We start from the raw sequence: 121,896 nt of genomic DNA on the forward strand, positions 1-121,896 counted from the left end.
TTTACCATGATTTACCATAATTTACCACGATTTACCATAGTTTACCATGCTAGCATGATTATTATGTTGTTAGCATGATGCTAGAATTTTTTTTACCATGTTGCTAGCATGGTTTACCATGATTTGCCACGATTTACCAAAGTTTACCATGATTTACCACGATTTACCATGTTTTACTATAGTATACCCTGATTTACCATGTTCAAGTATATTTACTGATTCTAGCATGATTTATCATAGATTACCAGGATTTACCATAGTTTACCATGATTTACCACGATTGACCATAGTTTACCATGATTTACTATGGTATACCACGATTTACCAAGATCAAGTATGATTTACTGATTCTAGCATGATTTAGCATAGTTTACCATGATTTACCACGATTTACCATAGTTTTACCATAGTTTACCATGATTTACCATAATTTACCACGATTTACCATAGTTTACCATGATTTACCATAGTTTACCATGCTAGCATGATTATTATGTTGTTAGCATGATGCTAGAATTTTTTTTTACCATGTTGCTAGCATGGTTTACCATGATTTGCCACGATTTACCAAAGTTAATCCATGATTTACCACGATTTACCATGTTTTACTATAGTATACCCTGATTTACCATGTTCAAGTATAATTTACTGATTCTAGCATGATTTATCATAGATTACCATGATTTACCATAGTTTACCATGATTTACCACGATTGACCATAGTTTACCATGATTTACTATAGTATACCACGATTTACCAAGATCAAGTATGATTTACTGATTCTAGCATGATTTAGCATAGTTTACCATGATTTACAACGACTTACCATAGTTTAACATGATTTACTATAGTATACCATGATTTACCATGTTCAAGAATGATTTACTGATTCTAGCATGATTTACCATAGTTGACCATAGTTTACCATGATTTACCACGATTTACCATAGTTTACCATGATTTACTATAGTATACCATGATTTACCATGTTCAAGTATTTTTTTTACTGATTCTAGCATGATTTACCATAGTTTACCATGATTTACCATAGTTTACCATTATTTACCACGATTTACCATAGTTTACCATGATTTACTATAGTATACCATGATTTACCATGTTCAAGTATGATTTACTGATTCTAGCATGATTTACCATAGTTTACCATGATTTACCATAGTTTACCTTGATTTACCACGATTTACCATAGTTTACCATGATTTACTATAGTATACCATGATTTACCATGTTCAAGTATGATTTATTGATTCTAGCATGATTTACCATAGTTTACTATGATTTACCACGGTTTACTATAGTTTACCATGATTTACTATAGTATACCATGATTTACCATGTTCAAGTATTTTTTTTACTGATTCTAGCATGATTTACCATAGTTTACCATGATTTACCATAGTTTACCATTATTTACCATGATTTACCATAGTTTACCATGATTTACTATAGTATACCATGATTTACCATGTTCAAGTAAGATTTACTGATTCTAGCATGATTTACCATAGTTTACCATGATTTACCATAGTTTACCTTGACTTACCACGATTTACCATAGTTTACCATGATTTACTATAGTATACCATGATTTACCATGTTCAAGTATGATTTATTGATTCTAGCATGATTTACTTAGTTTACTATGATTTACCACGGTTTACTATAGTTTACCATGATTTACTATAGTATACCATGATTTACCATGTTCAAGTATGATTTACTGATTCTAGCATTATTTATCATAGATTACCATGATTTACCATAGTTTACCCTGATTTACCCTGTTTTACCATACTTTACCATGATTTACTATAGTATACCACGATTTACCATGTTCAAGTATGATTTACTGATTCTAGCATGATTTAGCATAGTTTACCATGATTTACCACGATTTACCATAGTTTACCATGATTTACTATAGTATACCATGATTTACCATGTTCAAGTATGATTTACTGATTCTAGCATGATTTACCATAGTTTACCATGATTTACCATAGTTTACCATGATTTACCACGATTTACCATAGTTTACCATGATTTACTATAGTATACCATGATTTACCATGTTCAAGTATGATTTTTACTGATTCTAGCATGATTTACCATAGTTTACCATGATTTACCATAGTTTACCATGATTTACCACGATTTACCATAGTTTACCATGATTTACTATAGTATACCATGATTTACCATAGTTTACCATTATTTACCACGATTTACCATAGTTTACCATGATTTACTATAGTATACCATGATTTACCATGTTCAAGTATGATTTACTGATTCTAGCATGATTTACCATAGTTTACCATGATTTACCATAGTTTACCATTATTTACCACGATTTACCATAGTTTACCATGATTTACTATAGTATACCATGATTTACCCTGTTCAAGTATGATTTACTGATTCTAGCATGATTTACCATAGTTTACCATGATTTACCATAGTTTACCTTGATTTACCACGATTTACCATAGTTTACCATGATTTACTATAGTATACCATGATTTACCATGTTCAAGTATGATTTACTGATTCTAGCATGATTTACCATAGTTTACCCTGATTTACCACGATTTACCATAGTTTACCATGATTTACTATAGTATACCATGATTTACCATGTTCAAGTATGATTTACTGATTCTAGCATGATTTACCATAGTTTACCATGATTTACCATAGTTTAGCATGATTTACTATAGTATTACATGATTTACCATGTTCAAGTATGATTTACTGATTGTAGCATAGATAGATAGATAGATAGATAGATAGATAGATAGATAGATAGATAGAAAATGTTTGAAGATAGATAGATAGAAAAGGTTTGAAGATAGATAGATAGATAGATAGATAGATAGATAGATAGATAGATAGATAGATAGATAGATAGATAGATAGATAGATAGATGGATAGAAAAGGTTTGAAGATAGATAGATAGAAAAGGTTTGAAGATAGATAGATAGATAGATAGATAGATAGATAGATAGATAGATAGATAGATAGATAGATAGATAGATGGATAGAAAAGGTTTGAAGATAGATAGATAGATAGATAGATAGATAGATAGATAGATAGATAGATAGATAGATAGATAGATAGATAGATAGAAAGAAAGGTTTGAAGATAGATAGATAGATAGATAGATAGATAGATAGATAGAAAAGGTTTGAAGATAGATAGATAGATAGATAGATAGATAGATAGATAGATAGATAGATAGATAGATAGATAGATAGATAGATAGATAGAAAAGGTTTGAATCACTGCTAGCATGACTAGCATGTTGGAAGTCCAGTTTGGTACCATGAGTCAAAAAATCCAACCGCCATGTCTGTACGATGTCCTGATGCAGAGATATAGGTCATGCAAAACGGTTGCTAGGGTAATCTGTTTGGTTGCTAGGGAGTGGCTTGGCAGCTGCCAATGATGATACTCCAAAGGCTGCTTGCCAATATAAACCAACCCCCATGTCTGTACAATGTTCTGATGCAGAGATATAGGTCTTGAAAAATGGTTGCTAGGGTACTCTGGTTGGTTGCTAGGGAGTGGCCTTGCAGCTGCCAATGATGATACACCAAAGGCTGCTCGACATATAAACCAACCCCCATGCGGTTGCTAGGGTCCCAGTGTGGTTGCTAAGGTAGTCGGGGTGGTTGCTAGGGTGTTGCTATGTGGTTGCTAGGGTACCCGGGGTGGTTGCTAGGGCGGTTGCTAGGGTCCCCATGATGGTTGCTATGGCCGTTGCTAAGGTACCCAGGGTGGTTGCTAGGGTAATCGGGGTGGTTGCTAGGGTGTTGCTATGTGGTTGCTAGGGTAACCTGGGTGGTTGCTAGGCGGTTGCTAGGCAGTTGCTAGGACAATTTTGGTGGTTGCTAAGGTGTTGCTAGGGTGCTCTTGGTGGTTGCTAGGCGGTTGCTATGGTAACCTGGGTGGTTGCTAGGCAGTTGCTATGGTAACCGGGGTGGTTGTTATGATGTTACTTGGTGGTTGGTAGTTGACACAGATGGTAACTATGTAGTTAATATAGAGTTCTTAGCCCATTTGAGCACTTTGATAATCGATATTAGCATGTAGCTATTAACTTCTAGCATGACTAGCATGCTGGATTTCCTGTTTACTAGCATGAGTCAAACGAGCCTACCGCCATGTCAATACGATTTTCTGTTGAAAAGATATAAGACTTACGAATTGGTTGCTAGGCAACTCTATTTGGTTGCTATGGAGTGGCCTAGCAGCTGCCAATGATGATACTCCAAAGGCTGCTTGCCAATATAAACCAACCCCCATGCCTCTACGATGTACTGATGTGAAGATATAGATCTTGCAAAACGGTTGCTAGGGTACTGTGTTTGGTTGCTAGGGAGTGGCCTGGCAGCTGCCAATGATGATACTCCGAAGTCTGCTTGCTAGTATGGATGATATAAACCAACCCCCATGCCTTTATGATATTCAGATTTGAAGATATCTCTCTATGCTTTGGGTCGCTAGGTAGCTCTTGGTTGCTAGGGCGTGGCTATGAAGTGTTGAAGGTGATTCGTGATTGGCCATTTGCTGCCCCGAGTCAAACGAGCCCACCCTCATGTTTCTATGACACTTCTATCCAAAGTTATTAATTTTATCTTTTTCAATGGAAGTCTATGGAGCTTGTTGCTATGGCGCTCTATATGGTTGCTAGGGCGTGGCTTGATAGATTCACAGTGATCCTGAGAGACTGATTGGTTGCCTGATTCAAATGAGCCCACCCCCTTGTCTCTATGACACTGTGATCCTGAGTTATGTTCAATACAAAATCCCTATGTAATTTCCCATAGTAGCCCTCCCTATACTTTGTATTAGGGGCAAATTTGGGGGGCTCTTGCACCCCAGGGGTACAACTTATACCCCAATGCGGGGTATGTTCTCGCACAGCCTGATAGCCTCTCCAAATGTGGTGATTCATGTGTTTCTGCAAAATTCTCTCTCGGAGATACGATACGTCAAAGTTGGCCGCAATGCATTGTCTATGGGATTTGTCGCCCGATTTTTCGCCCGCCGGACGAACATCGTACGCCCGATCGCTTATAAAAGTCATAGCACACCATTCCCGTATAGGCCGCACGATTTGACGCCTGTTTCGTTGGTCTGACAAAAACTGCGGGACTAGTGGATCTAGAAGAAGAAGAAGAAGAAGAAGTATGTGAGATAATAATAGTGATGCCTTGCCTCCGGCAAGCACCACTAATAATAAGTATGTGAGATAATAATAGTGATGCCTTGCCTCCGGCAAGCACCACTAATAATAATAAGTATGTGAGATAGTAATAGTGATGCCTTGCCTCCGGCAAGCACCACTAATAATAAGTATGTGAGATAATAATAGTGATGCCTTGCCTCCGGCAAGCACCACTAATAAGTATGTGAGATAATAATAGTGATGCCTTGCCTCCGGCAAGCACCACTAATAAGTATGTGAGATAATAATAGTGATGCCTTGCCTCCGGCAAGCACCACTAATAATAATAAGTTTAAATAGGATTTCAGTAAGTTGGCTTTCTCAAGCCAACTTAATAAGTTTAAATAGGATTTCAGTAAGTTGGCTTTCTCAAGCCAACTTAATAATATGTTTGATTTAAAGGTCATCCAAACATCATGTAGGTTGCCCTGTTTACTATGAGCCCAAAGTGTGTGAGACCACATCTGGTGATACGAAATAGATCCACCATAAGGACAAATGTGCCATTTTTGATAATGGCAACGTGATAATTTTCACTTGCGGGTACAGGATTGTTCTCAGTTTTGTGGTTGAGATGTACTTTTTACATAATGATGAATAAAAAGAGATGGTATTGAGCTCAGTTGGGAGATGTCAATTATGAAAGAGTTGTCTATTATTGATTGCTTAAACATAGTACTTATGTCAAACAGTTACAGTGAATGTCATGGTATATAACCTTTTCCGTCCAAACTACAATTCTGTTGTTTTTTTGTTTTTTTTTGGCTATCAGTAGGTGCTCACATTCAGTCATTTGATCCAGTAGAACAACTTATTAAATTTGGGTACGTATGTAAGCACGTAAGAACATGTAAAGATCAATGGCTTCCTCTGGAGAGGTTGGTGGATGAAGACTGTTTTCTGCCATGGCAAGGCAACAAATGTCAAACACTGTATTATCACAGGGATATGGTCCTCTCTTGCGACATTCCTCCCTACAAGCCTGTATCTTTTGCTGGGAAGCCTCTTTAAAGTACTCCCTACCACCAAAAAGTTGGGGTAGGGTGTACATCATCACTGGACGTCCACCTGGAGACTCAGCATTTCTGGATGGGCGAAAAGAGTGGGAAAGTAAGAAAATTAATCCACAATACCACCTGCAGGCAAAATAAATGCTTATGGTCCAGTATGGTACAGTAGAGCCATTTCTCAGTTTCAAGCATGTTAAATTCTATATTTGAAATCAATAAGGCTGCATCTGAAAACTGAAAAATGCTGCCTTCGGAGGACGCATTCCAAGGTAGGAAGGCATCAAGGCACGTCCAAAATCAAAGTTAGCTTCACTTCCTGTCTCCTGAGATGCCTTCATCTGGCCGATTTTTGAAGGCAGCATAGATGTATCCTTCGCTGCCTTTGATATTCCACAATCCTGTGCGTTCCATTCCGTGAGAGTTAAGCCAAAAAATAAAGATGGCGTCTGAAAGTTGCGGTCGGTGGTCAGTTTGTGTGTAAATGTATGTTTTTGATCAACGTTTTTCACTTTTTATGCCATTTCTAGGAGAAATTAATATTGCAGTAATGAAATATAAACGTAGATTTCACCAAAGCTCTCTATATTTTGCTGTAGATCATTAAACCATTACGCTTCCTCAGAAGCCTGTCTGAAATCAGTTTCATGAGGTGCCTTCATGCAAAAACGTTGCCTGCAAAGTCATTGCCTGATTAGACAGCAAGGCAGCAAGTCAACTGCCTAAGTTTTCAGATGCAGCCTAAATCTCTGTATGTTAAGATTTGTGTTATATGATCAGGTTCAGATAAGTCATCCCTCTCTCATATACTGTGTCCCACTAATGCAGGGAAACAATTTTTTTCACCAAAATGTACATAAAAGTACCAGAATGATATGAACAAAAGTAGGCTACTCACAGAACGGTAAATTTTCCTTGTCAGTGTTTTACTATTATGTTTTTAAGTTGATATTAGATAGCAGTTTGTGCAACATCCATATAACAGGATTAATATTACAGCTGCAAAAATGTTTGTGTTGCACTTTATTTAAATTTATTTTTACTTTATTTAAATCCCCACCAATGCTCTATCCGTTGGTTATGATTGCTTGAGCCATACAAATAGCAATTTCTCGAATAGTCCGTATGATCATGTCTCAAGAACATCTGCATCTGTTCCATGTAACAATTCTCTGTCCCGAAGTCTGAGCGAATTCAGGTGGCAGTCTCATTCCTTGATGACACCGCATCAATAAAGTATCCAGCAATGACCTTGGGATCACTACTTGTAGAGTATGTATGTAGCCATATCATCAGTCGTGAAAACCTGTCAATTGCACCATTGATGCAGATCCCATATGGTTTGAGTTTATCATATGAATCAACATGCCATAAAAAGTTCGGGCCTGGATTATGATACAAACGTCGCCGAAGACGTTTCCGTCACCTCAGTTGCACTCCATGGGGATCCAGTATTTTCAACAATTCCGATTGTCTCTTGTGTCACCACGTAGCCAGCCTGAATGCATTTCAGATGCATCATCTTATATCCGTGAAGCATACCATATCGGTTCAAATGATACTGGAGAAACACAGCAATGTCAAGCAGATCAGAATGTTCTTTTCGTCTGAACAGAATCTTGAATTCTGAGATAATTAACTCGTTAATTCAGAAAAACAGAGTAGATTTTTTTTCTCAAGTGAATGCAATACGCTTCCGTACATTTTGAATAGAAATTCACCACTCATTCATATTCAGTCACATCAGTGTCAATACTTAACTGAACTGAACAGTGTCAATAATGATTTATAGACCAAAGATGCATATCCGCGGAGATATATGGATATATTTACTTATGTTTACTTCATATCTCTTCAGACAGAATCGTCATTTCTATTCATTTTCCACTGATTTACGCGATCTGATGATAAATAGCCTCTCCCAGCGATCTGTGTGTGTCTGCAGTGCGGTGTGCTCATGCTGTGTCAGACAGTGTCATAACCGGACACCGCCACATCATGTCACATGCTTCCTGTACACTTCCTGGTTCATATCTGCCCATAACAACACTGATACACCTCTTTACACACGAAATATCCGAATAATAAACGCGCGATTACAATGGTAAAGCTTGGTATGAGATTTTCTTGAGATCTGGGGCATTTTTATAAAAAAAAATGAAAAATGTACATCTGAAATGCTAACTTGTGAAGCGATGTAAAAGGCTATAAATAGCATATTTTTACAACAGTAAATGACCAAATTCCACCCGTGATCGCAAAAGGAAGTTATTACAAACACTCGATCTGGGTTTAAAGGGAGTTTTGAGTAAAAGTGTACTAATAATTCCATAAATTGTCTGATGTAGCTCGATGCTAACATTAGCTCTAAGGCTACTAATAGCAGGTGCATTTCTTCTTCATAATGCATTTCTGTCATAATTCACGTAAGGTCGTAAGAAAATGTTTTGTTGTATTTTTATAGTACGACTTTTGATAAATAAGGGCTAAATGCATATTGAGACTGAAGTGAGATAGCAGCTTGGTGGCTTTGTAAAGTTTGAAATACCACAACAAAGACTAATAAAGGTGGAATAAAAGCAAAAGAATAATGCAGATAATGTTTCATACCTGGCGGAGTTGTGAAAGACTCGTTTGGTGAGACCAATAGAATCATGAATAGTGGAGTTTTCAGAGACAAAAACACAGACAAAGCACACAGTAGTGTTTACATGTGAGATCTTACAGAGATGACAAGTGCCATAAATCAATCAGATTAGCCTTCTCTAAAAACACATGACATGGCCTTAGAAAATATATAGAAGCTTTGGAAGACTTGTGGCTTTAGCTTCACGGTTTTTCTAAAATCATATCCTACATCAACACATTTTTAAATACATTTAAAAAATTTTTTTAATATTTGTATTTTTGTTTTTATGTTTGATAAATATGTTTGATTATATCTCTATTATCATAACAGTCCAGGGAACTACACTGCAACCAAAATGGTCGCAAATGCGACCTTTTGAAATGACAATACGACCCTAATTTTTATGAGGTCGCAAATGTATCACTGATTATTTTTGTACCTAACTTATGTTTTAGGCAATATGCTATGATTTACTATGAGCATTAATTAAAACAGAAATGTGTATTTTAAAAATACGTTTTATAATGTGCTCTGAGCATTCAACACATCAAGTTGGCTTCAGCCCCGCGATGCGGGAAAGCTGAACTGAGTAGCTGGTTACTTGCGCGCTGTGTTCGGTGCGCAAGAGAGAGCCGCGTCTCACGGACAGCAACACTGAACCGAGCTCTTCTTCAGGACGTTCGTGTCCTCCTGCAGCTGAATAATCAAATACAAATCGCAGTTTAAACAAACAGAAAAGGATGTGAAAGAGCTTAATTCAGCACCACGGTGTTCTGGGGTTCAGGGCGCATGCAGAGACGCGTCTCAAAGTCTTCTTGCTTCTGTACCGACAAATAGGCCTACATACTAAATATGTCAAAATACCTGTTTTGGAAAGTGTGTTCGAAAAGTCTGTGGTTATGTCTTAAGTGAAATTAAAGAGTTGGAAAGAAATTGGACATGTATCATTATAATGGATGCACTGTCTCTTAAAGTGACCACACCTAATTTACTAAATCTGCTGACTGTGTCTTTAATGTATGAAAATGAAAGTAAATCACTCACTGCTCTTGACTGATTTACTTTGTAGTTTTAACAAGAATTTATCCACAGTTAAACTATAGATATATAGATATAATTAATTATATTGTTTTACTGGTGGGTGCAGGACACTAGTTCATTTATGTAAGTGAGTAGAGCAAAATACAGCGAACTGTGAAATATTGTACCCAAGAATTCTTCATACTGTAGACTACCAGTGAAATTGATTTAAAAAAAAAAAAAATAATAATAATACAAATTAGGGACCTGACCATGTTTTGCTTAAGTGTTTCTTTCTTTAATTGCTAATGCAACCTTTTCACACCACAGACTGAACAAAATTAAGCATTGCTTGCTTGGTAACTGTTCAACAAAGTATTGATAGTTGTGTAAATATTGTCATACTGACAGTTGTCTGAAGTTTTGGTTGATTCCATTACATATCTTTCTATCAAAGATATCTGACATTATCAAGATGAATTTGTTCTGACACAGTTTAACTCTTGAGTTCTTGTCATATTTTATTACCATTTTCTAAACTTTAGCAAATAAACTGTGATAATGTGAGAAATGTTGAAGGTGTCTGAATACATTTTGGTTTGACTGTGTATTTTATTTTACAGTGAAGACTATGCAGTGCTATTTTAAATTATTTTCTGGACACCTACAAACTTAAAAAAAGTAAACATTGTGTAAATAGCACAAATAAATAAATAGAACGAACATACAGTACAAATTAAACCGTTTCAAACAGGGCCCACTGCACAACCTGCATCAGGGCGCCTCTAACCCCAGCTGCAGCCCTGGGTTAAGGTTCCAAGATGGAGCCATGCACTGTGTGTACTGTAAGAAATAAAACAAGAAGGCATGTGGTTTAAAAGATGGCAAGTAAAATAAAAAGCACATCTGAATGCAATACAGAGCGGCTTATTTTAAAAATATTGTGCGACCAAATCATGTTTTGCGCCAGTAACTGAAAAAGTTAGTCGCGCAAGTGCCACCAGTGGAAAAGGTTAGTGTAGTTCCCTGCAGTCTGAGTAATTCTGATTTCTGAGCAGTAAACTTTGAAGTGTCAGCTTTGTGAACAAATGTTATTATGTATCTAGTCAGAAAGAATCATGAGCAGAAACCTTTTTATTTTGGGTATGTCATTTCTGTCTCCATGCCAAAAAATGGGGGGTGACTGGTAACCTAGAACAGTAATAGGCCTATATATATTGCTGAATAATAATAATAAAAACAAAACTGATAAAATTATATACCCCTAGCCTAAAATAATGGTGCAATATGATCATCATTTAACAGTGCTCATTCCTCCAAAACAGAGAAATCATCTTTCAAAAACATCTACATATCTGTCTTTTTAGTGTTTAGTGTATATTATGAGTCGGGTTATTATAGCACAATTCCCACACAGACCACACTAATTTTCAAACCTTGGCTACGGCCACGGTGCCTTCCATTCCCCCAATTTGTTTCTCCTTTTCACAGTCTGGATGCATGGTTCCAAAATGCATGGTCACATGACACTAAAACTGTACAGTTGCCAAGATGCAGGATGTGGATCAACTTACCCAGTTGCTCAACTTACCCCTCTCTCCCCTACTTCCATTGAAGATGAGACAGAAGCAGGCTCAGACAGTGAGGGAGAGCCCACTCTAATGAAAACATTTACAATAAAGTTAATTATTACAGAGTGTGCTGTCTTCTCTTTTAACTGTACATTTTTAATAACTGGATAATTCATATTAACAAGAACCCACCTTCCTTATGGCTCTTTTTTGGTTCGGGCCACTGCCCCTCAAAATGTCTGTGCACGGCCTTGCTTGGATGGCTAGATGCATGATGGGCGTGTGTGTACAGTATATATATATATATATATACAGGGGTGCCCATAAGTGGTCCGCAGGTCCGCATGTGCGACCAAAATAAAAAATGCGTTATAGAAATATGTTCTGACAGCGCATTTGCGTAGCGACATGGTTGACAGCTGTTAATACACAATTACCATTTTAGATCACAAACTGTACTATATACGTTTTATTTTCAACCTGAAAGTGTAAATCTAGGCTATGCCATGCCGTTTTCAAAGCACAATGCAAAACTGTGACATTCATCCACTGACGCTCTTTATTCAGCAGCAGCGCTAAATCCGGAAGCGCGTATACTTACTTGCCGGAAACCCGCAAAAAAAAGCCTGCTTTTTAAGTTTGAATATGATGAAAATGCTTTTATTTATTTATTTCTAGACTCTTTTATCCAAAGTGACTTAAAATTGGGGATTATGCTTACTCTAAAATAAATGTATTCATATTTAATACTAGGACTGCCTTTTTATTTTTAATAATATTATCACAGACTATTATTTAGTTTATTTACTATTATTTTATTTAAATTAAAACTAACTAAATAAAGTGCAATAATATTATACTTATTATTAATTCATTTTTTATAGTTATATTTAATGGGTCACGCTATATGCAGTGTGAGGACCAAACCGAATCTCCAGGTTATCTTATGAGAACCAGGGTGAAAAAATGATGTGCACCCCTGTATAAATATATATAAAATTGACTACTCGAGCATGCATTAACCATAATGCGTACAAAGAGTTTGCAAGTGAATCAATGTAAACTTGAGTGAAAAGAGCGCAAATCAAACAGCATTGCTGTTGTCTCTCCGTGCATCTCTCAGAAAGAGCTTTCAGAGCTTGGCAAGAATAATATCACCTATAATAATACATCATACACGTTCTATTGTATATATTTAAAAGGCAATGCTTTAAACCTTAGGCTACGATATGATACGAATGAATGGATTATGCACAGCGCTCACCAATCAAACAGCGTCAGTCTCTTTTAAAAAAACAGTTCTCAACTTAATCAACTTAGATATGGATACATTTTCTATTTGGCCTACATGTTTGCAACTTTATCTTTTGCTGACTTGCGCACCACACGCACATTTGTTTAGTGAAGTTCACTAAACATTAAGACTTGCTTAAAGAGTTCTGCGTAATGAAAATGTGCGCATTGAATTGATCCAGCCGTGTTCAAATGATCACTAAACGTTTGTGATGACATCTCTCTGCTTGCATGATAAATATTATTTTAGTAATTAATAATTCTTTTAGTTTAACACGGCATACTTGTTAAGTGATAACTATGAAAAATAAGATGGCCATAACGGTCTTATCAAGTACTGTACGACGTTGTATCCGAATGCAGATACGAAAAATGTTGTGATTGTTACAGACACAAATACAAATACTGGCTGTTACATGAAAATGGAAATATGTAATGTCATAATAGTTTTGACAATTTATATATGTAATTGCATATATGATATATATACAGGGCTTAAAGTTCTCCGGCACCGTGCCGGATTTCCGGTGTGCAGCATTTAATCCTACATAAAAAAAATAAAAAATCTTGTTGATTGATATCACTTTTGAGTCCATGCGTTCGCCTACCAATGGGAGCAACTTTCACTCTCAACAAAACTAACATTACTAGGCAGTCAGAATGTTTTGCTTTTATAAACACGAGACGTGCATAATAGTATTCAATTGCAGAGTCGCAGCCCTGATGAATGGAGAAGCACGACAAAAAGCTGTAAAGCGAAATGCGAAATGGTCAAATATATCCATCTAGCATGTATTTACATAGAAAAGCTAATTATAAAGCAGCAAAGCTTTATAAACAGCTCAGAGTAATGATGTAATCTCCATAAAAATGATATGATTGGCAAAACATATTTACTAGGATTTCTAAAAAGGTCCTGTTCACACATGATCTATTAATGGTAACTTTACCAGTAATTTACCAGTAAATACTGTATGTGTTAAAGGGGCTAAACTCTTCCACTGTATACACTGTGAATTTGAATTGCTTAACGTTCATCTGGAAAAACCTTGTGCATTATTTCACTGGATTTGTAACGTAAATCATTTATAAACCTTTGCCAACACAGGAGATACAGCAACCTATGTCTAAATATGCCATTGTATTGTACATCGCGATTTTAAATTAAATGTTTCTGCACATGGCCAAATATAAAAATTTAATTGATTTAAACATTGTTTAATAAAGCTGTAAAGTGAAACGTCACCAGGCCGTTGGCGCCCTCTGCAGGTATTTGTTTTAAAACATAATGTACTTAAAGGGTTAGTTCAGCCAAATATTAAAATTATGTCATTAATAACTTACCCTTATTTTGTTCCAAACCCGTAAGACCTCCGTTTATCTTTGGAACACAGTTTAAGATATTTTAGATTTAGTCCGAGAGCTCTCAGTACCTCCATTGAAGCTGTGTGAACGGTATACTGTCCATGTCCAGAAAGGTAAGAAAAACATCATCAAAGTAGTCCATGTGACATCAGAGGGTAAGTTAGAATTTTTTTTAAAAATAGAAAAAACTATGACTTTACTCAGTATGTCCTTCTCTTCCGTGTCTGTTGTGAGAGAGAGTTCAAAACAAAGCATTTTGTGATATCCGGTTCGCGAACGAATCATTCGATGTAACCGGATCTTTTTGAACCAGTTCACCAAATCGAACTGAATCATTTTAAACGGTTCGCGTCTCCAATACGCATTAATCCACAAATGACATAAGCTGTTAACTTTTTTAATGTGGCTGACACTCTTTCTGAGTTCAAACAAACCAATATCCCGGAGTAATTCATGTACTCGAAGAGTGTACTCAAACTGAACTGCTGTGAAGAGAGAATAATTTTAATATTTGGCTGAACTAACCCTTTAAGTTATGTTCATAATATATATGGGCATATTACATTATGTAGGCTATTTTAACAGTGTTGTTTAATACAATCTTGTAATTTCTTGGTTTTTTATGATTTATTTGAGCCAATTATCATTGCCTCATTGTTAGTTTATATATAAATAGTCATACTTAAGCCTGGTTTTCACTTAGGTCTGTTTGTGTTACTCAAAAAAGTTGTCAAAATAATCAGTAGATTAATTGATTACTAAAAAAAATATTTACAGCCCTAGATTAGTTAAAATATTTCTTAATACAACTGCATTGTTTTACTTTTTGTTATAAAAAGACATATTTTATTGAAAACTTCTTAAAAACAGTATTAAAATATTGTCACGTTCTAATGAACCAAGTATCTGTACTTTGTCTCATCTCATTGGCTAAGTGTATTGTTACACCCCTAGTGTCGAAAGCGATGATATAGCTCAAAATTTCCCAAGTGCATGATACAGCTTTCATTCTGCAGGTCAATCATATATTCATGAAAAAGAAAATCAGTTTGAATAAAGAAAGCAATAACTTTGCTGTCGTGTCCATTCAAATGTTAAAGTTGCCACAGTCATTGCATGCTGCCCCGCCCGCCCCCGGAAAAAAGTTCAGGCTCAGGATATTTTTTGCTTTAACCCCTGTATATACCCCCTTTTTTTTTTTTTTTTTTTTTTTTTTTTTTTTAATCATCTTGTCTCAGTTATAAATTTGACCAGTAAATGATAAAGAATACTGAAATGTTCTGTTGGGATTGAAAGGGTTTCTGTTGTCCTTTGTTTTGTGGGTTACTACCATTGTGCTGAAGAGTAGAATCTGTGCCAGGACAAGAAACAGCAGTTATACTGCGTGTTGATTCATATAAAGACAGTAACTGTGTAGTTGCTGAAGCAGTGATCATTTAATTACCTCATACATGTGTGCCGTTGCTAGCTAATGGTTAACTGAAAAAGATTTACAGTTTACAGAGAATGTTTCAAAATAATAAAACAAGAAATTCATGTAAAGTAGTGATTTTTTTTGTGAACAATTTAAGCAAAATTAGGATATTTTAGCTTAATCATATATATATATATATATATATATATATATATATATATATATATATATATTTATATTAACCATTATTTCCATTAATGGTAAATGTTTGGCCATGCATTTCACCATTTAATTTGAATAAACTTTTGAATAAAAGAAATTGAAAAAAAAAATACTCTGGTATTTATTTTCCATTTCACAGATAATGCGCTTATACTGTGGTGTTGTTATTTTCTTCATCTTAAATCAAATACTTACTGAACTCTACTGAAAGTTATGTTGGATTTCTTCAGGCATTTGACACAACAGGAAAAGGCTGATGCGATACATTTTTAGGCCACCGATTGGATCTGTACAACAATCGAGGCTAGTCTTACGATAATGGGAGCATCATATAAGGTAAAAAGCAGGGAGTCCAAAAGAGAGTCCTGGAATTTAACCCAAAAGCTTTGCTTTATGTGTTGCTTGTGGAAGACACACACTGAATCTTGTTACTGGTGATGCAGCTGTGTCTTCTGTGATGTCCCTAAGCTTCTTTGGGCTGTTACAGTGGCTTTACAATCTTTTCAGCTCCTCAGTTTACCGTTGGACCATTCTCAAAGAACATGTTAAGAATGCTGTTCTTTCCAGTGTTGGTACTAACTGTTTATTAACTGTCTGCTGAACTTCCAATGACTAGCAGCTATGCTGTCTGTGGTGTTGACCAGTAAGAGTCATTCAACAGCATTTCTTAGATTTTCACTTCATTTTAATGCACCCAAAGTGACAAATGATGAATAGATGAATGTCCCTCAAAGAAAAATGACTGTCTACTGAAAGGTAATTTATATGCAACAATATAAAAAATGTAATTTATATTCGCAAAAGCAGAAGATCAGGAGTAAATATCCATATATATGTTTACATTTCATTTGAAATGATCTTGTGTTGCTACTCATAGACAACTGAATGTGTACTTTAAAAAAGTCTTTTGATACACTGGTTAACAGCTGCATGCTGACTACTAAAATGCTCTTACTTACTCATATAAAGGTACTGAGAAATTGTTGAGGATTTGTTGTATGTCTGCCAATATGCTGTTGAACATCTACAACCTAAATTTATAATGTGTAGATAACACTTTACTGACCAAATGTTTAATAGATGCTTACGTGTTATAGACAATGTAATGATTGCTACATAATGTTTAATAAACTATCTACAGATTCTCCCCTGATGAGAGTATGTAGATATGGATGTGCAACGTAACTTATAGTCAGCAGACTATCTATAGGGGAACCATCAAAATAAAGTGTTACCAGATAGGAAATAATTTTTAAATTAATAAAACGTTTTCTCTCACTTATTAAAAAAAAAAAAAAGAAAGAAGGGCAAAGATTTAGAAACAGCTACTATTACCTGCAAAAGAAGAACGGAGAAAAGTTAAAGAGGTCCTGGATCATGTATAGTGAAAAAAAAAAAGAAACTGTGTTACTGTATGTGCTTTTTTTGCCGCCTGTTTGGTAATCAAGAAAATGACACTCAGCTAAGTGTGGATGGGTTCAATAACTGGAAAAATCTCGCAGCCCACTTGAGACAGCATAAGAGGTCTGCTGAACATATAACAACCATGGATACTTGGCGTAATATTTTACAAAAACTACAAACAAACAGCTATAGATCAGATAAACCATCGAATTGCTCTTGAAGTCATCCACTGGAAAGAGACTTTAAGAAGACTTACTACATTTGTAAACCATCTGGCAGACCACACTCTTGCTTTCCGTGGCCACTCCGACAGATTGTTTGAGTCTGGTAATGGAAATTTTCTTGGACAAGTACAATTAATGGCTCAGTTTGATCCAGTGAAGTGTGAGTATTTGAGGAGATTTCAGGCAAAAGAGCTAAGTGGCACTTTTTTAAGTAAACATATTCAAAATAAACTAATTTCCATTGTGTCAAAATGTGCAACTGTTTAGAGAGTAAAAACAGCCAAATACCATGCAATGATCATGGATGCACTCCAGACATCAGTCACAATTAGCAGCTGTCAGTGGTGCTAAGAATTGTTAATTTTGAGTTATCAAAGGGTGTCTCCATCCATGAGCACTATGTTGGATTTCTTCAGGCATTTGACACAACAGGAAAAAGCTGATGCCATACATTTTTAGGCCACCTAGAAACACTAGGATTGGATCTGTACAACTATCGAGGCCAGTGTTACGATAATGGGAGCAACATGCAGCTCCTTTCAGCTCCTCAGTTCACCGCTGGACAATTCTCAAAGAACATGTCAAGAATTTTACACTGAAGGCATTGTCAGCCACCAGGTGGGAGTGTAGAGTTGAAGATGTTAAAGCTATTCGTTACCAACTGCCTGAAATTGTAAAGGCATTAACTGCTCTAAAGGATTATGCCACAGATAAACCAGATGCAGATGTCGTTTCAACAGCTGAAAGCATCTGCCAAGAGCTGCAGAGATGGCCTTTTGTGGTAAGTACCATTGTGTACAATTGAGTACAATGTGTTGTTCCAGATAAATAAAGATCCTGCAGTACCCCAAAGTTTCATTTTGAGACAGTGAGGGAAGAAATCAGGGCAGTGAAAAAAATTCTACAGGAATTTCGCAATCATGGATTTAATTTAGCTAAAACAGATGCTAGGGAGACAGCAGAAAAGCTTGAAGTGGTGATGAGCTGGGCTGAGGTGGGGGTTAGTGTCAGAGAAAAAAAAAACTGTTTGAGTATGAGGGAACAGCAGGCTCAGTCAACATTAAAAGAGCTCTTCAAAAGAGAGTTTTTTCCTACCTCTAATATACAGTATACTGATCTTGTCACAACAGATGGCATATTTCCAACATGAAAATCTTCTACAAGCTTCATGGATTTCTCTACTTTATTGAAATAATGAGAAATACTAAGAATGAAGGGAAGCTGGATGAATGCTGCCACAGATTAGAGTTGAAAATGGATGACATTGATGCAAAAGACCTTAAGCTTGAGTTAAAGGGTGAAGTTAGGTCCTTTCCAACGCATTTCTCTTCACCATTTGAGATGCTGGACTATATATATATATATATATATATATATATATATATATATATATATATATATATATATATATATATATATATATATATATATATATATATCTCATCTCATTCAAAGAGTTTTCTTTATTTTCATGACTATGAACATTGTAGATTCACACTGAGGCATCAAAACTATGAATTAACGTGGAATTATATATGGAATTATCCAAGCTACGAAACATGTTATCTGTTTCTGATGCAGAAAAGCTAGTTCATGCTTTCATGACCTCTAGACTGGACTATTGTAATGCAATTCTAGGTGGTTGTCCTGCTTCGTCAATAAACAAGCTACAGGTAGTACAAAATGCAGCAGCTAGAGTCCTTACCAGGGCAAGAAAATATGATCATATTACCCCAATTTTACAGTCTCTGCACTGGCTACCTATTAAGTTCCGTATCAGTTACAAATTATCATTACTTACCTATAAGGCCCTAAATGGTTTAGCTCCTGCGTACCTAACTAGCCTTCTACCACGCTACAACCCATCACGCACCCTAAGGTCCTAAAACGCTGGACTTTTGGTAGTTCCTAGGATAGCAAAGTCCACTAAAGGAGGTAGAGCTTTTTCACATTTGGCTCCCAAACTCTGGAATAGCCTTCCTGATAATGTTCGGGGTTCAGACACACTCTCTCTGTTTAAATCTAGATTAAAAACGCATCTCTTTCGCCAAGCATTCGAATAATGTATCTCTTAAATTGTGAGTGTAGTTGCATCTGCATTTTTATTCTTTAGCTTGGGTTAAACTAATTTCACTTTGTTGGATCAGCAGCTATGCTAATGATGTCTCTATTTTGTTTCTATGTTTTGCCAATGGGGTTTACATCCCGTGGTAACTAGGATTTACACAAGCTCCAGTCTGGATCCAGAACACCTGAGAAGAGATGATGCTGACCCTCAGAGGACCCCAGATGATCCTAACCTTGAATCAACAAACAGAACTAACAATTATTGCTACATGTGTGACTGCATCATATAATTACTATTAATTAATAATATTGATAGTTCATCATCTAGCTGACTACGTCTTGTATTATTATTATTATTTTTATTTTTCTAAAATCCTGTCAAACGTGCACAAACTACTAGCTACTACTAAATATTGTAGAAACATAATTTTCTGTAAAGTTGCTTTGTAACGATTTGTATTGTAAAAAGCGCTATACAAATAAACTTGAATTAAATTGAAACTTGAATTATATACATAACAAAAAAGTGTGAAACAACTGAAAATATGTCATATTCTAGGTTCTTCAAAGTAGCCACCTTTTGCTTTGATTACTGCTTTGCACACTCTTGGCATTGTTCTTCACCAAACTGTTGTTGGATTGTTGGAAGAAGTTGCTGTTGGAGGGTGTTTTGGTACCATTCTTTATTCATGGCTGTGTTTTTGGGCAGAATTGTGAGTGAGCCTACTCCCTTGGATGAGAAGCAACCCCACACATAAATGGTGTCAGGATGCTTTACTGACACAGGACTGATGGTAGCGCTCACCTTTTCTTCTCCGGACAAGCCTTTTTCCAGATGCCCCAAACAATCGGAAAGGGGCTTCATCGGAGAATATGACTTTGCCCCAGTCCTTAGCAGTCCATTCACTATACTTTCTGCAGAAGATCAATCTGTCCCTGATGTTTTTTTTGGAGAGAAGTGGCTTCTTTGCTTCCCTTCTTGACACCAGGCCATCTTCCAAAAGTCTTCGCCTCACTGTGCGTGCAGATGCGCTCACACCTGCCTGCTGCCATTCCTGAGCAAGCTCTGCACTGGTGGCACTCCGATCCCGCAGCTGAATCCTCTTTAGGAGACTATCCTGGCGCTTGCTGGACTTTCTTGGACGCCCTGAAGCCTTCTTAACAAGAATTGAACCTCTTTCCTTGAAGTTCTTGATGATCCTATAAATTGTTGATTTAGGTTCAATCTTAGTAGCCACAATATCCTTGCCTGTGAAGCCATTTTTATGCAACGCAATGATGGCTGCACGCGTTTCTTTGCAGGTCACCATGGTTAACAATGGAAGAACAATGATTTCAAGCATCACCATTGAAGGAGTGGATGCCGAGTTCCCATATCCTTCATACTGATATTAATTATATTATTACATGATTTCTTGTTTGACTATTAATCAAGTTATGGCAAGAGTGAAATGTGTAACCTTATGTGCGCTTATGAGATATTAAAGAATCCTGTTCTACCCTGTATTTCTTTTCCTCAAGATTAATGTCCACATATTATGTGTGTGTAACTGTGTATCTGTCCACAAGTTCTAAGTGTATGTGTGTTAGTATCTGTCTGTACAGGGAGAAGCTCAGACAGTCCCAGGACAAACGATCAACTGCCAGTGTCCAGCGTATCAGATATACGTCTTTGGAGAGTTTATCTAGGTTTTGGAACCAATCAGAATTTTGTTGACTTATGTATTGATGCAATTAGTATCCTCTGTCAGGGTATAACTGTGGTTGATTTTGAGTTGTACGGGGGCGGCCTACGAACTCCGTGGTGAGTATTGAAGCTGACTTCTGCTGATGAAATTGCTAACTATTTTCTTCAAGTAAAATTATTATTATTAATTTAACTCATCTCTGACTCCTGGTCTTCATTGCGACATATCTGGTCCTTGGGTTTTAACTGTAAAATCCCCTACACCCTCCTTTTAACATGTCAAGTCTGCCATTCTAACCCAATCAGCCTGACATAATGATCTCCAGCCTTGTGCTCGTCAACATTCTCACCTGAGTTAACAAGACGATTACTGAAATGATCTCAGCAGGTCCTTTAATGACAGCAATGAAATGCAGTGGAAAGGTTTTTTTGGGATTAAGTTAATTTTCATGGCAAAGAAGGACTATGCAATTCATCTGATCACTCTTCATAACATTCTGGAGTATATGCAAATTGCTATTATAAAAACTTAAGCAGCAACTTTTCCAATTTCCAATATTTATGTAATTATCAAAACTTTTGGGCACGACTGTATATATATATATATATATATATATATATATATATATATATATATACACACACACATACACACACACACACACACACACACACACACACACAGGTGCTTCTCAATAAACTAGAATGTCGAGGAAGTTAATTTATTTCAGTAATTCAACTCAAATTGTGAAGCTCATATATTTAATCAATTCAGTGCACACAGACTGAAGTAGTCTAAGTCTGTGGTTCTTTTAATTGTGATGATTTCGGCTCACATTTAACAAAAACCCACCTATTCATGATCTCAACAAATTAGAATATGATGACATGCCAATCAGCTAATCAACTCAAAACACCTGCAAAGGTTTCCGAGCCTTCAAAATGGTCTCTGACAATCATTGACACCCTTCACAAGGAGTGTAAGTCACAAAAATTAATTGCCAATAAGCTGGCTATTCACAGATTGCTGTATACAAGCATGTTAACAAAGTTGAGTGGAACAAAAAAGTGTTGAAGAAAAATATGCAGAATCAACCGAGAGAACCGCAGCCTTATGAGGATTGTCAAGCAAACTATATTCAAGAATTTTAGAGAACTTCACAAGGAATGCACTAAGGCCGGGGTCAAGGCATCAAGAGCCACTACACACAGACGTGTCAAGGATATTTGGCTACATTCGTCGTATTCCTCTTATTAAGCCACTCCTGTACCACAGACAATGTCAGAGGCATCTTACCTGAACTAAGGAGAAGAAGAAATGGACTGTTGCCATTGGTTCAAAGTCCTTTTTTCAGATGATAGCATGTTTTGTATTTCATTTGCAAACCAAGGTCCTAGAGTCTGGAGGAAGGGTGGAGAAGCTCATAGCCCAGGTTGCTTGAAGTCCAGTGTTATGTTTCCACAGTCTGTGATGATTTGGGGTGCTATGTCATCTGCAGATGTTAATCCATTGTGTTTTTTGAAAACCAAAGTCACTGTACCCGTTTACCAAGAAATATTGGAGCACTTCATGCTTCCTTCAGCTGACCAGCTTTTTGAAGATGCTGATTTCATTTTTCAGCAGGAATTGGCACCTGCCTGCACTGCCAAAAGCAGCAAAAGTTGGTTAAATGACCATGGTGCTGGTGTGCTTAACTGGGCTATCTATGGTCTATTGTCAAGAGAAAGATGAGAAACAAGAGACCAAGCAATTCAGATGAGCTGAAGGCCACTGTTAAAGAAACCTGGGCTTCCATACCACCTCAGTAGTGCCACAAACTGATAACCTCCATGCCAATTGAGTCAGTAATTAAAGCAAAAGAAGCCCCTACCAAGTATTGAGTACATGTACAGTAAATTAACATACTTTCCAGAAGGCCAACAATTCACTAAATGTTTTTTTTTATTATTATTATTAGTAGTAGTAGTAGTAATAGTAGTAGTATTGGTTTTATGACGTATTCTAATTTGTTGAGCTAGTGAACTGGTGGGGTTTTGTTAAATGTGAGACAAAATTATCACAATTAAAAGAAACAAAGACTTAAACTGCTTCAGTCTGTGTGCATTGAATTTATTCAACCCCAAATGAGTTGAATTACTGAAATAAATGAACTTTTCCTTGACATTCTAATTTATTGAGAAGCACCTGTATATTTATATAAAAAGAATATACTAGACTTGTATACAAATTTGAGTATAGCTTTAAGACTACTTCTCACTCTTCCTGTAATAGTAGCTTTAAATGAGAGAAGCTTGTTATCACTGAAACTAATCAAAGCATACCTTAGTTCAACAATGTCTCCGGAAAGGCTGTTTGTACTTGCTGTTATCTCCATCGAGCAGGAAATTAGGAAGTCACTGGATATGAAATATGTGATTGCAAGGTTTGCTAAGGCCAAAGCTCGTAAGGTCAGGTTTGAGCAACTACATCTAAATGTAACATCCCAGCCATTCACAAAATAGCCACATGGCGTATGATGTGCTATAATATGATACATTTTAAATAAATAAATAAATGTTTATGATAAATTTCATTAAAAAAATTAATCGCTGTTCTGAATACTTCAGAGTTTATTACTAAGAGAATGTAAGATTAGCTTAATGTACTGTACATAAAAGTAACTACATTCAAGAGGTAAAAGTACAATATATTATTTTACTTTTGTGTGTCCATAGTTGATCATTTATTCTTATGGATTGTGTGTTTCTTCTCACTTCAGTAACACAAAATAGAAGCAGTGTTGCCAAGTCCGCTTATTATACGCGACTTTGGGCTTGTTTTTGTGTAAAGTCGCTTTTTTGGGGGCTTGTTCCCAGCTCCATAATAAGTTATCAAGCAGATATTTAAACGTTGGAGTTCTAGCCTGTTCTCTCTGTCCCTCCATTTTTCACATACACACAGGAGACAGCAGAGTTTTTTCCCACCCACTTCCTGCTTCTAATTGGCTGTGACCCAGATGGCAACGAGTACTAGAGAATCAGAGGCAGAGCAGGGCAATCAGTTTGTTTTTTGTTTTTTTCTGGTTAGGAAAATGTCGTCAGTGAGTGTTGTAAACTTTAAATAAATTTGAAAAATAAATAAACTGTTCCATGTGTGCAGTTTTGTAAAACTGCGCACAGTTTACCAATCTCTCCACATGGATGTAAATTGACAATCTGTACCCACCAGTGATGCGCGGGTTGATCGAAAATGAGCGGATGCCTGTGGTCATCCGCGGTTACCCGCGGTTACGAGTCAACCAAAAATATTTTTAATGATATTCGGGTCGCGGTCAGCCGGGTCGTTTGAAATAAAGATGCCAATTAAACTTTTGTAATTTATATAGTATAGGAAAACATCATCAGTGAGTGATGTAAACTTTAAATAAATTTGAAAAATAACTAAACTGTTCCATGTGTGTAGTTTTGTAAAACTGCGCACAGTTTACCAATCTATCCACATGGATTTAAATTGACAATCTGTACCCACCAGTGATGCGCAGGTTGATCGAAAATGAGCAGATGTCTGCGGTCATCCGCAGTTACCCGCAGTTACCCGCAGTTACGAGTCATCCAAAAATATTTTTAATGATATTTGGTTCCGGTTTACCTAATTAATGCAGCCTAAAAATCCATTAACGGATTTGGATATTAAAAACATATTAGTATGTAATGTGTAAACCAGGTTAAAGAGATGGGTCTTTAATCTAGATTTAAACTGCAAGAGTGTGTCTGCCTCCCGAACAATGTTAGGTAGGGTAGGTTATTCCAGAGTTTAGGCGCCAAATAGGAAAGGGATCTGCCGCCCGCAGTTGGTTTTGATATTCTAGGTATTATGATATTGCCTGAGTTTTGAGAACGTAGCGGACGTAGAGGACTTATAATGTAAAAGGAGCTCATTTAAATACTGAGGTGCAAAATTATTCAGGGCTATATAAAGTAATAAGCAATATTTTCTATATCTATACGATATATAAATACACGGATACGTCCATAGGCGTACTGTTAACTTATGTCCAATAGTTCAGGGGAGGGCAATAAAAGTGTTAGTCGATAGGCTGAGTCGTACGTCAATCAAATGTTGACTGGTGCACAAATGCCTCCTCAACATCATGCTCAACATTGTCAACAATCTCAAATTGGAGAGCGCGCAGGCTGTTCGGTCAGGTTAAGCAGCCATGGCCAGTGTGGCCACGAAAAAGAGAAAATAGCGAATGGACCGCAACATACTCTTGGTTAAGACCTGTACGTAAATGGCGAAGCAGAGAGAGATTTTTGCGTTTTATGCAATAGCAGTTTTTCTGTAGGACATGGTTAAGAATACGGCCAACATCCTAGGCTGCTTCTGCAAATGAATGAGGCTCTGAGATGGTGAATTAACGGCACCATCTCAGAAGCCTCACCGGATTCATGATGGATAGGCAAGACTTGGCATTTAGTGGTATCGGCTTTGGTCGGCCAGCTCCGTGGTTTGCTAAGTGAATGAGTTTTCTGTGGTTGTGATATGGTTAATGGTTGGAATGAGAGTGTCATGGAGAGAAGATAAGTTGATTTAATACAGTCTCTTCTGCTAGTGACCTGTTGACCATGTCAGGTTCTTCATAGGAGTGCGGAGGTGCTTTGCAAGTCAGTCTGCTGGTGTCGTAGGGTTATGAGAGCAGGAGTTTCTCGCGTGGCACCTTCACGGAATGCACAGGTGTGAAGGCGCCTGTAGACGAGAGGCAGCCTTGACAGTGGCTGAAGGAAGGGTGGAAGAAAGGATGATGGGATGAAAGGATGTCTTTGAGTGGGGGGGGTTGAGGATGAGAGGATATAGGAGGGGGGAGGAGGTAGGGGAAGGTAGGGAGAGAGGAAGGGTGGAAGAAGGGATGTTGGGATGAGAGGATATAGGAGGGGGAGGAGGTAGGGAAGGTAGGGAGAGAGGAAGGAAAGAGCCGAAAAGTAAGTCAACGCGTCACTGCAGCTGCCGTTAGAAGCTTCCCGGTTGCTATAGAAACAGTCAGCAGTCTTAGACATGCACTTAGGACTGTGCGTTCACAATGACTGATCTAGCCTGAATAAGATAACAGTGCTGTTGTTAGCTGCAGGCTCGTCCACTTGAGGTGCTGCTGCAGTGGTGCTGTTGTTAGCTGCGGGATGTCCGCCTGAAGCGCCACCGTGGTGGTGTGGTTTGCTGAGGGCTCTTCCGCTGAGGCGCTGCCTTAGTGGTGCGGTTGTTAACTGTTTGACCATTTGCCTGAGGCTCTGCTGTAGTGGTGCTGCTGTAGCTGAATGATCGTTTCACCTGAGGCTCTGCTGTGGTGGTGCTGTTGTAGCTGAATGATTGTTTCACTTGAGGCGCTGCTGGCGGTGCTGTTGTAGCTGTATGATCGTTTCGCCTGAGGCGCTGGTGGCGGTGCTTTTGTAGCTGTATGATCGTTTCGCCTGAGGCGCTGGTGGCGGTGCTGTTGTAGCTGTATGATCGTTTCGCCTGAGTCACTGGTGGCGCTGCTGTTGTAGCTGTATGATCATTTCGCCTGAGGCACTGTTGGCGGTGCTGTTGTAGCTGTATGATCGTTTCGCTTGAGTCCCTGGTGGTGCTGCTGTTGTAGCTGTATGATCGTTTCGCCTGAGTCGCTGGTGGCGCTGCTGTTGTAGCTGTATGATCATTTCGCCTGAGGCACTGGTGGCGGTGCTGTTGCAGCTGTATGATCGTTTCACCTGAAGCGCTGGTGGCGGTGCTGTTGTAGCTGTATGATCATTTCGCCTGAGGCGCTGGTGGCGGTGCTGTTGTAGCTGTATGTTCGTTGTTAACTGCAGGCTCGACCGCTGAGGCACTGTAGTGGTGGTGCTGTTGTTAGCTGTGTGGTCATCCACCTGAGGTACCACCATGGTGGTGATAGCTGCGGATTTAATAATGCTATTTGAGCAGAAGTAACAACATTATGACACGGTGGATGTCAGATTTGTTAGAGATAATTAGAAACACAGGGCCATATTCCTGTAAACAGCTGAAGTTTGGGTGGAAAAAGGATGTTGGGATGAAAGGATGTTTGTGAGTGGGGTGTGTTGCAAGATGCAGTGAGAGAGGGAGGTTGGGAGGTAGAGAATGAAAAGAAGATTTAAATAGAATTGGAGGTTGAAGGGAGACCGGCTGGTCTGCATGAGCGAAGACTAAAGAAATTAAATTAAATTTAAATTAATTAAAACTGTTCATGGGATGAACAGTTAAATTATTAACTGTTCAATTTGACCAGCCTGCGTGTCTTTGAGCTGTGAGCTGTATTGCTGTAATCAGCTGAAAAGAAGGGTATATGAATGGATGTTGGGATGAAAGGATGTTTGTGAGTGGAGTTTTATGAACGAAATGTGAGCGTAGAGAAGAGAGATCAGGTTGAATGAGTGCAGATGGAATTACGTCTTGCTGCCGCTTGGGGGCGCTGCGGTTTGATGCTGTGGAGGAGAATTCCTGTGACGTCACGTGTGACAGAGAGTGGAGTTGCCGGAAGTGCTGAGGGCTCAAAGTTTGTCATGACAGAAGTTTTATTGAAACTAAATATAGTTGAAATAACTGTTTGTTATCTGCACGATTGAATTGGATACCTTGGATTTAAGAACGTGTTGAAGGCGACCCATGATTCAGTTGTCCTCGGCTCTGGGTTCTAGAAGACGTGCAATGAGAGCGCTGACTTTACTTAATACCAATTAACTCCATGAAGTGAAGAGACACACCACACTACGGGCTTTCTGGCTACAGAATCGCCCTGATCCTTTTGCTGCAATCCTTTAAATACTTCAGACCAAAACCAACATCCCCCGGAGATGGAAGACAGAAACTAACAATTGGAATTTAACCTCTTAGCCTGCACCCCGACGCCCTCGTCCTGAAACCCTTTCAACTCGCACATGTCAGTGTTTATGAATAGATTAAATGAAACGGTACAAATTTAATCCTGGCAAACTATGTATCATTATAAAGATCTAAGCCTCAAGCATCGACGACAGATCGCTGTTTTTCAATGGAAAACTTATAAAGACTGTTTTTGCTACATTTGTGTAAGCAGTACACATACAAACATGAACATTAGAAATGCTGTACATACCAGATCCGTCGTAATAACGAGTCATAAACACATCCACAGCTGTAAATCCCAGTTTAGTTAGAAAGGTAAGGGTCCACTGAATGACATCTCATGAAGCACGTTTAGTCCAATGAAGCAATAACGTTGTAATATGGATCATAATTCCTTTGTTTATGTTTCAGTTCTTCAGCGACAGAACTGTTTGCGTCCGATATGGAATAACTCACGGTCGGACACTGCGTCTTGGTAGTAAAAAAACGGCATGATTTTGCAGCGTATAGTGTCACAAACAGAATGAGGCGATCCACCGAAAAAAGAATGAATGAAAGATAGGCGAAAGATAGTATATTTTAATTTGGTGCTCCTTTGGATGATGGAGGCGGAACTTATAGCGATCGCCTTTTTCTTTGTTTGTTTTATTTTTTTCAACAGTTTTTATATATGTGAGAGTGTGTTTTATGTTGAATGTGAATGTATCTGCATGATTACCATCTGTTTGAGTGCAAATCAGCCCAAATCAGCTCGCTATTACTGTATGATCACGGCTATCAAATTGAACGCGTCTATGTGAATAGAGAGAGTGGATTATTTACTTTTATGGCACATTTGTGTTATTACCATTTGTATAAGTGGCCATCAGCACTTATTTGAATCGTAATTCATTGTAAATGCTGCATTTATAGCAATCTCAGGATTTTCTGTAATTGGCAAACAAAGTTAAATCTTTTTTTATTTTTCTTATTATTCTTATTTTTCTTACTCAAATTATTCTTTTTGTATTTTTCTAGTGCTCAAATAAATAATTTATATGATGTCTAAGTTTCTGTCTAGTGTTTTATAATTGAAAAAAACTATGCAGTGATATGTTTACTGACTAAATAGTTTGTAGAAGCCTTCAATACTTTTGGGAAATATATATTTTTTTATATTTGGGGGGTCTTGACATATTCTCAGAAAAATATTTGCAGGAGTCTCATTTTTCATGATATCTTATTAAGATTTTAAATAGAAATTCATGAGACATGTGGCTTTCAACCCATTACTTTTCTAGATTGCTCCAGGACTCATTTCATGTATTTTTATATAAAAAATATATATATATTTAATATATAATAATATATTGTGGTAAAAAAAAATTCAAGGCACTTCAGTGTCTATAACTTTTAATATTTTTGAGCATTATCAAATCTGGTTGATAAAAAGTAAAGCCCAAAGTGTCTTCTTTCCAAAGACACCAAAACTATGTTTGTAACACACTGAAGTAGGAAACTGTTACAATTATAAGTTTGGTAGAGCACTTTCAGCTGTGAGTCCAATAATGGGGGGTGCTGGCTAACAGGTTAAAGAATAAACTCCACTAATCTATGTGTACTTTTAGTAGCACAAACAACTAAAATGTGTGTTCTATGCACACAATGTTTAGCACAATTATACATTTGAAAATGCAAACAGGATTATTGAAATTTGGATGTTTCCATATTAAACTCAATGCTATTAAGCTGCTAAGCCACTAGCAAGTGAAGTCAGTAGCTGAAGGCCTTGCATGAACAATGCAGTCAACTCACTAAGAGTTTTGCCTGATGAAGACTTGTTACATGTAAACCCCTGATCTTTGCCTTTAGAAAATGATAACCTACGTTTCAGAAAATAAGGTGGTCTACACCTTCCCAGCGACCAGCATTTTTCCTCTGTATGGCCTATTTTCTGACAGGAAGAACAAAACCTGCTATCTTTGCAACAGGTTTGTTTGCTGTGTTCTCCTGAAGTTTGAGGATTTTCATGACTCTCTAATGCTTTCTTTACACCATGCGCTCTGGTCCACGACTCTGCGCCATTGTGGTGCTGCATCTCCTTAAGAACTGAAATCGGCACACTATCTTGAGCAGTTGGCACAGGCTTCCTCTGAACCTAAAGTTCTAGATTCATCACAGCAAGTCACCTCCTCCAAGAAGTGGACATGCTTTTCAGCCCCATTGCTTTTAGAATAATTCCCTTCTGTTAACCACTGTGCAGATGCAATATTGTGGGGCTTTGACGGGTGTTAACGGGTGGCTAATTATGGTTATTTCATCGTTTGCATTTTGAGTTTTGATTACAGCAACTCTCACTGATTTAGAGGGGTTTTTGCTGGATTTTGCTCTGGTTTTAATTGGACTTTGCTGATTTTGTGTCTCTGAACAGGAGCTCGGTTACGAGTTTCTCTCTGTGTTTGACTCTCTAATGCAGCAACATCATCATCGTCACTATCGCTGCTTCTATCATAATCAAAGGTTTTATCCAGTGCTGCTTGCTTAACTGCAGCCACTGAGAGGCCTGCATTATCACAGCAGTCTTCAAGAGCTGATATACAATTATTGCCATTTTGGAGTTTCTTTTGAAGCTCTTGGATTTTTCTTGACATCATCTCACTCTTTCTTGCCCAACCTTGTCTTTCGAATGTAAATGCCTCGACCTGTGCTCTTAGCTTTTGCAATTTTTCAGAGCGTGCTTTTTCAATTTCTTTGATGCTTGCTATTGTGCATTTGATTTCGGCTATTGTCTCGAGGTCATTTATACGAAGAAGGTAGATGATGGCAGTCGGTATTTTTATATATTTGGATTTAGATGCCAATTTTTTGCCCTCGGGCAAAAACCAGGGTATGATTTCGTCGTTTTTCCATTTAAGATTGAATCCTTTATCGTTTAAACGAAGAAGGGTGTCTTTTATTTGTAATGCTTGAATTTCCATGATCTCCTGATCTACACTGTCACTGTATTGTCCCTGAAAAGCCATGTTTCCCTGTTGCTTCTCCCCCCACCGGATTTCTACGGTCTCCGTAACAATGGGTTTGTCGACCTGTTCTAAAAGTGTGTCTATATGTAAGATGCGAAAAGTTGTAGACTGGGAAGAAGAAGCTCAAACCTCATATCCTCAGAGAGAATCAAACTGAAATCCGCGCTGGGAAGACGTCAATCGCGTAAGTATGGAGATCACGTCGGGGTCACCACTTTGTAAGGTCCAGGCACTCGGCCCAAGGAAGGTATCCGGTGCTGGATGAAGGTTTCCTACGTGTTCGGTCTTTCAGCGCGTAGAGTTATTCAAACACTACGGGCTTTCTGGCTACAGAATCGCCCCGATCCTTTTGCTGCAATCCTTTAAATACCTCAGACCAAAACCAACATCCCCCGGAGATGGAAGACAGAAACTAACAATTGGAATTTAATTAGGTCAAGTCTTAGACCAGGGTAGTTTACACCTCAATGGGAACAGAAGGTAATTTACATGGAAGACCCTGGAAAAGGACACTCCCATTACAGTAATCAAAATATCTCTTAACTCTTAGGATCTGTATTATTTTTTAATCTAATTTTCTAAGGGTGAGACCATTGTACCAGTCGCCCTGAGACAATTCAAATGACACCAAACATGTCTGTATATATCACTTGCATTAATGCAGAATATTATACTATTGGCAATTCTGAGTGAAACTAAGTGGAGGGAGTGTGATGGTGAAGTGTGAACTACTAGGTGTGGTGCATCTTCAATGGCACCGTTACTTATCATGGAGGGTATTCAAATAGAGTGTTCAAATGTGCTTCAGTACCGTTGACAGATTACTTGTTTTGAATTTATTATCTTAAAGAATGAGGACATCAGGCACTTCCTTGAAGAGGCAACAGTGATGGATCCACGCTTCAAAAATAAGCTACTTGCAGGTTTCTTCAAGTTTCTGGAGGATAGAAAGGACTTGGCCACAGGTTGGATTACTGTCACTTGATACACATAGAGTGGAAGTGTACATTACACTCATGAGCTTTGTAAACTCCTCTGCCTTTTTGAGGTCTTCGTCAGTGATCCGTTCCAATCTGAAATTTGTAAACATTAAATCTTGCATCTAATAAATTGTCCATTATACAATTAATCAGATTGATCATTATCAGTTATCCTGTATCACATTCATTTCTTCTACCTGTCCCTCTCCATTGAGCCTCTCAGCCTTGTATCCATGGAAGCTGCTTGGATGGCAGGATATTGCTTAAGAAATCTGTCTATCATTAGATAGATTGAATTCCAGTGAGTTCTGACATCCCGGATTACTGTATGCTGTGGCAGGTCTGAAAAACAATTAATAAAACTTAATAAAATAAAATAATAATAAAACAAAATAAAATAAAACTCATTATTTAGTAATATTAAATGACTTACTAAGGAGATGTTGCTTCTCTTGCAAAACAGTCTTGGCCATTGAAGATCTCTTCAGCCATACAATGACACTTCTGATTTGTGCACACCATCGAGAAACTGAGTCAATTGAATAGATTTTCTGTGCAGCAATGTTCAGTGTATGTGCAAAGCATGCCATTTTTTAAGCTGGAGTCTACTGACAGCTACATTCATGTTTGCAGCATTGTCCACTGTGACTGCAACTATTTTCTCCCTAACTCCAAACTCTTCCAAAATTGTCTCTATTTCTTGGGCAGCATTAGGACCTGTCTGAACGTCATAGACTGCCTTACTTTTTAGGACTGTTTGTTTCATTTCCCCTCACTAACAAAATGTAGTGTGACTGTAATGTAGTGGTCCTGTGTAATGCTGGTTCATCCATCACTTGTTATTGCTGCACTGTGGATGTTTTTGAGAGCATCAATTACATTCTGCTTTCAGCGTCATACCAAGCAGGAATAAGCTGGTTGGCTAAACAGTCCCTAGAGGTTGGTTGGTATTTGGGGTTAAGACACTTGGTCATCTCCCTAAAATGAAGAAAAAAAATGGAAATTAAATATTCTGTTCAAATGAACACCTCTGAAACGGTCTTATACATTTTCCCTCTCTGTCTCTGAATAAAACCTAGTTATAAATTTGGTTTTCACTTTCACTATAAACCGTGTAACAGCCCTGTGGCACTCATTTATTATCTCTGTGGTCATTTTCCCTTTACTCGATAAAGTAAACGGAGTTACAGTCTCAGACGTTCCACGAGCAGGTGTGTGGCGCATTACGTGGTTACCCGCGCTTGGCGCACTATGTTTAACATCTGAAAAAAAAAAACATAAATAATATTGATATGATATACACTTTTTATTACTACTGAAATAATACATTTACCCATGTATGAATTCCTACCTGGTGATGGGGACATGCAAGGTGCAGTTGTCTTCCTTAACAGTTGAAAACATTGCATGTTTTGAGGTTGATTCCGTGGCGCTGTAGCAAATGTTTAGTCATATTGCTAGTACAGCCTGCTTTGCATGTAATTAGCTTGTCACATGCGTTACATTTTGCTTCATCATCATTTAACCTTTCGAAATGAAGCCACACTTTTGACTTTCTCTTCGCCATGCTGGTCAACAAGAAAATATCTCACGCAAGGAGTAAATGAGTAGCGTTGTGTATGAGTGAGCGTTGTGAGTTTGTGTGTGAGTGAGTGTGTGTTTGAGTGAGTGTATGCATTAATTGGTTGTGCTTCTGGAAGCGGCGGACAACGTAATTAATATTCATGAGGTGAGACATCGCTATTAAAGGATACACTCCCAGCGCTCCGCAGTTCGCACACACATCGCATAAGAACCGCTTTCGGAACCGAAACGTAGGAATTTTGCACGGTTCCGGTATTTTTCACAAAACAGATTGGGTTCTGCATAAGAACCGGTTTTCGGTTCCCAACCCAAATGAGGAGTTTAGAAGCAAATTAGTCAATCAGAGAACAAATTTTATTTTCGAACATGAAAAAATTTACCTCATAGCTGGCTACGACCATGCATGTGAGTACCACAGAAAGAAAGCACATCATCAAGAAACATGCAAATCAGTGCAATCGTTTTTCAATAAACCAAACTCGGTGACCTCATAGCTGGCTACGGCCATGCATTTGAGTACCACAGAAAAAAAGCATATCATCAAGAAACATGCAAATCAGTGCAATCGTTTTTCAATTAACCAAATGACCTACAGGCTGACAAAGTTTCGGCAGCAGAAGTGACGAGCATTTATCATGCCGTACATCACACACAGTCATATCGCTCTATCGACTGCAGTAACAAGTTAGCCCCAGTAATTTTTCCAGATTCTGAAATAGCTACGAAAAAAGCTGTAGAAACTTTGGTTGATAATTTGGGTCAGGTAATGTCTTAATCTTTTAGTCGGTGGGTTTAAATATAGGCAATATATTACAGAAAGCTTGAAATGTCTACTTTTAAACTAAAATATTTGAACCAAAATAAATAGGCTACTCTCTGATTATGTAATCCATATGAAATGTGAAAATTTCTCTCTGACGTTCATGGCGAGTCCACTTCGTCAACTTCATCTTTGCAGCTACACAGAAAACGTACTCGGTTACTAACGTAACCTCGGTTCTCTCTAGAAGAGGGAACGAGTACTGCGACTTAGCTAAGACGCTACGGGAAAAGTCTCTTTTCACGAAATACTGAAGCAAAAAATTATCCTTAATTTTGAATTTTTGTAAAGCGCATTTGCAGCAGCAAACAGCCATAGGCGAGACGGTTTGCTCACTCATTGGCCGCCCTGCGGCAAGTGCACAGCCTATCGAGCGCAGGCTGATGCCATATCAGACCAATAAGGGCGCTTCACGCCCTTCACGCCACTTCCCGCCGAAACGGGTGTGGCCCAACCTTATAAAAGGAGCTCGAAAAGGCTGACTCACCTGATTTATTTCATCGCCGAAGCGAACCAGAGTGAATCGTACGCACGGCAGTGAACGCAGTACTCGTTCCCTCTTCTAGAGAGAACCGAGGTTACGTTAGTAACCGACTACGTTTCTCTTACGAGAGTTCTCTCGTACTGCGTCTTAGCTAAGACGCTATGGGCACCCCATGTAAAACGCCGTGCGCGCAGGGATCACACACCAATAAACCTGAAGCAACGCCCAGGATTTACAGTGCACAGTCACCCGAGGGACTCACAGAGAGCCCAGGACAGGAGAGGGGGGGAGCCCTCCGTCCCATATCTAGCGGCACCCGTAGATGCGGCAATACAATCATCACACAGTCGAGGCAAGGCCTGACCAATGTGGCAATGCGGGTCTTACGCAATACTGCCCATATAACAGTCGGCAGCGCATAACGCTCACGAACTCAGAATTCCCATCAGGGCCCTGATTCGGCAATACCGACAACAGCCTTGCTTGCAAGGCGGGAACCTCCAGGTTATAGAACCTGATAAATGTAGACGGCAAAGCCCAACCTGCCGCCATACATATATCCTGCAAGGAGATCCCAGTAGACCACGCCCATGACGAGGCGACGCCCCTTACGGAAGCGTAAGCCAACGCTATGGCGTCAACTATCCATCTGGATAGGGTCTGTCTCGAAACAGCCATTCGCTTGGAACATCCACTGAACGAGACAAACAGCTGCTCAGTCTGTCCAAAGACAGCGGAGCGAGACACATAAGCTCTTAAAAACCCTAACAGGGCAAAGAAGACTCAAGTCTCCATCCTCTCCTGACACCGACAGGGCAGACAGGGCAATAACCTGAGCCCGAAACGGCGTGTTGAGGGACTTTGGCACATAACCGCGCCTAGGCTTGAGTATGACCCTTGAGTCACTAGGCCCAAACTCCAAGCACGACTGGCTCACCGAGAGCGCGTGCAGGTCACCCACACGCTTCACTGAAGCGAGAGCCAACAAGAATACCGTCCTGAACGACAGATGCTGGAGGCTAATCGATTGGATAGGCTTAAAAGGGGGACCCTTCATGGCCTCCAAAAACCGCCGTGAGGTCCCATATAGGGACTGACGGAGGTCTGGGAGGATTCAGCCTCCTAGCTCCTCTAAGGAAGCGGATGACCAAATCGTTCCTTCCTATTGACTGACCGAGCGCTGTTTCAGAAAACGCTATCCAACAGCTCCTGTAGGAAGGAGATAACCTCCGTCACCTCACAACTAAGGGGTGAACATCCCCGAGCTGTGCACCAGCTGGAGAACACTGACCACTTCGAGGCATACAACCGTCGTGTCGACGGAGCTCTAGCCTGAGTGATGGTATTTAGCACTCCCACTGAGAGATCAGCGGGTAACTGTTGAGCGCCCACACATGGAGGGACCACAACTCCGGTTGAGGGTGCCAAATCGAGCCCCTGGCCTGCGAGAGGAGGTCCCTCCTCAATGGCACTGGCCACGAGGCGATGCCTGCTAACCGCATCAAATCTGGGAACCATGGTTGGTTCTTCCAAAAAGGTGCTACAAGCAGCATTGAACATATTGTTACCGGCGCGGGGCGACGGCCGGTAGAGCGAGAACGGGGGTCTCGAGCTGCGTTGCTGAAGCTGTTGTGATAACGGCTTTTGTGTGCAGGCAAGCGGGCAACCGTGCAGGCTTGTGCGTTGCAGAAAATGCTGAGACAGTCACAATTCCTGGAACTGAAACAGCGGCGCGCTTGGGTGAGAGCTCGGCCACAGCGGAACTCGTACACCGGCGCTTCGATGAAGCAGCTATCGTGTGAAGTGCAGACGCAGCCTGCTCAGCAGCAGAAAAGATTCGCGCGAGCAGAATTGACGTCATGCAGCAGGCTTCAGATGGCAACACCGCTTTCGTCCGCCGTCCAGCAGAGGGCGGACAAAGGTGCGTCGCTATCGCCTGTTCCACCAGCGGAAGTGACTGGTATTTCCTGTTTTTAGCATCATCCAGTGTGGAGAATGCTAGTGAGACAGACGAACGAGTTCGCGCTGAATATGGAGCGTTCCAAGCCTTTGCCACCTCTTCGTGAAGCTCAGGAAGAAATGAGGCGGGCTTTGAGAAGTACGCTCATTCGAAAGGAAACTACCATCCAGCCGGGAACGAGAGGAGAGGCGCCGGTGCAGACCACTCGAGGCCGAGACTCGTCGCGGCCAGCGTGAGCACTCGCCTCGGCTCCTTCTCGATGTCAGCTCGTTTGCTGGGCTTCTGAGCAGAAGGCGTGAGATCCTCGGAGCTCGCCCAGCCCTCTGGAAGCGGCGCTTTTACGGCACCTCAGCGCAGTGGAGAATGCAGGCTCAGAGAAAAAGGCCAAGCGAGTTCTCAGAGTCACCATGGCAACAGCTCGCAGTGAGGGCATCCGCCGTCAACGAGCGCGAGCGCTGCATGATCTTCACCCAGGCAGGAGACACAGATGACGTACCAGTCTCCCTCGCTGAGTGGGGCTCTGACGAGCCGCAGGAAGGCATCTTAAAAAAGACGCAAGCTCTTTTACGAGTGTGTGTCGCAGGGCGAACACACACACACGCATAAAGAACAGCTGGATATAACAGAATTGAAAGGATATAGGTGCCAGACAGCGCAGCAGGAACGGCAGTGGAAGGCGGCGAAGGCCAGCAGCTTCAGAATGGCTCGTCCCGCTGATATGCTTCTCAGACGGCGCTTGCTTCCTCCGTGATCCAGCGATGCGTGAGCTTCGCTGAAGAGATGAAAAATCAGGTGAGTCAGCCTTTTCGAGCTCCTTTTATAAGGTATGGCCACACCCGTTTCGGCGGGAAGTGGCGTGAAGGGTGCGAAGCGCCCTTATTGGTCTGATATGGCATCAGCCTGCGCTTGATAGGCTGTGCACTTGCCGCAGAGCAGCCAATGAGCGAGCAAGCCGTCTCGCCTATGGCTGTGTGCTGCTGCAAATGCGCTTTACAAAAATTCAAAATTAAGGATAATTTTTTGCTTCAGTATTTCGTGAAAACAGACTTTTCCCGTAGCGTCTTAGCTAAGACGCAGTACGAGAGAACTCTCGTAAGAGAACACCAGTTTATTACTAAACAATCAAATTGTTCTTGCTAATTTAGACACATTCATAATTACTTTAACCGGTTCTTTGTCACAAGCCTTATGTGTGCGGTCATAACGCTTATTATCCAGGCCAGTGGTTCCCAATCTTTTTCAACTCGCGCCCCCACACAACCAAACACATATGTTTGTGCGGCCCACTGCAAAAAATTTTTACTGACCCCGCTATTGTTGGGTTAATAACTTAGTACTCAGAAGATAGATGGTTTAACTGTATTTATTGGATGAACTAGGGCTGTGCGATATGGACCAAAAAAAGAAAACGATCGCGATTTCTTTGATCAATTTTGCGATATCGATTTTAATCTCGATTTTGACACACAGATATGCTTTAAAGTCATGAATGCATTCAGGATGAATTTGAAACATATTTCCAAAAGAAAACCAATTAAACTTATCAAAGAGTTGTAACGTCTCTAGAACAGACATAAGTAAAAAAAAATCACTAAGTAAAGGTGTAACAAAATTTATAGGTTTATGGCAAAAATATAAATAAATCCCTTTTTTTGCAATTTTGCCATGCATTGTTCATAGAGCTCATTAATTGTAGCGTTGCCTCAGGTGATGAAATAGATTTGTTATATATTATACAGGTTCACACGTACTCCATCTGCAGTGCATATACAGTACGTGTATGAGGTGCAGAAGCAGCAGTAAGAGCGCATTATTGTAACGTGAATGCACATAAAAATAATGCATGAGCGTGAAACTCTCTGCTCGCATGCGGATTCCTTTGCTCTGTCACAAAACCAGCATTAAACCTGTCTCCTCTCACTCAAACTGCGTCCAGTGCACTCACAACTCTCTCTATGCTCATGTGCTAGATATTAATTATTTTCGCACATTTTTATTTTACCGCGTGCAGTGTGAACGCTCTGATCAGTTAACAAGGGCTCGGAAAAAAGACGCATCACAGACAGTGTGTGAACCTGGAGTTACGTAGGCATATGCCCAGTCTGTTCTGTTCTCGTGCTAGGTGCGTTGCATTCTGATTGGATTAGATAGCATACTGTGGGAGGTCGGGCCGCGGAAAATCATGCTATAAAGCTATTTAGAAATCGTGCACGCTCAAATTGCGATTTTATGCCGATTTCGATTTATTGCACAGCCCTAGAATGGCAATGAACAGAAAATAACAGTTACTGTTTAATATTTATTTTTTTGTTGTTTAATTATATATATGAAATTATGTTATTATGTTATGACTTAGACATTTTTACATATATTAACAACATTATGATTTCTTTTAATAGTAATTGGCGGCCAACTTGCAATACCACAGGTTGAAAACCACTGCTGTAGGCTATAAGTAATTAAATTAATATAAAGGGGAGATGCATTTACTACTTTTAAAAAATGCGAGTCTGGAAGCAAGCCAGGTACAATATTTTCTTTTTCTTTTTTTTTGCGGTCCGAGTTGCGGGCGGGCTAGTTGAAAATGTTGGTCGGGTGCGAGTTGTTTATACATTAACCCGCGCGTCACTGGTACCCACAGTTTAAAATCCATCACCACGAATTGTAAATTGTAAGCCTGGTTGCTTATTTGTCTCGCGAGATCTGGCAGCACTGGATAGAAGACCATAAACAACTTTTCCAATTTAGGCAGCAGCAAGCAGATCCAGTTAGGAGATTCTATCAGGTAACCGGCTGGGAAACCAAGGTAAATCACAACCAATGACAGCTCTTTCATGTAAATAGACAATAAATATTACTGCACAGGTAACATATTATGAAAATAAGATTTTACAGTGGACATATTTGTTAAACAGAATGGCTTATTCCGCCCCCGCACTCACAGTAACAACAAAACATTACGCTTTTGTAATATAATGCAAGTTAAGTCACCTTTATTTATATAGCGCTTTAAACAAAATGCATTGCGTTAAAGCAACTGAACAACATTCATTAGGAAAACAGTGTGTCAATATTGCAAAATGACAGTTAAAGGCAGTTCTTCATTGAATTCAGTGATGTCATCTCTGTTCAGTTTAAATAGTGTCTGTGCATTTATTTGCAATCAAGTCAACGATATTGCTGTAGATGAAGTGACCCAAACTAAGCAAGTCAGAGGTGACAGCGGCAAGGAACCAAAACTCTATCGGTGACAGAATGGAGAAAAAAACCTTGGGGCTCAGTTGGGGCGCCAGTTCTCCTCTGACCAGACGAAACCAGTAGTTCAATTCCAGGCTGCAGCAAAGTCAGATTGTGCAGAAGAATCATCTGTTTCCTGTGGTCTTGTCCTGGTGGTCATCTGAGACAAGGTCTTTACAGGGGATCTGTATCTGGGGCTCTAGTTGTCCTGGTCTCTGCTGTCTTTCAGGGATGTAGAGGTCCTTTCTAGGTGCTGATCCACCATCTGGTCTGGATATGTACTGGATCCGGGTGACTGCAGTGACCCTCTAATCTGGATACAGACTGGATTTGGTGGCTACAGTGACCTCGGAATAAGAGAGAAACAGACTAATATTAGTGTAGATGCCATTCTTCTAATGATGTAGCAAGTACATCGGGTGTTATGGGGAGTGTTCCCGGTTCCGGTTTACCTAATTAATGCAGCCTAAAAATCCTTTAACAGCTTTGGATATTAAATGCATATTAGTATGTTATGTGTAACCCAAGTTAAAGAGATGGGTATTTAATCTAGATTTAAAGAGTGTGTCTGCCTCCCGAACAATGTTAGGTAGGTTATTCCAGAGTTTAGGAACAAATAGGAAAAGGATCTGCCGTTCGCAGTTGATTTTGATATTTTAGGTATTATCAAATTGCTTGAGTTTTGAGAACGTAGCGGACGTAGAGGATTATAATGTAAAAGGAGCTCATTCAAATAATGAGGTGCTAAACCATTCAGGGCTTTATAAGTAATAAGCAATATTTTAAAATCTATACGATGTTTGATAGGGAGCCAGTGCAGTGTTGACAGGACCGGGCTAATATGGTCATACTTCCTGGTAGGGATGTCCAGATCCGATCACGTGATCGGAAATCGGTCCCGATCGCGTGGTTTCAGACTCGATCGGAATCGGACGTTACCTCCCGATCAGGACTCGGATATATATATATTCTCATTAATTTTTAACACATCTTTTGTTATGCGGTGGCACAGAGTTAGACCCTTTTGACTCCACACAGAAACAGCGACGCGTGCGGCATGAAATCACTTTGTTTTCAAGAGCTGGTGTGAATAAATATAGATTCAAACTCAAAGAGACATGATAGTTTGCGCATGACCTGATATTTCATTCGGACCCAGGATACAGCGAGATGAACATCACAGAGCGCTAAACTCTCATGCAGTGTGTGTTTCATTCATACTCGAAGCCAGAACGCGCTCTCGCGCTGATATCAGGATATTCCTAATATGGACAAAAGCGTCCAGCTATGCTGTGGTGCTCACAGGAAAACAGAAAATTATGCAAACACGAAGACATTAATATACGATCACGACAATAAATTGTTCTTCAAGTCATCTCCAGCAGGTGATAAATAAAGTATGAACAATGCAGTGCTGATTGACATAGTACTTATTACAGTATAGCAACTATTCTGCATTATTATGTGATAAACAGAGTTTGTAGTATATAAACAAATCATTATTATTTGTTATTGTCCAGCATTTATAGATTTCTAAGCCAATTAAAAGCTAGAAATTAGAGAAAAAATAAAGTTGCCTATACTACCAGTCAGAAGTTTTTGAACAGTAAGCTTGTTAAGGTTTTTTTTTTTTAAGAAGTCCCTTCTATTCACCAAGCCTGCATTTATTGTCACATTGTCTGGGTTGTGTCCCTGGGTTTCCACTAGATGTCCTCCTTTTCCACGGTGTCTGTCACCTTATTAACTGTCTGTTCCCTTATTTGGTCACCTTCCTCCTTGTTGAGTTAATTGATTATTCCCCACCTGTCTCCAGTTCCCTCATTCACCTTCTGTGTATTTATACCCGGTCTGTCTGTGTATGTGTCACGGAGTCCTTGTTGATTGTTTAATTCATGTCCGTCAGCTCTTGCCCTTGCCTTGTGTTCGTGTCTTGTTTATGTTTGGATGGATGTTTTGGTCTCGACCCCTGCCTGGACTGTTTACTCTATTTGGATTACCCTTTAATAAAAGACTTACCTGCAATTGGTTCCCTCTCCCGTGGTTCTTTGTAACACCGATCGTGACAGAAGGACTCCGTCATGCAAGGAACCAGCGGTATGTCTTTTTCCCGCTCCCCAGCCAGGATGGCGGAGCGGAGGGCGAAGTATCTGAAGTTGATCGCCCTCCGCCAAGAGGGCAATGAGGTGGGTGCCCTGGCACAGGTGTTCTGGTCCCTGGCCGAGGGCATGGGATACAATGACGCAGCCCTTAAAGACTATTTTAATGGCGGGCTGGATGATCCAGTGTCTCAGGAGGAGATGGCGCAGTTAGAGACACTGGAATTCTGGGAATTCGTGCGCTACCTGCAGCATCGGCTTCGGTGGGATGCCCCAGCCACTTCTGTCTCTTCCGGCGGGGTGGTCGTCAGCCCAGCACCACTGCCCAGGATGGCAACCAGCCAAGCGCCACAACCCAAGATGGCCGCCAGTCCAGCACCACTGCCCAGGATGGCTACCAGCCAAGCGCCACAACCCAAGATGGCCGCCAGTCCAGCACCACTGCCCAGGATGGCTACCAGCCAAGCGCCACAACCCAAGATGGCCGCCATTCCAGCATCACTGCCCAGGATGGCTACCAGCCAAGCGCCACAGCACAAGATGGCCGCTAACCCAGCGCCAATGCCCAAATTGGCCACCGTTCCAGCGCCACAGCCCAAGATGGCCGCCAACCCAGCGCCAATGCCCAAATTGGCCACCAGTCCAGCGTCACAGTACAAGATGGCCGCCAGCCCAGCGCCAATGCCCACTTTGGCCACCGGTTCAGCGCCACAGCCCAAGATGGCCGTCAGCCTAGCGCCACAGCACAAGATGGCCGCTAACCCAGCGCCAATGCCCAAATTGGCCACCGGTCCAGCGCCACAGTACAAGATGGCCGCCAGTCCAGCACCACAACCCCAGATGGCCGCCAGCCCAGCACCACAGTACAAGATGGCCGCCTGTCCAGAGTCATGGCCCAAGATGGCTGCTTGCCCAGCGCCGCTGCACAGGATGAGAGTCTCAGCTGACCCTCCAGAGTCGAGTCAGGTGCCAGTGGACCCTCCAGAGTCGAGTCAGGTGCCAGTGGACCCTCCAGAGTCGAGTCAGGTGCCAGTCACCGCTGATCCTCCAGAGTCGAGTCAGGTGCCAGTCACCGCTGATCCTCCAGAGTCGAGTCAGGTGCCAGTCACCGCTGATCCTCCAGAGTCGAGTCAGGTGCCAGTCACCGCTGATCCTCCAGAGTCGAGTCAGGTGCCAGTCACCGCTGATCCTCCAGAGTCGAGTCAGGTGCCAGTCACCGCTGATCCTCCAGAGTCGAGTCAGGTGCCAGTCACCGCTGATCCTCCAGAGTCAGGGCTAGTCACCACTGATCCTCCAGAGTCAGGGCTAGTCACCGCTGATCTTCCAGAGTCAGGGCTAGTCACCGCTGATCCTCCAGAGTCAGGGCTAGTCACCGCTGATCCTCCAGAGTCAGGGCTAGTCACCACTGATCCTCCAGAGTCAGGGCTAGTCACCGCTGATCCTCCAGAGTCAGGGCTAGTCACCGCTGATCCTCAGGGACTGAGTAAAGTCACCGCTGATCTTCAGGGACTGGGGCAAGTCACCTCTGATCTTCATGAACAAAGGCAAGTCACCTCTGATCTTCATGAGCAAATGCAAGTCACCAATGATCTTCATGAGCAGTGTCAGGCAAGCACCAATCTTCTGGAGTCCAGTAAGGACACCAGGGAATTACCAGAGTTTCGTCGTCCCGTTGGTCCAGCCGCACGGAGGTCTGCTCCGCCTTGGGGGGCTCTGGTCCTGACCACATGGCTGTGGTGGTCTTCTGCTCCGCCCTGGGGGCCTTCCGCCCTGACCACACGGCTGTGGGGGTCTTCCGCTCCGCCCTGGAGGACTCTGGCTTCTTCCACACGGTTGTGGTGGTCTTCTGCTCCGCCCTGGGGGGCTTCCGCCCTGACCACACGGTTGTGGTGGTCCTCTGCTCCGCCCTGGGGGACTCCAGTCTCCACCACACGGACGTGGTGGTCTTCTGCCCCGCCCTGGAGGGGCTTCATGTTGTTTTTTGTTTTTGTGTTCACTCCTGTCCCTGTTCCTCTCTGTCAGTCTGGCCCTCCATCCCTCCCCCTGAACCTCCTCCAGTCCTCCTCCCTCCTGGTCTCCCTGTTTGGTGTTCACACTTCTGGTGTCTGTTCCTCATGTTTTTCTTTTCTGGCCCTCCGTCCCTCCCCCTGAGCCTCCACCTGTCCGCCTCCCTCCTGGTCTCTGTTTTGTGTCTGTCGTGGAGCGTCTGGGAGCCGCTCCGTAGAGGGGGGGGTACTGTCACATTGTCTGGGTTGTGTCCCTGGGTTTCCACTAGATGTCCTCCTTTCCCACGGTGTCTGTCACCTTATTAACTGTCTGTTCCCTTATTTGGTCACCTTCCTCCTTGTTGAGTTAATTGATTATTCCCCACCTGTCTCCAGTTCCCTCATTCACCTTCTGTGTATTTATACCCGGTCTGTCTGTGTATGTGTCACGGAGTCCTTGTTGATTGTTTAATTCATGTCCGTCAGCTCTTGCCCTTGCCTTGTGTTCGTGTCTTGTTTATGTTTGGATGGATGTTTTGGTCTCGACCCCTGCCTGGACTGTTTACTCTATTTGGATTACCCTTTAATAAAAGACTTACCTGCAATTGGTTCCCTCTCCCGTGGTTCTTTGTAACACCGATCGTGACATTTATTTGATACAAAGTACAGCAAAACAGTAAGATTTTGAAATATTTTTACTAGCCTATTTAAAATAGCTGTTTTATATTCGAATATATTTCAAAATGTAATTTATTGAAGATCCTGGATCTGTTTTTTCACTCTTCTTTATTCTTTTTTTATGTATTATAGAAGTATCGGATCGGGACTCGGTATCGGCAGATACTCAAAATCAAATGACTCGGACTCGAGGACAAAAAAACCTGATCGGGACATCCCTACTTCCTGGTTCTAGTAAGAACTCTTTCTGCTGCATTTTGGACTAGCTGTAGTTTGTTTAACTTTTGCAAGCAAACAGGATGCACTTTCTGCTGTCTCAGTCTGTGAACTTAAGCACAAAACTCTGTTTATACTTGCCTTACAGACAGGAAAACATCTCGGGTTACGACTGTAACCCTTGTTCCCCGAGAAAGGGAATGAGAACTGCGTCGAACGACACTTTGGGGGAAGCCCCTCAGCATAGCACCTCTGAAGTATGAATGAAAGGAATCCAATCTTGATTGGTGTTGCGTCATGACGTTATGTGTGACGGCATATGCGGAAGCTATAAAAAGGACCACTGGCACACAACAGAGACTGCTTCTGTGATGAAGCAAGCTCTCCCAGGCAGGGGGAGGTGTGGCGAAGGGACGCAGTTCTCGTTCCCTTTCTCGGGGAACAAGGGTTACAGTCGTAACCCGAGACGTTCCCCTTCGAGGGACCATCGAACTGCGTCGAACGAAACTTTGGGGGAACGAGTACCCACTATGCCACAACGAGCCCTGCCTGTCCTTGTGTGAAGCTGCGCACAGGCACACTTAGGACGAGAGCACAAGGGTGCCAGGTGTCGATGGAATGTCCAGGCTGTAAAATCTAATAAAAGTGTGAGGGGTTGCCCATCCTGCTGCATCACAGACCTCCTGGATGTGGGCCCCTGAGAGGAGGACACTAGAGGACTCCATGCCTCTGGTAGAATGAGTCCTCACGGCCAGAGGTGAAGGCAAATTGCGCACCTAGTAGACCATAGATATAGCTTGGACAATCCAGTTGCTAATGGTCTGTTTGGAAGCAGGAAGCCCCTTCTTGGGTGACCTGAAACAGACTAACAACTGGTCTGACTTCCGCCATGAGGAGGACCTCTGGATATATATTTTGAGAGCTCTGACAGGGCAGAGCAGGTGAAGTCTCTCCTCATCCACCGTCACTTGAGGTGGAGGATGAAAAGTGGGCAGAACCGTATGCCATGGCACATTAGACGGCCCCTTGGGCAAATAGCCTGGCCTAGAAAGTAGGATGGCTTTGATGTCGCCTGGAGCAAACTCCAGGCACCCGTCAGATATAGAGAGCGCCTTGAGATCTCCTACCCTCCTCAGAGAAGTAATGGCCAACAAGAAAGCCACCTTAAGGGAAAGGTCTTGGCCTCAGCCGACTCCAGCGGTTCGAAGGAGGCCTCAACCAACCCTCCGAGAACCACCGCCAGGTCCCAAGTGGGAACCCTGGTACGAGCCACAGGTCTTATCCTCCAAGCCTCACGGAGGAAACATACGACCAATGGCTGTCTCCCCAGAGGCCCATCACTCAGAGGAGCGTGGAAAGCCGAAATGGCAGCCACGTACACCTTGAGAGTGGACGGGGTAAGACCAGCTGAGAAGCGATCTTGGAGGAACTCCAGCGCTGAAGCCACTGGGCAGTTAACTGGGTCCACCTCACACTCTCTACACCAAACGGTGAAAACATTCCATTTTAGGCTGTACAATTACCTCGTGGAGGGAGCTCTAGAGCTGAGAGCTAGAGTATCGTCTCCACTACTCCTGCTGACTGGCCGGCCTCTCTGTACTGTGTCCCCTCAGGGGCCAGACACACAGTTTCCATAGTTCGGGCCTAGGGTGAAGTATTCAGCCCTCTGCCTGAGTCAGCAGGTCCCTCCTGATGGGAAGCTCCCATGGAGGGCCGTCCAGGAGTAATATTATGTCTGAGAACCATACTCGGGCCGGCCACAATGGGGCTACCAATAATAGATTGATGCCGCTGCGACGAACCCTCTCTAGAACTCCCGGGAGCAGAGCGATTGGGGGAAAGGCATACAGACGCAGCCTCGGCAACGTCTGTACCATGGCATCCAACCCCAGTGGGGCTGGATGTGTGAGGGAGAACCACAGTGGACAGTGAGTCGTCTCTCGAGACGTGAATAGATCCACTTCCACTGGGCCGAACATATTGACTCCACCACCTCGGGATGGAGTCTCCATTCCCCGGGCCTCAGCCCCTGCCTCGACAGGATGTCTGCTCCCTGATTCTGATTCCCTGGGATGTATGTTGCTCTGAGAGACAACAATTTCCCCTGGGACCACAAGAGGATCTGATGCACCAGTCTGCATAGAGGGCGAGACTTCAGACCCCCTTGATGGTTTATATAGGCCACCACCGACATATTGTCCATCCTCACAAGGACTTGGTGACCCTTGAGATCCGGCAGGAAGCTCCTCATAGCTCGGAACACCGCCAACATTTCCAGGCAGTTTATATGCCAGGAGGAATGATGGTCCTGCCATAGACCTCTCGTACAGCGGCCGTCCATGACCGCGCCCCAGCCCGTGAGGGAGGCGTCTGTCGAGACGGCTTTCCGGCAACATGGCGCTCCCATCACGGGACCTTGGGACAGAAACCAAGCTCTCTTCCACATAGATAGGGAACAAAGGCATCTGCGCGTAACCCTGATCATGTGAAATGGGTTTCCCCTCGGGGAGAACCCCTTGGTTTTCAACCACCACTGCAAGGCCCTCATGTGCAGGAGACCGAATGTAATGATACTGGATGCTGTTGCCATGTGACCTAACACTCTCTGGAAATGTTTTACAGTGACGGCCTGGCCTAGCTTTATCCTGGTCACCATGGCCAGGATGGATTTGATCCGTGCAGGAGACAATTGTGCCCACATCGTGACCGAATCCCACACCACTCCCAGGAACGTGGTTCTCTGGGCTGGTGCCAACACCTTCTTTTTCCTGTTGAGTCTCAACCCCAGGCTCTGGATGTGGGCAAGGACAACATCTCGATGCCGAACTGCCAGCTCTTGTGACTGGGCTAGAATCAGCCAGTCGTCGATATAATTCAGAACCCTGAGACCCTGAAGCCTCAGCGGGGCTAGAGCTGCATCCATACATTTTGTAAATGTGCGAGGGGAGAGAGCTAGGCTGAACGGAAGAACCCAATATTGGTACGCCTCGCCCCCGAAGGCGAACCTCAGGAACTTCCTGTGAGATGGAAGGATGGAAATGTGGAAGTATGCGTCCTTCAGAACTATCGTGACAAACCAATCCTCGGATTGAATTTGGTTCACTATGATGGGAATAGTGAGCATCTTGAACCTGAATCTCCTCAGAGACCGATTCAAGTGCCTGAGATCTATTATTGGACGCAGCCCCCCATCCTTCTTGGGAACTAAGAAGTAGCGACTGTAGAAGCTGGACTCCCTGTCTGGAGGAGGAATAGGTTCTATAGCCTCCTTTACCAGCAGAGAGTTTACTTCTTGTTTCAATACCTGACTCTGCTCTGGGTTGACTACAGTCCAGACCACCCTGTTGAACCAAACTGTAGTCTGTACCCCTTTTGAATGGTGAGCAGAGCCCAAGGAGAAATATTTGTGAGATTTTTCCATGCATCGAAACACTCTACTAAGGGGACCAGCCTCTCGAGGCTGGCTTCGGGTATTAATCGGGATTCGTTCTTGGCCCCCTGAAGCGGATTTCCGGCAGGGTTCGACCGAAAACGATTCTTGATGTGCGGACGCGAATGGTGCCTGGCCGCAAGCCTGTGGGGCAGACAGTGCAGGGCGCGTTTGCTGGAGACCGACCAGTCAACATCGATTTCCTGTGGGCTCCACGGAAGAGGCGACCTCGATCACACCCCCACGGGTGGGGCCGCCCGCAGAGGGCCTAGGCTGGCAAGGACCTCTTCGTTGAAGCCTTCTTCACCTGCAGGACGGCCCTCAGGTCGCCCGGTTTAGGCTGAGGCTTAGGCTGAGAGCATCGTCTATGCCCCCAGGCTGCCTGTGGGGGGGCTCTAGAAGTGACGCTCTCTTCTTGCGCCTGTCTGTAGGCAGATGGCTGCAGCTGCCCGCTTGGGGCAGGCTTCTTAGGCCTCGAGCAGCGAGGGAGGTATTGTTTGAAGACTGCAGACTATTTCTTTGCCTCCTGAAACCTGTTGACGACGCCATTAACTGAGTCGCCGAACAGGCCAGAAGGTGAAATCGGGGCATCAAGGAGGAAAGCCCTGTCTTTCTCCATGATGCCTGACAGATTTAACCATAAGTGTCTTTCCGGGACCACCATTGCTGCCATTGAACGGCCAATAGCACGGGCCGTTTCCTTGGTGACTCGGAGAGACAGATCTGCAGACTTCCTCAACTCCACAATAATTTCCGGAGTTGGACCCTCGCCCTCATCAATATCTTTAAGAAGGTCGGCCTGGTACGCTTGCAGTACTGCCATTGTATGCAGACTAGTGCCAGCCCGACCCACTGCAATATAAGCCCTGCCCACTAACGCAGATGTATCACGGCACGGTTTAGTGGGCAGCACCGGGGTTTTTAGGGATGATGCCGACTCGGGGGCTAAATAGGTGGCAAGCGGCTGTTCCACCCGAGGCATCATCCAATAACCGTTCTCTCGCTGTGTAAATCGGGAAAGAACGGTAAACCCAGATGACGAGGTTGCTCTCTGTGTTGCAAGAAACGCTCGTCCAACTTGCTTTTAATAAGCATTTCCTGCCTCTCATGTGGCCAACTGATATTAAGACGGGCCACTGAGTGAGAGACAACCTCCACCAGCTCCTCATTATGGGGGACACGGGGTGGCGAGTCATCCCCAAAATCCCCGCCTTCGATGCTGAGCACGTCTACTTCCTCGGAAGCAGACAGCTCAAGCACCGGGCTCTCCACTCGTGCGGTAGAAGCCGCGGGGTGGGCTTCCACGTGAGGTGAGAGAGCATCGGAACTGGCGGATGAATCGCGAGAGCGTGCCTCGGCAGTCTCAAGATCCCCCGCCAGATCCATCTGCGAGCCCCATGAAGAGCGTTGCCGCGCTGCCTCAGCGGACATGGGTCCCGCACCACGGGGCTTGCGAGTCTGGCCATCCTCACTGAAAACGGCCAGACGGGAGCACAGCACACGGATTGGCAATCTCTCACAATCCTCGCAAGCAGCCCCTTTGATGGCTGCCCGCGCATGTTGCACTCCCAAACAATGCACACTCATACGGTGTGTGTCCCCACCCGTGATATAACGTGGGCAGGAATGCACACTCCTCGTGAAACTGCTTGTGCTTGCCATAATAATACGAAGTGAAGTGAAGTGAAGTGAAGTAATACTTGTGAATGTTAGACAATACAACACCAAATAAGACAAACAAGACAGAGAGCGCTTGTTGAAGAACAGAAAGCTGTCTCTGTTGTGTGCCGGCGTCCTTTTTATAGCTTCCGCATATGCCGTCACACATTACGTCATGACGCAACACAAATCAAGATTGGCTTAGTTTCATTCATACTTCAGAGGCGCTACGCTGAGGGGCTTCCCCCAAAGTGTCGTTCGACGCAGTTCGATGTTCCCTCAAAGGGGAACATATATAGAGAGCAAAATGTCTACTTTCAAGTGAACCAATTCAAATACAAAAATATTCTCCAATTATGTAATCCAAATGAAGCATGCATCATTTATTATTTATTATTAAAATGGTAATACAGCCTCCTTATTGTTTTTTTTTCTGCAGTTTGCTGTGGCAAGCCTTATATGTGTGCTTGAGCATTTACTGTATAGGCTTTGTATCCAAATAAAGGCTCATTATAATGATTAAATGGTTTATTAACAAACGTGCAATTAGTCGACTAATGCTTAAAATGAACTACTACTACTTGACCAGAAAAAGCTTAAGTTGAGGGCAGCCCTAAAAAAAAGTGAGGTGTGGAAAAGTGGGAGGACTTAATCATCCTAGAATGTTTACTTTACAGTTGTCCTTGATGACTGTTGCCTTGACAGAAGTTGATGTGGTCTGTGCTACGCAATCATCCTAAAGTGTTGCATCAGATTACTGATAATGTGCAAGTATATTCCACTGGTTTTAGGGCCTGAAAGTCTCAGTTATTCTATACTTTTCTCTTCTAATTCCCAGTTGATGTTGTTGTTGTTTTTATTGTTTGTTTTTTTTCTGGATATGGTGCGATAAATATTTCATAAATCCTTTCATAAAAGATGCGAAATGTAGAGCTATAAAGAGTTCTAAAAAAGAGTTAAGTATAAGAGTTAAGTATAAAGAGCCTGATCTAACACAATATAGAAGTTTGATCAAATTCACAATTAAGCAGACTTAACAGTACATACAGATAAGGATCCCACGGATAACCACACATTAACACACACACATTCATATATATATGAGAAACTCCATATATGAGAAACTCCATATAAAAATACTTAAACATATAAATAACTTTATTTTAAGGTAATATTTTAATATTTGTTTTGGCTTTAGTACAATGACACATCTCTTACCTCAATTCAATACATTAAGCCTGCAATAATGTTTTATACTTTGAGAGTTCAGGTCAGATGGGAAATTTTACATTTATGACATTTACACTAATGCAGTCACATATGTAAACTTTATTATACTGTAGTTTTCTTTCTTTCCTGTTTTTCAGATACAGTTGTGTAGGATTTTTCTCACTAGAGCTGAACTTGGTGTGACTACTCAGATCCACTCTCTGACAATATGATCACAGGCAACCATATGCATCTCAAACCATCTGATTTATCCAGCATAGAAAAAATGGTATCTGTGAAGATTTCCATGACATTGTTCGGGGGGCAGACACACTCTTGCAGTTTAAATCTAGATTAAAGACCCATCTCTTAAACCTGGCTTACACATAAACACGCTAATGTGCTTCTAATATCCAAATCCGTTAAAAGATTTTTAGGCTGAATTAATTAGGTAAACCAGAACCGGGAACACTTCCCATAACACCAGATGTACTTGCTACATCATTAGAAGAATGGCATCTACGCTAATATTAGTCTGTTTCTCTCTTATTTCGAGGTCACCGTAGCCTCCAGATCCAGTCTGTTTTTGTGTAACATTTTATAATGTTACACCAGTGTACTCACTGTACATGGTAACTCCTCAGGAACTGTCCACTTAATATAAAGTGTAAAATTCTGGACACCAACCACAATTTCTGTGTAAAGCCTAACTTACTGGCCACTGCTGTGTAACATCAGAGTAATTACAGTACATAATAAATCTAATACGAAGTGTAACACTTTCATTACACATTTGTACTTTCATTACCAAAAAGTGTTGTTACCAATGTCTTGTTACATATTTGTACTTACACATACCATTCAGTGGGTTGTTACATATGTGTAGTTACACAAACATTAGAGCTGTAGATACAATGCACCAATGTGTACTTACTCTTTGGTTACATAATATGTACACATCTAGTTACACAGGTATTAGGGACAATTAATATAAAGTGGGACCCATCAGGGTCTAGAAAAAAAAAAAAAAAAAAGAAAAGCTGTGATTTTGGCACACTAGCTTTCAATATAAGCTGTTTTCAGACTAACGACAAAGTTTTGAGTTTTGATGCTTTTTTATATTATAATGACCTCATAGATGTCAAAAGATTTTGGTTTCTCAGTTCAAAAACTCTCCAGTTACTAATGTAACCTCTGTTCCCTGTGTTAAGGTGACAAGCATTGTGTCGCTTGACACTATGGGTAAACTTCTGTTTACTCTTGACACTGAGGCCTAACATTTGTGCAGCTGCACAAACCAGTGGCACTTTCACCTACCAAAAGGGGAAGTGTCAGTGGCTGTAAGACAGCTCAGAGCTCCATATCATCAGAATCAATTCGACTGAAACTTCATTCATTGATTCGCAAAGGTACAGAAGATGGAGGACGAAAGGGACACACACACATTTGAAACAAATATTAAGTACAATCTGTTTTTTACCCAAAAAAAAAAATCTAGTTTATTTTTTTTTTCAAATAACCAGAAGGTACATGGTGATATCCTGGTGATAGTGATATCCTATCAAAAGAAAATAAACAACAGAACACATTTCTCATCTCATTGCACTTCTCATATCATTACATTGATTGATTGAATTTAGTACAGCATATAGCTATACAAAACTACTTAATTACACTATGAACTAAAGAAAAGGAGGGTTTCAATCCTGTAGCTGATCAAAGCATAAGCATAAAAAGGCAGTAGGTGCAATGCATACCAGATTTTCGCATCGGGGCCAAGCAATAGCATTGTTCTGCTCCATCTAGTTTCTTCAAATGACTACGAGCTCAACACGCTCAGGCTGCAGTACCCCCTGTCATGATAAAAGTGGTCAGTTACCTGTGCACCTCAGCACTAAAAAAGCATTTCCCTAAAGAACAATTTCCTCTAAAAGAGCTTCACAGATGCGTCTTTGTAAAGACGATGGACCATCTTTTTTAAAATGCTGTTTCACCCGTGCGTTTTTTGGATGCAGTCGTTCCCTGGTGCCAGGTGATGGTCACCATTGCTGCCTCAAAAAGGCTGCTGTACCACCGCTGAGCAGCCGGGTCACCGGCTCGACTACTCAGCGAAAAGCTGGTATGCATTGCACCTGCTGCCTTTTTAATGCTCACACTGTGATCAGTTGCAGCTGGATGAAATAATGGCATACCAATGTATATTGGCTTATTTAGTTTACACTTGAAGTAGATCGAAGCGAGATCCCAATTTGTTGGTCACCGACACGACATTCCCTTCTTCAGGGAACAAGGGTTACATATGTAACTGAGATGTTTTCTGTGCCATCTCCATTGACAGTGAAGGGATGCAGTGAACTTGTTTATTGCACGCGTAGTGAGTTTCCTGTGCTGGGAAGGAGGGGACCACACACACGCACCGTGGGGCTTTAGGAGGATCTTGGAGGTAATCCTTGGAGAGAAGATGGAAGAAGAGTCTTCGGAGGTTATCCTTGGAGAGAAGGTAAAGAGGAGTTAGTCCTAATAGTTAGCGCGGGAATGATCTTGTCGCGTACGTGACCGGACAATGACTGGTGCGTGTGTGTGGCTTTTGAGGTGCTATGGTAGATGATAGGTGATGCGGATCAGGTGGTGATGATTAGTATTCAGGTGAGGGTATGCGCCATGATTGTGTGGAGGTGGAACCTGGCGTGTTTGTGACAGCACTGAAGCTGGAGTTTTTCTTCAAAATAAAAGCTCAACTGCCGTTTGAGTCAAAATAAAATCTTAAAAGTGTAGTATAAATTGCTGACAGTTTGCGGTTTAAATGCAGTCCAAATTCAAAATATCTCTTTCAAGTGTAGAAATTAGGAAAGAAGTATTTTAATTTCCCTACTGTAATGTAAAGCAAAAATAACATATCCATGAAATATTAATTTTCATTTATTTTACTGTGCAATTGTTTTACAATATATGGCTATTACTGTTATTATTATTATTATTATTAATAGAGGGGGTTGACCTAATTTGAATGTTCTGGCTGTGATTAAACACTGGAATTCCAAAGTTTACACTCTTTTGAGAAGTTTCCGAGTAGTTTAGTTTAGTTGTTTCCAATTTTGTGTCCATTTTTGTAGTTTTTAAAGGTGTTGTGTCCTGTTATAAGTTTAGAACTGTTTGTTGTGTTTCTTGAACATGCCAATATATTCATGTTATTCATTTAAAGTATTTTCTTTTTATTAAAGAATGTACAAAAATGTTACTCTCTTTTTTGGGTGTGGGGGTTTATAGGATTGTCAGTGCATGATTTTCCAAAAAGATTATAATTAAAACATTTTGGGAACTTAAAACTACCAGCTGAAAACTTTATAAGAATGTTAATTATAATGTATAATGGTATAATGGTATAATGTTCTAAAAAAATTATTTATGTAAGGGATAATCAATGGCTAGCTGTGCATTAAACAATTTGAATGCATGCCTGTCATGAACCCGGTCTACGAACTTCCGTTTGTTCACCACCAGAGGTCGTTATCCACCACATAGACCATTATCACACTACAGAGACTGTTTCACATCCCCCTACACTAGATTTCCCATCATCCTTTGCACTGATTGCACACAGCTGTAACCAATCACAACGCACACCTGAAAGCTATTACACTCATGGGGCCGTTCACATATCGCGTCTTTTGTGCGCTCAAGTTCGTTATTTCCAATGTAGGCTCATAATGGATGTGGTGAGGGTGCGCCTGAAAAAACGAGCGTTTTTCAGGCGCGCCCGCACCACATCGACTTAAAAACATCTTTTCAGAATCCTGCAAGCGCACCGCGGGTCATGTGACAAGAACTAACCAAACAGCTTCATCCTGTCCCGTAACAATTTTATAAGCTCAGCCATTCTGAAGGAACAGCTGATCAAACCTCTATATGGATTGCCATTTTGAAATAAATTTAGTAGCAGAGCTACTGCAAGCGATTTTTAGTGCTGCAAATCCATTTATCCTTTGCTGAAATTTCCGCGTCTTCATGGAGAGAGCAGGTCATGGTTGCTTAGCAACAGTAGACGCCTCAGGAGCGCAACTGCCTGAGTGCTTTGGAAAGAAGGAGAAAGCAGCGCGCCTAGCGTTTTCTAAGCGTTTTTAGGCGTGATATGTGAACGGCCCCATAGACAGTAAAAGAAATGGACACAGCGACCCCATTGGATTCAACGGAGACAAGTGAAGTCAATTAGAAGTACGCACTTCCTGGGGGGTCGAGCATACTGCGCAGACTCAAACTGAGCTCGATGAGGTAGATGTCACGTGAGCAACCTTTCTGAAAATTGTAATTCTTCTAATCGCTGTGCCAAGAGAAATCTAAGTCACCCACCGAATCTTGCAGACAAGGCGAGCGTGAACAGGAGCAAATTTTGGTAAGTATTCTGATTAATAATCTCCCTTGACTTCATGCCTCTGCGTCTCCCTGATAGCCTCATAGACAGTAAAAGATTGCCTGTGAGCTTCTCCTCCTGTCCATACGGTAATTTCTCTACTGTGTGACAAGAGAGTCACAGGTTATGCCGCAATCGTTAGCCCATTTTTTACAAAAACTGCTTCTACGGGACCATAATGTAAGATACGAGGTAATGGAGCCTTTTATATATTTTTGTGCTTCTTTAGAAATAATTAATTGACAAATGGAGTCTTTAAACGCCTGGTGTAAAGTTATTCGCTGTCAAAGTGATGCCAAAATGAATGGGAGTCAATGGAATGCTAACAGCAGGTGGGGGTCCTCTAGCCAATGGCGGCGCCCAAGGCTGCTTCAATAAAATATGAAACCCTGCCTCCCTGATTACACACACTATAACACACACTGTTCCTGTTCAAGTCGCCGAGTATTCTGTGTTTTTTTCACTCTTCTAATGTTAGCTGCTTTACCGAGCCATTCAGTGTTCCTGTATAGGCCTAGTATTGTTTGTGTATATCACTCTCCTAGCAGTAGCACTTCATAGAGTCAGTTTCACTACAGTTTCTAGTAGTGGTGGGCAGATCGAGGCTTTCGTGAAGCAATGAAACAGTTTAAAGGGTTAGTTCATCAAAAAATAATAATTATGTTATTAATAATTCACCCTCATGTCGTTCCAAACCCATGAGACCTCCGTTTATCTTTGGAACACTGTTTAAGATATTTTAGATTTAGTCCATGAGCTCTCAGGGCCTCCATCGAAACTGTGTGTACGGTATACTGTCCATGTCCAGAAAGGTAAGAAAAACATCATCAAAGTAGTCCATGTGACATCAGAGGGTCAGTTAGAATTTTGGTCCAAAAATAGCAAAAACTATGACTTTATTAATCATTGTCTTCTCTTCCGTGTCTGTTGTGAGATAGTTCAAAACAAAGCAGTTTGTGATATCCGGTTCGCGAACGAATCATTCGATGTAACCGTATCTTTTTGAACCAGTTCACCAAAATCCAACTGAATCATTTTAAACGTCTCCAATACGCATTAATCCACAAATGACTTAAGCTGTTAACTTTTTTAATATGGCTGACACTCCCTCTGAGTTAAAACAAAACATATCCCGAAGTAATTCATGTACTCAAACAGTACACTGACTGAACTGCTGTGGAGAGAGAACTGAAGATGAACACCGAGCCGAGCTTGGTAATGAACAAAAGACTGACAGAAACAGTTCTTGACTCGAGAAGAGTCAATCTTTTGGTTATGGTATTTTGATATTAGGTTTCTCCAAAAAAGTATTATCTTGCAGTCTGTCATCCTGCAAAGAGGCAAGAGAACCAACAAGCTTTTCCAGCTATGTTCCAAAAATGTTAACATAACGCCGATCTGTCCAACCAATTGGCAAGATATCCAGCAGACGGCCTAAAACGCTGACACACGGGCACTCAAACGAAGGGTATAGTTCTCTGCTCTAATCAAGAGGCTCATCAAGAGGTCTTGAGTGTTGGATTACAATCAGAAGTGCAGAAAAACAGGACCGGGTGCCATCACCGGTTGCAGGCAAAATTACTGAAAACAAATGTGCAAAATCCTAATTAGAAGAGCGTTTGGTTCAGGTTGTAAAAATTTAACTCCCCAAAAGACATAATATTTACAATTTATTAAATTTTTTATTTATTTATTTTTTAATGATTAAGCTGTAGTAACTGTCCGTAGCTGTAGTGTACATTCGCAAATATAAATATAAATAAAGTTGCGTTACTCTTTATCACAGTTCATATCCCTTTAGCCAGGATATCACTACAGAACCACATACCACAATATAGCTATTTACCCTGCTCCCCCGCGCGCACAAATTCCAAGACTTAACAGAAAAAGCATTCACTAAACAGCTGCTCAAGACTTTTATGGTGGTATTGTTATCTAGAGCTCTTTCTTTACAAAGACAACAGTGAAGTAATACCTACAGAAAATAAATTTATGCTTTTTTGCATCAGACAAAAAATCTTTTAAAACTGACAGAATGTCACAAACATTGTTGCTGGGCTACGACTTCAATATTCCATCAACAGTACAGCGAGATTTCCATTACACACACACACATATATATATATATATATATATATATATATATATATATATATATATATATATATATATATATATATATATATATATATATATTTACATACATACATACAGACATACATACACACACACACATATATATATATATATATATATATATATATATATATATATATATATATATATATATATACACACAGTACAGACCAAAAGTTTGGACACACCTTCTCATTCAAAGAGTTTTCTTTATTTTCATGAAAATTGTAGATTCACACTGAAGGCATCAAAACTATGAATTAACACATTTGGAATTATATATGGAATTATATACATAACAAAAAAGTGTGAAACAACTGAAAATATGTCATATTCTAGGTTCTTCAAAGTAGCCACCTTTTGCTTTGATTACTGCTTTGCACACTCTTGGCATTCTCTTGATGAGCTTCTAGTGGTAGTCACTTGAAATGGTCTTCCAACAGTCTTGAAGGAGTTCCCCGAGAGATGCTTAGCACTTGTTGGCCCTTTTGCCTTCCGTATATATATATATATATATATATATATATATATATAAACTTGGTCTGTGTCAGCCAGCCAGATAATGTTAACAGTGTTCACAACAATAATGTTCAGTACATCACAGAAAACCAAATGTTTAAGTTGGCAAGGCATAAAAACACATGTGCATGATCAGTGAATGCAAGATGTAGCAACAGTGGCCCAATGAGTCAAAAGACAGTCTGTGAGCGAACCCGCAACTCTCTCACACTGGCTCCCAGCTCATGGGACATCTGTACACTTCACCCAAAAATAAAAGTTGTCATGATTCTGCACTGCATTAATGCAAACATACAGTGACCTGTATGGGGGACAAGAAGCACCACTTAAAATAAAATATATATATTTTACATAAAATATAAATGTTTACATTTTACAAAAATATTTTATCAATGCATTAATAATTTAAATAAGCAGTTATAGTCATTTTGGCAAGAAAGGCATCATAAACAATATTTCATAATTATTAAAATCCATATTGTAAGCTATTTCTGTGATGTAGCCCGAATGTTCTGAAAGCTTTGTGTGACAAACATGCCTTTGGTTCTTTTGTCATGCGACCGCTTAACCTAGCAACTTTTTTTTTATACCTTAAATATAACACAAAGCTAGAAACTTGGAATAAGTCATATAAACTACTTTTAAAGGGCCTGACATTCCCTAATTTTTCCTTTCATGTACCTTAACCATGATCATGAGGTTTGCATAGAAGTCACGTCTCGCGGACTTTAATACCCTTTGAATATAACATATTCACTTCTTTCATACTGGAATCATGGCAAGATATCCTGTGATGTCCACTTCGCAGGGCACTTACTCATGTTCTACGTTAGAAGATCTACATGAGACTTTTCAAAATGGTGCCAGGGTGAGGCGGAGGAGAAAAATGTTTGCATTAAGTCATTATTTTTGTTTTCATTGTGCACAAAAATTATTCTTGTAACTTCTACTATCCAAAGCGACTTACAATTGCTATATATGTCAGAGGTCACATGCCTCTGGAGCAACTAGGGGTTAAGTTTCTTGCTCAGGGACACATTGGTGTCTCACAGTGGATTCAAACCCGGGTCTCTCACACCAAAGGCATGTGCCTTATCCACTGCGCCAACACCAGCAACTTCGTAAAATTACGGTTGAACCATTGATGTTACATGGACTGTTAACAATTTCCTTACTTTTTTATGTATATTGACCTTGGTAATACCCTCACTGGAGGGTCAAATTTAATAAACATATCCTAATTTGTGTTCAGAAGATGAACAAAGGTTTTACTGAGTTTTGAGTAATGACAAAATTTTCAGTTTATCCCTTTAACTACCATTTAACTTGTAATTTTATGTTTCAACCACAGATAGAAAAATGCAAGCCAATAACTCAAAATGATTAAATTTACACTGCATTATATTATATACAGTCGTGGCCAAAAGTTTTGAGAATTACATAAATATTAGTTTTCAAAAGGTTTGCTGCGAAACTGCTTTTAGATCTTTGTTTCAGTTGTTTCTGTGATGTACTTTCATACGTTTCAAAGGCTTTTATCGACAATTACATGACATTTATGCAAAGAGTCAGTATTTGCAGTGTTGGCCCTTTTTTTTCAGGACCTCTGCAATTCGACCGGGCATGCTCTCAATCAACTTCTGGGCCAAATCCTGACTGATAGCAACCCATTCTTTCATAATCACTTCTTGGAGTTTGTCAGAATTAGTGGGTTTTTGTTTGTCCACCCGCCTCTTGAGGATTGACCACAAGTTCTCAATGGGATTAAGAACTGGGGAGTTTCCAGGCCATGGACCCAAAATTTCAACATTCTGGTCCCCGAGACACTTAGTTATCACTTTTGTCTTATGGCACGGTGCTCTATCGTGCTGGAAAATGCATTGTTCTTCACCAAACTGTTGTTGGATTGTTGGAAGAAGTTGCTGTTGGAGGGTGTTTTGGTACCATTCTTTATTCATGGCTGTGTTTTTGGGCAGAATTGTGAGTGAGCCCACTCCCTTGGATGAGAAGCAACCCTTACAGTAAATTTACTGTTACATTTTTCAAACATTCTTGGACATTGGACACTGCGTTTGACGTCACTTCCTGTTTGTTGTTGGCGGCTGTACTGCGTTTGAGCTCCGTCACTATATTCTTTTCATTGACTATTTTTAACTCAAAAAACAATTGTATACATCATCGTTTCCGTTTATATAACGTGTGAATATATCCTCTATTGTATTCTACAACAAAAACAATCAGAGCGCCTCGCTATCACTAGTTTTATTTTGATCTCCCGGGTCCGCTATTAGCTTTTAGCCCGTTAGCATCAGCGGCGTGGTTGCAGCTAACTGCGCTAACATTGCTAATACTCTATTCACATACATTACCACTGCTGTACTCACTGTTACTTGCTTTAATGGCGGATGAATGTCTCCACTCTGTGCAGCTCGAGCTCGAGGCCGTGGGAAAGCAGATTCGCGACCTGGAGGTGAGGCAGGCCCAGCTGAGAGAGCGGAGAACCGCGCTGGAATCATCCCGGGCCGACGCTCACAAGTCCGGGGTAAGTATACAGCGATCTGTTAACAGTCCCACCACGTCTACTCCGTGTGTTTCTCTGCACAGGCCCGGTGCACCCAGGACGCGATCTTCCCAGATGTCCTTCACTGCGACGCCGGGACACCACGGACCCTGGGTGCATCCACAGCGGAGGACGCGAGCCGGGTCCCGGGCGACGACTTCTCCCCCTCCTGCCTTCGACATCTCCATCCGGAACCGCTTCGCTCCCCTCCGCGAGACAGGACGCGACGCTGTGATCATCGGAGACTCCATCGTCCGACACGTAAGTGCTACGTTAGCCGAAGGTAAAGTGCACACTCATTGTTTGCCTCGTGCTCGTGTTCTCGATGTTTCTGCGCAGATACCCGCGATCCTGAAGGTCGACGAGAGCCCCAGAGCGGTCGTGCTTCACGCCGGGGTTAACGACACCACGCTGCGGCAGACGGAGACGCTGAAGAGGGACTTCAGCAGCCTGATCGAGACGGTTCGCAGCACGACGCCCGCGGCGACGATCGTCATGTCAGGACCACTGCCCACGTATCGACGAGGACACGAAAGGTTCAGTAGACTTTTTGCTTTAAATGAATGGTTGTTGTCATGGTGTAAAGAACAGAAACTGCTATTTGTTAATAACTGGAATCTTTTCTGGGAGCGCCCTAGGCTGTTTCGCGCTGATGGATTACACCCCAGCAGAATCGGAGCGGAGCTGCTCTCTGACAACATCTCCAGGACACTTCGCTCCATGTGACTAGTAAGACAATTCTCTAATAGCTATTATGATGAGTTTTGTTCCACCCGCTTAAATGATAAAAGTACTTGTGCTGTAAAAACTATTAAGACTGTGTCTGTTCCCCGGATAGTGAGGTCAAAATATAATGTAGGATCTAGAAAAAATCTTATCGTAATTAAACCAGAAAAATGTAAAGTAAATGAACAAAAACAATTTTTAAAGTTTGGGCTCATAAATATTAGATCACTCACACCCAAAGCAGTTATTGTAAATGAAATGATCACAGAAAATAGTTTTGATGTACTCTGCTTGACTGAAACCTGGCTAAAACCAAATGATTATTTTGGTCTAAATGAGTCTACTCCACCGAACTACTGTTATAAGCATGAGCCCCGTCAGACTGGTCGTGGAGGAGGTGTTGCAACAATATATAGTGATATTCTCAATGTTACCCAGAAAACGGGATACAGGTTTAACTCTTTTGAAATACTTCTGCTAAATGTTACACTGTCAGACATGCAAAAGAAATCTAATGTATCTCTTGCTCTGGCTACTGTGTATAGACCACCAGGGCCGTATACAGAATTCCTAAAAGAATTTGCAGATTTCCTCTCAGACCTTCTAGTTACAGTTGATAAGGCGCTAATCATGGGAGATTTTAATATTCACGTTGATAATGCAAATGATACATTAGGACTTGCGTTTACTGACCTAATAAACTCCTTTGGAGTCAAGCAAAATGTCACCGGGCCCACTCATCGTTTTAATCATACACTAGATCTAATTATATCGCATGGAATCGATCTTACTGCTATAGATATTGTACCCCAATGTGATGATATTACAGACCATTTCCTTGTATCGTGCATGCTGCGTATAACTGATATTAACTATATGTCTCAGCGTTACCGTCTGGGCAGAACTATTGTTCCAGCCACCAAAGACAGATTCGCAAATAACCTGCCTGATCTATCTCAACTGCTATTTGTACCCAAAAATACACATGAATTAGACAAAATTACTGACAACATGGGCACTATTTTCTCTAATACATTAGAAGCTGTTGCCCCCATCAAATTGAAAAAGGTTAGAGAAAAACGTACTGTGCCATGGTATAACAGTAATACTCACTCTCTCAAGAAAGTAACTCGTAGTCTTGAACGCAAATGGAGAAAAACTAACTTGGAAGTTTTTAAAATTGCATGGAAAAACAGTATGTCCAGCTATAGACAGGCTCTAAAAACTGCTACGGCAGAGCATATCCACAAACTCATTGAAAATAACCAAAACAATCCAAGGTTTTTATTTAGCACAGTGGCTAAATTAACAAATTACCAGACGCCACCTGATTCAAATATTCCACCAACGTTAAATAGTAATGACTTTATGAATTTCTTCACTGATAAAATAGATAACATTAGAAATACAATAGCGAATGTAGATTCTACAGCGTCTAACACTTCAGTTTCATCCATCGCACCCAAAGATAAACTGCAGTGCTTTACAAATATAGGACAGGAAGAGCTAAATAAACTTATCACTGTATCTAAACCAACAACATGTTTATTAGATCCTGTACCCACTAGATTACTAAAAGAGCTGTTACCTGTAGCCGAAGAACCGCTTCTCAATATCATTAACTCGTCGTTATCTTTAGGTCACGTCCCAAAACCATTCAAGCTGGCGGTTATCAAGCCTCTTATTAAGAAACCAAAACTAGATCCTAGTGTACTGGCAAATTATAGGCCTATTTCAAATCTTCCATTTATGTCTAAAATTTTAGAAAAAGTTGTGTCTGCTCAATTGAGCACCTTCCTGCATAAAAATGATCTGTATGAAGAATTTCAGTCAGGTTTTAGGCCCCACCATAGCACAGAAACTGCACTTGTTAAAATTACAAATGACCTGCTTCTTGCGTCAGATCAAGGCTGCATCTCATTTCTAGTCTTACTTGATCTTAGTGCTGCGTTCGACACCATAGATCATGACATACTCATAGATCGATTACAAAACTATACAGGTATTCAAGGGCAGGCTCTAAGATGGTTTAGATCCTACCTGTCCGATCGCTACCATTTTGTTTACTTAAATGGGGTGTCATCTCATTTATCATCAGTAAAATATGGAGTGCCACAAGGATCCGTCCTAGGTCCCCTTCTATTTTCAATATACATGTTGCCCCTTGGTAATATTATTAGAAAATACGGAATAAGCTTCCACTGTTATGCTGATGATACTCAGCTATATATTTCAACGAGACCAGATGAAACTTCCCAATTATCTAAGCTAACAGAGTGTGTTAAAAATGTAAAAGATTGGATGACAAATAATTTTCTCCAATTAAATTCGGATAAGACAGAGATATTAATTATTGGACCAAAAAACACCACACAGAATCTTGTAGATTACAATCTGCAACTAGACGGATGTACTGTTACTTCCTCTACAGTCAGAAATCTGGGTGTTATATTAGACAGCAATTTGTCTTTTGAAAATCATATTTCCAATGTTACAAAAACTGCATTCTTCCATCTTAGAAACATTGCCAAGCTACGAAACATGTTATCTGTTTCTGATGCAGAAAAGCTAGTTCATGCATTCATGACCTCTAGACTGGACTATTGTAATGCACTTCTAGGTGGTTGTCCTGCTTCGTCAATAAACAAGCTACAGGTAGTCCAAAATGCAGCAGCTAGAGTCCTTACCAGGTCAAGAAAATATGATCATATTACCCCAATTTTACAGTCTCTGCACTGGCTACCTATTAAGTTCCGTATCTGTTACAAATTATCATTACTTACCTATAAGGCCCTAAATGGTTTAGCTCCTGCGTACCTAACTAGCCTTCTACCACGCTACAACCCATCACGCACCCTAAGGTCACAAAACGCTGGACTTTTGGTAGTTCCTAGGATAGCAAAGTCCACTAAAGGAGGTAGAGCTTTTTCACATTTGGCTCCCAAACTCTGGAATAGCCTTCCTGATAATGTTCGGGGTTCAGACACACTCTCTCTGTTTAAATCTAGATTAAAAACGCATCTCTTTCGCCAAGCATTCGAATAATGTATCTCTTAAATTGTGAGTGTAGTTGCATCTGCATTTTTATTCTTTAGCTTGGGTTAAACTAATTTTACTTTGTTGGATCAGCAGCTATGCTAATGATGTCTCTATCTTGTTTCTATGTTTTGCCACGGGATTTACATCCCGTGGTAACTAGGATTTACACAAGCTCCAGTCTGGATCCAGAACACCTGAGAAGAGATGATGCTGATCCTCAGAGGACCCCAGATGATCCTAACCTTGAATCAACAAACAGAACTAACAATTATTGCTACATGTGTGACTGCATCATATAATTACTATTAATTAATAATATTGATAGTTCATCATCTAGCTGACTACGTCTTGTATTATTATTATTATTTTTATTTTTCTAAAATCCTGTCAAACGTGCACAAACTACTAGCTACTACTAAATATTGTAGAAACATAATTTTCTGTAAAGTTGCTTTGTAACGATTTGTATTGTAAAAAGCGCTATACAAAAAAAAAAAAAAAAAAAAAAAAAAAAAAAAAAAACCCACACATGATTGGTGTCAGGATGCTTTACTGTTGGCATGACACAGGACTGATGGTAGCGCTCACCTTTTCTTCTCTGGACAAGCCTTTTTCCAGATGCCCCAAACAAACAAACAAACATGTCAAGTCTGCCATTCTAACCCAATCAGACTGACATAATGATCTCCAGCCTTGTGCTCGTCAACATTCTCACCTGAGTTAACAAGACAATTACTGAAATGATCTCAGCAGGTCCTTTAACGACAGCAATGAAATGCAGTGGAAAGGTTTTTTTGGGATTAAGTAAATTTTCATGGCAAAGAAGGACTATGCAATTCATCTGATCAAATTTCACAACATTCTGGAGTATATGCAAATTGCTATTATAAAAACTTAAGCAGCAACTTTTCCAATTTCCAATATTTATGTAATTCTCAAAACTTTTGGCCACGACTGTATGTCCATATATGTTCCATAGCACTTGAAAGACTTTGCTGAAATTATTTTATTTTCATGACAAGTTAAAATTGGTCTTGTGAGTACCTATATTAAAAAAAAAAAAAAAAAAAGTGTAATATGTAACTCTGAGAAATGTACTATTATGCGGGGAGATATACTGTACAACAGTTAGGGTATTAACAAGTAAGCTATCTTGCTTCATATATTTAGGGACAAATGAAGGAGATTGAGCCATCATCAGATGTGATCTGATCTATAACCAAATTTCTCACTTGTTTACATGCTTTCCACCAATATCAGAATAGAAACTAAAGACTACCTTAAATCCAACAACACTATTTTCCAGTGTCTTTTCTTGTGAATGCGATGCTGTCATATAAAGAGAGTGTAGTTTTAAAACTGTCCTTTGTCTCCATCTGCTGGTCAGACGTTTTTAGCCGTCTTTTGTTTGTATCCATCGTCAGTAATGAGAAATGCATAGATTTGCACACTGTTAAATATGTCTTTCTTATATATATATATATATATATATATATATATATATACATATATATACATATATATATATATATGAAATCACTTCCAAGTACTAGCTGAGATTGCTCAATCCTGAAAGCCCGCCCACCTCAAGAGACTTCTTGTAATGTACCTAACTTCCTTAAAGTGAAAGTAGACTTTCTCCAACTCTTCAGTCTCAGCAAGCTGTAAGTACACTTCTGTTAATTCATGAACTCAACTTGCTTGAACAGCTTGGAGACGCTAATTGGAATGTGGCATAATTATGGACTGAATTTAGTTTTATTAATTCATTGCTATAGGCTAATCAAGATGCACATATAGATGTGGTCATAGAGATGTTGATAATGCATAAGAAATATCAATTATATGTGTTTTTTATACTTAAAAATCGAAATTCGAAATGAATCCATTCTTAAATAAGTAAAATTTAATCTCAGTCGTATTATACTGAGTATCTATCTGGGCACTTTCTCCTCAGTACTTCTATTTTGGTGTTGAATTCAAACATTTGAAAGCACTGAATCGAATCACTAGCTGCATAGACAAAGGCACCTTTGGAGCAAAGTCTTGCTCAATAGTGATACGAGTTTAACTTCTTTCCCTGTTCCTTAGAAACAGATGGGAACTAAACCATGCTGCTTTTGTGTGAGCAGCCAACTACCTGAAAAAAAAATGTCATCATAAAAACAACCTTTAAAAACTGCACATTAATGAACAAAATATAAATGATATTTGAGCTGAAGAACACAAGTATGCCCTGTACATGTTTAAAAGCATGCAGTAAACAAGATGTAATGGATTGCAGATTGGAGATTTCTAGATCAAAAATAAAAAAGAAAGATAAAATAGGGGAATTCTTATTTGTTTTGCTGAGAAAAAGGAAGATACTATTAATAGCTATGATTTTTTTTTCTTTCCAGAATGTGTTACATCTTGTGATAACACAAAATGACAGCTATTGAAGTCCAGGGAAACCCACAGACATCGAGACCTTGCAGATCAATTGGCCTCTTTAACAACATCAAGGTAAGATTCCAAATTTAACGTCTCAGGTTACGTATGTAATAATGGTTCCCTAAACGTGAATGAGACACTGCATCCTGTAGAGGTCACTATGGGGGAATGCCTTCAGCATGACCGGTGTTTGAAGCATACATCTAAACACGACAATAACATTGGCCGGCAACAGCCTGTGACGTCAACACCCAGCACGACCACAGTATAAAATGGCTCTGGGAGAACACATCATCCGCTTCTTCGTCTGAAGCTTGTGTCCAAAGCATGGCAATGGAACAAGAGGATGCAGTGTCTTGTTCCCTTCTCAGGGAACCATGGTTACATACATAGCCTGAGATGTTCCCTTCTGAGGGAACTTCGAACTGTGTCCTCTACTTAAAGAGGTCACTATGGGGAACAGTATACCCACGCTGCCATGCTTAGGGGAGGGCATACCAGATACCACGGCGAGCACTAAAAATGCATAGACGCACTCCCTTACACTATCTAGCCTGACATGCACCTCTTCAAAAATCTAACATTGGATCAATTCTATGCGGACTGTGATTGGTCTGCTAGAACCCATCCCTCTGTATGTACTAGAGTTTTGTGTGTGTTTATGTGCACTTTAATATATTTTATTGTTACAACTTCTTATATAAAATAAAACAAAGCAAAGAACAAGTGTCTTATCATTTATTATACTAAATAGCATTATACATTAGTAGTTGTCCATGACAAACAATGTTGATCTGCTGTAGTACAAGTCCTTGTGGAGACTGAAAGAATGCCGCCATCTCCTGTTCTGTTGTTGTCTCCTTTTGTAGTTTTAAACAGGGCTCTGAACCAGTTCAAGAAATGAAAACGAAAACCGGAAACAAACTAAATTTTGACAGGAACAGAACCAGAAACAGAAACGGCCACTGAAATGGCCACTAACCGGTCAATAACGTTATTTTATCATTCCATTTAATATTTGAAATTTGCTGTCAACCAATCACGAATTCCATCAGTGCGGCATATGCAAATGTGATGCTAAACCCAATGAGTGAAATGTCCGCTCAGCTGTGAACTCATCATAGGCAAGTCTCAATGGCGATGCACCACCTTCAAGGCCGGATTAAGACCAAATTGGGCCTGAGATGCTGCAGCGCAAAAAGGGCAAACATTTTTTCTCTGCGTTGGTGCATGTGCATTTGACACTCAAGCTCCAGCATGCTTAGCCTTTTCCTGCCCTTTGATTATTCACAACTTTGAGAAGCTCCGCTTGCCGGAGACATTGGACACCATTATGCACAGATAGATGTGCAACCCAATTTCGACATTTGGAAACATCTGAGAAAGATTCAATGATGACAAAAGCTTGTTCAAACTCTGCTGATTCATTCAGTCACCGGTTTCTGAGTGCGCATGAATGCAGCAAACTGTATCAGCTAATTTTGACCAATTAATAATCAGTTAAACAGTATAAAATGTAATTTATTTATTTTCAGTAAATTATCAAAATATTTTAAAAGGTTTGCTGCATGGTTAAAATACGCTACACAACATAAAAAAAATAAAATACGTTTTTAACCAGTATTTTTCCCACCCGAACCGGTTTCGGAATGGTAACAATATCAGAGGAAAGCAGAACAGAGACGTTAGCATATTGATTCTGCTCGGAGTGAACCGAATGAGTTTTTTTTTTTTCGTTTTCAAGCCCTATTTTTAAATAATTTATTGATTTGATATTTATTTGCCACGTCGCAGCTATAATGCTTCTCAGACGAGCCACTTTTTCTTCGACTTTTGCCATGGTCTACGGGTTACACAAGCAAAAAGCCTGTGGTCACTGCAGACTAGCAGTTTGTATGTGTACTGCACATCAACACGGACAATGACACAGAAGTATTTATGAAAACTGATGATTAGTCTATGGCATAGGTCCGCGAAGTATAAATCAGCCTTAAGTACCAACTCTAACATAGCCATGGGAGTTGCCCCAAAGACCACTTGACAGTAGTCGGTAGCATTATCTCCTTCAACCAAGGGCCTCAGTTGCATACCCTAAAAGAACTTACCTGTTAAGGGCTGGACTAAACCAACTCTTAAGAAATACCGTTGCTTGATCCACTAAGGTCTAATGGTGTTTTGGGTGCCTGGAGAAGTGTTGATATACTCTGACATTTGTGCTTTTTTAATAAACATATTAATGGCTAAAATCTAATAACACTGTTATCAGCACAAACTGGGCTAAATTAAAATGTGAGCAGCATTTATATACATGATTGTGCTTTTGAGAAAGCAATGTTCATGTGTGGTCAGTGAAAATTATTATATATATTTTTTTTTAAATCACTTGAATAAAGCCATAAAACACATACATAACATTAAAGTTTGCAAGCAGTGATGAAAGGGCCCTCGCACTCGGGATCACCACCACCCGGTGGCCATAGGCGAACAGCAAACGTTGGGCCATATGCTTATAAAATGGTAAATATTTTTGCCACATTTCCTGCTGCCAACAGGTGGTGCTATGATTATAACTGAACATTGGCATGTAAATGTCTTCAGGCCAGGACTCTTACCAAACATGTGAAGTTTGGGGCCGATCGGACAATGCATATTTAAGTTGGTGTAAAACAAGTTATTTCCTGTTGCCAGCAGGTGACAGTATGATTATAACTGAAATATCAGCCTTAAGATCTGTTAAGGCCAGGACTCTTACAAAATATGTAACGTTTAGGGCAGATCGGACATTGCATGTTTAAATTAGTGTAAAACAAGATGTTTCCTGTTGCCAGCAGGTGGCGCTATAATTATAATTGAATATCGGCCTTTAGATGTGTTCAGGCCTGGACTCTTATAAAACTTGTGACATTTGAGGCAGATTGGGCATTGTATGCATGAGTTACAACAACTTCCTGTTTCATAGTATTAATAACATTCTTTAGTACTTAGTAAGTGTTGCTGGCATGTTTAGCAAACAAAATTGCATATTTAACTGTGTTGTTAATAGTGCATAAAAGTGTAAAATATGTTACTTCCTGTTGCCAGTATGTGGCGCTATAACTATAACCAAATATGAGCATGTAGATATCTTCAGGTCAGGTCTCTAATCAAACTTGTAAAGTTTGAAGCAGATTGGACAATGTATGCACGAGTTACAATAATGTTTCTCTGCATTAATAGCATTTTTAACACTTGCTAGCATGTTTTTTCTAGCTTCTAGGTTACCAGCTTTTTTATCATTTGTTGATGCTTTTAATTATGTTGCTAGGAGTCCATAACAGTGTTAAAAATTTCACTTCCTGTTGCCAGCAGGTGGCGGTATGTCTATAATTGAATACGGACATGTAGTTGTGTTCAGGGCAGGACTCTTATTGAACTTGTTAAATTTGGGGCAGATTGGATACTGCATGCTGGAATTACAGTAACTTCCTGTTTCACTGCATTAGTAGTATGCTTTAGCACTTAGCTAAGTACTCCTAGCATGTTTTAGTATGTTTATAGCATGTTGCCAGTGTATTTAGCACTTGCTGACAGGTTTTAATATGTTAATAATTTATTAATTTAATAATTTAATGTGAGTCCATACCAGTGTTAAACATGACAGTTCCTGTTGCCAGCAAGCGGCTCTATGACTATAACCTAATACGGGCATGTTGATGTGTTCAGGATGGGACTCTTGTTAAATGTGTGAAGTTTGGGGCAGATCGGACATTGCTTGCCTTAGTTACAGCAACTTCCTTTAATGATCCGATTAAAACTGTAGGAGGAGTTTGTTTGTTTGTTATTTTTGCATGGAAATGGCAAAAACTGCACTAAAATAGTACAAGAAATTAAAAATAATGTACTTCCTGTCGGGTTTTGGATTTTGTACTAAGAGACTTTTTTGTAGGTAATGGTGTGCTACACGTGTGTACTAGTGATGCGTGGGTCGTCTCATAACCCGCGGGCACTTTATTTGCGGGGCGGGTTTGGGCGGGGTCACTAAAAACTATTTTTTTAAAAATCCATTTATGTTGCGTAGAATTTAGTGGTGGCAATTTAGATTCTTTCAAGAGATTTGTGTCTTTTCAGTTCGTTGTGACAAAAATGGATTTGGCTTTATTAAAGTGTGTGTATAATTGCATTAAATAAATAGTCTAAATAAGTTGTTCCGATGAACAAAGCACAAGGTTTTCTTCCATAATTAAACATTTTAATTGTTTGGTCCGACAGTTCATATATTATATATTCATATTAATAAATCGGGGATTAAACGTGGAGTTATGTTCTGTATGTTGAATACGAAAACAAGTGTATGTGCACCTATAACTACGCTTTGTATCTGCCGATTGCTGATCGAGATTTACATGCTTGGCCGACTGACCCTGTATACTCATTAATTTCATTCTTGAACGAGATGTATCAGTTCATTTAACTCGTTCACCTATGAGAAGATCTTATACGTTCACTCAAGGGCGTAGATTTGGTTTGAACATTGGGGGGGGTTGAACGTTGTATGCTGCCCATTATTTTTTTCAAAAAAAAAAAAAAATTTGTGTATTGTTATTGGATAATTTATTTCTTCCTATCTATCTATCTATCTACCTATATATCTATCTATCTATCTATCTATCTATCTATCTATCTGGCAACATGCTTTAACTGATTACAAATTCAACATATAGAAATATGAAAGAGACAACATTTAGACATTTATTTTAAGATTTTTACATTCCACCTTAATGCATTTTAATTTTTTTCTAAAGGGAAACACATCTTTAAACATTAAAGGCATTAATGTATAGCCTAACTTTACAAAACTGCTGTTTTTCTATACCGTTTCCTATTTTATTTTATTTTATTGATTGAATAGCATCTTCTTTACCAGATCACCTGCTCCTCCTCTCCCTCTGCTGACTTTTCTACCCTGCAGCTATATTTACCTCGAATCTGTTATAAAAACATGTTAAGAGATTATACACCTCATAACGTTATGAAATTTGTGTATAATCATCATTCATAAAATTCTAACATAGCAGAGATTATCAAAAGAAAGAAATTAAGTATTGAAACCGCCAGTAGGCGGCAGTGTTTCACTGTTTTAATGAGTTAGCCACTTAAATCGTTAATTCATCCAATTCGTTCAAAAGTCAGATTAATTTAGTAAGAAAACAAACACCGATGTGAATATTTTGTCGTTGATAATTACACTATTGACACTATTGAAAAATATACTAGCAAAACAGACAGCTGCTTTGGTAACTTGTTATACTGATAGTTATAGCTAAATACATTGCAATGGATTAGCTAGCTAAAATATATGTGGTGTGTACTAACTATTACACAATATTCTCATACCTCATTCTCAGTATGCTTTATTTTTTTTGCATCCCTCTCTGACCAGCAGTTAAATATAGTCCGCTGTGCAGCGCTTCTCTTCATTTTTGGCATTAACATTACCCGTGTGCTCTCCCATTCAAACACCACTCGCTTGTTTTGGTGAAAGTGCGACTCATTGGTTGGGCGTTACCAATCGGTTCAATGGAGGGGGAGTATTTTTTGTCTGATTTATTATGACATACTCATATTTGATTAGGAACAAAATTATTTTTACAAAATAAATGAATTCTATTTTTTCATATTATATTTTTCATTTGATCTACTGATTTTCATGTTGAAATAATGGGGGGGTTGTAACTGATGGATTTGAATATTGGGGGGGTTACCTCCCCCCCACCCCCCCCATAAACTACGCCCCTGCGTTCACTACATTCAACAAATCACATGCTCCGTCACATCTTGAGTAACTCTTTGACAGGATGAAACCGTTCACAGAGCTGTTCACGAGCTGCGCATGTGCTGCTAATAGCGCCTTGCTTGCGTGCTGCTGTCAAGTCAAGTCAAGTCACCTTTATTTATATAGCGCTTTAAACAAAATGCATTGTCAAAGCAACTGAACAACATTCATTAGGAAAACAGTGTGACAATAATGCAAAATGATAGTTAAAGGCAGTTCATCATTGAATTCAGTGAAGTCATCTCTGTTCAGTTAAATAATGTCTGTGCATTTATTTGCAATCAAGTAAACGATATCGCTGTAGATGAAGTGACCCATACTAAGCAAGCCAGAGGCAACAGCGGCAAGGAACCGAAACTCCATCGGTGACAGAATGGAGAAAAAAACCTTGGGAGAAACCAGGCTCAGTTGGGGGGCCAGTTCTCCTCTGACCAGACGAAAACAGTAGTTCAATTCCAGGCTGCAGCAAAGTCAGATTGTGCAGAAGAATCATCTGTTTCCTGTGGTCTTGTCCTGGTGGTCCTCTGAGACGAGGTCTTTACAGGGGATCTGTATCTGGGGCTCTAGTTGTCCTGGTCTCCGCTGTCTTTCTAGGTGCTGATCCACCATCTGGTCTGGATACGTACTGGATTCGGGTGATTGCAGTGACCCTCTGATGTGGATACAGACTGGATCTGGTGGCTACGGTGACCTCGGAATAAGAGCGAAACAGACAAATATTAGCGTAGATGCCATTTTTCTAATGATGTAGCAAGTACATAGGGTGTTATGGGAAGTGTTCCCGGTTCCGGTTTACCTAATTAATGCAGCCTAAAAATCCTTTAACGGATTTGGATATTAAAAGCATATTAGTATGTTATGTGTAAGCCAGGTTAAAGAGATGGGTCTTTAATCTAGATTTAAACTGCAAGAGTGTGTCTGCCTCCCGAACAATGTTAGGAAGGTTGTTCCAGAGTTTAGGCGCCAAATAGGAAAAGGATCTGCCGCCTGCAGTTGATTTTGATATTCTAGCTATTATCAAATTGCCTGAGTCTTGGTCTAGCTGTAGTTTGTTTACTAAGCATGCAGAACAACCACCCAATAAAGCATTACAATAATCTAACCTTAAGGTCATAAATGCATGGATTAACATTTCTGCATTTGACATTGAGAGCATAGGCCGTAATTTAGATATATTTTTGAGATGGAAAAATGCAGTTTTACAAAGGCTAGAAACGTGGCTTTCTAAAAGGAAAGATTGCGATCAAATAGCACACCTAGGTTCCTAACTGATGACGAAGAATTGACAGAGCAACCATCAAGTCTTAGACAGTGTTCTAGGTTATTACAAGCAGAGTTTTTAGGTCCTATAATTAACACCTCTGTTTTTTCAGAATTTAGCAGTAAGAAATTACTCGTCATCCAGTTTTTTATATCGACTATGCATTCCATTAGTTTTTCACATTGGTGTGTTTCACCGGGCTGCGAAGAAATATACAGCTGAGTATCATCAGCATAACAGTGAAAGCTAACACCATGTTTCCTGATGATATCTCGCAAGGGTAACATATAAAGCGTGAAGAGTAGCGGCCCTAGTACTGAGCCTTGAGGTACTCCATACTGCACTTGTGATCGATATGATACATCTTCATTCACTGCTACGAACTGATGGCGGTCATATAAGTACGATTTAAACCATGCTAATGCACTTCCATTAATGCCAACAAAATGTTCAAGTCTATGCAAAAAAATGTTGTGGTCAATTGTGTCAAACGCAGCACTAAGATCCAATAAAAGTAATAGAGAGATACACCCACGATCAGATGATAAGAGCAGATAATTTGTAGCTCTAAGGAGAGCAGTCTCAGTACTATGATACGGTCTAAATCCTGACTGGAAATCCTCACATATACCATTTTTCTCTAAGAAGGAATATAATTGTGAGGATACCACCTTTTCTAGTATCTTGGACAGAAAGGGAAATTCGAGATTGGTCTATAATTAAATAGTTCTTTGGGGTCAAGTTGTGTTTTTTTGATGAGAGGCTTAATTACAGCCAGTTTGAAGGTTTTGGGGACATATCCTAATGACAATGAGGAATTAATAATAGTCAGAAGAGGATCTATGACTTCTGGAAGCACCTCTTTCAGGAGCTTAGATGGTATAGGGTCTAACATACATGTTGTTGGTTTAGATGATTTAACAAGTTTATACAATTCTTCCTCTCCTATAGTAGAGAATGAGTGGAACTGTTCCTCAGGGGGTCTATAGTGCACTGTCTGATGTGATACTGTAGCTGACGGCTGAATGGTTGCAATCTTATCTCTAAAAGTATCGATTTTAGAAGTAAAGTAGTTCATAAAGTCATTACTGCTGTGGTGTTGGGAAATGTCAACACTTATTGAGGCTTTATTTTTCGTTAATTTAGCCACTGTATTGAATAAATACCTGGGGTTATGTTTGTTTTCTTCTAAAAGAGAAGAAAAAAGTAATCGTATCTAGCAGTTTTTAATGCTTTTCTGTAGGATAGGTTACTTTCCCGCCAAACTATACGAAATACCTCTAGTTTTGTTTTCCTCCAGCTGCATTCCATTTTTCGGGCTGCTCTCTTTAGGGTGCGAGTATGCTCATTATACCATGGTGTCAAACTGTTTTCCTTAATGTGACGCCCCCTAATTCTACAACTGACTACGCCACCCCTTGAGTTTTAGCTGGTATCTAGTGTCAGAGCAAGGAGAACTCTGCCCCAATAAAAGGTACAAACACAGGTTCATAGAAAAGTATAAAAATACAATATTTATTAATAAATAGTTGAAGGTGTTGGCCTAAAATGTAAACAAAAATCAATAAGTCAAACAAAATAAATATAACTAGAAGTCAACAAATCATCAGCATGGGAGCCAGTAGAGCGGTTTGAGAAAGCACTAAGAGAAGGCCAAGTTCTCACTACCACCAGTGGACAGAGGCACAGAGCCTTATAAGTAGTACACACTAGAGCTCAACGTCTACACACCGCAAACTCACAGCACTAATAAGTATGGTTAAGAGACATTAAGGTTCACACTACACAGCACTGCAAATGTCTTAAGAAGAAAAAAAAAGAAAAAGAAAAGAAAGAAAAGAAGAACAAAAACCCACTTTACAGTGAAGTCTCTTGCACTACCCTGGCTCCACCCACACAGAGGCCGTTTACAAAAAAAACAAATAAAAACAAACAAACAAACAAACAACAAAAGAATTGGGAATAAATGAAATACAAATGAAAAAAAAAAAAGAAAGTAAATAAAACCACTCTAGCCTGTGACATACAATTCATACACTCACAATAACATATCGCCAAAAGGCTAGAGGAAAAAAAAAACAAACAACAGCAAAAGAAATGAAAATAGAATAATATATATTATAAGCAGCACCACACAATCAAATCACACAATATGGAGAACAGCAGCCAGCAACTCAGGTGTAGCTGTACAGGTCTGTAAGCACAACCATACCATTAAGAATATTTGTTTGATCATGATTCACATTCATTACAACTCACGTTTTAGATGTAATCTTCACACATTACATGATAAAATAGCCTCAAACAAAGGTGGTCAATATTGCATTGAACTGTCTTCATATACCAAGCATATAAAACAAATACCCTCCTATATACATATATGTTAAAACAACGAAGGGAAATTAAACATACCTGTCGTAGCATTAACAGTGAAATAGAAAGCACTAAATTGGATGTAAACATCCCACTGTAATCATATAATAGTTCGCTCGCCCATTCACGGTCTCACAGGGAAACAATGTTGCACCGCAGCTCAGTCAGCGTCGGCTCATCCGCTCACTGAACACTCAAACACAGCCCTTGAATCACTGGTTCACCACACCAGAACCAGCAGTAAATTGACACGGTTCCAGTCTAAGGACCGCAGGTGTCTATATATAAGCCGGCTTCAATCACATTAAGTGGTTTACTAAATACCTACTCCACCCCCAAATTAGTGATGTAATTAAACATGAAAGTAAAGCGTCAGGGAAAGAGAGTGAACTAAAGGATCCCAATCCTAACCCAGCCCACAGGCTACATTCCACCCCCTCCAAGGGAATCGGCGGCCTGACGATGGCAATTCACACTCCAATACTCTGGTCATCACCCCTTGGAAGTATCCCCTCCTCATTCCCGGCGGAAACGGCTCGAGGGAGCCGGTAGGGGTTAGGATGCTGGCCTGCTGTAGATCTAACTGAGCGTCGCAGAGTCATGGTTACGTCTTCAGGTATAGCCTCCACTTCAGCAGGAGCGAGGGAACTGGGTGAATCAAGGGCCTCCTGGATCTCCTCAGGATGAAAAATGACAACATCTTCCTGCCCTTCCTCTTCCCTGATCGTGGAGTTGGCAGACAAGTCAGCCCGTCTCATGGAAGGAGTGGCCGCCTCTGCCATGGACGGTAACTCCTCCGGAACAGCCCTCAACTCGGACCGGTGCACCTGCCGGACTGGTCCTTCTCCATCTCTAGGGGCCACAGTGTATACCGTTCCAGTCCCAGAGGGACTCCGTAGTACCCGAAACACAGCAGAGTTCCAATGGTCTTGGATCTTGTTCCGTCCAGGCACATGATTACGCAAGTACACCAGCCTCCCCTCTTCAAGTCCAGGGTCATTCAACTTGTCATTGCGGCTCTGGTTTTGTCGATGTATCAACTCATCTGATCTCTGCCGGACATGCTCCTGGGTCATCCGCATACTCTGTTGATGTTTCTGGATCCAATCCTCCAGGTTGCCAGCGTCCTGCACTACTGCTCCAGTCCCAAGCAAGAAATCCACGGGTAATCTCGGGTGGTTACCAAACATGAGATAATATGGGGTATGCCCGGTAGTCTGGTGGGGTGTCGTATTGTAGGAAAAGGTTAGCTGCGGCAAATGGCGGGGCCAGTGTCGTTTATCGGCTGAGGGCAGGGTGCGCAACAGGTCGTGCAAAGTACGGTTAAATCTTTCACACTGTCCATTGCCTTGGGGGTGGTAAGGGGTGGTTCTACTCTTCTGGATGCCATACATCTGACAAAGTTGTTGAATCAGCATGCTTTCAAAGTTCCGCCCCTGGTCAGAATGGATACGGGCAGGGGGACCAAAAAGATGGAACCACTGCTGGACCAGCACGTTGGCCACAGTGGAGGCCCTTTGGTCCTTGGTGGGAAAGGCTTGAGAGTACTTCGTAAAGATATCGGTCAAGATCAAAACATTCTCCCGACCATCACTTGCAGGTTCCAAAACTGTGAAGTCGATAGCCAAGATCTCATTTGGATGGGTAGCCTGCAGTGTGCCCCAGTAGGCACGAACCTTGGGCTGGACAGCCTTCCCCAGTACACACCTTTGACATCGTTGGCACCACCTTTCAGCATCCCTGGTCATATTCGGCCAAAAGCACCGGCTCCGTAGAAGCTGGAGGGTCCTCTCGGTGCCCTGGTGCCCCTGATTATCATGGACACTACGGAGGACTTCTTCCTGCAAGCACTGGGGGAGCAGCAGCTGGAGTGTCTCCGGGCCTCCACCTGGGGAATGAATGAGGCGGTACAATACCCCTTCCTTCTCAACTAGGCGGTTCCATTGACGCAGCAGTGCCCTGCTGGAGCGAGACAGCAACTCCCGCTCCTCCGCTCTTGGATGTCGCCCTACTTGATGGCATTTACGTACCGGCCCGATGACTGGATCAGCCTCTTGCAGCAGGCTTAGGTCCTGAGGCGTACGGCCAGGCAGCGCCACCACTTCTCCACAGTGACCCTCGACGGCAGGTGGCTGGCCCATCCCAGCCAGGGCTCCCAGCAAGGGGACGTCTGTCCCAACAGCAAAACGGTCCAGGTATTGCCGGGATAATGCATCAGCATTTTGGTTGTTCTTCCCTGGTATTTGATAGTGAAGTTAAAAGATGCAAGTTGGGCGGCCCACCGCTGTTCAGTTGCCCCCAGCTTAGCTGTCTGCAGATGGCTCAGAGGATTATTATCTGTCAGAATGGTAAAATGATTCCCCAGCAGGTATTGTCTATACTTTTCGGTCACTGCCCATTTCAGTGCGAGAAGTTCAAGCTTCATGGAGCTATAATTCTCCATATTTCTCGCGTTGGGTTTCAACCCTCGACTAGCAAAGGCGATCGGGCGAACCTTCCCATCATACTCTTGAGAGAGAACCGCCCCCAAACCCCCATGGCTGGCATCTACTTCCACAATGAAGGGCTTTCTAAAGTCAGCATAGGCCAAGACTGGGGCAGAGGTATGTCTCTCCTTCAAAGACTGAAAAGCATTTTCACAACCATCATCCCATGCTGTTGTTAAAGGAACTGGAGGAGTCTTCCCCTTCCGCCGTGGTCCGCTGAGCCTCCCGACAAGATGGTGCAATGGGGCTGAAAGCTTGGAGAAGCCTTCCACAAACCGCCGATAATAGCTTGCAAAGCCAAGAAAAGATCTCAATTCAGCCAGGTGGCCTGGACGCCGCCACTCCCTTACCACCTCGATCTTTGCAGGGTCAGTAGCCACCCCCTCAGCAGAGACCACATGCCCCAAATAGCTCACTTGATGCTGGAAGAATCGACACTTAGACAACTTGACTTTCAGGTTCTGATTTTGAAGCCGAGCAAACACTTCTCCTAGTCGCTCAAGATGTTGTTCCACCGTAGTGGAGAATACAATCACATCATCAAGGTACAGGAGAACTGATTTATGACGGCAATCTCCAAACATGCGCTCCATAAGGCGCTGGAAGGTGCCTGGAGCATTGCAGAGCCCGAATGGCATCCTATTGAACTCAAAGAGGCCAAACGGGGTGCAAAAGGCAGTCTTCGACTTATCTTTATCTGCCACTGGGACTTGGTTATACCCACTTGCGAGATCAAGGGTGGAAAACCACCTTGCCCCAGACAGGGCATCTAAGGACTCTTCTATCCTGGGAAGAGGGTAGGCGTCACGACGGGTCTTGGAGTACAACTGCCGGTAATCCACACAAAGGCGAAGGCTCCCATCTTTCTTTGTTACCAAGACGATGGGAGAAGAGTACGGGCTGCTGCTTTCTCTTATAACTTGGCTCTCTAAAAGTTGTTGGATGTGTGCCTTCACGGTTTCATACTGAGAGGGCGGAATTCGTCGGTAGGGCTGACGGACTGGAGCATCGTCAACCAACGGAATCTCATGAGCAATCAGGGAGGTACATCCCAAATCTCCATCACCCTTGGAGAAAATACTTTCATACCGGGCAAAGAGGGTCTTGGCTTGGACAACCTGCTGTGGAGTCAGCCCCTCAAGGTCAGGGAGAACAGATTCAAAGACACTTGAACAAGTGACTGCCTCCTGAGTAGAGACATAAGCACAACACTCTTCCCATGAGGGCTCAATGGCGACATTCGTTTCCAACTGAGGTCGCCACTACTGCTTGCACAGTCCCAACGACACGACGGGGAGAAAGCCACACTTCCGTACACCCAACATTGACTACAGGGGCATACAACAGGCCTTTTTTGGCAGAGACCAGGGTAGGAGACACCAGAAGACCTTCAGGCAGTTGTCCATCTTCAAGACCTAGCGGCTCGAGCAGGAACTCAACGGTCTCCAGCTGAGGGCATGTAACTGGAACCATAGTCAAGGCACCGGCCCCAATGCGGACCGGAGACTTCCCCTGGACTTTAACCTTAAATGGCTTGGGGGCGTTGAAGAGGGTCTGGACCATCTCACAATGTCGCAGGGCCCGTAGAGCTGCTGGGGCCGCCGACTTAACTGGAGGGGAGTGGAAGAGCTGTGAACCATGCTGCTCAAAGAGAACTCTATAACACTCTGAAAGTACGTTCATACCCAATATGCCCGGGGTAGCTACCTTGCGATCTTGGAGGGCCCCATTTGGTGGATCCCTGACAATCAATATCCCCCTTCCCGGAATACACTGTCCTAAAATGGCCACATCCAACTCAATATAACCAGTGTAAGGTATGTCTAGCCCATTAGCTGCCTTAAGGCCTAACCACTTGCAATCTTTCCTCTGAGAATTTTTTTAGTAAGCATTTTAGCAATTTACAGTTACAGTTGTAACCATTGATCCGGTGTCAATTAAACAAGGAACTGCCACACCTCCCATTACCACACTCAACACAGGGCATTTCCCCACTAACTGTCCAAGAACGGAAGGACATACAGAGCCAGAAACATCCCCTCCCAGTGTGCCGCTCTGCACACTGTGGGGTTCTAGTTTCCCAGCTGGCTATTAGAACTACTTGCAAGGGGCGCTGGCTGACTGATGGAATCCGATAACGTGTGAGAGATAGGTCTACTGTTGCTAGGGGCAGATTGACAATACCGGGCTATATGTCCAGGTCGATCACATCTTATACAGTTAGGCTGACCATTAGGAGCACGTTTAAAACGGCCTTCCCTATTTAACTGAGGGGCGTAAGGTTTACCAGTAGACTGTCCCAAATGTTGGACCAGCATATCTAGTTGGGCTTGCTGCTTTAAAACCATCTCCTTTAACTCTGCCATTTCAGAGGGTTGAGCAACAGTGGAGTCACACTGAGACATATAAGATGTTTCACTACTACGCCCCAGTACACGGTGAATCCGGTCACGACTTGTCTGACCCTCGTCTACCCATCTAGTGGCCTCCCGTCTTACATCCAAGAGAGACAAATGCCCATTATCCCGTACCAGCCTTTTAAGTTCCCTTCGCAGCATGTGATCTCGCACATTCTCACAAAATTGATCCCTTAACACTATGTCCGGATTAGTAATTGAATCCCCCTTGGATTGTTTCACCTTTTCCATAAGCTCCATTAATGCATGGGAAAACTCAAATAATGACTCATTTTCTCGTTGTTTTCTATCAAAGAAACGCTGCTGCCAATATACATATGACTTAGAACATCCATATACCTCTTTTAACACTAAAATTATTTCTGTAGGGTTTTCCCTTACAGCTACAGGTCGGTATTTAATCTCACTTCGGGCTTCGCCCTCTAAATGGTCATACAAAAACATTGCTTTTTCTAAATCAGACATGTACCTCGACCTAATGCAACTCTGTGCTTCTTCACTCCACTCTTCAACAGAAAGTGACCCAGCTGTTACAGAGCCGGAGAATTTAGAGCACCGTCTCTCTCTGGGCAGATATACGGCCTGCTCTCTTCGTACTGGCAGGGAACCACTCACGCCAGCGTCGCTTCCTTGTGCACCTGACAGTCTCTCATTTTCAGCTTGGAGCTGGGCTACGCGCTCTCGCAATTGCTGCAGCTGCACATCCAATCCTCCACCGGCGTTGTCCGAGTCCATCATGCTGCCAGCTGCTGTTCTCCACACACACGCACACACTCACACGGTGCTGCTCAGTATGGCCAACCCACCAACAACACTTAAAAAAAAAATAACCCTGCCAACTGCGCCAAGATGTGGCGCCCCCTAATTCTACAACTGACTACGCCACCCCTTGAGTTTTAGCTGGTATCTAGTGTCAGAGCAAGGAGAACTCTGCCCCAATAAAAGGTACAAACACAGGTTCATAGAAAAGTATAAAAATACAATCTTTATTAATAAATAGTTGAAAGGTGTTGGTTGGCCTAAAATGTAAACAAAAATCAATAAGTCAAACAAAATAAATATAACTAGAAGTCAACAAATCATCAGCATGGGAGCCAGTAGAGCGGTTTGAGAAAGCACTAAGAGAAGGCCAAGTTCTCACTACCACCAGTGGACAGAGGCACAGAGCCTTATAAGTAGTACACACTAGAGCTCAACGTCTACACACCGCAAACTCACAGCACTAATAAGTATGGTTAAGAGACATTAAGGTTCACACTACACAGCACTGCAAATGTCTTAAGAAGAAAAAAAAAACAAAAGAAAGAAAAGAAAAGAAGAACAAAAACCCACTTTACAGTGAAGTCTCTTGCACTACCCTGGCTCCACCCACACAGAGGTTGTTTAAAAAAAAAAAAAAAACAAACAACAAAAGAATTGGGAATAAATGAAATACAAATGAAAACAAAAGAGAAAGTAAATAAAACCACTCTAGCCTGTGACATACAATTCATACACTCACTTACAATAACATATCGCCAAAAGGCTAGAGGAAAAAAAAAACAAACAACAGCAAAAGAAATGAAAATAGAATAATATATACTATAAGCAGCACCACACAATCAAATCACACAATATGGAGAACAGCAGCCAGCAACTCAGGTGTAGCTGTACAGGTCTGTAAGCACAACCACACCATTAAGAATATTTGTTTGATCATGATTCACATTCATTACAACTCACGTTTTAGATGTAATCTTCACACATTACATGATAAAATAGCCTCAAACAAAGGTGGTCAATATTGCATTGAACTGTCTTCATATACCAAGCATATAAAACAAATACCCTCCTATATACATATATGTTAAAACAACAAAGGGAAATTAAACATACCTGTCGTAGCATTAACAGTGAAATAGAACGCACTAAATTGGATGTAAACATCCCACTGTAATCATGGTATCCAGTCGACACTTGTTAACCACGGAAGTCGTTTGGCATTACTTTGCCATAGTTCGCTCGCCCATTCACGGTCTCACAGGGAAACAATGTTGCACCGCAGCTCAGTCAGCGTCGGCTCATCCGCTCACTGAACACTCAAACACAGCCCTTGAATCACTGGTTCACCACACCAGAACCAGCAGTAAATTGACACGGTTCCAGTCTAAGGACCCCAGGTGTCTATATATAAGCCGGCTTCAGTCACATTAAGTGGTTTACTAAATACCTACTCCACCCCCAAATTAGTGATGTAATTAAACATGAAAGTAAAGCGTCAGGGAAAGAGAGTGAAGTAAAGGATCCCAATCCTAACCCAGCCCACAGGCTACATTAACCTTCCTTAAGCGTAAAGGAGCAACTGTATTTAAAGTGCTAGAAAAGAGAGAGTCCATAGTTTCTGTTACATCATCAAGTTGTTCTGAGGTTTTGGATATGCTAAGGAATTTGGATACATCATGAAGATAACTTAAAAAGCAGTCTTTTGTGGTAGAAGTGATGGTTCTTCCATACTTGTAACAAGAAGTAGAATTTACAATTTTGGCTGTAAGAAATTTGCACAAAACTAAATAATGATCTGAGATATCATCACTTGGCTGCATAATTTCAACACTATCAACATCAATTCCATGTGACAGTATTAAATCTAGAGTATGATTTTGACAATGATTAGGTCCTGAAACTTGTTGTCTAACCCCAATAGAGTTCAGAATGTCTATAAATGCTGATCCCAATGCATCTTTTTCATTATCAACATGGATATTAAAATCACCAACTATTAAAACTTTATCTGCAGCCAGAACTAACTCAGATGTAAAATCACCAAACTCTTTAATAAAAAAAGTCTGTATGGTGCCCTGCATACAGTAGCCAGTACAAACATAACAGGGGATTTATCATTAACATTTGTTTCTCTGGATAATGTTATATGAATACTGCTGTGGAGCGAGGAACTTCAATGAACGAGTCAATGGATTCGGTGAACGAGAACGATTTGTTCACTTAAAATAATCAGTCACGTACGAACCATCACTAGTGTAATTCCCTATAGCCTATATTAAATATTTGGAATATATATTTTCATATTTTATTAGGTTCTTTGATAAGGTTACAATACGAAGGTCTAAGCAGCAACATAACTTCTTTAATGTCCCCGATGCGCGGGGCGGGTCGGGGTGGGTCAAGTAATGTAACTTTATTTGCGGGGCAGGCCAAATAATTTCAGAAAAGTGGGACCCGCGGGTTGAAAAAAAAGCCGACCTGCCCATCACTAGTGTGTACCTATTTTCATGCATGTACGTAAAAAGTAGCTCGAGGCACACTCCGTTGAAATTTTACAGGTGGTGCTATCAAGCCATTTTGCCACACCCACTTCTGAAACCTATATCAGATGTAAATGAGTTTTCGAGCATGTTTAGGCCCTAAAAATGTAATTCACTTTGGAGAAGAAGAAGCGGAAGAATATTAATAATATACCAAGCAATTCCAAGAGTGTCCTCGCACCACCAGTGTTCGGGCCCTAATTAGTTCAGAAGACATTTGAGAATTGGACCTTGTAGCCTAGAGTTTTTGCTTCAAAATTATGTGAAAATTATCCTGTTCACTCATTCACAGAAAACATTATATTGATTTAAATTTTCTAAGTCACTTTTTGTCTAGAAAGCCTGTGTGCGAGGAGTCGTGTGAATGATCATGAATAATAGTGTGATTTACACATGAGAAGACAAAGGCCCACATAGTGAGTTGCATAATGAGTCTTTCAGTCAGGTATGTACCTGAGAGAGAAGTTACAAGAAAGAATGTGAGGACAAAAGAAATGTATACTGTATATAAAGAGTTTGGTTCCAAAATGCGATAAACCTGAGTTTCCGCCAAAATCAGTATTGTATCTGGTTGGTATTGAAAAGTATATTTTAAATTTTTACTCAAAATGTGATATTCACAGAGTTGATAGGTCATGTTTTCTCCCCTTGTTTTCCAAACCGTGACAAATGCCAGTCTGCCTTTTTTGCAGAATGCAATATATCCGCTCAACCAATCACAGTGCACTAGAGATCAACCAATATGGGTTTTTCTATAGCTAATGCCGATGTTTAGAGGTCAGGGTCAACCGATGGCTGATATGTGATGCCGATTTTTATAGCCGATATCTTGAAGTTTTCCCCTACATTTGCATGCTAAAATGTCACACTAATAATAAGTGGATGCACAACATTTCTAAACTTATCATTTATTGACACTGACTTGAACCATCTCTTGGATAAAATGTTTGATGTTAAAAAAGCGGTTCACTGACTGTGCAGCACAGCCACAGGTGCCACAGTTACATTTGGGATCATTTTATTTTTAATACTATAGTGTCATTTGAAAACATTGCAATTGCATTTTAAAATACAACAACGAGCACCACGAAACCATTTAAAGAGGCGCATTCAGTCAACAAAGTAAAATGATCTCAAACATATGGCACGCTCTCTTCATTTTATCAAATGATCATAATCACATCTATTCATTTTACAGTCCTGCTACTAGCATTTTATTCAGACTAAAACCCCTTCAATTCGGGTGAGAAACCTTTTTTTCCAAATGGCTTTTGCTCATAATAATAATACAGCTACATTTTTCAGCATTAAGGTTATTAACTGATTGTTAATTTAAACAATGATCGATCATGGAAATTATCAAATACTGACACCTCTAAATTCAAATGAGTTGGATGGAAACCTGGCTATTGTCTGCATTAAACCATGCTTCCGAACAAATGTCATTCACCATTCTGGGCAGCTCCAGGACAGCTGTCTCTCTGAGCATGGTCCTGTCTGTGAGCGGGGAGGAGTAACGTAGCCCTCAATCATGCTGCAGTGTTTGTGAGAGCTGCCAAGTTCTCCACCTCATTTACAGAGTGACTACCAATGTTACAAACTACCTTTATCTCCCAGGACTGTTGTTGAATCTTCCAAAAGTTTTGGCTTGGGGTCCATCACATGCGGCAGCAGAACTTTCCACCGCACCAAATAACACGGGGCTGCCTGCCGACGTGCCCGACTTTAAATCGGTTCTACTAAACACGGATATCGGCCGATGCCGATATATATATAAAAAATGACAGATATCGGCCCGATATATATCGGTCGGCCTCTACAGTGCACCATTCCAGGCCCTTTAGACGGTAATGGCGGCACTCTGAATAAACCTGGCATCCTAGTTTTCCTCATCTACTTAGTACTTTGTAATCAACAAATAAGAGCTGCATGATAAATTGCATGTAAAAAGTAAAGCTGGTTCTGTGATTAATATTCACAGTGCCATAGATCGCTGACAAGTTACACTATATCATGTTCATTAGATGAATTGCATTAGAATATGAACGTGAGATTGCGTAGCTTGTCAGTGTTAGAATTAATGCCATTTATGTTTTTGTTAATACAGCACATAGCACTAGTCAACTAAATGAATGTTACATGGCAAAGATGAATGCACTTTTGGAAGTTGAATGTAAGGGAAATGTCATTTTGGAATTTCTGTGGTCTAATGTGATATTGTTCATGATTACATTTAATTTTATTGCTGTAATAAATTTATAGGATTAACAAGATGACCCGTTGAATTCATTTTGGAAGCGATGACTGATGAATGTATGTCATTTGTGGATCAACTTACTATGGTGGGTATTTTCATCAGTTTCAATATGAAAAATAACTTTCATATTGATTCAATGGATTTATTTAATTTTGAGGGGGAAAAATAGTATCATGGATTTATTGCATTTTGGGGGAAAAAAATTTAATTAAATAAAACCCAGTTTTTTTTTTTTTTTATGTTATTATAACCTAAAGATGCTATGTGAAAGTTTGAAACAGAAAATAGTGGTTTTCATCTTGCCAGATTCTTGGTAAAGAAAACAAATTTTTAGAAATGTGACTCAAATGAATCAAAATGGATTTGTTGCATTTTGGAACCAAACTCTTCATATATATATATATATATGTGTGTGTGTGTGTGTGTGTGTGTGTGTGTGTGTGTTTAATGCGCGAAAGTTTTAGGCCACTACTATTTTCACCAACATAAAATGTTATTAAATACAGTTACTATATTTTGCTGTAGTGTGCCAGTAGTAAATATCAGTTTATATTTTCAAACATAATCCAGTGAGTCTGTCCAGTGCTCCACACAGAAATCTGTTCTCACAATCATCTAATCTGTCTGGAATAACATGAAGAAAAAAGTTAATTAATAAAATCTTAAAATCAAACACCTGTCAGCCTTTCTATATATATTTAAATTCTATATGTAAATTATTCACTGATTTTCAGTTCATTTTGGTAATGCGTTTCTAAAAGCAGTTCGCAGAGACAGTGTAGACTGAGAGCACACCCTGTTTATGTTCTTTATTTTACAAAAGCACAAAGATATGGTGAGCATACACAAATAAAAATAAATCCTTTACAATTCAAGTTATGTATTTCTTTTATGTGTCCAATCAAAATTGACAGAGCATTTTAAATTATTTTCTCTGTCATCTGTAAATGCAGAGATGCCCAGACTTCCCTCTCCCTAGACACTTCCTCCAGCTCTTCCGGGTGGATACCGAGGTGTTCCCAGGCCAGCCGAGAGACATAGTCCCTCCAGCATATCCTCGGTCTTCCCCGGGGCCTCCTCCCAGTGGGACGTGCCCGAAACACCTTCCCAGGAAGGCGTCCAGGAGGCATCCGGAACAGATGCCCGAGCCAACTCAGCTGGCTCCTCTCGATGTGGAGGAGCAGCGGCTCTACTCTGAGCTCCTCCCGAGTGGCAGAGCTCCTCACCCTATCTCTAAGGGAGCACCCAGCCACCCTGCGGAGAAAGCTCATTTCGGCCGCCTGTATCCGGGATCTTGTCCTTTCGGTCATAGGTGAGAGTAGGAATGTAGATTTAATGGTAAATCGAGAGCTTCGCCTTGCAGCTCAGCTCCTTCTTCACCACGACAGACAGGTACATCGACCGCATCACTGCAGAAGCTGCACCTATCCGCCTGTCAATCTCCCGCTCCATCCTTCCCTCACTCGTAAACAATATACTTGAACTCCTCCACCTGAGGCAGGAGCTCTCCACCAACCTGAAGGGGACATGTCACCTTTTTCCAGCTGAGAACCATGGCCTCGGACTTGGGAATTCCGCTTCTGTGAAAGCCAGGTAAGTTCGTTAAGTGTCGAGACGTCAAAGCCACACAATACGTGAATATCAATACTTGTCTCTTCTCTTTCCAGTATTAGAACAATGTTTGAGAATCACATGGGCACTCAGGAGGTATCAAGGTAGGTAGGAGAATTCAGATCATGGATAGTGCCATGAAAATTCTGGAGACAAGAGAACAAAGACACACAGGTTAACTTCCAAATGTGAGTATACGTTACGGTTGGTGTTTGCTGAGAAGATGCTGTAAGTTGGAGACAAGATCGTGAGGTCGATTCCTGTTGGAGGCTTGACAGTGAACTGGTGTTTCTGTGAGAGTTTTATATTGCTGGGGTAATGGAGATCAGGTGCTGGTAATTAGTACTCAGGGGAGTGTGAGCGCTGATGATTGGCTGGGACCGGGTCTGCCCGATCCCTGACACTACCCCCCCCCTCTAGGGTCTGTGCCAGTGGGCCTTACTCTCCGGCGTCGTGGAGGTCTACCTCGAGGTCATGGAGCAGGTTTCTCTGGATGCTGGGGGTGAAATTCAGTAAGCAGACTTCGGTCAAGGATATCTTGGCGAGGCACCCAACACCTCTCTTCTGGTCCGTAATCTTCCCAGTCTATTAAGTACTCTAACCACCCTCCATGACGCCGGGAGTCTAGGATCTCCTTAACTGCGTAGATGGGTTCCGCGTCGATGGGTGGCAATGGGGGTTTGTCGTCAGGGACCGGGTCTGCAGAGGGAACAGAAACAGGTAAGTGATGGGGTTTCAACAGGGCGATGTGAAAGGTAGGGTGGATCCGGTGCTGGGCAGGAAGTTGGAGTCGGTAGGTGACCGGGTTAATTTGTCGTTCTATCGAGAATGGTCCAATGTACCTTGGGCTTAGTTTTTTGCATGGTTGCCGTAACCTGATGTCCGGGTGGACAGCCATACTAATTGGTCGGGCTGGTAGACAGGGGTTTCCTTACGGTGGGTATCCGCAAAACGTTGCTGGCGATTTACTGCTTGCTGAAGGTGACGGTGTGCTTGGTTCCAGACCCGCTCACTGTCACGGAACCAGTCATTTACAGCCAGATCGTTAGAAGGCTCTCCCGACCAGGGGAACAGAGGAGGTTGGTAGCCAAGAATGCATTGAAATGGGGTAAGATTAGTTGATGTTTTTCGGAGGGAATTTTGGGCATATTCGGCCCAGACTAGGTACCTGTTCCATATGTTCTGGTTCCGGTGGCAGAAGGTCCTAAGGAAACGGCTGACATCCTGGATCTTGCGTTCTGTTTGCCCGATTGCCTGAGGATGGTAACCAGAGTAACCAGACTGACGGTGACGTTGAGCATGGCAAGGAAGGACTTCCAGAACCTCAAAATGAATTGAGGTCCCCTGTCGGAAACAATATCTTCAGGAATACCAAAATTACGGAATACATGATTGAATAGAAGTTTGGTAGTCTCAAAGGCTGTGGGTAGGCCTTTCAACGGAATAAGTTTACATGCCTTGGAGAATCTATCAATGGCTGACGAAGTAACGAAGTCAACTCCAATGTGGGACCAGGGGCGCTGAGGAATCGGTAAGGGAAGGAGTTTTCCAGTAGGTAGTTGTCGAGGTATCTTGGTCATTGCACAGAGTGCGCACCCTTGAATAAACTCTGTGACATCCTCTCGCGTCCTTGGCCACCAGTACTTCCTTTGGAGGGTTGACAATGTTTTATTGACTCCTGGATGACCGGTTCCTACTGAGGAACGAGCGTCAGAGATGAGGGGTACACATTAATCCTCCGCTACCTAGATCTTCCCTACTGGACACATGTGCTGAACGGGCTGGTTTTGGGCTTGTTCACGGAGTACTTCGTCAAGGTCCCACTGAATCGGGTTAACAAATAGTTTGGTGGGCAAGATGGTTTCCGCTTCCTCCTTGACTTCCTCTACAGTGTGTAGGCGGGATAAGATGTCGGCTCTCGTGTTCTTGGACCCAGGATAGTAGGATATGAGGAAATGGAACCGGGTGAAGAATAGCACCCACCTAGCTTGGCGAGGGTTGAGTCTTTTAGTTCTTTTAGGTACTGAAGGTTCTTGTGATCCGTGAGTACAAGGAAAGGCTGCCAGGCTCCCTCTAACCAGTGCCTCCATTCCTCGAGGGCAAGCTTCACTGCCAGTAACTCTCGATTGCCAATGTCATAGTTTCTTTCAGCAGAGGATAGTTTCCTGGAAAAGAAAGCACAGGGCATTAGTTTTTCAGCTTGCTCAGAATATTTGGAGAGGATGGCTCCCACCCCCATAGTGGAGGCATCCACTTCCACAATTCATTTTTTCTCTGGATCTGGGTGCTGTAATAAAGGGGCTTTTGTGAAGGCGGTCTTTAACGCTTGGAAGGCCTGTTCTGCTTCTGGAGTCCACTGGAGTGTCTTGGTTTACCCTTCAATAATGAGGTTAATGGGGTGGTGATGATACTGTATAGATCGATGAACCGTCGATAGAAGTTTGCGAAGCCCAGGAACCTCTGGAGCTCCTTTACTGACTTGGGTGTAGGCCAGGAAGTAATAGCTTCTGTCTTGCAGTCATCCATCTTTACCCCTCTAGCGTTAATCTGATATCCTAGGAATTCCTTGGAAGTCTGGTGAAAGATACATTTTTCTGCCTTCACAAACAAGGAAAAAAAAGAGTCGCTGGAGTACCTGGGTAAAGTGCTGCTCATGCTCCTTTTCATTGCGGGAGTAGATGAGTATGTCGTCGATGTAAACAAGGGCAAATGGGTTCAGGAACTCTCGAAGGACCTCATCCATAAAACTCTGAAAAACAGAAGGGGCGTTAACAAGACCATATGGCATCACCAGGTATTCGTAGTGCCCAGCTGGCGTGATGAAAGCTGTTTTCCATTTGTCTCCCTCTCGGATTCTGATCAGATTATATGCGCTCCTGAGACCTAATTTAGTGAAGATGCGAGCGTCACGGAGTTGTTCCAGGGAGGATGGAATCAAGGGAAGTGGGTAACTGAATTTCACGGTGATCTTATTTAAAGCCCTGTAATCAATGCAAGGTCACAACCCACCATCCTTTTTGGGGACAAAGAAGAAGCTGGCTGCTTCTTGTGAGGTAGATGGTCTGATATATCCCTGTTTCAAGGTTTCTTCAACATACTCACGCATCGCCGTTTGTTCTGGAATGGAAATGGTCTCTCCAGGTATAAGGTCTATAGCGAAATCCCAAGGTCGATGTGAGGGTAACTTGGCTGCTGCGATTGGGTTAAACACATCAGAAAAGTAAGCATAGCATGAGGGAACACTGGTGGATACATTTTCCTTTGGGCTTTCAATAGATGTTGAGTTAATCATCAGGGAACCTGGCTTGTCACAAGGAGAATGTACATGATTTATCAAAATATCAAAATACAAGAGATATAGTAAAACAAAGTAGCTACAATAACCATTTTATGTTAAAACAAAAATACAACAATAAAAAAAATCAAGCAAAGGCCCTGCACAAATCTGTTTTGAGACTACTTTTTAAAAGTGCATAATGATAACCTTTGACAATGTTTAATTCAGGTGCAAAAATAATTGATATTTATAATGCATGAGCACAGAGAGATTTGAGCGTGCACAGGACAAAGTTTGAACGAGAGGAGAGACATATTTTAAGTGCATGCACTCTATCCGGACGAGACCAGCGTATATCTGAGCGGGCGTGTCCGGTTTTGTGCTACCAAAGGAAATCCATGCGTGAGTGGAGAGATTCGCGCTCGCGCATTGTATTAATGTGCTTTCGCGCTACAATAATGCATTCTCGACATTTGTTTGTAAAATAACGGCACAATATTCATTTTGTTAGCAACAGATGTAATAGATTATATTTGTTTGTGCAGGGGCATTTTTTTCCAATTAAGTGGCATTTTTGCCTCAAGTCCCCGCGGCCAGGGCAAGGCTAGCAAAGGAAATCCGCACGCGGGCGGAGGATTAGGTTCTCGACATTTGTTTGTAAAATAACGCCATAATATTAACTTTGATCTTATTTAAGGCCCTGTAATCAATGCAAGGTCACAACCCACCATCCTTTTTGGGGACAAAGAAGAAGCTGGCTGCTAGGTAGATGGTCTGATATATCCCTGTTTCAAGGTTTCTTCAACATACTCACACATCGCCGTTTGTTCTGGAATGGGAATGGTCTCTCCAGGTATAAGGTCTATAGCGAAATCCCAAGGTCGATGCGGGGGTAACTTGGCTGCTGCGATTGGGTTAAACACATCAGAAAAGGAAGCATAGCATGAGGGAACACTGGTGAATACATTTTCCTTTGGGCTTTCAATAGATGTAGAGTTAATCATCAGGGAATCTGGCTTGTCACAAGGAGAATGTACATGATTTATCTTATTGCAATCACAGCGCCAATTTATAATCTCTCCGGTGGCCCAATCTAGTGAGGGTTGATGCTGGATCAGCCACAGATGTCCTAAGATAATATCAGTTTGACTCTTTTCAAGGACAAATTTGGCGAAAGACTCGTAATGGGTATTCTGTATACTGAGAGTGACAGGTGTAATTTGTGAGGTCACACACCCTTGATTGATCATCTCGCCTGTCACTGCGTAGATGGAGTATTGTTTCTGGGTTCTGGTCGTTCGGAGATCGTGGGTTTGTCGAGTTTTCCCAAGATGAAGTTGCCGGCTGATCCACGATGGCCGTGGCTGAAACGATGATATCTCTAATTTTCAGAGTCACACTTATAGTTAATGGGGAGGACACAGAGGGTTTTGGAAAGACTGACCACTGACTCACCATTAGACGCAGGGGACGAGATGGGCAAGTGCGTATGAAATGATTTTGTGTTTTTTTTTTTGAATTCGTTTGGCAGAAGTCAAGTCTCTTGGTTTCCACTTGCATCCGTTCTGGCTGGGATTCAGACATTTTCTCCGACGCGGGCTGATGGTTAACAGAAGCTGGGGCAGGTGCGTCTTGATAACATGACTTGGATCTTAGGTGAACTCGCTGGGCTTGCTGCATGAATTTTTCTAACCCCATATTATCATCGTAGATGGCGAGCTGTAACCGTAGCGTGGGATTTAGCGATTCCCGGTACACCGTCAGTAAGGCTTTCTCGTTCCATCCACTCGCTGTGGCCAGGGTTCGAAATTCAAGAGAGTACTCAGACACTGATTTCTTTCCTTGACGTAAATGTAGTAATCATTGGCTGACGGAGGAATCACCCACTGGATGGCCAAACACTTCTTTAAAATGGGAAATTAAATTCTGAAATGATTAAGTGACCGCTGTTTCCTGGAAACATAGTGCTTCGGCCCACCTCAGCGCAGCCCCGGATAACTGTTGAATGATAAAGGATATTTTGGATCGATCCGTGGGGTACTGATGTGCATGTTGTTCCAGTGCGAGGTCAAGCCTTCTGTCAGGATATCACACGGCGGCTGAGGTAAGTGAATTCAACACAGTGTTTATTAAGACAAAGTTCGTGAGAGGTGAGTAAAGGAAATCTTGATGCGGGGTCTGTGGAGTTCGTGTCCGTGGAAGCCGGGGAATTCCACTTCTGTGAAAGCCAGGTGAGTTTGTTACGTGTTGAGACGTCAAAGCCACACAATACGTGAATATCAATACTTGTCTCTTCTCTTTGCAGTGGGAGAACAATGTTCGAGAATCACATGGGCACTCAGGAGGTATCGAGGTACGTAGGAGAATTCAGATCATGTATAGTGCCATGAGAGTTCTGGAGACAAGAGAACAAAGACACACAGGTTAACTCCCAAATGTGAGTATACGTTGCAGCTGGTGTTCGCTGAGATGATGCGGCGCTAGCAAAGGAAATCCGTACGCGGGCAGAGAGATTTGCACTTGTGCATTGTATTAATGTGCTTTCGCACTACAATAATGAGTTCTCGACATTTGTTTGTAAAATAACACCATAATATTAACTTTGTTAGCAACGGACGTAATGGATTATAGGCTATTTGTTGGTGCAGGGGCATTTTTTTCCAAATAAATTGCATTTTTGCCTCTCCCCATGGCCAGGGGAAGGCTCATCTGCATTTTTATGGTCTCTTGTTTCTCATTTTCATCCTGAAAATACAGGTCTGGTGAGTTTGCTGGCCAGTCAAGCACACCAACACAATGGTCATTTAACCAACTTTTGGTGCTTTTGGCAGTGCAAATCTTGCTGAAAAATGAAATCAGCATCTTCAAAAAGCTGGTCAGTAGAAGGTAGCATGAAGTGCTCCAAAATTTCTTGGTAAACAGGTGCAGTGACTTTGGTTTTCAAAAAACACAATGGACCAACACCAGCAGATGACATTGCACCCCAAATCATCACAGACTGTTGAAACTTAACACTGGACTTCAAGCACCTTGGGCTATGAGCTTCTCCACCCTTCCTCCAGATTCTACAATCTTGGTTTCCAAATGAAATACAAATCTTGCCCTCATCTGAAAAGAGGACTTTGGACCACTGGGCAACAGTCCAGTTCTTCTTCTCCTTAGACCAGGTAAGACACATCTGACGTTGTCTGTGGTTCAGGAGTGGCTTAACAAGAGGAATATGTAACTGTAGCTAAATTCCTTGACATGTCTGTGTGTGGTGGCTCTTGATGCCTTGACCCCAGCCTCAGTCCCTTTCTTGTGAAGTTCATTCAAATTCTTGAATCAATTTTGCTTGACAATCCTCATAAGGCTGTGGTTCTCTTGTTTGGTTGTGCATCTTTTTCTTCCACACTTTTTCCTTCCACTAAACTTTCTGTTAACATGCTTGGATACAGCACTCTCTGAACAGCCAGTTTCTTTGGCAATTAATGTTTGTGGCTTACCCTCCTTGTGAAGGGTGTCAGTGAATATCTTCTGGACCACTGTCAGATCAGCAGTCTTCCCCATGATTGTGTAGTATAATGAACCAAACTGAGAGACCATTTTGAAGACTCAGGAAACCTTTGTAGGTGTTTTGAGTTGATTAGCTGATGGGCATGTCAACATGTTCTAATTTGTTGACATTTGGTGGGTTTTTGTTAAATGTGAGCCAAAATCATCAAAATTAAAAGAACCAAAGACTTAAACTACTTCAGTCTGTGAGCAATGAATTTATTTAATACACAAATTTCACAATAAGAGTTGAATTACTGAAATAAATTAAATTTTCCACAACATTCTAATTTATTGAGATGCACTTGTATGTGTGTCTTCCTTCCCTTCCAAGTGTGGATTTAATAAATGACAGTTCATTTTATCCATGACTCCTTCATTCCTTTCGGCAGCGTATTGTGACAGGTATTTTGGAAACAACATGTTGGGGTATGGGGTAGGGCTGAGTAAAAAATCGATTTTTCGATTAATCGTTTTTTAAAATGCGGTCAATTCAAAATCGAATCAATTTTTTTTTCCATATTTATTTCCGCAAAACATTGAATGTAAGATTAAAGTTAATCTAATTACAAGTGTTCTCCACTAGATATCACCCTCTTACTTGCCTTGTGCGATGTTACCAGGATAGAGAGGCGAACCTGTCATTCATTCATTCATTGCTTAAAAGGGTGGTTTCAGGTGCTTTGTCAACGTTGATGCGAGGTATGGAAGCATTTTAGATTTTGTAAGCAAGACGACGACAATAGTGTTGTAGACAAGAACAAAGCATTTTTCATCTTGCATCAAAATTGTATTTTATTTATTTAACAATTGTATGCATTTGAAAACTAGAGATGGGTTCTGTTTTAATGTACCCAAGTGTACCTAAAATAAAAGAGTTTAATATACAGGTTTGTGGCTCTTAATTTATTTTGATTAATTACCCAATTATAAACTTATGTTCACTGTTATTATTTATAGATATAGTATTTGTATTAAATCTATATTCATTGAGTTGAATCGAGAATCGAGTGTAGAAAAACGAATCAAGAATCGAAATCGAAAATTGAATCAAGAATCGAAATCTAATCGATTTGAGAGCTTGTGAATCGAATCGATCTGGAACATCTGAATCGATACCCTGCCCTAGTATTGGGGGTGTTTGCCTGCAGTGAGACATGATTTCAACAGGTTATAGAGTTTGTTTATGGAGTCTTTAAAAATGAACACTATAAGAATTTAGTTTCATTTAAGTTATCTAAGCATTTATCTATTTTTTTTAATTAGCAATAGAATATTGTTTAAGTTTTTTTTTATTTTTGGGGGGGGGGGGTGTAACTAAGTTAAGTTCCTTAAGTTTATTATTCTCCACAGACTGGGCCTGATGCTTTTCTGCATAATTTTAATGTCCTTGTATTCACCACACATCCTTTTGTTGTGTTTTGTTTAATGCTCTGAAATTGCTGTTCAACCAAAGAATTTAACTTTGCTAGGACACAACTTGGTATGGCCTGAACACTTAAAACCAGTTAACAGATTAATATTTTCCTACTTAAAGTTTGTTGTAGTTGTTTCCCTATGCATATTTACAAAATGTGTTTACATTTTAGCACTTTTGTGTGTGTTTGTGTATGTGTTTCAGTTTTTTGTACTGTGTCATGGGATGCTACAGCTTGCTCAGCTCCTGGTGTCTGGCTATCTGAAAGGCTCCATAACCACCATTGAGAAAAGATATGGATTTTCAAGTCAGCAATCAGGACTGCTGGCAGCCTTTAATGAGGCAAGGATAATCTGCTAACTTTATATGAATGTTGATGACAGGATGTCATGAATCGCCTGAAGAAAAAAACACATTTGTTTTTGGCAGTTGTTAACAACTGGTTTGCAATTATTTCAATAATAATGTACAAGTTTAGACACAAAGTCTAAATATGAAATTGATATTACATCAGCAAGGACAACTTTTTGACTATTATATCTGATCATGCGTTTAAGTCTTTTGTTGTTAACCATAGGTGGGGAACACCGTTCTCATTGTGTTTGTGAGTTTCTTTGGGAGCCGTGTACATCGGCCAAGATGTATTGGAATCGGAGCGATGATCGCAAGTGTGGGGGTGTTCCTTATAGCCCTACCTCACTTCATTAGTGAGAATTACATTACAGACTCCAATAGTGAGTGAGGATTGTTTTTGTTTTTGTTGTTGTTTATATATATATATATATATATATATATATATAAGTACCTAACAACTGAAATGAACAATATGTATTTGTTACACAGATACCACAGACAACAGTTCTGGTCTTTGCAAATCACTGAACTCAATCAACAAATCTAAACAGACATGTGATCAAGGAAAGAGTGATTCTCACCTTGGAGTTTATCCAATACTTTTACTGGGCCAGTTATTGCTGGGCATTGGTGGTGTCCCCATACAACCTTTTGGGATTTCCTACATAGATGATTATGCAGAAAAAAGGAATTCTCCCTTCTACCTAGGTTTGAATGTTCGATTATTGATTTCCATATAGGGTGGTTTAATTTTTATAATACGGTGGTAAATTCAAGAAATAATCAACCTTTATCTTTTTCTATAGGCATACTTTTCGCAATTACTGTAATTGGGCCGGCATTTGGCTACATGATGTCATCTGCTCTGCTTCGTTTCTATGTTGACATTGATAAGATGTCTTCAAGTAAGTCTGATATGCAATGTCTTCTCCTTCATAAATGTAATGTAAATACTTTTAAAAACTGTACTAATCATTTTTAGACAAGTGCATTTAGACAAGATAAACTGAATTTAAAAAGTGTTTACCTCAAGATTCAACACGTTTACCAATGTTGCTTGGTGCATCAAACAGACAGGAACTTTTAGTAAGTTTGGCTTTATGTCTCTCATATGTAAGAGATGTTTTATGAATGAGCTGTTATACTTTACAGAAGATTTAAATTTGAAAAATGATGACCCCAGATGGGTTGGAGCTTGGTGGTTGGGATTCCTGATGGCTGCCACCCTCCTTCTCCTGACTTCTTTGCCATACCTGTTTTTCCCAAGGAAGATGTCTAGAGAGGTATATCAAAAATCTTTTGTTAGCCTTTTTGATTCTGAATATTATTTGGTAAATTTTGAATAATCAGTGATGGAGAGTTTGGCAAATAAGTTTTAGGCATTGCCTGAAGTCCGCTTGGGTCTTACAGAACATGTTTTTAAATAAAAAACTATAACCACGGAAAGAAACATGAGTCCCAGAGGAGCCTGTCTCAGCCTGTTCTTCCCCCTCTTGCTCAACTAGATTAAATAACAGGTTAACCTCTCATGAAGTTAGTGTCCATACATGTTTTTGCACTAAATGCTTGTGTTCTGTAAATGTGAATCAGATAATCTCATATTTAAAGGGGCCATATGACATTGCTAAAAAGAACACTATTTGGTGTAATGCAAAATAATTTACACAGTGTGCATTTATTTGTTACTCCTCTATGCCCTGCCTTTCTAAAATGCATAGATTTTTACAAAGCTTATCATTCTGAAAACGAGGTGTAAGCTGATTTGCCAGCTATCCAGTGCATTGTGATTGGCCGCATTCCTCAAGTGTGTGACAGAAATGTTACGCTCCTTGAAATACTGTGAGGCCAAGACCAAGTGTTCTGAACGCTGCAACAAAATAAAACCCAATACAAACGAAGCATTTGTAGCATCCAGTAGGCATGTAATTACTGATCAAAATGACTTATGCTGTCTTTTTACACATTGCATTGCGTATCGCGCTGCTTAAACATACAACCATTTCTGCATTTGTAATCGGAGAAACGATAAACAACAAGCGTTACTCTACACTGCTCAAAATTCCCATTTGAATCATCAGTGTCAAATTCTTTAAATATGTAAATGTAATTACAGACTGAGTCAGAAGCACCAGCCTGTCCTTGCAAAGTTGGAAATGCCCCACTTTATAGCATTGTAGGTTACTCTTCCAGGAAACAGTCCTCGTCCTCCGTAAAATGCGCTGCACACATCTGAATATTTGGGTTGAACTGTTCTGGAACAGTGTTGTAAATGCAGCTTAAACACTGATTTCTAGTTGTGCTCTCTTTTGGAAAGCCAAACAAAGTAGTTTCAAACACACATTGTCTCAACAACATGGCGTCTGCGACAACAGCGAGAATAAATGTTACGCCTACTTTCTTTGCATGGACATTAGGGTGTTGTTATGCAAATCTTTCCACATTGTGACGTACACATGTGGGGGAATGTTTTAATGAGGCATTTTAGGAGGGTGTGGTTGACTCTTAACTTTTATAAAGAATATCTCTTTGGATTTGAAACTTTAGTCTTTGCAGCTTTACAGATCTTCTTTATGCACCAAGAGCTTGTAACACTACATAGAAAAAAAAAGAATTTAATCGCACGATATGACCCCTATAAAAATATAAGTTGGCATTATTGATGCAAATGACAATCAGTTTGCAATACACTCTTAAAATAAAGGTTCTTTATTAGCATCAATGCTTCCATGAAGAACCTTCAACATCCATGGGACCTTTCAAATGCAGAAAAGTTTCTGTATAGTCTAAAAAGTTTCTTAAGATTTTTTAAATGTTCTTCAAAATGGTTTGTTTATGAACTCTTCACTGATAGGTTCTTTTTGGAATTAAAACTGGTTCTTCTATGCCATCAATACAAAAACAACCTTTATTTTTAAGAGTGTATGTTCCTCTCTACCACTTTGCACTTTGATTTTGAGCATAATGTGGTTGTTTAACAGTATTTTTTTTCCCAACAATAAATTAAATTTAATCAAAGATTTCAATCTCTTCAGGAAATTGTAGAGGCCCCTGTTGAGCCATCCAGAGAAAAATTGATGGAGGAAAAGAACCCCAAATCTGAAACAAAGGAAGAGGCATCTCTCACTGAGTTCCTAAAAAGTGTGTTTGCCATTTTATTTTATTTAATCACACATTAAAGAATAGCTGACCAAAAAAGAACATTGAAAATGTACCCACCCTATGGAAATCCAAGATGTAGATGAGGTATTTCTTCGCCTGAATTTGGAGAAATTAAACATCACTTGCTCACCAATTGGTAATTTCCAGTGACTGTTGATTAAAACATCATAATTAATCTACAAGTGATCCACATGACTCTAGTCCATCAAGTAAACAGCTCCAAGTAAACAGTGATTGATCTGTGCATATTTCTCTCCTGATTCAGACAGGATGACTTTTACACTGGAAGTGTTATTTTACACTGGCAATGTTATGGATTTTAGACAAGAAAGGTTTCAAAGTTTAGGTGCCAAACATCAACATGGTGTACAGTAGTTTACTAAAATAAATTACACCCACTGCTAGTTGTATAATTGCACATGCTGTCTGTATTGTTTTAGCAGCCATTCCACAAGTACCGAAACCGCACATACAAAATCTCATTGTATTCAGCATCTGGTCAAACTGGATTATGGATGTTAGTAAGGAAGATGTAGGTTTATGACCTATTTTAGAACCTAATGGGATTACTGTATTTGTTAGGCCATATTACACTGGCATTATAATGAAACTACCATGTCCAGATTCAAAAGAATCCCCTCATGCAATCATAATGCTGCCCATGCAAAATTTAGCATATAAACTGCGTAGTATATAATGCTGTGTAGTTTGACCTACTTAGTCATAACCAGATGCCTGATTAGAAGCCAAATAATGACTCAATCTGTTTTTCTGAACTGCAAAATCATGATTCAAATGTTCTGTTCCGGTAACAGTTAGATTTCATGAACTTAGCACATTTTCTTAATGGGAGGGCTGCACACAACAGGAAATACAAAGCCTTTCTATGTGTTTTGTTGTTAAAAGTCATTTATCAAACTCCAAAATATTTTGTCTAATATTAACTGGTAACTTAATATTTCTGGTAATATTTATATATTTCAGTGTTTTAATTATTTATTCCAGATAAATGTAATGTATTTGGTTGTTGATGTTTAATGTAAAAGTCTCTGGATCTAAAGATCTTTATATCCATTGAAATAGTCATTAATATTCCAAAATATAATGTTCTTGTCCTTCTTGAGAATTATTTTTGTGCTATAATGTACAAATGTTATTTGGATTTTTTTCATATTGTCTGGTGTATTTTATCTTTCCTCAGGTTTCCCCAAAATTGTAATGAGGACTCTGAGGAACCCAATTTATTTGTTGGTAGTGTTGGCTCAAGTGAATCTTGCTGCCATGGTTGCCGGGCTGGCCACTTTTATGGGCAAATTCATTGAAAGGCAGTTTGCACAGACTGCCTCCTTTTCTAATTTGATGATGGGTGAGTTATTGAAGGAAATCAATTATGTCTTTGGTTAAGGTTGAGGTTATTATTGAAGAAGAAAACCTTTTGCTCCGCCAAAACCAGAACAATATGTGCTGTATGTTTGTGGCCAGTGAAATCATATCATATTGTTCAAAGGTACAAATTACTCATTCAAAACTTTTACCACTGCTAATCCACACACAATACCATATGTCGCTAAGACAGATTCCAAAGTCCTGAGAAATAAGCAAGGAAAGAAAGAAGCTTTTTGTCTAAATTTTACATCTTTCATTATGTATTGTTCAATGGGATTAATAAAGGAATGTAGTGCAGGGGTTTTCAACCTGAACATTCCCAGGGATCCACCCGAACCTGAAGCATTAAAACACACACAAAAACATACACACACACACACACACTTACAGAGTTTATATATATATATATATATATATATATATATATATATATATATATATATATATATATATATATATCAAATAAAAAAAATTCTATAATTTATTTTTCTTTTTTTTTTGTTTTAGAAAATCCTATATTTTTGTACCTATTTGTTCTGTCTGTATGTCTGTTCACAGGTGGCTTAAATATTCCTTCAGCCATGTTAGGTATAATGGCTGGAGGAGTTATACTACGCAAGTTGGGCTTGACTGTGAGGTCCTCAGCGGCGATGTGTACGGTGGCAGTTTTTGTTAGCATTATGTTCGCAATTCCACTTCTCTTCATTGGCTGCCCCACAAATAATGTTTCTGGTGTCAACTATCATTTGTGAGTTGTTTTTTGATGTTTAAATGCTTTAAATATTGTGCAGTTTATATGGTGAATAACACACATTTGGCCCTCCCCCCAAAAAATAAATCTGACCATAAAACCTCTAGGAAAGAAAATACACAAGTTAATTATTTTCCTATATTTAGGATTTTTTATATGCTTTCTTTATATGGTGATTTAAATGCATTCTGTTTACATACAGGTAAAATATAAAAGAGTGTTCATTTGGGTTGCCAACATCTAAGTGATTCAGCCCACAATTCCAGTTACAACATACAAAATAATCAACAGTGTCTTGTTCTGTGTAAACCCTCTGACAGCTGTTTTCCATTACAAAGTTTTGGATGTGGACCACATTTTAACTGCAGGCTGAAATTTTCACTTACATTTTCTCCTACATTCCTCAAGGATTTTAGACTAGTAGTTTTTCTTTTTAATTCTCTTAATATGCAAAGAACAATTTTCTTCAAATGCTTAAAATTCTGCCACAAGGCACCCTGTTATTTCCATGAGCCTTTGCCTTGATTTTGTTTACTTTTGTCCCCAGATCTTCTCAGCAGTGTAGCAATGCATGTTCCTGTTCTGATGAAGCCTTTAACCCTGTCTGTGGCTCAGATGGAGTGGAATTTCTTTCTCCCTGTCATGCAGGATGTAAGACAGTAGAACCCAATGAAGAGAAAGTAAGTTATCTTTAACTTCCATTACTGGAACTGAATGGTACTTTGTTAATGTTGCAAAAAGGGAGGCTGATACATGAGTTTTGCAAGAACAGTGGTTGGCTTGAACTAACCAAAAGGATTTTATCTGAATTATTAAGAAAAGTAATTAATTCCTGAACTCAGTGGATGATTAATATGATAGTTCATGTGAAATAAAGGCTGTTCTGTCATTTATCCATGTAATTTTATGTTATTCCACATCTGTAAGATGCTTTTCTTCTATGGAGCACAAAAGAAGATATTTTGACAACTGCCTCAGCATTCAGCATTTAACCTCACAAACAGGACCTTAAAAAGTCAGTTGGGTGCAATGCTGTTTTTGAACCCACTAACTTTAACTGCATTTGTATTCCACTGAAACAAGTAAATCATGCAAGTTTCGTGCGACATGAGGGTAAGTAAGTGATGACCACTAAAATTCCCTTATCCCTTAGAGTTTCAAAATGTTTAGGGAACACCCAGAACATCATTGCATGTAATCACAGATGCAATGAATCAAAGAGGCATGTGGAAGAGAAAATGATACATGCCACTAACAAGATGACCACACACACACACACATATATATATATATATATATATATATATATATATATATATATATATATATATATATATATATATATATATATATATATATATATTCTGGTTGTCATGTACTCTGTCATTAATGGAGTTGTACATCATCTAGGGAATTTTACTTTGGGAAATGGTTTAATAGTGGTTTAAACAAACACATTCCCAGACCTACAAACACAAATGTAGATGTTAAAACAACCAATTGCTCAAAGTACCAAGACGATTACTTGTTTTAAGTGGATACCAACTGCAGTTGGAAGTGAAAGTAGAGCATGTCAGCATACTGCTGTGACTGCATCAATGAGGACGCAGATACATTACTATATAAATATAACACAGTGGGAAAGTAACTCAGTCTCAGCCTTCCAAAACAGATTGGCAACCTTTAGATACACAGTAACAGCCTCTGTCCACTGGGAGAGCAAATCAGTGAAAAGAAAATGGGAGCAGTCAGGAAATAGGACAGTATTTATGTAGAAATATGCTCTGTTTGCATGTCATAATGGAATGTTCATTTGACTATTTAAGATGTTTAGCTTTTGAAAAGTACATTTTTTTTTGGTTTATATACAAAGCATTTTCTATCTGCAAAATGTTTATTTGTGTGTGGCTGTATGCATATTATGTGTTTTGGACCTAAATTTTGCTTTTGCATAAATTCTAAATGTTTCATGACCTACTTTGGCCACATGAAAAGAAAAAGCCTGAACAACTTCCTCCATGCCTTATCCTTTTAATTGCTTTCAAAACAAACAAACTTCTCTTCCTGAACAGTATACTACTTATCTTCCAGGCGTTGTTAGCAATAGAGAAATGTTATGAGACAAAATAGTGTTAATGGATTTAAAGGTTTCTTAGAAGCTGTTTAAAGTCTCTGTTATTCATTAATAAGGTATGTAGCACAAACAAGCATATAATGATGCAAAATATATATAGTGGCTGCATGTTTAATACTTTATGAGTTTATTGCCTAACTCTGGTACAGATTTATTGATATTGACTTTTTTAATTCATACAAGCTTTTTTTTTAATTCCCTGCAAATATGAGAATAACAACAATAGTTGAAATATTGCAAAATATATTTATTCTGAAAGTAACCTCTCAAAACTATTAAATTTAACTTTTCAGTACCTCCCACATAACTACACAGATTGTGAATGTGTGGCATCAAATGGCTCTCCAGGCTTTGCACTTTCAGGACCTTGTGGAAATAAGTGTGTTAATCGGCTCATTCCCTTCATGATCCTGTCCTCCATTACATGCTTTGTGGCTTCACTTTCCCACACTACATCTTTTATGATGATCCTCAGGTATTCCGTCTATTTTAATTTCCCTTTATTTTATGTAACTGTGATCTGTTTAAAGTGAACATCTAATGTTACCTCTTTATGTTTTATAAATATCTAACAGTTACATATCTGTATGTCTGTTTTTCTAAAGTTTAATGTGTTTTATATTCATATTCTGTATATAACACAATTAAGTATTGAGTTAAGGTTTGAAAATGTGTTTATTATGTAAATTTGTATGTAATTTCATAATTTTGGTCAAGTGAACAGAAAATCGAATGAAAATACATTTATGAGAAGAACAATGAAATGTTGCTACTTTAAAAACTAATGTATGACGGCAAATCAACGCCAATAATTACCGAGCATACAACATGATGCTTGCGCGCGCGGTAAATCACTTCCGCGAGAGGAAAACTAAATCGGACGCGAGGAAACGGGACCCTGGGAGCTCATTTCAAACTCCCGCGCGTGCGTGACATGCAAGTCCTTGCGCGCAATACAAGCCCTCGCACGCGCATGGTCATTCCCCACATCCTCGCGCTCGATCTTCTCACCTCTGCTAGCGCGAACAATTTTATTTTTGTCAGTCGTGGGGCGGGGCTTGCTGTTTTAGTTGTTATCTCAAATGTCATTGGTTATTCCCCTTTTCCTGAAGTCAGTATTGGATGCCTGTTAGAAGATGATTAATAACAAAAATAAATAAAACAATGAAATGATAACCCACATGTATCTGGTCCACTGATGAAGTCATGTGTCAAGTCAAGTGAAATATTAATAATCTTCTAACAGGCATCCAATACTGACTGAAAAGGGGAATAACCAATGACATTTGAGATAACAACTAAAACAGCAAGCCCCGCCCCACGACTAGCGCTAGCAGAGGTGAGAAGATCGAGCGCGGGAATGTGGGGAATGACCATTCGCGCGCGAGGGCTTGAATTGCGCGCAGAGGACATGTCACGCGCGCGCGCGGGAGTTTGAAATGAGCTCGCGGGCTCCCGTTTCCTCGCGTCCGATTTAGTTTTCCTCCCGCGGAAGTGATTTACCGCGCGTGCAAGCATCAGTTGTATGCTCGGTTATTATTGGCATTGATTTGCCATCATACTAATGGCAGTGAACGTTGTGGCATGATTTGTCTAAAAGGAAGAGTGTCAAGGTGAACTTGCTTAGCAGGTTGCAACTTGTTGCAGTGCAACAATTCCATAGTTGCTACCTACAGCATAATAAAATGTATTTATTTTATCATGCTAATTATTCCTTTCCTCATTAGTTGTAGTGCAGAAGTTATAATTATGCATGATTTCTTTTTTTTTTATGAAATCAGAATTGCAATTTACATGTTTCTTTTCTTAAAGCATGTTACAGTGTCAGTTTTCAAATTATAGAACCCTTAAAATTAACACTGGTTGACCTTTTAATCGCTACACTGACTAATGTTTTCTCCCACTTTGTCTTTTTAAGCCAGATATGTAACGCATTTATGCATCTATGCCCTTCAGCTATAATACGTCATAGTATCTTTATACCATTGTCAAAAACCTGCCTGTGCAGGCCCTGTCAACATGAAAAAAAAATGCTATCAGTGTAATAACAGACCACAGGCACTTACTTTGAAAAGATATGTTAAAGAAAACTTCAAAGTGCTCATACTATAGGATTACTAAAGTTACTAAATTTAACTGAAATGTCTTATTTATACAAACAATGTAAAATGATGTGTGATTTGCTGGCTTTTGTTCAGGACTGTGACTCCAGAAGACAAATCGTTTGCCTTGGGAATTCAGTTCATGCTGTTTCGAGTACTTGGTAAGCAAAAGAAGTTGTTCATGCAGAACAGACACATGTCAAATTTTTAACAGAAACATGTTACAACCAAAACCTGGTATGAGGGCACTGAGTTAGTGAAAAAAAAAAACTGAAGCAAGAATATCAAAGCATGATAGTAACAATTTCAGGCAGTAGTAGTGGGAGCCTTGGTACACCAGTTCACATGCATGCTAAGCCATGGTGATCATGTGCTTAAAACAGGTTTAAATCTGATCTGCACTTGTAGTATGTCTAATCTATTAAAGAGGCAAAATCTCAAAAATAAAATAAAAAAGCGTTGGTGAAATTAAAGTGTTTCGAAATGTTTTCGGGCATATTCAGACCTGCCCTGTTTAGCTTAGTGTTATCTGTCTTTGTTTATAAAACAAGTTTTCCCAGTATTGTGAAAGCTGCAGTGATAACTTAAATGTAATAACTCACCATCATAACATATATCATGTCATTACCAGGAATAGGTGTGTTAAGACAATATTTGAGTTTTTCAGTTATGGGTCTTGTAGTCGTTTTGTGGTGCTTTATGTAACTCTTGAATGTGTGTATGGTATTGATCAACACAGTGGAGGGTTAGATCATTTGTGCTGAGTCTAGTAATGTTTTGTTAAAAGATATATTAACAAGGAACTTTAATTCCCTGACAGCATTCCTTCCAGCTCCAGTTCTGTATGGCCGTGCCATCGATACCGCATGCATTCTGTGGGGAAAGAAATGCAATAAGACAACATCATGTAGCTACTATGATTTAGATCTTTTCAGACACAGGTAAAAGTCAAAATTAATCTGCTATGAAAAGTAGAGTGTGGCTTATATTGTATGTATTACTATGGATTTTATAAAAAGAAATAATATGCCAAAAAAGAAAAGAAAAAAAGTGCTGGTCTTAATTGGTTCAACTGGTGTAGTTGGCCTCCCATCTGGCCAAGATTGGAAAAGTGTCTCCCTGTCTGCCCTAAGGAAACAGTTGAAGTGATCGTGCGGGTGCATGCACACACACACACACACACACACACAACACACATCATTGCTAACTTTACAGCACAGTTTGTACTTTATCAAAAAGTAGACTCCTGAAGAGAGTTTTTGAGGCTTAAAGTGTGGAGAACGGGCCATCGCCATCTTGGCAGCACGTCACCGCATGACTCTCCCGGATAATCGAAAATGGGCAAAAAGGCGGGAGCTGGTTACTAAAGCTTCGCCCACCTAGCTTGACAGTGGCAACAGCAGGTTGGTTTAATCTGTAAACTTTTTAAAACCAATGACAGCGCTGCAGCACGCCAAAGCCCGCCAAAATGGGAGGGGCGAACAGCTATATAAGCAGGCAAATCACCAGAGGAAATCAGGTCATATGACTGAAGCGGCGACACTGAAGCCGCAGCCTTGTGGCACGGAATAAAACGCAGTACTCGTTCCGTATCTCAGGGAACCGAGGTTACGTTCGTAACTGAGTACATTCCCTTACGATACTTCACTCATACTGCGTATGGGGAACGAATTCAACCGCGCCGTGCCACGGTAGGGAACGACAAGTCTTATCTTGAACACCTTGGGGGCCAGGGGATAAGTGAGAGGCTGGAGCCGTCGATCCCTTGACGCTACACTGCTAAGAGGGAGCTAGCTCCCTGGAGGTAGCATGAAGACGGAGTCTGATAGAGGCCGTCGTATCAATCCCAAGGAACCCGAGCGTGCAAGGTCTGGAGGTCCAAGTTATAGAATCTGACAAAAGGGAACGGCAAGGACCAGCCGGCCACCTCACAGATGTCCTTGATAGAGACACCACTTGACCAGGCCCATGAAGAGGCCATCCCGCTAGTGGAGTGGGCTCTTATTCCTATGGGGCACTCAAGGCCCATAGAGGAGTAGCATAGAGCAACAGCGTCGACTATCCAACGCAAGAGGCGTCGCTTTGAGACCGAAGACCCCTTGGTGCGGCCACCAAAGCAGACAAAACGCTGGTCAGAATGCCTGAACGGCTGTGACCGCTCAATGTTTATCCTCAAAGCCCTCACTGGGCAGAGTAAATCCAACTCTCGCTCACCTGACAATGTAGTCAGAGCTGAGAGGGAAATTACCTGTGCTCTGAATGGCGTCAAGAGCACTTTAGGGACGTAAACAAGCCTGTGTTTTAAAATGACCTTTGAGTTATTGGGACCAAACTCAAGGCATGCAGGGCTCACCAAGAGGGCCTGCAAATCGCCAACACGCTTGACCGATGCTAGAGCAAGTAGCAGAGCGGTTTTGAGCGTCAGGGGCCGAAGATCAGCTGACCGCAGCGGCTCAAAGGGAGGTCCTTTGAGTGCTCCAAGGACCGTGTGAAGGTCCTAAGTGGGAACGGTGAGGGGATGCGGGGGTTTCAACCACCTAGAACCTCTCAGGAAACGCACAATGAGGCTATTTCGACCCACTGATTGGCCAGCGATAGGAGCATGAAATGCTGTGTTGGCTGCTATGTACACCTTGAGCGTGGAAGGGGTTGAGACCCTTGTCTAGACGCTCTTGGAGAAATGACAGTATCGGAGATACGTCACACTCAACGGTCTTCGTTTCGTGCTGAGCACCAGTCAACAAAGACTGACCATTTCTGGGCATAGAGGCTTCTTGTAGACGTGGCTCTCGCCTGAGCAACAGTGTGTTGCTCAACAGCCTGAGCAACACGTCCCTGGGGAGGCTTAGTGGCTCCCATCGGAGGACCATACGTGCAGAGCCCAGAGTTCTGGCCGCGGATGCCAGATTGTCCTGTTCGCCTGAGAGAGGAGGTCTCGCCTCAGGGGGATCGGCCATGGGACTTTCATGAAAAGCCTGAATAGCTCCAAGGACCAAACTTGGCTCCTCCAGAGTGGGGCCACCAGGAGGACTCTGTGCCAGTCTTCCCTGACTTGTCTGATGACCTGAGGGATCATAGCGATCGGGGGGAAATCATAAAGGAGGAGGCTGGGCCAGTCGTGGGCCAGCGCATCTGTGTCCTTCGAAAAATAAGTTGGGCAATGAGAGTTGCTTTCTGAGGCGAAGAGGTCGACCTGGACTAGGACGTGGCGCCCTTTCAGGATCGCCTGAAAGGATTGAAGGGCTCGTTCTACTGCCAGCATCTCGAGGCAGTTGATATGGAGATGGCTCTCCTCGTGCGACCATGAGCCAAAGGCTGGTCTGCCGTCGCACAGAGCGCCCCAACCCAGGTTGGACGCATCTGTCGAGAGCACCATCCTTCTGGAGACTGCCTGTAGGGGTACTCCATGACTGTACCAAACAGGGTTTGTCCAAGGCTCCAGGGGCTGCTAGGCAGGCCTGGTTGACCCTGATGCGAAAGCGGCCATGCCACCAAGCATGAGGTGGGACCCGGAGTTTCAGCCAGTTTTGCAGGGTCCGCATTCATAGGAGGCCGAGCTGCAAAACTGGGGAGGCGGAAGCCATCAGCCCTAGCATCCTCGGAAAGAACTTCAAGGGAAACAGGCTTTGTTCCTGAAGAAGGCCATAAGCTGCTGAAGTACCAGAGCGAGTTCTGGTGATATGACCACCCTCATATGGACTGAGTCAAAAACCGCTCCCAGGAACCTAATGCAGTGAGCTCTTGGTAAAATTGACCCTAAGTCCTAGGCACTCTAAGTGGCTCAGGAACATGGATCTGTGGTGGGCTAGCTCGGTTAGCGACTGGGCTAGAATGAGTCAGTCATCAAGATTCAGAATGCGGATTTCCATCTGTCTCAGAGGGGAAAGCACCTCGTTCATGCACTTCGTGAAAGTGCAAGGAGCTAGAGACAGCCCAAAGGGAAGGACTGTATATTGGTAAGCCACACCCTCGAACGCGAATCTAAAGAATCGTCTGTGATGGGGGGCTATCTGGATGTCAAGTCAAGTCACCTTTATTTATATAGCACTTTAAACAAAATACATTGCGTCAAAGCAACTGAACAACATTCATTAGGAAAACAGTCTGTCAATAATGCAAAATGACAGTTAAAGGCAGTTCATCGTTGAATTCAGTGATGTCATCTCTGTTCAGTTTAATAGTGTCTGTGCATTTATTTGCAATCAAGTCAATGATAGCGCTGTAGATGAAGTAACCCCAACTAAGCAAGCCAGAGGCGACGGCAGCAAGGAAACGAAACTCCATTGGTGACAGAATGGAGAAAAAAACCTTGGGAGAAACAAGGCTCAGTTGGGGGGCCAGTTGTCCTCTGACCAGACGAAACCAGCAGTTCAATTCCAGGCTGCAGCAAAGTCAGATTGTGCAGAAGAATCATCTGTTTCTTGTGGTCTTTTCCTGGTGGTCGACTGAGACAAAAAAAAGTATGTGTAAGTAAGTGTAATGTGAAAGTAAGCGTCTTTCAGGTCCAGGGAGAAGAACCAGTCCTCGGGGGGCAAATCTGCGTGATGATCGGATTCAATGTCAACATCCTGAACTTCCATTTCATGAGGGAGAGGTTTAGGAGTTGAGGTCTAAGATGGGTCTGAGACCGCCATCTTTCTTGGGGACAAGGAAATAATGGCTGTAGAACCTCGAACTGCTTTCTGAGGAGGAACTATTTCTATGGCTCCCTTCCTTAACAGCGTCATCACTTTGGCGCGGAGGACCTGAGCGTCGTCTGGCTCTACCAAAGTGGGAATCACCCCACCCTCTCAGCTGATCCGCTGCGGTGTCTCTTCGACGGCGAGAGCTCGTTCCTGCGAAGGCGTTCAGTCGAGATCCAGCGAAGTGAAGTCGTTGCTGAAGGAGTGAGATCTGATTTCCTCTGGCGATTTGTCTGCTTATATAGCCATTCGCCCCGCCCATTTTGGCGGGCTTTGGCGCGCTGCATCGTCGCAGCGCTGTCATTTGTTTGAAAAAGTTTACAGATTAAACCAATGGCAGTGCAGTTGCACTGCGTTATTGAAAAAAGGCTTCAGTATCGAGGAAAAAAGGAGCTTTTTCCCATACACAGTATGAATGAAGTATCGAAAGGGATCATGTTTTTTTCTGCTGTAAATTGGGGCATTTTAACATGGGGAGTCAAAGCGGCCAGTCGACGAATTACAGTTTTAGTCACTTACTTGTTGGCTTCACGAGAGAGAGCGGGAGGTTGCCACTTGGTACAAATACATGTATTGTTCCACCCCTAGTTCCTAGCCATATCGGCCTAGAAAATCACAACTTTTCATTTTCCGTCGGTCCTAGTACACAATGTAACTACAGAAGAGTCCAGTTTTAAACAGGAAAAATATTGAAACTCTTTGGTCATTTTTGAGCGAGATGCTAACGGTCTAATCAGATTCAATGATCTATGCTAAGCTAAGCTAAAATTGTTACCGCCAGACCTGGAGATCGGCTGAATGGATACGAAAATGATAAAACTCAACTGTTTAACTTTAGGGGAGTTGGAAAATGAGCCTATTGTGTTGCTTTAAGCTCTTTTTTTCAGCAGGGTGAACTAACATATGTTAAATATTTTTTTGTTTCACAGATTCCTGGGACTTCAAATTTTCTTTATTTTTGGTGGTTTTGTCTGTTTTTTCCTGTCTTTTATGGTGCTTAGAAGAACATATTCAACGCAGGAACAGAATGAGATAATCAGCAATCAGACCAAAAGTGAAAGTTCCCAGGAAATGAAAGATTCCAAACAGATGTTGAACAATTCAGATAGACACTGCAATACTCAAAAGAGCCTCAGAGAGTAAAGTCAGTAGTTAATTTAATTATGGGAATTTCTTTTTGTGGGGTGAAAGTTAGTAAGTTTCTTAGTAAGGCTTAAGAAACCTGGAGTAAGTGCAACTACTCAAATAGGCTAAGTTTGACACGGGGTGAAACCAGACTGTGACTAATTACTACAAACAGCTGCCAATAGCCAAACATATAAATGCAAAGAAATAACGTCCACTTTAAAATACATGATATTGTTTATGTATTATCTCTGCCAGTAAGCCTGAAATATTTTCTTTACTTCTCCTTGGAGTTTATATATTTTGTCTGTGAGCACTCAGTTATATGCTAAAAATGTGAAAATGTGAGTAGCGTTATTTGAACTCACTATTTAGTGTAGACAAGGAGCCAAGTATGTTGATATAAATAGACCTTCTGATGTGGTGCGACTTCCGTGGTGATTATTTTTTATTTTTGTTTAATGTGATGTGTTTATGACAAGTTTGTTAGTCATTTTGCAGTGCACACTAACACATTTTTTTTTTTTTTTTGGTTGTTGTGGATGTAATGTGTTTGATCTGTTTACATTTCATGGTGTAAGAAAGATCTATTCATATTGGTGCATCTGAAGCTTTTATATGAATTATATTGTACTATGGCACATTTATGAATTGGTTCATCTGAAGCTTTTATATGAATTATATTTTACTATGGCACATTTATAAATAACCAGTCACGTGAATATATGTGACATGTAACTTCACATAATTATACTGTACGTGTTTAATCAACTAAGATTTTATATCACTTTATATGTTGTGATCCATCTCATTTTTTATCTATGTTTTGTTGAAACAAAAATACAAATTTCATATTTCAGAAATGGCTTGTTTGATGTGTTTTGATTGAACTAAAATGCTGTGTACAATGCCCTACATACAGGTCAAATAATCATTAGTAACATAATCAAAATATTACAGTTTCTGTTTCTAATCTCATAATTATATTTTAAGGGCACTGATTTTAAGTAAAATTGTGTTTGAGAACGCCTGCTTATTAAAGATTAAGAAAGCCTTTAAAAGATGCATGGCTTATACTATTGATATTACCTAAGAAGTTAAATGAACAGTTTTATGTAGAAAACAGTCTACAATACATGGTGAATGTAGAGAAGCGCAGCGCCAAGTTTAGAACAACTCACGGGTATTTTACCCAATTCAAGACAGCAGTCCAAAACAGTTAATATATTTTACCCAATTCAAGACAGCAGTCCAAAACAGTTAATATATAAGTTCACTTCAGGAATTAACATCAAGTTGCATCAATAAGTTTGAAGTTTTGAAGGTGTTTGACAAAAGAGAGCAAACGGAAATAGAAAGTGCAAACTATGGCTATTTTATGGTAAAATAAAAATAATGTGTAAGTGGCACTCTGTGGTGGAGCAGGATTTGGAACAGCATCCTGAGCCGTCCTGGACAAACTTTAACTTTAAATTGATGTTGTTTAATAAATCAAATGCTAGCTGAAATATCCACAGAATAGAAAAACAACACTGAATAAGAGTGTGAGGTTCAGTCAGAGTATTCTTTCAGAATTATCCTGGGAACAATTTGATTAATATTATAATAAAGTGATGTGTGATAAAGACAACCGGCACTCTGATGCTGATGTTGATGGTTCAAAATATAACTATTGTTCATAAAAAAATCGTTTAGGAGTTATGAAAATGTTGACAAATATATGATATAGTTGAAGAATTTAGGTGACATGAAACTTTGATCAAAGGTCTATCAAAACAGCAAAAATGATTGGATGTTTTTTTTTTGGCTGGCGTGCTTGGAGGTGTTTGGCTTTATGTTCCCACCAATGTCAAAAGCAAACATACACCTTTGGCCTAGCCTATTACCAGAGGTGTAGTGGTAAAAAAAAGAGGTGGGTAAACTAAATTCTGGGTGACCACATCGTGGTCACGGTAAGGTGGGCCACTGCCTACCGGTGTATGTGTATCCTGATGACATCGCTATAGGCTATCATTTGATATTACTACCAAGGGTATCACTGGTTGTTCCCTCATATAGGTCACACAATCACTATTCAATCCATACATTAATCTAAGTTCTTGTTAAAGAGACTCAAGAAGGAATAATATGGTTGAAACCAATAAAGTTTACTAAATGACAAAACAGAGAGAACAATTTTTTTTAAGAGAGATGGAGATGGAGGCTTATATCCAGGGGTTCCAATGCAATGTAGTTATGCAATTAAGTAGTTACAGCAGAGCGTCCCACTTTCTATTCAGTTGCCCTGTACATTATGAAGAGGAGAAAGTTGATGTCAATGTGCTTCCCTTGTGTTTCTGTAAAATTAAGGGTTGAGGTTGTCACAATCTGTGATGGCAAGAAACATTGGAGACAAGGAATAAATTAAACAGTCTTTAATCCAAGAAACACAGGATACATCCAACACTGGAAATGGCAGAAAATAAATGAAAATAACAAGTTGACCCAACCGAGACACACTATAACTGAAATAAATAGACAGGGACATGAGTATAATTAACTAAAAACAGCTGAACTAATCAGGGAACCTAATGGAAACAGGAAGGACCAAATTAGGAAATACAGGAACAGAAACTGGCAAAACACAACACGGAACAGCCCAGAATCCTGACAGAGGTGGGGAATGTGTTATCCTCCTTACCACATAGCAATAGGTGTAACAGCGCTGGGAAGAGTTGTATTATCTCAAGTTGCTTGATTACCACTTATTTCTGTCACTTTTCTTAGTATGAGAGAGTCCCACATGTCTGGCTTCATTTCTACAACTTCTATCTGATGCTGCATCTTTCAGTTTCCTTATTTATCTCCTGGTTATGTCCTGCAGAGTTTAGCTCCAAATTGCCTCAATACACCTACCTGTAAGTTTCAAGTATACCTAGCAAGACCTTAATTAGCTAGTTCAGGTGTTTGATCAGGGTTTAACCTTAACTTGGACCAAACTTGGTAACCCCTGCTCATGCTTATTACATGGGCTGATAAAGAGGAAGAGTAACACACCTTGAGTGGACATCGTCACCATTAGTGCCCCACTCACTGTGGCTCAGTGCCATATGCTAATAAAATCCCCACAGTACTAGAAAATTTCACCTCTTTTAGATATCTCTCCTCTCAGACTGTGTGTAAGTGGTTGGATTTTTCAACAAATATATATATATATATATTTATATTAAAAGTATTACATATTACACAGAATATAAGCAATATAAAAATAATGACCTCTTTGGTAAAATCAATTCAATATTGCAACATACGGTATCTTGGTTTGATCTGGTTAAATATTTTAACTTTGCCTGTAGGGCTAAATTGAGCAACATATCTTGGTTGGCTTGTTTAACCCAGCCCTTGCTAGACTTGTTTAATCAAATGTCCTGCCCTATATTTACACAGTTTTGAGGTTGAAATCTAACTTCAGAGGGTTGGTTTTAATATATTTTAGTTTCTTTTAGGAAAGGCATCCTTCTGTTTTTTACGGAAGCAGCGATAAATTGTTATTCAGCCTAAACTGCACTTAATCACTTCAACATTCCATAACTGTGCTTCTACTCAGTTGGATGAGTGCCAGGACAGTAAGAACACAAGAATAACTGTGTCCACTTTCACAGCTGCTGACCTATGTTGAACTTTTGCTGCACAAAAACTGGTATTCAAATACTTGGAGAGATGAGGAGAATGGGGGATGGACAATAATGACTTCCTGTGATCATTCCAAGCACAGACTTTTTTTTTTTTTAATCTTAATGCCATCTGCTGCTGAAGTTCCCATTTATGGCTGTCAGTAGTGCAAATACTTGTATGACTAAACTAGATGAAAACAGTGATTAAGATAACAGACAACAAGGTAGACATTCAATTTATTTTGAGATCTTCCCTGAAATGCATGTTTGGAATTCATGCATTTATCTGTTTGCCTAAAATGGTCTGATATCCCTTCAAAATTCATCTAAGCATGTCAGAGCATAACGAACACAAAGCCTTTCCACACACATACAGGTGCCTCTCAATGAATTAGAATGTAATGGAAAAGTTAATTTATTTCAGTAATTCAACTCAAATTGTCAAACTTGTGTATTAAATAAATTCAATGCACACAGATTGAAGTAGTTTAAGTCTTTGGTTCTTTTCATCGTGATGATTTAGGCTCACATTTAACAAAAACCCACCAATTCACAATCTTAACAAATTCAAATACTTCATAAGACCTATAAAAAAAACCAAAAAAATAAATAAATTGTGAATTGTTGGCCTTCTGGAAAGTATGTTCATTTACTGTACATGTACTCAATAATTGGTAGGGGCTCCTTTTGCTTTAATTACTGCCTCATTTCGGCGTGGCATGGAGGTGATCAGTTTGTGGCACTCCTGAGGTGGTATGGAAGCCCAGGTTTCTTTTACAGTGGCCTTCAGCTCATCTGCATTGTTTGGTCTCTTTTAAGGGAAACAGGTCAATTTAGCTCAAAGGTTTCATGGCAGATCACTGGCGGTAAATTCATTGAACAAAATTAATTGAACGAGCCATAGGCCTACAACAAAAAATCTGCACTGCATATTCATATCCAAAGTATAGTGAAAATACTATTTAATTAGCACAGTAACAAGATCGGCAGTTTAAGACATTGGGCCCTATTTTAACGATCTAAATGCAAAGTGTAATGCGCACGGTGCAGGTGCACTCAGGGCGTGTCCAAATCCACTTTTGCTATTTTAACAACGGAAAAACGGTTGGCGTGCCGGGGCGCATGGTCTAAACGGGTCCCTATTCTCTTAATGAGTAATGGGTGTTTTTTGGGCATAACCTGCAATAAACCAATCAGAGTCTCACCTTCCATTCCCTTTAAGAGCCAGTTGCGCTCATGCCATGATGGATTTGCTATTTACACGTGGCATTTGGCAAGCCCAAAGACAGAACGCGTCTCAGAGATGAAACGGAGCTGCTCGTCTGCGCCATAGACCAGGTTTGTGCTGGTCTATGGCGCAGTCTATTTTCAGCTCCTTAAAATAGCAATGCGCCAGGAATGCGCCTGAACACACCTCTTTTTTAGACCAGCACGCCCATGGGTGCAAAAATGAGCGCAAATGCATTGGCTAATTAAACGACGTGGCGCTGGACGGGAAAATGTGAATGCCGCCGGACTGAAACTAGCAAACACACTTGCGCTGCGCCTTGCGTCGCATTGCACCAGGTGTATTATGAGGCCATTAACTTGTAAGCACAAAATGCAAGATACTACTCTTTTCAATGTGAATAAGGGTTTATTAGATAAATCTAAGACATATAAACTAATCTAACACATAAGCATACGCACTCACACATTCACACAAGTTGCAGGAAGAGAGAAAGTTAGGGAAGAATGAGTTTAAGAGAATGAAAATGTGTAATCCCAAGTTTACAGCAACATGTGAAATTGCATAGACATGAATAGCCATCAATCACTTAATTAACCCTTGCATTGAGTTCCTCAATGAGGTAAAAATTATATTAGATACAACAGTACAGATGAGAGTCTGGAGGTAAAGTTACTTGCATTGCCTGTGTAAAGGGGGTCCCCTTTGTTGTTGATGAAAAAGGGGTTTTCCCGAGGTTGATGATTGGCTGGAAGTTCAGTAGTTGTTGGAGTGACGTCTTGGGAAGCCTGTGGTTGGTCGTTGTCTCACGATGCGGAGTTGTGGGCTAGTTGAACGGGCACTCGAGGTCAGACTCTGAGACACGGTGTTACAAAACTTAACTCAGAACATGAAACTCTCAACGAAAAAAAAAAGAAACTAAAGTAAAACAATAGAAGTCAAGTTTGGCGGGACGGTGGTGTTTCTTCTCATCGTGGCTAAGTAGCAGCAGGCGTACGAAATCCAAAGCTCACTGGAACCGCACTCAGAGAACGCTAACAGTGATGACTAAAAGCATGACTAAAAGCAAGAGCTAAAAAGCAAAAGCTAAAAGCAGGCTAAGAGGTGGCATGACTGATAGCAAAAGCTAAGAAGCAAACGCTAAAATCAGGCTAAAAGCAAAATTTGATGGTGTCCTGAGTATTTAAACTGTGCTTTTGGCCACACCTCAAATGTTGTCTTGACCAATTAGATATTGTCTTTGCTCAGGGTATCATAAATCATATGTTATCTTATCAAGCACAAGGTCCTAATTTTCCCGCTCTTGCAGGGTATAATTTTGGAAATGATTCCTATAACAAGAATATAATACATTTGACAAATAACTGATGGTCAGAAACGTTTCAAGCAAACAGATTCAAACACATACATACTAAACATGAATATGAATCCTTAAGCTATCCAATAGTTATTAAAATACATACACAATAAGTGATTATAAACATGATAGTCAAATGTGTGGGTTACATATAAATGAATATGGAGTTAAGCAATGGACTGATATTCATTTAGAAGTCTTTTTGAGTTCATTTTGGTGCATCTACATCTATAAAAGACAGTTCCTGTGCCATTCTCTGATATAAGGATGTTCTGTGGAGACCAGAAGTTAAAAGGTCCCCTTAGGAATTTCAGTCTGGTTCTTCTAGTTGGGGGGGAAGTCAATCCAAGATCTTGTATACTCTCATAGGTTTACATGTGATGGTCAGGCTGTGCATCTCTTTGACCATCAATCTTGATTACTTGCCCCAAATTTGACAATCTCTTCTCTGAATTGAAATGGTCAATAATTGTTCCAATGGTGTTAATGTTTAAAGCTGTTCTGTGAAAGAGTTGGTTGGTTTGTGGACTTGCTTCTGACTTGTGGCACTAGGAATTGATTTACAACATCCTGTTGCCTTTCTGAGAAATTTGGCTCCTCATGTTTTAACCATGGTCTGATCGAATGTTTAATTTGTCAGGTTGCCAAATCCTGCTGGAAAATGAAATCAGCATCTACAAATGCTGGTCAGCAGAATGAAGCATGAAATGCTACAAAATTTCTTGGTAAACGGGGGCAGTGAATTTGATTTCCAAAAAACACAGTGGACCAACACCAGCAGATGATATTGCACCCCAAATCATCACAGACTGTTGAAATTTAATACTGGACTTCAAGCAACTTGGGCTATGAGCTTCTCCACCCTTCCTCCAGACTCTATGACCTTGGTTTCCAAATGAAATACAAAACTTGCTCTTATCTGAAAAGAGGACTTTGGACCACTGGGCAACAGTCCAGTTCTTCTTTTCCGTAGCCCACGTAAGACGCCTCAAGAGTGGCTTAACAAAGGAATACGACAACTGTATCTAAATTCCTTGACACGTCTGTGTGTGGTGGCTCTTGATGCCTTGACTCCAGCCTCAGTCCATTCCTTTTAAAGTTCACTCAAATTCTTGAATCGATTTTGCTTGACAATCCTCATAATGTTGTAGTTCTCTCGATTGGTTGTGCATCGTTTTTTTTTTCACTCAACTTTCTGTTAACATGCTTGGATACAGCACTCCGTCAACAGCCAGCTTCTTTGACAATGAATGTTTATGGCTCCTTGTGAAGGATGTCAATGATTGTCTTCTGGACAACTGTCAGATCAGCAGTCTTCCCCATGATTGTGTAGAACCAAACTGAGAGACCATTTTGAAGGCTCAGGAAACCTTTGCAGGTGTATGAATTGATAAGTTGATTGGCATGTCACCATATTCTAATTTGTTGAGATAGTGAATTGGTGGGTTTTTTGTTAAATGTGAGCCAAATCATCAGAATTATAAGAACCAAATACTTAAACTACTTCAATCTGTGTGCACTGAATTTATTTAATACCTGAGTTTCACAATTTGAGTGTAATTACTGAAATAAATGATTTTTTTTCACGACATTCTAATTTATTGAGAAGCACCTGTAGATAAATAAATCACAAACAAGTATAGGGTTGCCACCTTCAATACAGTAAAAAGGGACGCCTGGGGGCACCCCTCGGGGCCACGATCACTAAAGATCTGATGACGTGCCAGTGGTGGTAAATCACAACTTAAAACATGTTTTCATAAAAATATTAATTGCTAATGAACTTTAGTAATTGTATAAGGTGGCGTGAACACTGATTTTGGATAAAATATCTGTCACTGTTTGCATACAGTAACACTATCCAAACAGTGAAACCACATAATAAATAATCGATCTACAAACATTTCTAAATTCATGTAAAACACACAATGTTTTTATTATTATTAGTAGTAAGATAATCTATTTTATATAGTCTATTGTTAATTATACAGTAGCCTATTGAAGATTGCAATAATTTAAATTAGTTGTTTATTTGCTTCACATAGGCACTGTATTTTTATTATTAAATATACCTCTCTTGCCTCTTATTAAAATAATGCTTATGTGTCTGACTCTACACCTTAACTGTAATAAACAAATTGGTAACACTTTAAAATAAGGTTCATTAGTTAACTAGATTAACTAATAATGAACTGCACTTATACAGCAATTATTCATTTTTGTTCATGTTAATTTCCACATTAATAATACTTTATAATCTTGTTAATAATAGTTAGTGTGCTGTGAACTATCATGAACAAACAATGAACAGCTGTATTTCTATTAACTAACATTAACAAAGATTAATAAATGCTGTAACAAATGTATTACTTACTCATTGTTAGTTCATGTTAGTTAATACACTAATGTTTAATAAATGAACCTTATTATAATGTGTATCTGGAGCAGCCTCCACCATTCTTTAAAATCGACTCTCTGCCAAGAGACCAGCCCTCCTCCGACTCTGATTGGCCGTGAACCTGAAACAAACCAATCAATCCAACGATGGCAGCGAGTATTACCCAATCAGGGGCTGAATAGGACGAGTCTCCACAGAATGCCGGTGGGACGATGCTGCATTGAAGACAACTCCAAAAATACGGGACAAACCCCGTCCCGTATTGATTCAAAACAGGACGCGCTATTTTATTCTCAAATACGGGACGATTCCGTATTTTAAGGATGGGTGGCAACCCTAAACAAGTATATTTAAAAAAATATATATAAATTTATTTACCTAAATTTGTTACTTCAGACTTATGTGCCCTCTAGAAGCTTGCGTTCTGCAAGTGAACGTCGCTTGATTGTGCCATACCAAAGAAGCACAGTCACTTTTACAGACTTTTAAATTAAATGCTCCCTCCTGGTGGAATGATCTCCCCAACTTAATCCGAGTCCTTAGCCATCTTCAAGAATCATCTTAAAACACATCTCTTCCATCTTTATTTGACCCTCTAACTTTAACACTCACTATTCTAATTCTATTCTTAAAAAAAAAATCTAACTAC

The 121,896-nt window shown here is 40.6% G+C and overlaps 2 protein-coding genes across 2 annotated transcripts; both read left to right on the forward strand.

The window, feature by feature from the left end:
• The first annotated feature begins 60,841 nt into the window (after nucleotides 1-60,841).
• LOC132116773 (uncharacterized) lies at nucleotides 60,842-61,734 on the forward strand. The gene is made up of 2 exons (XM_059525639.1): nucleotides 60,842-60,955; nucleotides 61,018-61,734. Exon 2 carries the CDS (start codon nucleotides 61,049-61,051, stop codon nucleotides 61,697-61,699), a length of 651 nt encoding a protein of 216 aa, XP_059381622.1. The 5' UTR covers nucleotides 60,842-60,955; nucleotides 61,018-61,048; the 3' UTR covers nucleotides 61,700-61,734.
• Nucleotides 61,735-66,328: 4,594 nt separating this feature from the next.
• slco2b1 (solute carrier organic anion transporter family, member 2B1) lies at nucleotides 66,329-113,052 on the forward strand. The gene is made up of 15 exons (XM_059526678.1): nucleotides 66,329-66,402; nucleotides 67,138-67,243; nucleotides 97,123-97,260; nucleotides 97,496-97,652; nucleotides 97,762-97,980; nucleotides 98,079-98,177; nucleotides 98,425-98,555; nucleotides 100,305-100,410; nucleotides 101,633-101,797; nucleotides 102,376-102,565; nucleotides 103,116-103,248; nucleotides 104,996-105,177; nucleotides 106,901-106,965; nucleotides 107,625-107,745; nucleotides 112,416-113,052. The coding sequence occupies exons 2-15, from the start codon at nucleotides 67,166-67,168 to the stop codon at nucleotides 112,627-112,629; spliced, it is 1,998 nt and encodes a 665-aa protein (XP_059382661.1). The 5' UTR covers nucleotides 66,329-66,402; nucleotides 67,138-67,165; the 3' UTR covers nucleotides 112,630-113,052.
• The last annotated feature ends 8,844 nt before the right edge of the window (nucleotides 113,053-121,896 follow it).

The sequence above is a fragment of the Carassius carassius genome, chromosome 36 (assembly GCF_963082965.1).
Source record: "Carassius carassius chromosome 36, fCarCar2.1, whole genome shotgun sequence".
NCBI classification, from domain to species: Eukaryota; Metazoa; Chordata; class Actinopteri; order Cypriniformes; family Cyprinidae; genus Carassius; species Carassius carassius.

Excerpts from the sequence above, each read along its gene's own strand:
- LOC132116773 (XM_059525639.1), top strand. The coding sequence starts at position 61,049 with ATGTCCTTCACTGCGACGCCGGGACACCACGGACCCTGGGTGCATCCA.
- slco2b1 (XM_059526678.1), top strand. The coding sequence starts at position 67,166 with ATGACAGCTATTGAAGTCCAGGGAAACCCACAGACATCGAGACCTTGC. Across the intron at positions 98,556-100,304 it reads CAAGGAAGATGTCTAGAGAG|GAAATTGTAGAGGCCCCTGT; the intron begins GTATATCAAAAA and ends CAATCTCTTCAG. Across the intron at positions 103,249-104,995 it reads TAGAACCCAATGAAGAGAAA|TACCTCCCACATAACTACAC; the intron begins GTAAGTTATCTT and ends TTAACTTTTCAG.